This window comes from Moschus berezovskii, chromosome 7 (genome assembly GCF_049115385.1).
Source record: "Moschus berezovskii isolate FMDL1 chromosome 7, NW_MosBer_1.0, whole genome shotgun sequence".
Lineage (NCBI taxonomy): Eukaryota > Metazoa > Chordata > Mammalia > Artiodactyla > Moschidae > Moschus > Moschus berezovskii.
The window spans coordinates 89,500,788-89,644,966 of record NC_142466.1 but is presented as its reverse complement, the minus strand read 5'-3'; the positions used below and the strand labels follow the sequence as shown (position 1 = coordinate 89,644,966).

Below are 144,179 nucleotides of genomic sequence, written 5' to 3'. Positions count from 1 at the left end.
TCATTTTTAAAGGATATTCTTCACTACTAAAGCATTCTCATCCATATAGCAAAGCATTCTCATCCATACAGCAAATAGCTATAATTGTGAGATGAACTAAGCAGAATTTACATTAAATAGTAAGATTCATGAAGACCCAGTCAGAATAAATGAAAGTGAGTAAAGACTTAGTGCTGCGACGAAAAACCCATGGTATGGCCATCCCCATCATCAATATTATCATTTTGATTATGAGTTATGCCTATCAAATTACATCACCTGCTCAGATCAGAAAAGATTCGGTGAAAACGCACTAAGCTGTGATAAAAAGACTCTAAGAAATAGACAACTCTGTGTTTTTTTGTTGAAAAGGGGGTGGGGATGAGGGTTAAGCTGTGGTTTTGCGACCCCGTGGACTGTAGCCTACCAGGCTTCTCTGTCCATGGGATTCTCCAGGCAAGAATACTGGAGTGGGTTACCATTTCCTTCTCCAGGGGATCTTCCCAACCCAGGGATCAAACCCAGGTCTCCCGCATTGGAGGCAGATGCTTTAAGCTCTGAGCCACCAGGGAAGCCCAGAAGATAAAGTAGTAGTTTGATATGCTACCTCTATATAGGATTGATATGCTAGTCTACTATATATAGACTTAAATATATGTAAAATAATCCTGAGATAAACAAAATTGCAAAATTATGATTGTCTCTGGAGAAGATAGGATTTGAAGTCAAGAGCAGAACTAGGACACTTACTCTTCATTCCATACCTTTTGTGCTGCATGGCTTTTTATTATGGACATGTATTTCTTCTAAGTACTGAATATTTGAAAATGTATGGCCTGCTTAGAAAGCGGGAGCAGAGAAATAGAAAATCCAAATGTGTAGTCATGGGTAGTGAGGAGAGGGTGATCCTGCAGGGAAACTCTGGACACAGCACAAGCCTCAGAATTATCCAACCCAAGGCTGAGGGAGCTGCGGTATTGATGCACCAGCTCTGTGAGTCCACATTTTGCAAAAATCCTTTCCAAATGTGAGCTGCTGGGGGCAGGGTGGTTGTTGATTCCCAGGCCATAAACGGTAGTGTGGATTTGGCTATTGGGGGACAAGAATTCTCAGGCACAGTTCTATGGTGTGTTTCTACTCACAACACTTCTGACACCAAATGTGTGAATTTTCCACACCAAGTAGTTCTCCAATTCTCTGTGGACACCAGTTGGGTGTCCTATAATTTAATTCAATTCTGATACTAACTTCCCAGAGTTAGCACAGACCCCACAGGGTAAATGCTCAGACCACCCCTCCACCTCAGCAACCAATAGTGGGTGCCCACGTTACTCACACCTCTGTCCCCACAACCCCTTCCTCAGGTGTGATAATTTGTTATAATGGCTCACAGAAACTGCTTTACTTACTATTTCCAGTTCGATTATAAAGGAATCAAATGAACAGCCAGAGCAAGAGGTACACGGGGAGAGGACCAAAAGGGCCCCAGGGAGCTTCTCCTATCCCCATTGAGTTGGAGGGCACCACTGGCATATGAATGAGTTCACCAGCTCAGAAGCTCCCCAAACTCTGGCATTTAGGGATTTTGTACAGGTGTCATTATGTAGGCAAAGGTTTATTGACTCATCGACCATTGGTTATTGAGCTCAATCCCCAGCTCCCTTCCCCTTCCTGGAGATCAGGACAAGGGCTGGAAGAAGGGAGTGGTTTCTGGAAATTTCAACGATCTAATCACATGATTGGTTCCTCTGGCAACCAGTCCCCATCCTGCAGGTCTCCAGGGGCTCACCAAGAGTCACCTCATCAGCACAAACTTAGGTATGAATGAAAGAGGCTTATTATAACACATTCCTCTCACCTCTATCACTCAGGAAATTCCAAGGGTTTTAGACGCTCTTGTGGAAGGAACTGGGGACAAAGACCAAATACATATTTCTTATTATATCATCATGCCACACACAGAGATGCAGATTCTAGCAGCTGGAAACCTGAAGAGCACTCCCTGCTCTCAAGTGAGTCTGGGAGGTAGAGAGAGGCACTCACAACACCCACTGTAAGCCTCATCTTTTGAGGTCAGTCTAGTGGCCTGCCTCAGGCGAAGAGTTGACTCACTGGAAAAGACTCTGATGCTGGGAGGGATTGGGGGTGGGAGGAGACGGGGACGACAGAGAATGAGATGGCTAGATGGCATCACCGACTCGATGGACATGAGTTTGAGTGAACTCCGGGAGTTGGTGATGGACAGGGAGGCCTGGTGTGCTGTGATTCATGGGGTCGCAGAGAGTCGGACACGACTGAGCAACTGAACTGAACTGAACTGAGTGGCCTGCCAACCATCACTGAGTATCTCTACCAGTTGTAACAGTTGGAATAGTTCCCCACATTCCTGGGGTTTGAATCTGACCAGGTAGAGCTTTGCTTACGAGTCATTACAGGGGGCCCTGTGGAAAACAACAAAGGAAATGAAAGGATTGGAAAAGGGGGTAAATACCGAGGCCAGAATAGGAGTAGAAAGCACAGGTCCTCCATGCTATCTCCCCGACCGCAGCAGACACCACTAGTCAGTCATGTTCCTTCCCTTTGACCTGCGCTGGCTCAGAATTCTCTTCAACATCAGATGATTGGCAGCCACTTTCAGGCTATCAAGATTGGCTCTCAAAATTTCAACTATTTGTCATGCCTTTACTAGAGGGTACAAATGGTTCAGCCAGACTATTCAGCATATTCAGCCAGGAAATATAAATAACATTTTAAAAAATGTTTTCTTTCTAAGCTCCTGTGTGTGGTCTCAGGGAACAGAGGGGAAAATGGGGAAGAAAAAGATGAAGTCTCGTATGAGATTCCTGTTGCTGCTGTAACAAGCTACCACAAACTGAGAGGCTTAAAACAACACAGATGTGTTATCTTACTGTTGTGTAGGTTAGAAGTCTGATGTGGGTCTCACTGGGCTAAAATTAAGGTGTCATCATGGCTTCGTTCCTTTCTGCAGGCTCTGAGGAAAATCTGTCCTTTACGGCTGGCCACGCTCTTTGGCTTGTGACTCCTTCCTCTGTTAAAGCCAGCAATAATAGGGGGAGTCCTTCTTATATGGCATTCAACCTCTCCTCCTGCCCCGTCTTACTTTTAAGAACTCTAGTTTGGATCTACCCACCTAAATAATCTAGGGTAAATAACTTATCTTTCAAGATCCTTAACTCAATTACCTTGGCAAAGTCTCTTTTTCCAGGTAATGCAAAATATTCACAGGTTCTTGGAATTAAGAGATGGACATCTCTTGTTGTTTTTGTTGTTGTTTAGTCTCTCAGTCATGTCTGGTTCTTTGCGAGAAAATGGATTGCAGCCCACCAGGCTCCTCTGTCCATGGGCTTCTCCAGCAAGAATACTGGAGTGGGTCACCATTTCCTTCTCCAGTTCAGTTCAGTTCAGTCGCTCAGTCATGTCCGACTCTTTGCGACCCCATGAATCACAACAGGGGATCTTCCAAACCCAGGGATCAAACCTGTGTCTCCTGCATTGCAGGTGGATTCTTTGCCACTGAGCCACCCGGGAAGGCCATGGACATCTCTGGGGGACCATTATTCTGCCTACCAGAGGCTCCTAAAAATAGTGTTTTATCAATGCCTTAATTTTTTCTAAAATGGATCCTGATTCCATGCCATCTCACTTATTCTTTTTAATCTGTGTAATTTTTGGAACTAGGAGGAGAAGGGGACGACCGAGAATTAAATGGCTGGATGGCATCACCGACTCTGTGGACATGAGTTTGAGTGAACTCCAGGAGTTGGTGATGGACAGGGAGGCCTGGCGTGCTGTGATTCATGGGGTCGCGAAGAGTCGGACACGACTGAGCGACTGAACTGAACTGAACATCCACAACATAGCATTAAATTCCTGCCAAAGCTATTTCTGGGTAAGTAGGCAGAAGTATATTCTAAAAGTTTGATTAACTATGTATTGTGAAGGCTAACTCCAAGTATAAAGTCATCCAGGTGTTCAAAGTAAATATAATGTCCTTGAATACGCAGTTTCAGTCAGAATCTATCTTCTAAAATTGGATTTATTATGGAGGAGCTAACACCAGCAAACAGTGGCCTAACCCCTCCCCCCAAAAAATAGATGAACACATAAAGTATCTTTGAGTCTAAAAGAGATATTTGCATATTTACATTTATAGAGGTATTACAATCGCCAAAAGGTCAAAGCAACCCGTGTCTATCAATAGATGAACAGATAAACAAAATGTGGAATAGTCGTACAATAGAATAATATTTAGCCTTTAAAAGGAAGGAACTTATCACATATGTTGCAACATAGATGAATCTTGAAGACATTATGCCAAGTGAAATAAGCCAGTCACAAAAGAAAAAATAAAGTACTTATGGCCAGGGCCCCTCTGAGAATGAGCAGAGTGAAAGAATATAAGAGAAATTACAGTGGGAAAAGATATTGGATGAAGAAGCAGTGGTGACTTGTGAATTAGCATAGGGAGTGGTCTGGGCAAAATAAGAAAATAAAAAATAAACATTTACATAAAGTTGATCTGTGTGTGCATGTGTGTGTGAGTGTGTGTGGAGAGAGAGTAAGAAGGAGAGGGATAATATTTTGGTAAGACAATAATTTTTATTTCAACATTTTAAGGTTAGGACACCAGTAGACAACTCAGGTAGAACTATAAAATTGGGAATTTAAGGAGAAGAACCTCTGGCTTCACTGTGTCCACACCCCAACCTGGCAACAATGCATCTGCTGGAGCTAAGTACTTGCTGGTTACCCTGGACAAGACTCTTCAGTTTGCTCTATTGTCCATCACTTCCTAGTGTTTCCCCTATACGAAACTTGTATTTTTCTAGTTAAGTATTTTTTTGATATTTTTCACCATTCAAATATGTTTAGTTTGTTTTTGTTTAAAATATTTTTTCTCTTATAGGCTATGAACTTCCTATTGCTGTTAAAGATCAACCTGCCAACACCCATTGGATCATAGAAAAGGTGTTTCACTGACTACACTAAAGACTTTGGCTGTACAGATCACAACAAACTGTGGAAAATTCTTAATGATCTCATTAAGAATACCAGACCACCTTACCTGACTCCTGAGAAACCTCTATGCAGGTCAAGAAGACACAGTTAGAACCGAACATGGAACAATAGACTGGTTACAAATCGGGAAAGGAATACATCAAGGTTTATCGTCACCCTGCATATTTAACTTATATGCAGAGTACATTATCTGAAAAGCCAGGCTGGATGAAGCACAAACTGGAATTAAGATTACTGGGAGAAATATCAATAACCTCAGATATGCAGATGATACCACACTTACAGCAAAAAAGAGGAACTAAAGAGCTTCTTGATAAAGGTGAAAGAGGAGAGTAAAAAAGCTGGTTGAAAACTCAGCATTCACAAAACTAAGATCATGATATCTGGTCCCATCACTTCATGGCAAATAGGTGGGGAAACAATGCAAACAGTGAGAGACTTTATTTTCTTGGGATCCAAAGTCACTGCGGACAGTGACTGCAGCCATGAAATTAGAAGATGCTTGCTCCTTGAAAGAAAAGCTATGGGAAACCTAGACAGCATATTAAAAAACAGAGACATTACTTCACCTACAAAGGTCCATATAGTCAAAGCTATGGTTTTTCCAATAGTCATGTACAGATGTAAGAGCTGGACAATTAAAAAGGCTGAGCAATGAAGAACTGATGCCTTCAAACTGTGGTGCCGGAGAAGACTCTTGAGAGTCCCTTGGACTGCAAGGAGATCCAACCAGTCCATCCTAAAGGAAATCATCCCTGAATATTCATTGGAAGGACTGATACTGAAGCTGAAACTCCAATACTTTGGCCACCTGATGTGAAGAATGGACTCATTGGAAAAGACTCTGATGCTGGGAAAGATTGAAGACAGGAAGAGAGGGGAACAAAAGAGGATGAGATGGTTGGATGGCATCACTGACTCGATGGACATGAGTTTGAGCAAACTCTGGGAGATGGTGAAAGACAGGGAAGCCTTGCATGCTGCAGTCCGTGGAGTTGCAAAGAGTCAGACACAACTGAGCGACTGAACAACAACAACCTCTGTTAAAAAAGTTTTCTCCAATCCGAGGTCATGCTAAATTATATGATTTTTATTATTTTACTTTTTATATGTAAACATTCCATCTTTGCAAATACCTGAGATTAGAATACAATTACATTTTCTTCCATGAAATATTTATTTAGGTCAGCACCATCAAAGTTCCCATGAAATCTTTTTCAAGCTAAATCTTCTTCTTTGTTAGACATTAAATTTCTATATTCACTGGGATCCATTCCTATGTTCTCTATTCCTGTTTACTCTTTTACTTTCCTTATGACTAGGAGAAGAAAGACAAAGCTCTGAAAGTAAGTTGGAGGATATAAAGGAACCCAGGTTCTGTCTACAGAATCTGTCTTGAGGTCCTTTTCAGAAAGATAAGTTGAACAAAAAGATGATGGATACAGGTGAATAGTTTGGAGGTTGGAAAATGCAGGAAGTTTGGGTGACATTGAGTTTTGTATTCTTGGGAAGCAGCCATATGGTACTGGCTAGTTTGCCCTTGAATGAGAAACCAGGAAAGGCAAATGAGGCTGATAATTTGAAACAAAGAAAGCCCTAGCTGTGAAACAAAAAGGAGATGAAGAGTGTGGGCCATAAACACCAAGACTATGAGGCTGAGACAAATTTCCATTCCATTCAGGAAGCATTTTGTAGTATTTCTGCTGGGAAGAAACCAACCTGAATAAGTGTAAGTCTGTTAGAGGAGTGACTGACTGTACCTGGGAGAGAGAGGAGAAAAGTGCAGGTCCTGACCAAGGGAAGCCCCATCTGTCTGCCTGCTGCTGCTGCTGCTGCTAAGTCACTTCAGTCGTGTCCGACTCTGTGCGACCCCATAGATGGCAGCCCACCAGGCTCCCCCATCCCTGGGATTCTCCAGGCAAGAACACTGAAGTGGGCTGCCATTTCCTTCTCCAGTGCATGCAAGTGAAAGTGAAGTCGCTCAGTCGTGTCCGACTCCTAACGACCCCATGGACTGCAGCCTACCAGGCTCTTCTGTCTATGGGATTCTCTGTCTGCCTACAGAAGCCAAATTTACAAGGCAATTGCATCTTCACTTTCCTTTTTGGCCAATCTAGACTATTGGAGCTCACATTTTAGCTGGTACAAGAATCACCTTGAAGACTTGCTAGAGCACAGGTTTCTGGGCCCCCATCCCAGAGCTTCTGATTTAGTAGGTCTGGAGTGAAGCTAAGAATTCATGTTTCTAACAATCTCCCAGGTAATGCTTATGTTTCTGATTTAGGGACCCCACTTTGAGAACCATTTGTCTAGATTGACGGCAGAAGGAGAAAGGGACAACAGAGGATGAGATGGTTGGATGGCATCCTTGACTCAATGGACATGAGTTAGTGCATACTCCAGGAGACTGTGAAGGACAGGGAAGCCTGGTGTGCTGCAGTCCCTGGAGGTGCAGAGTTGGACATGACTGAATGACTGAACAGCAATACCAAAATGACTATTTATTATACTAATCAATAAAATTTGACATCAAAATGACTAATAATATTTGAGAAACTTAAATTTTATAAGAGAAAACCTTATTTGTGAAGGTTTCTCTGACCCTCTCCTCCAGAGTTGGTGCCATCTCTGTGTGTACTGATGAAGTGCCATTTGACTGCATCTTAAAGGGTGTATGTAAAGGTAGAAGATATAGGAAGTAGCGGCTTCCCATGTACTGTCATGGGAAAGAATCCCCCTGCCAATGCAGGAGATACAGGCAGTGCTGATTCAATCCTGGGTTAGGTAGATCTCCTGAAGTAGGAAATGGTAACCCACTCCAGTCTTCTTGCCTGGAAAATTCCATGGACAGAGGAGCCTGGCAGGCTATACAGTCCATGGGGTCACAAAGCGCTGGACACGACTGAGAGACTGAGCACAAAGGAAGTAGGCAGATGAGTTCCACTGGCCTCAGAAAGGCAGCATCAAAGGAGCAGCTTAATTTCTTTCTTTAATAAAAACATTTATTTATTTGTTTGGCTGCACTGGGTCTCAGTTGTGGCACACGGACCTTCATTGCATCATGTGGAATCTTTTGTTGCTGCGCGTGGACTCCTAGTTGTGGCATGTGGGCTCAGAAGTTGCAGTTTATGGGCTTAGCTGCTCTGCAGTGTGTGGGATCTTAATTCCCCAAGGGAGCAAACCTGCATTCCCCTACATTGCAAGGCAGATTCTTAACCACTGGACCACCAGGGAAGTCCCACAGCTGAATTTCTGACTGGCCAATGTATTAATAGAAGAGCCACTGATTGAAAAGAGCAGGTTCGGGGAGCAGGAGGGGACAAGCAATTCATCCTTGTCCTGGAGGTGTGCAGGAATATGTTGTTTTAGGCACCTGTGAAGCATCTATGGCCAGGAGGCAGTTGGATATAGAGTCTAAAGCTCAGGAAGGAGATTTGGGTGCCAGTGGGCTCATTCTCCAACCTACAAGGGCAAGAGGAACTGAGGCCAGTGATGGGCTCTGGGGAGCACCAACCTTTCAGGAGCAAGTGGAAGAATGCGTGCATGCCTGCTAAGTCGTTTCACTCATGTCTAACTCTTTGGGATCCCATGGACTGTAGCCCGCCAGGCTCCTCTGTCCATGGGATTCTCCAGGCAAGAATACTGAAGTGGGTGGCCACACCCTCCTCTAGGGAATCTTCTTGACCCAGGGATCGAACCCACGTCTCCTGAGTCTCCTGCCTTACAGGCAGATTCTTTACCACTAAGCCACGAGGGAAGCCCAAGTGGAAGAATGCTGCTGCTGCTGCTTTAGATGCTTCAGTCATGTCCGACTCTGTGCCACCCCATGGACTGCAGCCTGCCAGGCTCCTCTGTCCATGAGATTCTCTAGGCAAGAACACTGCAGTGGGTGGCCATGCTCTCCTCAAGTGGAAGAACAGGAACCAGCAAAGGAAGCTGGGGAGGAACAGGAAGAGATGTAGAAGCAGAACAGAGGCCAAGGCAGGAGAACAGAGCTTTACCATCAGGTGCTACAGTTCATTCCTGAGCACAGCACAAAGAAGAGTCAGGAGTGCCTCAAGGGTGAAAATCTGTCATCCAGCGGACAGCCCTGATGACCAGGGAGGCTGGAGCCACCGGGCAGACTCTCCAGCCTCAAAGCAGCCTTTGCTACTCCTGGAGTAGAGTGGAATGGGGTCCACATCTGAGGTCCCCGCCGGCCTGCAGAACTTGTTGCTCTGTGGTGACAGTGCAGTGGAGCGCCAGAGGTGCTGGCCGTCAGTGACTGGCGGCAGTGCAGATAGTAAGGCTCTGAGAGTCAGTTGGGGATGGTCATGTTTCAGAGGCCAGAAGTGGAGCTGGTTGGCATTAAGGGTGGGAGGCAGAAAACAGTCTCCAGAAATCCCAAATCTCTGTTTACACATATATTGAATCTGTCTCTCCTTTTTGCAACTGGTACACTATTTTAATGGCTTCAGAGTTGGGTCATGGTGACTGTTCTAATCATGTGTGCCTACTCTGCAAATTGGAGCTTCACTGTTGATTTGAAATGCTTGATTTGAAAAAGTTCCATGATGCTATGGGTTGAATCCTGCCCTTCCCCCCACCAAAAATATATTGAGGTTTTAACCCCTAGTACCTCAGAATGTGACCTGGTTTAGAGCAGGGTTGTTGCAGATGTCGGAGAAGGCAATGGCAAGCCACTCCAGTACTATTGCCTAGAAAATCCCATGGATGGAGGAGCCTGGTAGGCTGCAGTCCGTGGGGTCGCTAAGGGTCGGACACGACTGAGCGACTTCACTTTCACTTTTCACTTTCCACTTTCACACATTGGAGAAGGAAATGGCAACCCACTCCAGTGTTCTTGCCTGGAGAATCCCAGGGACGGGGGAGCCTGGTGGGCTTCCATCTATGGGGTCACACAGAGTCGGACACGACTGAAGTGACTTAGCAGCAGCAGTTGCAGATGTAATTAGTTAAGATGCAGTTGTGCTAGTCCAATACAACTAGTGTCCTTACAAGAAAAAGAGACACAGAAGAAGACACACAGGGAAAACATCGTGGGGAGACAGAGCAAAACTGGAGAGAGACACTTCTTCAAGCCAAGGAATGCCAAGAATTGCCAGCCATCACCAGAAGCTAAGAGAGAGGCCTGAAACTGACTCTCCCTCAGGGCTCTCAGAAGGAACCAACACTGCCAACACCTTGACTGCTGATTTCTAGCTTCCAGAATGCTGAGAGAATACATTTCTGTTATTTTAAGAATGTTTTGTATGATACTGTGTTATAACAGCCTTAGGAAACAAACACATGGAACACCAGAAACCGACTTATATTATCATAAGACATATCAATGTGAAATTTGTCAAAGCAAGAAACATTTGCCTAACAAAGAATTTGTTAGATTCTTTGACTATAATGTCAACAGGTATAAATCTGGGGGTTTTATCTTTATTAAGTGACAAATAAAATATTAAGATATTTAAAGTATAAAACATGATGTTTTGATATACATATACCTTGTGTATATACATATATATACACATACAATATACATTATGAAGATACTGAGTTAATTACCACATCCACCATCTCACATATTTACTTTTTTTTTTTTGGTGAGAATGTTTAAGTTCTAATCTCTTAGCAAATGTCAATTATACAACACAGTTTTATCAGCTATAGTCACCATGCTATACTCTAGATCCTCAGACCTTATTTATCATTGAAAGTTTATACCTTATTACCAGCCCCTTCTTGTTCCTCCTACCCCCACCCCCGGACAACTTTTCTATTCTCTGGTTCTTTCGGTTTGACTTCTTAAAACAATATATTTATCTATTTCTTCCTTGCTGCGAGGGCTTTCTCTAGTTGCAGTGAGTGGGGCTACCCTCTAGTTGCAGTGCTTGGGCTTCTCACTGCAGTGGCTTCCCTTGTCACAGAGCACAGGCTCTAGGATAAGCAGGCTTCAGTAGTTGTGCTACATGGCCTTTAGTTACCCTGCAGCATGTGGAATCTTCCCAGGCCAAGGATTGAACCTGTGTCCCCTGCTTTGGCAGATGGATTCTTAACCTCTGGACAACCAAAGAAGTCCCTGAGTTTGATCTTTAAAAACATTGCTCTATATAAGTAATGCCAAACAGTATTTGTCTTTTTCTGTCTGGCTTCTCTCATTTAGCACAATGCTCTCCAGTTTCACTCATGTTGTTCCAGATGGCAGTATTTCCTTCTTTCTTAAAGCTGAATAATATTCCATTGTAATACTTCATTTATTTATTTCTCATAATTTTATAAGATATAAAATTTCCACTAAATCCCCCCACAGAGAGCTGCCTTTAAATCTCCTCCAGTTTATTCCATTGTGTTGTACCAACATTATTGTTTCTATGTGTACCATGACATAAAACGTTGGAAAGAACTAGAAACACTTAAATAGAGGGTATCAAGAAGTAATTGGTGGAACCAAATGAAATTAATTGTATGTCTGAAGAAGTGGGGGCATGGAAAGGGGTGGGTCACTCAGTGAAGGGTGGCCTGGGAGCCTGTTTCAAATCAGAAAGTTTAAAGAGAAGTGTTCATCTGTAAAAGTAAATCACAAGCTGCAATTTGTAAGCGGCCTTTGCCTTCACTTCCTCCAGGCCAACGCTTGTTTGTAACTGAATATTTCTTAAGCAGTCTGTCTGTCAGTTTATCCATAGCTGAATGACACTTTAATAAAACATCCCATCAAAAGGCAAATTCTCCATTTTAGGAGTTTTTACTTTTGTTCCCATTTATAACTCTTCATAGTGTTTATAGTAAACAAATATTGCCACCTTATACCCAAAGAACCACTGAAATGTCACTATATGATGATCCCATGGAGGGATTACATAATACAGGTTTTTTTAAACCCAGGTTTGGGCCCATAAAGTAACAGTGCATTTGCACATTTTCTGACTTGACTTTAAGCTTATATATCTTCATTTCCTGGGAAAAGACTACATGGGGTTCTAGTCCTTACCTAGGGCACTATCATGATACAGAGAAAGCACGAAGGCTGTCCCTCATAGGGTGGACAGGATCAGGTCCAGAAGTAGGGCCTCAGTTCTCAGAACAGGATTTGCTCTCAACTGCTTCAGGGCTCTCTGCTGCCCCATCTTGCTGTCCCTTCCCAAGGAGTGCCCTTTCCCTCTCCTTTTGATCTGGTCAACAGTCTCTTCCTTTCTCAGCGTCCCCTCTCCCCTTCTGCGTGTGCTCAGGAGATGGGGCTCAGGCACACTCTCCCTGTACTCTGTGGCTTCTGTACCTGTCATATTATTTGTTCTTCTTCACACCCCACCAGGCCACCCATTTGTCTAGGGCTAGGAAACACCCAAAAAAGGTGTCCTTTTCATCATAGGGGACTGGAATGCAAAAGTAGGAACTCAAGAAACACCTGGAGTAACAGGCAAATTTGGCCTTGTAGCACGGAATGAAGCAGGGCAGAGGCTAATAGAGTTTTGTCAAGAGAACGCACTGGTCATAGCGAACACCCTCTTCCAACAACACAAGAGAAGACTCTACACATGGACATCACCAGATGGTCAGCACCGAAATCAGACTGATTATATTCTTTGTAGCCAAAGATGGAGAAGCTCTATACAGTTAGCAAAAACAAGAACAGGAGCTCACTGTGGCTCAGATCATGAACTCCTTATTGCCAAATTCAGACTTAAATTGAAGAAAGTAGGGAAAACCATTAGACCATTCAGATATGACCTAAATCAAATCTCTTATGATTATACAGTGGAAGTAAGAAATAGATTTAAGGGACTAGATCTGATAGATAGAGTGCCTGATGAACTCTGGACGGAGGTTCGTGACATTGTACAGGAGACGGGGACCAAGACCATCCCCGTGGAAAAGAAATGCAAAAAAGCAAAATGGCTGTCTGAGGAGGCCTTACAAATAGCTGTGAAAAGAAGAGAAGCGAAAAGCAAAGGAGAAAAGGAAAGATATAAGCATCTGAATGCAGAGTTCCAAAGAATAGCAAGGAGAGATAAGAAAGCCTTCCTCAGCGATCAATGCAAAGAAATAGAAGAAAACAACAGAATAGGAAAAACAAGAGATCTTTTCAAGAAAATTAAAGATATCAAGGGAACATTTCATGCAAAGATGGGCTCGATAAAGGACAGAAATTGTATGGACCTAACAGAAGAAGAAGATATTAAGAAGAGGTGGCAAGAATACACAGAAGAACTGTACAAAAAAGATCTTCACGATGAAGATAAGAACGATGGCGTGATCCCTCACCTGGAACCAGACATCTTGGAATGTGAAGTCAAGTGGGCCTTAGAGAGCATCACTACGAACAAACCTAGTGGAGATGATGGAATTCCAATTGAGCTATTTCAAATCCTGAAAGATGATGCTGTGAAAGTGCTGCACTCAATATGCCAGCAACTTTGGAAAACTCAGCAGTGGCCACAGGACTGGAAAAGGTCAGTCTTCATTCCAATCCCAAAGAAAGGCAAGGCCAAGCAATGCTCAAACTACTGCACACGCTAGTAAAGTAATGCTCAAAATTCTCCAAGCCAGGCTTCAGCAATATGTGAACCGTGAACCCCCAGATGTTCAAGCAGGTTTTAGAAAATGCAGAGGCACCAGAGATCAAATTGCCAACATCCGTTGGATCATGGAGAAAGCAAGAGAGTTCCAGAAAAATATCTATTTCTGCTTCATTGACTATGCCAAAGCCTTTGACTGTGTGGATCACAATAAACTGTGGAAAATTCTGAAAGAGATGGGAATACCAGACCACCTGACCTGCCTCTTGAGAAACCTGTATGCAGGTCAGGAAGCAACAGTTAGAACTGGACATGGAACAACAGACTGGTTCCAAATAGGAAAAGGAGTACGTCAAGGTTGAATATTGTCACCCTGTTTATTTAACTTATATGCAGAGTACATCATGAGGAACGCTGGGCTGGAAGAAGCACCAGCTGGAATCAAGATTGCCGGGAGAAATATCAATAACCTCAGATATGCAGATGACACCACCCTTATGGCAGAATGTGAAGAGGAACTCAAAGGCCTTTCGATGAAAGTGAAAGAGGAGAGTAAAAAGGTTGGCTTGAAGCTCAACATTCAGAAAACGAAGATCATGGCATCTGGTCCCATCACTTCATGGGAAATAGATGGGGAAACAGTGGAAACAGTGTCAGACTTTATTTTTTGGGGCTCCAAAATCACTGCGGATGCTGATTGCAGCCATGAAATTAAAAGACGCTTACTCCTTGGAAGGAAAGTTATGACCAGCCTAGATAGCATATTAAAAAGCAGAGACATTACTTTGCCAACAAAGGTCCATCTAGTCAAGGCTATGGTTCTTCCCGTGGCCATGTATGGATGTGAGAGTTGGACTGTGAAGAAAGCTGATCGCCGAAGAATTGATGCTTTTGAACTGTGGTGCTGGAGAAGACTCTTGAGAGTCCCTTGGACTGCAAGGAAATCCAACCAGTCCATTCTAAAAGAGATAAATCCTGGGTGTTCATTGGAAGGACTGATGCTAAAGCTGAAACTGCAATACTTTGGCCACCTCATGCGACGAGTTGACTCACTGGAAAAGAGTCTGATGCTAGGAGGGATTGGGGGTAGGAGGAGACGGGGACGGCAGAGAATGAGATGGCTGGATGGCATCACCGACTTGATGGACATGAGTTTGAGTGAACTCCGGGAGTTGGTGATGGACAGGGAGGCCTGGCGTGCTGTGGTTCATGGGGTCGCAAAGAGTCGGACACGACTGAGCGACTGAACTGAACTGAACTGAGGTAGTGTGTGCGTGCTCAGTCGTGTCTGGCTCTTCACAACCCCATGGACTTTAGCCCTCCAGTCTCCTCTGTCCATGGAATTTTCCAGGCAAGAATACTGGAGTGGGTAGCCATTTCCTTCACCAGGGGATCTTCCCTACCCAGGGATAGAACTTGCATCTCTTGAGTCTTTTGCACTGGCAGGTGAATTCTTTATCAGGTGGCTCAGCTAGTAAAGAATCCGCCTGCAACACGGAAGACCTGGGTTCGATCCCTGGGTTGGGAAGATCCCCTGAAGAAGGAAATAGTTACCCATTCCAGTATTCTTGCCTGGAGAATCCCCATGGACAGAGGAGCGTAGCAGGCTACAGTCCATGGGATTGCAAAGAGTTGGACACAACTGAGCGACTAAGCACAGCACAGTGCACAGTGCCACCTGGGAAGTTGGAGCTAGGTTGATGTCTTTTTAAAAAATGTTTCTACTATGAAATTGATCATACATTTAAAAATGTGCTTATCACTTGTATGTACATTTTAAAGAACAGTAATGAATTGTTTTTGAAACTCCCCAATTCCTTCACCTACACCCCTAGAAGTAACTGTTTTTGAATTGGTTAGTGATTCATAAGTACTGATTTTGAACTTTATAAAAGTGAAATTTATCTGTGCATTCTCAAGAAGCTTGCTTCTGACCTAGGTATTTCATCCAAGATAATGTTCATAAGATTCATCCCTATCACTATAAGGTAACTATAGCTCATTTATTTTTACCTCTTAGTCAAATTCCATTGTATGAATTCTCCAGTGTATCCTTCCTACTTTGACTGACATTTCAGTCAAGTCCAGAGTTACACCATCACAAACAATACTGATGTGAACATTCGTGAATGCACATCCTGGATCTTGTGTTTTTTCTTAGAGATATATCTAGGAATGGAATTCAACCTGTCTAGATAATGCCAAATTATTTTCCAGAAGCAATGAACCCAATCTACACTTCAACCCGCAATGCCCAAGAGTTTTCATTGTTTCAGTGTTGCTCACCCTGGCTATGGTCAGACTTTTAAACTTTGCCAGTTTGATGGGTATTTCATGGTGTTTTTAAGGAAGACTTCTTTCTCATTCCCCAATTCCTAGCACCTAACAGAGGATTATGCAAGTTAGTAGAAGCTCACAAATCTTTCATTTGGTGGGTCAACAGCAGTCATGTACCATGATGGAGAAGAATGTTAAGAATACATGTGTAATTTAACCATGTGTCCCTTTGGTCTTCCAACCTAGCTGCACAACAAAATCACCTGGGTATCCTTTTCTTTTATCATTCGCATTTCATTGTGAAAAAACTTCAAACATACAATAAATTTGGGAGAATTTTACAGGGAATACATGCACCTAGATCCTACCATTCTCATTTTACTATGGTTGCTCTAGGGGGATCCTTTTGAAAAATGTCATTCTCCAAGGCTGGGATTCGGAATCTGTAGCTCTGAAATGGAAGAAAAGAACCTATTTTTGTTTCTTTGTTTTTGTTTTTAAACTCCCCAGGTGATTTTGATGAGCAGCCAGTCTTGGAAACCACAGACTGAAGGAACTCGCTGCAATAAATAAAGACAGATTTATCATTAGCCAGCAGTGTTCATTCTTTGTGTGTGTGTTGGGGGTAGGGGGAGTTCTGCTGGGCGTCTAAAGTCATTTTCTCAGTCCACCAGCATTCCTAGGAAATGTGTCAACCAGCATCAGTTTTGCAAGGGTGTGGACAGGTTCTTGGGAGGTGGCAGACCAGGTCCTCTCAGTACTAGAAGCCAAGAAGGATCTGGCTCCAGCCCCTCTTGATTCCTCCCTCTGAACATCACAGGCAGAGAGAGGAACTCACCCTTCAGATGTAAGCCAGCTCCTGTCAACATTTGGGTGCTGTTATGGGCTAAACAAAATTTCCCCAAAAATTCATATGTTGAAGCCCCAGTGTCTCAAGAATATGACTGTACTTGGAGATAAGGTCTTTCAAGGGATAATTAAGTTAAAATGAGGTCATATGATGGACTTTGACCCAATAAGACTGGTGTCCTCACAAGAAGAGGAAATTCAGACACAGACACAAACATAGCACAGTCCACATGAAGACCTAGAAGGTGGCAATCCACAAGCCAAGGAGACAGGCCCCAATAGAAACCAACCCTGATAACCTGGACTTCTTGGGCTTCTAGCCTCCAGGACTGTCAGAAAGTTAACTTCTGCTGTTTAAGACAGCCTGTTTGGGGAACTTTGCTATGGAAACCCTGGAAAACTAATACAGGTACGGAGGGGAAGGCACCAAGCCTGGAGTCAGACAACAGGACAGGCAGACCCAGGCTCCTGCCTCCCCAACTCCCTGCTGAAGAGGCCTCCATCCACAACTGGTCAGAGTTGCCAGAGAAGGCACCACTGTACAGTGTCCTCCCCATGGAGGCTGCAAGGCAACAGAAGCACACATCTCTCCAGGCACTCATTCGTCAGAGGGTCCATTTCACAAGCACAAGGAGTGTTGCTGTCTATATACATGAGGGGTCCTCAGAGACACAGGCAGGCCCACCTGCGGCCAAGTGGCCTCAGAACAGGGGGCAATGACAGGGCTCAGGGAGGCCTTAGCCCCTCCTGTCACACCTCAAACCGTCCCCCCACCTCCACCAAGCCTCGCCTTCACACGGCCTCTTTCACTCATAGAGTAGAAATGAAATTTGGCTCACTGCTCCAAATCTTGAACCATGTAGCTCAAGTAAATGAAGTTTGGTTCTATACCTTTTCTCACCAGTTTTAAGACACATGATGAATTCTGAGAAGCAACAATGTTAACTGTATAAAACAGCATCTTTTGTCATACCGAGGGTATTTTTTTCAGACAGTAAATTTTAATGTCTTCATACTTAAATAAAAATATGAATTATATAAGTATATATGAAAACAAATATTTTCCTAGGACACAGCTTTGCTTTGTATCCCTGGAGCAATAGTGCCGTTACTATTAAGTGCAAAATCAGAACCGTAAGTGTTGCTGATTTTTAAAATTGAAGTATAGTTGATTTACAATATTAGCTTCAGGTGTACAGCATAGTGATTCAATTATTTTTTTCAGATTATGTTCCATTATAGGTTATTATAAAATATTGAATATACTACCTGTGCTATATAGTAAATCCTTGCTGCTCATCTATTTTGTGTAGTTTATATCTTTTAATCCCATACTCCTAATTTCTGCCACCCTCTCTCCTTTGGCAAGCATAAATTTGTCTGTCTTTCTGTTTTGTATATAGAATTCATTTGCATTACTTTTTAGATTCTTCCTATATGTGATATATGGTATTTGTCTTTCTCTGACTTACTTGACTAATTGCAATATTCTCAAGGTCCATCCATGTTGCTGCAAATGGCACATTTCACTCCCTTTTATGGCTGAGTTTTATACACACACACACACAATCTATCACATCTTAAGCCAACTGTCTGTTGATGAGCACTACAGTTGTTTCCATGTCTCGGCTATTGTAAATAATGCTGCTGTGAACATTGGGGTGGGTGCATGTATCTTTTTGAATTAGAGTTTTTGTCTTTTCTGGATAAATACTCAAGAGTGGAATTGTTGGATCACGAGAGTCCCTTGTACTGCAAGGAGATCCAACCAATCCATTCTAAAGGAGATCAATCCTGGGTGTTCATTGGAAGGACTGATGCTGAAGCTGAAACTGCAATACTTTGGCCACCTCATGCGACGAGTTGACTCACTGGAAAAGACTCTGATGCTGGGAAAGGTTGGGGGCGGGAGGAGAAGGGGACGACGGAGAATGAGATGGCTGGATGGCATCACCGACTCTGTGGACATGAATTTGAGTGAACTCCGGGAGTTGGTGATGGACAGGGAGGCCTGGCGTGCTGTGATTCATGGGGTCGCGGAGAGTCGGACACGACTATGCGACTGAACTGAACTGAACTGACTGATGATGGTTCAAATTTTAGTTTTTTTAAGGAAACTCCATACTGTTCTTCATAATGGCTACACGAATTTACATTCCTATCAACAGTGTAAGAGGGTTCCCTTTTCTTCATACCCTCTCTAGCATTTATTTGTAGACTTTTTGATGATGGTCATTCTGAGTGGTGTGAGGTGATACCTCATTGACTTTCTATGTTCATTTCTCTAATAATTGGTGTTAGTATCTTTTCATGTGCCTGTTGGCCATCTGCATGTTGTGTTTGGAAAATATCTATTTAGATCAACACTCATTTTTTTATTGCATTGTTTGTTCTTTTGTTACTGAGTTGTTTGAGCTGTTTGTGTAATTTGGATATCAACCCCTGTACGTTGCATCATTTGCAAATATTGTCTCCCATTTTGTACATTGTCTTTTCATTTTGTTGATGGTTTACTTTGCTGTGCAAAAAGCTTTTAAGTTTCATAATGTTCCATTTGTTTATTTTTGCTTTTATTTCATTTGCCTCAGAGAGTGATACTACTATGATTTATATCAAAAAATGTCTGCCTGTGTTCTCTTCTAGGAGTTTTAGGATGTCATGTCTTATATTTAGATCTTTAAACCATTTTGAGTTTATTTTTGTATATGATATGAGGTAGTCAATCTTTTTACACTTATTTGCATGTAGCTGTCCACCTTTCCAACACCACTTGCTGAACAGATTCTTGCCTCCATTGTGGATTCTAGCCTCCTTTGTCATAGATTAATTGACCTTAGGTGTGTGGGTTTATATCTGGGCTTTCTATTCTTTTACATTGATCTATATGTCTGTTTTGTGCCAATACTACATTGTTTTGATTACTGTAGCTTTATAGTATGGTCTGAAGGATTATATCTCCAGTTTTGTTCTTTTTCCAGACAAAGGGTATTTTTTATATTTACTACATTTAATATCTTTTTCAGTCCTCTTAGATACAGTTGGAACCTTTTGATAATTCTTCTGACCTGCTTGATTGCAAAAAGTTGTTTCCCCTGGCTCTGATCTGCCACCATCACTATCACCACCAGCCAACCTGGGCACATCTGCCTCCCATAGCTTAAAAATCTTCTTTACATTTCATATCTTACCACATTCTGCATTGGCAAGGCTGCCCCTGAAGGTCTCCATAGAGGGAGTCCTCTGATCAGAGAAAGTTCTATGTGTATATCATTGCAAGAGTAAACAACTTGGGTCAGTTTCGTTTTTTGAGGTAGGAGGTTCCACAGGCATCTCTTTCCCCTGCTTCTTTTCCTCCTGAGGTCATTGTCCTACCTTTGAATACTACAACTTCTCCATATGTCTCCGTATTTGGTAATGACGGCCCTTAAAAGTCTTTGGTTTATGACTCCAACAGATCACACTCAAACAAAGCTCGTTTATGACACTCCAGGTCTAATTCCACCCATTTTGTTTCCAAGCTGTTTGTGCAGATTTTTCTGCTCTGCAATCCTGTTTTACTTCTCATTGTTGTTTAAAAAATTCTTCTTTTTCTGTTTCAGCATTGCAATTACCACTATAATTCAATTGTTCATTCAGTCTCCTAATTCCAAGCAACCACCTTAAATACTTCTTACCCTTCAGTCCTCAAAGCCCCAATTCTGTAAGTTGGTTTGTCTTGCGGTAGGTATCCTCCTGACAGGAAGAGAGGGTAGTCATTTTAGAATGGAAGTCTCTACATTGGGCAAAATTGCTTTTTATGAAAGCTTGGTCTGTCTGATCCAGTATTAAAGAAGGACCACACCAAGGGTGGCTGACAGAGTATGAGAGTGGCATTCATCCTGAGATGGAGACGTTCTCAATGTGGACAAACGTTTCTCCTGAACCCTCAGTTATTCATTTGAAACCCTCTAGTTGCTGGAGGTTGCAGTCAGGGAGGGGATGAGAAAAAGTGCTGAAATACGCACATTTAGTGGAACCAGAAAGAGGGGAACATAGAAGAATGTATATGCACGCATGTGCCTATGTGTGTGTTTATGTGTGACAAGGGTAACAACTGTATCTCAGGTAGCAGCAGATATTCAAACAACCAGGAATGACCTTGCCCATCAACAAATTTGATCATGCCCACATGGTCTGTTTTCAGACCTGTTTCAAAAGGTCCCTCCATTATTCCGTCCTCAGATGCCCCACATGTCTCCAACTGGTCCTGCCTTAATGCCCTGAAATTTCCAACTTGGCAACTTATTCCTCTGGGCATGCTCTAAAAGTCCAAGTTAACTTGCAAATGTATTGTCGAGTGGCCTCATCAGCCACTAACATCTTGATGTCAATTGGCTTATCAGATCAGGCAGGCTACAACTGAGCTCTGCTGTCTGGAAGCCTTGACAGTCATTGACACCTCCATGCCAAGAGAGTTACCAGATGAGGTAGCACTGGAGCTGGCTTTGCAGGAAGGGATGAGACAAAACATCTTTAGAATGGTGGAGGCAGCTGCTTGACGAGAAAGAGCCCACCTACCCTGACAGCGAGTCTCAGAGAAATGCCAGAACGTACCAATGCATGGGGCTCTGGATCCCGGAGAATACATGTCTCAGAAGTGATGAATAATGTTTCTAACATCTAGGAGTGAAGTGAAGAGAAGAGAGGGCATAGTACTGAGATAATTTTCAGAAACTGACTTCAGAAGAAGGAAAGGAAGGGCAAGCTGCTATTGAGGGAGAGCATTTCCAGTGTGCTCTCCTCTCCTTCCTAACCTTTCAAGTTCTGACACCAAAGGTTCTATCTCCCTGATTCACTAAACCATCACTGGCCAACTTCAACAGTTCACATTCAAATCAAGCTCATCTTTGCTCCCAGCTATAAAGCATTTGACTGAACTATGACATTAAGATCTTCAGTCTTCACTAGTGGAGGCAAGACCACAAAATCTGGGCAGCTCTGTAACCTCCCTGTTGTGTACTATAAAGGGGTAACTTGACAGGAGGCTCAAGCAGCTGCGCAAGGAGCTCCACTCCTCCCACAGTTCCCTTTCCACAGCCCTGTACTTGATTTTGTTTGTAATTTGGACTTCCTGAAGAAGCTGTCTCCCCTTACCAAACTGCATATGCCTGAGACCCCACCAAACCTGGGTCCACCCCTCATTATCAGCCTTGGCCATCCTCATGGAGCAGGTAGCCAAATGTGCTTGTGCAAGGGTCTTCATTTCAAAATGGGAAAGGCAAACTCCACAATTCTGCTGGAATTCCCCTGCAAAACTAGCTTACCTAACAGCTTTATATTATGGGCCATTTAAAAGTTGTTCGCTAAGCTGTTTCCTCTTTTTCTTATCCCCTTTCCTCTTTCACATTCTCGATCACTCTACTTGTAAATGTACTTATACCTTCCTCTCCCTTGTCCTCACCCACTCTCCCCAACCCAGGTTTATAATAGGGTATGAACAGAATCCTTTGATATGACACCAAAAGGTAGTCTTTCAGAGGGAAATGTTGGTGGGTTTGTTTTCCCAATCATTATGACACAGAATCCATTTGAGACCATTTTATACTAAAGTCAACTGGTATGAAATGATAACCATTTTTTGGACCAGCTTAATTCACAGGGCTGCCCAGTATTCCAATGTTTAATTACGTAATGTGTTTCAAACACAAACATCCTGTAAACTCAAATGACCCTGTTAAAGAATGGTATATCATCTTTGCGGTAAGGAGATGACTTGTGACTCGTGTGTGGGGTGGCGGGGAGAGGACATGACATGCTCAGTCCTGTCTGACTCTGTGTGACCCCATAGACTGCAGCCCGCCAGGCTCCTCTGTCCGTGGAATTTTCCAGGCAAGAATACTGGAGTGGGTTGCCATTTCCTACTCCAGGGGATCTTCCCCACCCAGGAATTGAACCCCTGTCTCTTGCGTCTCATGCATCGACGGTTCTTTACCACTTGTGCCACTGAGAAGCCCCATTGTGACTTTCAGGTATTGTTTGATTTTAATAACAACATGCACACACACACACACACACACACCCCTAATCACACTGTCAGCCCAGAATGAGGTGAGAAAAGGCAGGCTTTTCTTGAAAACCAGCTAGGTAACTCCCGATAGTTTCAGTAACTTATGTTACCCCTTCCCCCTGTATCAGTAATTGATCTTTATTCAAAACGGGGTACATTTAAAATAGCACCTTTCAGCGGTCTGAATGTGAAACAGTTTACCCTGCAGGTTTGAGTAGATTAAACATTGCAGCAGAGTCTCTCCTGAATAGGACTTTCCATTTAGGGTAAGAGGCTGAGAGCCACAGCACTTCCGTCTAGCCCAATCACCCAAGCTGGCCTCGTTTGGGAAGGCAGCGTGGGTGGGAGCGTTTGGGTGGCATACCCCAAAAACCACAGTAATTGGAAGGGAAAAGAGCAAATATCAATTAGTGATTCCTCAGCCAGCTACCAATCTTGGTTTCCAAGAGATTCCACTTTAGTCTTACTTCAGAAGTAGCAGCTTCCCAGGGACCTCCGACAGAAGCTGCACGAATCCAATACATCTTAGTACACTGAACATTTCCCCAGGGAGACTCTTGTTATCTGCCCGGCTTCCCTGGCTCTCTGCCTCCCTGTCAGCCTGTGGGCCTGTCAACCAGAATGCTCCCAGCTTCTCGGGGCTTCCGTGGGAATGCGAGCGGGAAAGGGCTTTGAGAACTGACGACAGGAAAGTGGTGTTCCTCTGCAGCGCTCTGGGCACCCCTCATTTCCCGGAGCGCCAGGGATGCTAAAATGAGCTTCCCTGCTCGCACCCCCCCCCCCAGCACCGCCCACTCGGGGGTTTGGGCAAGTGGCTATTTGTTAGCAAATAACGTGTGTGGGGTTGGGGCGCACTAGGTGCGGAAGGCGAGATGTTGAGCGGAGACCCCCCGCCCGGCGGCCCCCCGCAGACAGAGCCGCAGGGGGCGGGGAGGGGCGGCAGGGGCTCGGAGGAGCTCGCTCGGCGGGGCGCCTCCCAGGAAGGCGGGGAGGGGAGCGCCTGTTTACCCAGGAGGGCTGTGCTGATAGCACGTTCCTCGAGTTTACTTTGCTTTCCTTGAGTTTATTGTAAAGGGGTAAAGTTTTCGGATCTGTCACGTGACCCTGACAGGTCCTGCCTATGGCGCGGCAGACCACCCACGCCGAGGGCCATGGAACTGCTTAATAGAAACAGGCTTGTAATTGTGAGTCCGCGCCGCACTCCGCCGAAAGCCTCCGGCGGCCCAGCGCGCCGGGGTTTTTACACTTTCCGTTCCTTTTGTAAAGACGGAGGAGGAGGAGGAGAAGACGAAGACGAAGAAAAAGACGACGACAGGGAAGACAAAGAGATCCGCGGCGACAAGACTAGGGGGAGACGAGGGAAGACGGGAAGAAGACGGAGGAGCAGAGGACCAGGAAAGGGGGGCACGGGGGGGAAAAGGAATTGATGTGAAATCCAAGCGCAGCGTCCGCGCCATCGGCACCCGCGCTCCGGGCAGGGTTTGACGGCCGGCTATGGTGAGTGCAGCCGGCTCGGCCGCCGCCGCCACCTCGCCCTCGCGCGGCGTGCGCCCCGGGAACGCGGGATTGCGGGTACGGGCGGGCGGGGCGGGCGGCGCGCCGGGGCCGCGGGGCTGGGTGGGCTGCGCCGGCGGGGCTCGGGGGCGCCGGCCCGCGCCTCCAGGCTCGCTCGCTCGCTCCGGGCCCCCGCCCCCCGAGGCCGGCCCCGCGGGGCGGGGAGGGGGCTGTCTGCGGCGGGCCCGGCCGGGGAACGGCTCCGAGGGGAATTCTCACGGAGGGGGTCGCCTGGGATCCCATTTTCACGCTTGAAAGGGTCGCCACCTTGGCTTCCGCTCATCAGCCTGGTGGTGGCTACTGCCTGCCAGCGGAGGCAGAGCGCTGGGGATGGAGGGCTGGTGCGGAGAGTGACAGCGCCGGGGGGAGGGTGCGGGCCGGGAGCGCGCGCACCCGGGCGAGTTCTCTAGTCTCCCGGGAGCTCGGGAAGGTCTGCCCGAGGGGCTGGCGTACGCTCTCACACCCCTACCCGGTGTTCTCGGCACCCGGGCCGGGACTCTTGAGTGGGACACCCGGGGCTAGGAGAGAAGTACCTTATCAAAACCTGGAGCGCAAACATCCTTCTCCCGGTCGCCATTGGTGGGAATAAGGGCCAAAGGGGCTTTCCTGGGTTCAGGAAGGGGCCACGGGCAGGAGAGGTATGTGTTGACTCTTGCACCCACGGAATTGGGCATTCTGGTGCCTGCCAACCATTAAAGAGGTGGGCGGCTAGCCCGGTGCTGAGATGGCCAAGTAGGGCCTGAGGGGGATCCCCGGGTTGGGCCAGACTGATCCAAACCCATGCAGACTTGGTGCCAACCATGGGACCACAAGACCTCCAGAGACTGTACCTCGGAGGTGACATATACTGTGTCATCAGGTATTTAAGTTCCTGCTAAACATGACTCCTACTTGGTGGATAAGCAATAAACTCCAAATTTTCAGATCTCTATTTCCATCGCCTAAGAAGAACCATATGGATTGTTGTCTATGAAGACACCTAGAGACCTCTGTTTTCATAGACATGGGAGAGAAGACCATCTTCCTTCCTTTCTAGCCTTCCTTCCTCTCTAGGGAGGAACCATATGAAAGAACATGAGATAATAATAAAAACCCACTATGGGTGGTTCTAAGTTTTTAATACTTTGATACTGAGGTCTTGAACTCCTACAATAGTCCTTTTTCAGCATTTTGTGTGTTAGTTTTTTTTTTTTTTTTGGCTCCAGTAGTTCAACATGCAATTAATTGCCTCTACAAAGAAAGACAATGCCTTTTGGTGTCACCCTTTGTTACTGTAACTTATTATTTCTGGGTGGTATAAATTGTTGCCTCAGGTGCATTGTGTACCCATGTTGTAAAACAAGGGCTTTCAGTTGTGAGTTTGTGTGTGTTCCAGTTGTCACCCAGCTTCCTTCCACAAGGCTGTGTTTCACGGCCTTTCGCCTTTGAGTCTAAGACCTTTTTCTTTTAAAATGTTGAATCAAGGTAGACACCCATGGGCCCATTCTCAATTTGGGGTATTAGCTTCATTTCAAACTCACTGAGAAGTGTTTCTAATTTCTGGTTATAACCTAGTCATATAAAGTACCAAGCTATTTGAATAGAAATTAGCACCATTTGGAATTATTTTGTGGAAAAAAATGACTTTTTAAAAAATTATCTTCAACTTTCTACAGATAGAAAAACTAATGAGGCAAATCAATATAGATTGAATAGATTAAAATATCTGTCTTCCCTATTTTGTCCTCTCTCTCTCTCTCACACACACACCTTTTATTTTCTCCCGCCTCTGCCACAGTGTATAAAGCCCTATTGAGACGTGTAGGCGTGATGTGTAAACCGGATTAGCAGTATGAAAGAAAGACACACAATAAGCTGGAATTGTTTTACTTCCCTTTCATTTCTCATGCCTATATCTCTAATAAATTTGTTGCTCCAGCAGTGGGTCAAAGGGATCATGTTGCTCAGCTTCTTTTTCATGCAAGACCCGATGGCAGAGATCACTGAAATGAATGGTGTGCCTTCTGCCAAATGCAGAGTTTGATATGGATATATTAGATGGGGAGATAGAGACGAAGAGAGAGATGGAGGGAAGAATGTTCGAAGTTTGGGTCTTTCCAGAATACATCTCCATCTCTTAAAGTAATGTGGCTAAGAAGATATATAGACAAGGGAAGAAATCAATATAAGGGTCAATGCTGTTTTCTTTCAAGTTCATTGTAGACTGAGCATTTTCTCTGCAGTTAGTGACATTCCCAGCAAGAGAATACCAATTGCTTTGGCACCGCAGAAAGTCTAAGTCCCTTTTCCAAATTAGCATGTGTACCTGGAGTAATAAATGTAAAGATCTCCAGGACCTTCTGGGGACATCTCCTTTTACCACCACCACCAACTACCCCCCCCCCCCCAAGCTCACTACAAGCACACACACACAAAAAGCCAGTGCTCCTGGGTTTGTGCTGTAGACCCCTCATTTACTCTTTTGTAGAATTGGGAGCAGCTTCCCATTAAAGGAGATCAGGGGTAATTAGCAGCATTATTTTGACAAGTTGGCTAGAGCTGTTCCCTTTCCTCCAGTTCTGGGGAGGGGGGAATACAGGAGGAAACAGAAGGTTGAAGGGAGAAGGGGAGGGGAGTCATACTTAAGGGGGTTACATTCTGGGGCTGCTGAATTGTTTTTTTCCCTCCCCCTTTTAGACTCATTTTCTACCATCACCTTTAAGCAAATACAAAAGCTGCCAATGAGGAAATAATAAGGCACTCTTAGGGAGCCAAAAAATGGCTTGAATTGAGTCAACTTTTATCCAAGGTACCTGCTTTGAACTGCTCAGGTTCTGGCCCATCACTCACATCCAGTACCCTGGGCTCTCCATCCACAAATAGAATATCACTTTAAATCCCCAGTTCTCTCCCCATTGCAGCCTCTCCACAGGAATACTTGTGGGACTTAATGTAATGTTTGCAATTCTTTGCATTTGTGGAAGAGTATTAAGCTCAGTAGATAAAATTATAACATGGCCCAAAGGTCAAATTACTAGAATACATCTACTCCTTCATTCATTTGTACTCCGCAGATATTAGCTAAATTACATTAGATTTTAAAGACCTAATTAGCTGGATCTGAGAAACCAGTGAAAAGTCAAGTTCCAGCGTGGTTTCTCACTACTCCACCAAGTGCAGCTCCCACAGTTTCTTATCACTGGAATGTCCAAACACAAAGGGCAGATGTTTTATTTCAGTGTCATCATTGGGATAATCAGATGTCATTTTTGAGATGTGTGTGGTGTGACCATGGTTATTTGAATATTGGAGTAGAGAAAAGATATGAAGGAATCATATTTTAAAAGTCTAAGGAATGTGTTTTGAAAAGTACAAATTCCAGTTAAGTCTTGGATCATGACAGGGAGACCAAAATGACAATTGATGCATTGAGATGAACTTCACTTGGAAAGGGAAAATGGGACACTCAAGAAAGAGGGCCAGCAACTCCTGCTGGTTGAAAAGGCACCAAGCGTCTCACTTGTTCAGTGCAGAAAGGCCACTAAAGAGATTTTTTCCCAGCAGACACCTTTGCAGCCCTGGCTCCTCCTGTCAGCCTCCTCTCAGGTCTGGAGAATCCTGGTTGAAGTTAACAAACCCGGTGTGGCGCAGCGGTGCCGTGCACAGGGCATGCATATTAAAGCCGACAATGCTTACAAATGTAAATAAGGGCAGATTGATTAGGAACAACATTATCGCTGGGAATGTCGAACTCACATGCATCAGCAATGAGGCAAATTGGGGGCAGCCTCAGCGCTGACCACCCAAGTCGAGCAGGCTTTTACACTGGCTCCTCTTCCTTTCTTAAAACGTTACAGAAACAAGGCCAATTAGATCCTCAAAGTAATTCATCTCCGTGTATGAAAAAAGCAGACCACAGGGGAAGCGGCCAGTGGGGGTGGGGAGATTAAGATAGCGCTTGTTAGAGCCCAGGCTGGGGATTGCCGTCCTGGAACCCATGGTAGAATTTACAGGCCGAGACTACTGTCTGAATAGGGAAAAGTTAACCTATCAAATAGCGGGTGAGGGGGCTAAGGGAGCTGAAAACCCCAGAGATCAGTGTTCAGAACTTTTAGGAATTAAGTCAAACCCAGGGAAATGAACCCGAGTGAAAGAGGTTTTGTCATCGAAATGGTGTATATGTAGCTGCGCGGAGAGTAATAGGAAATTGTTATGTGTGCATAGCTTATCATTTCATTTTAGAATTCCATAACCTATACTGAAATTGCAATACAGGAAAAACTAATGTTTTGGTCTAAAACATTGTCTAGAATTTCGTAAAGAAAAACATAGCACCCTGTCTATAGCTAGGTGACCTTTGCCACACAGCAAGCCTCAAATGTTAGACTGACGTGTCTTGTTAGGGGTACCATCCCAAAACCTTTAAAAATTAATTTCCAGCGCCACGCACAAAACGGTTAGACTTGAAACCGCAGTAGAACCATTCAGTGAAAAAAAAAGAATAATCTATCACGTGTCCCGATACGCTATTTACCAAACATAATAAAGACCAGGATATTGCTCAAAGATTAAGCTTGCTCTCAGTCGAGCCCAATATTCCTGCGATCTTATTAACGTACTGTCATTTGAAATGCACGTTGCTTGTCTTTTCTGAATTTTCGCAACCCTTCCTAGAGCCGCGCACAAAATCACGTGCTCCTTCGGAGTTTTAAGTTTCGAATTTACGCGCCGGTCGGGTACTCAGGTCCTCCTCCCGATCTCGTGAACACCGCCTCAGACACTTCTGCTGTCTTTGTCTCTTTCTTCTGCAGGACACCCCATCCAGCCCAGGGTACCGCACGCGTTTCGCCAGTTTGGGATTCAGAGGGCAGGGCCTCCCAGTGAAACCAGGAAGGAGAAAAGGCTAGAGGGAAGGTGGTGAGGCTGGTAGGAAGGGGAGAGAAGGGGGAGAAAAAAAAAAAGGGAGGGTGAAAAAGAGGAAGGAGAAAGGAAAGCGGAGATTGAAAGATGGAGGGAGGGGGGAGCCGCCGAAGAGGAAGTAAGGCGGCGGGGAGGGCTGGCCGACTGGCCCCCTGCGGGAGCCGCGTGGGCCGCCCGGGTGGCCGGCGCGCCCGGCTGCAGTTCTTTTCGGGACTGGGCCGCTGAATGGGAAGGGACCCGAGCGATAAGCTATTGGCCGACCACGAGGAGGCCGCGCAGGCATTGGACGACGTAAGGGGGCCGGACCGCCTTCAGGAATGTACTACGGCGCGTCCGGCACGTCCGTCCGCGCCGGTGGGGCGTGCGCCTCCGTTGGGCTGCCGGGAGCCAGCGCTGGAGACCTGGAGCCCGCCTGGCGCTAGCCGAGCGCATCCAGTTCCCTACCTGCTTGACCAGGGTTGCGTAGGAGTGGGGAATTCGGAGTTTAGCGCGCGCGCTAGCGGCGCGCTCGGACACGCGCGCGCGTAATAGGCCTCCGGGCCCTTGGAGCGCGCGCCGACTGGGCCTTAGGTCACGTGGTCTCGTGGGCTCCGCCTTCTCCCCCGCTCCTCCCCCTTTCCCTCCATCTGGGTTTCTTTCTTTCCTTTCCGTTTTTTTTTTTTTTTCAATGAACACACACCGTGTGCATCTTAAAGCCACACTGCCCCATTTCACGGCTTCAGTCGGCTACTTGCTGCAGGGAGTGCCTCTGCAGTTCAATACTGTTTTTAAAAAAGAAAAAAAAAAAGTGCCGGTGTGGGGAACCAAATACTAAAATGAGACAGAATACAGAGTTTGTGGGTCTGGTCTCTATCTCCGTGAGGAGCTTAACTTGCAAAAGAAAAATACTCTCCAAAAAAAAAATTTTTTTTAATAAAAATCGGAGCCGTGTAGGCAGTTTAATTTGTCTCTGACCCCAGAATCCACCTCAGACTCGCAGGTTTTCTGCCCCAACGGGAAGCGAATCCCCCTGATGTCTCGGTGACACTGACTGCAGTGTCCGGACAAGTCCTCGCAATCGGCGCACAATTTGTTTCAAATGAATCCAGCATCAAAGCCTTTATTCTCCTTTATGTCACGCTACTATTAAATATAACAGGATGCGTACCAGTTTGGGGGTTTAAAAGATTTTAAATAAACTGGGACTTGTAGTTAATGAAAAGGGGGAGGGTCCAAATGAATCCAAAATAGGAAAGCTTTTCTTTCTAAAGAAAACATTTATGTTTCTCCGGTTGTTAAAAGGATTCTGTTGTTTCTCTTCTACAAACGTCGCATTAAAGATTCAAATAAAAACGCCTTTGCCTCCACGAGACTGCTTCTGTGTCTGGATTCTACGTTTATAAAACACTGACTCCTTCAAACCTGGACTGTGCTGCCGTGGGGTTTAGAGAGGGAAAACGGAGAGGGGGGAGCGAATTTTCAGAAAGGGTGGCTTTTCCCAACGTTCTTACTCTCCTCTTTAACTTTCCATTTTGTTTATCTTAATGCGAGGCGTTGTTCCCTGCGAGAGCCGAAGTCTTCTCTTTGGTTATAAAAGAAAAGAGAGAAGGAAAAAAAAAAAATCTGGCACACACTGGCGCACTATCCACCACCCTGTCATTATTGGTGCAGGCCTGGGAATTCAAGTTGGACCTCCCAGTATTTGCTGCAGCTTGAGGCCAAGGTGCCGCTGAAAGGGTTTTCTTTGAAGAAATTTCTGAAATTGTTTAAGCGCTTTAAAAAATATTACATTTTCCCCCGTGTCTATCGCGAGGCAAATACTCGTGTATGTGTGTGTGTGTGTATGCGCGCGCGCGCGCGAGCAAAGCATCTTACAAAAAGAAGACACTGTTGAAAAGAAAAGGAATAAGAAAGAAAGGGAGGGGGAGCATTCCTTAATGGAAGTATTGCATGCGAGAAGGTTGGCGCTCTTGGAGGCTCCCCCCGAAGCCCGGGATGCACACACTGGGGTTGCCTACCTGGGTGGTCTCTCTACTTTGGTGAGCTGTTGCTAAGCAGCTAATAATAGTCATGTTTGCTGAGTAATTTCTGCCCTCCGCGAGCCAATCGCGTTGCAGAAACCCAAGCCATCTGACAGCCCCGGGGGCGGGAGCTCCAGCCTTTTTCTCTTTCGCTCGCTCTCTCCCCCTCCACCCCCTCCCCTCCTCCTCCTCTTTCTCCAAATGGAGAGAGTTCTTTTTTTTCTTCTTCCATCTCATCTATTGAATCAAGGAGCTGCTGCGGCCGCTGCCCGCTGCACACACACAGAGCGGAGTCCCCAGGTCCCGGGAGCGAGAGAGGCGCGCTGCACTGGGGCAGAATGGTCCAGCGGGTCAGCGAGGAGCACAAGAAAGCAGAGTCCGGGACCAAGCAGCCACCTAGAAACCAGCAGCCAGAGCGCGAGCAGCCCGAGCAGCAGCTTCAGGAGCCGCCACCGCCAGCAACAACCGCCGCAACTGCAGCGGCGGCGGCGGCTGCCCCGGCCCGACAGCGCTGAGACCCGCCGGGCGCCCACGGACCCCGCGGCGGCGGCTCTGCCTTTACCCTCCGCGGCCGCTCGGGCTACCCGTGAGACGCCGAGAGAGTCAGCGAGGCCGGCGGGAGCGGCGGGGATTTGCTGGCGCTTTCTGCAGTGAAGGGGTCGCGGCGCGGGGCGGGAGGCGGTAGGGGGAGTTGGGGACAGTCAGGAGCGCCGCGCGAGCGACCGAAGGACAGGCTGGCTCCACGCGCCGGCTCTCGCCCTCCGGAGAACTGGATGTGGGCAGCAGCAGCCGCAGAGACCTCGGGACCCCCGCGCAATGTGGCAATGGAAGGCGCAGGGTCTGACTCTCAGGCAGCGGCCGCGGCCGCAGCGGCAGCAGCGCCCGCTGTGTGAGAAGCAGCAGCGGCAGCAGCAGGTCTGTCAACCGGAGCCCCAGCCCGAACAGCCGGCGGCCAGCAGCGTCCTCGCTAGCCGAGCGCCAGGGCGCGCCGGGAGCCCGCAGCGGCGGCAGCAGCGCGCCGGGCCGCCCGGGAAGCCTGGGTTCCCGCGGCGGCGGCGGCAACATGGCCTCGGCTGGTAACGCCGCCGAGCTCCAGGACCGCGGCGGCGGCGGCGGCAGCTGCAGCGGGGCCCCGGGCCGGCCGGCCGGTGGCGGGAGGCGCAGGCGGACCGGGGGACTGCGCCGCAACGCCGTGCCGGACTGGGACTATCTGCACCGGCCCAGCTACTGCGACGCCGCCTTCGCTCTGGAGCAGATTTCCAAGGTGCATTTCAGTCTCTCTTCTCCTCCCACTCTCTCTTCCCTCCTCTTCCTCTTTGGAATCGTCCCCGCCACACACACACACACACCTCCAAGGGGGAAAAAAAGACAAGTGGGGATTGAAAAATTCAAACCCTCCCTCCTGTCCTGGGAGGAAAGGGCTGTCGGAGGTCTGCAGGGGGTGGAGATTGTGTGTATGTGTGTGTGTGTGTGTGTGTGTGTGTGCGTACGCGCCCTCCCCAGCGTGCCTTTTCCGGAGCACTGGAAAGCGGTCCACAGTGGACCACCTCAAGAGCCGCCGCAGCGCGGCACTGCCCGATGCCCCTAAGCCCCCTCCTCCTGCGCCCCTGCCCCTATTTGCAGCCTAAATCCCTGTAATGCTGCCACATTTCTTAACATCTTGGAGGGGGAGGCGGAGTGGAGAGAGGCGGAGAGAGGTGGGGGAGGAGGGAGCCGAAATAAAGGTGGTTTCCTTTTTTGGCAGCCGGTTTTGCTTTTGTTGAGCATGAAATCTCTGCTCCCTTAAAAATTATCCTCGGAAGAGGGCATCTCCCCTCTTCTTTTCCAATTTTTGAGGCACTTCTTCTCAGAGTCCGCGGGGAAAGGGAAGTTGTAAACAAATTGCCACCTTAAATTCGCGGTGCGGGTCTGCGGAACGGCCGGGTTCATTGTGTTTACGAGGTTCGCTGAAATGTGTGGAATCTGGGGAAGGCAAGCACCCAGACAGGGGCCCGCCGGGGCTGCGGCCAGCGCCGGGGAAACGCCGCCGCCGGGAACAGCCAGCACCCAGCCAGGACCCCCGACTGCGTCGGCCTGGGCTCGTCCCCTGTGCACTCGGCTGCTTTTCGCGTTTAACCAGAAGGGAAGGGAGAGGAGGGAAAGATCCATGTGGCTGCCCTCTTCCGATCACAAATATTGTCGTAAGTTGCAGATGGCTGCCCCATTTCCTAATTCAGCTCACACGGCGTCTCCCAACGCGATGGAAATGCATCGCGAGTGAGCTCCGGTGCCCACGCTCACCACGTGGATCCCAATTTACTACCAAGTCGGGCGGGGGAATCAGAATGGGGGAGCCCGCCATACATTGTTCCCAAAGCGGTCTTGTACCCAGTCCCTGACCTCGGCGGAGCACCCCGAGAAGGGTTAAGGCTGGGGCAGAACTTGCGGGCAAGGGCGCAGTGGTTTGCTTGTTCTTAAATGGGCTCCATCGCAGGGATTACGCAGCCCCTCCCTTCCCGGACCGGTGTGAATATTTCCTGTATTGAATGGTGTCTCTCCTCACTGCCTCGGCTTCCTCTTGTTCCCGCAGTCCCTCGTCCCCCCAGACCTTAAAGTCACTTGGGGATGCTACGCAGGCTGCGCGTGGGGGCGCCCCTGCTGTGGCCGAGGTGCAGCTCCCACGCTGCAGCCTGACTTTGATTTATGACCAGCCTCCCCTCCCCACCCACGCCGCTCGCGTTTCCTCTGGCCGACCTGGGTTCCAGCCCGCAGGGCACCCCCCCGCCCCACGCCGTCGCGGGATGCCGGACGTGTGCGCGCAAGCGGGCGTGGACGCGCGGCCCGCGACTCCCGGGCGCTCACTCCTCCCTTCTGCTTCATCCTCAGGGGAAAGCTACTGGCCGGAAAGCGCCGCTGTGGCTGAGAGCGAAGTTTCAAAGACTCTTATTTAAACTGGGTTGTTACATTCAAAAAAACTGCGGCAAGTTCTTGGTTGTAGGCCTCCTCATATTTGGGGCCTTCGCTGTGGGATTAAAGGCAGCTAATCTCGAGACCAACGTGGAGGAGCTGTGGGTGGAAGGTAAGAAACTTCGCGCCCGCCGCGCCGCCCTCTCGTCCCCCCAACCCAGGCCCCCTTCCCTTCCTTCCAATTGATAAAGATATTTGCCAGCATACACCTAGATCCTTTCTGTGAAGAGCGAAAACCCCCTGCCCGCACTGGGGGGAATTGTTTATTGTTTGGGCGCCTGGCCAGGAGCCAGGCCCGCCCGACAAAGGCCGCGCTGTAATCTACTCGGGGAGCTGCGCTTTGCGAGGTGTTGTGGGAGAGAGTGGCGAGGGCGGGCCGGCGGGGGCGCACGGGGCCCCTCCGCGGGACAGACCACTCCGCTCGGCCGGGGGGGCCCCCAGGTCCAGCCGCCACCGCCGCTCGCCTCCGCCGCGCGCCCAGACGCGGCCAGAGGAAGGCGTCTGCGTTCCCTGCTCGCGTCCTCAGCTTGCTTCCCGCCCCCACCCCCACCCACGGCGTCCAAAGAGAAAGGAGGGTGGGGGCAGAGAGAGGCCACCCCTCCGGCTGGAGGGAGTGTGCGCGCCCCCGGCGGCCGCGGCCGCCGCGCGGAGGGAGGGGGGCGGGAGCAACGCGGGCCTGCGGAGGCGGCGGCGTGTGTGGTCCTGTTTTTGGACAGCTTTCAACTCTTGGGGAAAAAAAACATTTGTCTCAAGGTACAAAAAAAGGGGGGGTTGGGGGAAAAGGAGTTGGAAAAAAAACAGTAAAGCACAGACTGGAACGCTTGTTTGCAAAGTAGATTAATGTTTCCTCGCGGGTGGGGGCTTTTAAAATGGAATTATTCTGGGAGAAGGCAGTGTTTTGCAGGCTGAGAGAATTAAAAAAAAAAAAATGTGTTTTAAGAACGCGGGTTTGGAGGGAGGGGCCATGGGAGCTCTCCAAGGGTTCTGCCAATCTTTTATCCACATTCCTCAATTTGGGGGTTCTTGAAGTCTTTTTTTTTTTTCAAGTGGTTGTAAATTTAAAATAGATCACACACAGACAGAGACTTATGCCGCCACCGCTGACGGAAACATTTTACATCCTTTTTGTAAATCTCTTTGATTCAGGGGGTTTGTTTGGGGCGGGGGGAGGGGGCAGGCGAGGGAAGGGGGTTGTTTTTGTTTTCTGTTGTTTTTTTTTTCTTTTTGGAAAGTAACGTTGGTGTTTGGAAACATTTAACCCCTGAACACTACCTAGGGAATCTCTTACAATCAGATGGGAGAGATGGGTTGAGGTAATTATGTAGATACTTCAAAACGGAATATCTGAGGCATTCCTAGTGATATCTAAGACAAAATTTGGAAGTCTAAGAGTCCTTGCATAATTGATCCCTCTTCAGAATGCTCTTGAAGACCTAGCCTTGGAGAATATTAAATCTTGCCTTGTTTGGGAAGATTCAGCTTTCAGTGTTTTGCAAGCATATGGTGGAGTCTTTAGTTGAGAAGTGACAATTAAAATAATAGTCCAAATAATTAAGATCAGAAAACATTCTTGCCTTAAGTAGCTTGGTAATTAATACAACAGTGTTCTTTGGATTGAATCCATGGGGTAATTTACCTCAACTCAGCGCCTCGTTGTCATTAGTAGATAAAAGAAGGGTTTTATTAAGCACATATAATGTCTTAACAGCAAGTTTACTGTGCATCTATAATGGTCCCAGCACGGTGCTGGGCACTGAAAGGGACTCTGAAGATGTGAGGCACTCCCTGTGCACAAATTCACACACTTAAAACCATTAGAGTTGAATGTCAGACTTGCATTAAATTTGAAAGTTGAATGGCAAAAGAAAAAACCTTCCATGGAGGTGGTGAGGCAAATTAGGGCAACCTAGAGCAGAGGAGGGAGGGAATTCTAAGCAGAAGCTCAGAAAAGGGGTCAAACAAAGGCCCAAGCTGAGTGGACAGCAGCAGTGGGAGGCCCCCTGTGTGGCAGGGATAGGGTGCAGTAGCTCATTGGGGCCCTGGACCATTCAGAAATTATGTGATTGGCTAGACTGAAGTTTATAGACAACTAATGTTAACTTATTTGTGTGTGTGTGCGTCCAGCTCAGTCGTGTCCAACTCTTTTTGACTTCATGGACTGTAGCCCGCCAGGCTTCTCTATCCATGGAATTCTCCAGGCAAGAATACTGGAGTGGTTAGCCACTCCCTTCTCCAGGGTATCTTCCCAACCCAGGATCAAACCCAGGTCTCCTGCATTGCAGGCAGATTGTTTACCATCTGAGCCACCAGGGAAGCCCCCACTTATTTGTATAACATTGTATTAATTTTTTTAGAGGTAACTGTGTATGTGCGTTACATAACTCATTTCAAGTCCTGGGAGGAGAAACATGCTGGGACTCTAGCTTAGTGATAGAGTGCTGGGGAATGACACGCCTGAGATGAGACTCATTGTGCCTACTTTGACCTCTGAGCTATTTTCCTTCCCATTCTGTTTTGGCAGCTTCACTGTGGCTCACTGATTCTTTGGCCAGATACGCCATACTGTCAGTTGTTAAACAACTACCCTTTGCATTTATGTTATCACATGCCTTACCACTCAGAAAGGAGCTGTCTATTATCTTTATTTTTATAACCTGATAGCCTTTGTAACATATTTTTTACTAGATGATTGAATTATTGTCCTATTCTATAAGTGAGAAATTATGGATCCTCTGTGTCTCCATGTCTGCCCTGCCTACTGGTGACTTAAGTCAGCCTGGTCTCCTGTTGCCTTGACCTTGATTTGCCATTCCTTCATTCCATACTCGATTCTTCCCCGGTAGAAGTAACAGTTTCAAAAGTGTAAATAAACCCAACCAAGCAGGCCACCATACCATGTTATAATTTTAATTTAAATTCATAGTAGAGGTAACAAGGCGGAAGTCTTGTTTGTGACATAGTGAGCTTAGTGTTTATATCAACAGCAAATAATGGGATTATTTGCTTTTCAGAGTAAGAATTCTCTGCTATCCTAAACTTTAGTAGAGTAAAATGAGAAGTAACTTGTCATGTAGGTTAATTTGCACTTTAGTGTCTTAGGTACATTCTTCATCACTATCGGCAAAGAAATCTGTTAGTCATTTCTTAATAGAGACTGCAGATATTCTGGACATAAACAAGGGTGCTTGCTACACTAAAGAAACCAAGTGAATGGAGGTTGCATATTTTCTTAGTTAAAAAGCAACAGAAGAAAGGAAAGCATAAGAGATTTCAAGGGGAGAGAGTGCTGAGGGACAGTTTGGAAAATGTTATTTCTTCTGTTGATAAAAATTGACATTCATATATGCAAAAGCAGCTACACATGTACACAGGTACATTCATATCTAGATAAGATTGATTTATAGGTAATGTATTAATATCTTCACTTGCCTTTATATCTGTGTATACACATACAAGTATTTTCATATCTGCCAAAATAATGTTATCTTTTTAATATAGCAAATTAAAGGGATCCACTTGATAGGCTGTATCTTTGATTTGGCTTTCATGCTTTGTTTAACATGCTGGGGAAACATGGCTTTATAAAGACAGTTTGAATACATTGGCCACAAAGTGCAGCCAATATGAGCTAGATAAGGAAGATGTTTTTTATGGCATTGTTGATAAGAATTCTTTGATTCTGTAGTTCCAGTGTTCATACAATGCTTGCTTTTTAAGAAACTGTCAATATACATTAGGTGCTAGCTTGGGTCTTAGGGTTATAGTATTTGCAAGTAAAAAAATTTCAAATCTAGATTGCTTGTGAACGGAGTCCTGAGGGTGGATGAAATAATATGTGGAATGTTTCCAGCCAGTGGCAGCAAGGTCAGGGAGAGAGTGTTACTTAAAAATACTCATTCAGCACGTGTTCTCAGTGACTGCTCTGTGTCAGGTACTGCCTGAAGCTCCAGAGTGATGTTAGTGAAAGACCATCATCCCTGTCCTCAGGGGACTTCCACCCAGCAGACAGACCAGTGGCAGGATAGCAGGGGCACCTTGTAGTACAGCCCTGTTGAAAGGGGCCTGAGTCAGGGTCAGTCAGGGGCAGGGCTGGTGGTGGGGCATTCCAGGTCAAAGGAACAGCATGGGCAAAGGCTCAGAGGACAGGGGTGTGGTCTCTGGAAGAACTCCCAGTGCTTACCTTTGGTTGGGACAGCAGGTTTGAGGTGGGACACCTTGAGTCTTGGAAGGTCCAGCTTTGTAGCAGGAAGGTCTCTGATGTGTGCAGGGTGTTTGGCAGGTGGTATCAGTGGGGATTTGCCAGATCTTCTTTTAGCCATTCTTTGCCTGCCTCAAGGTTTACACTAGTGTATTTGGCCTCCAGCTCCCTCCCTGGTACCAGAGAGCTTCCCCTGGATCTCACAGAAGGGAAATGCTTTCTTTTTAATCTTGCCCATTTCGCTGTTGGTTTTCATTTTTGCTTAGCGCTTTTATCCTTCTGTCTCACTTAGTATCTACACCTCCACTCCAACCCTCTCTGAGACATGAGTTTGTTATCATGATTCTCCAGTGACAGAACATTCATTTATCTTTTTGAGCTTTTTGGTTTTTTCTCTAAACATTGCCTCCTTTACTGCGAAAGATAACAGCCTTGAAATGAATCCACATTGTCTTGTATTTGGTTATTAACATCTCTGGAGCCCAGCATCAAAAGAGGAAGACCCAAGTTATAACCTTTTTTTTTTTGAAGGCAAATGGACTTTTTTTTTTTTTTTTTAATGCTTGCTTGATATTTCTAAGTGCTCTAGAGTTGGTAGTTGCTAGCATAAGCCTTCAGTGTTCTTGGCTGTTTTGGGCTCTGACTTAGGCAGTTAGAAGAGATAATTGAGCTTCACCTTTTCAGTTTAGAACAAGGTTCTCACTATTGACATTTGGGGCTGGGTGATTCTCTGTTGTGGGAGCTGTCCTGTGCCCTGTTGTATGTTTAGGAGTATCCTTGGATTTTACCCACTAGATGCTGGCAGCACTCTCCTGGATGTGATCATTGTGTTTCTATTCATTGTCAAATGTGGGGGTGGGGGTTGCAAAATTGCCCCAATTGAGAACCAGTGGTTTAGATAATAGGTAATAGATTTCAGTTAGAAGACCCGATGCTGTGGAATGCTTTTATTACACTGCTAAAGCATTGCCATAAATGCAAAAGCTTTAAGATAACTCTCTCTCCCCATCCCCGTATTTACTGACCCAGGTTTCTAACTTTTTTCATGCAAATAATTTAAATTTTTGATTATCCTTAGAATTTTATTAAGTAGCAAGTAAAAACATCATGAATACTTGAGAACAGGTCGGGGTAGGCCATAGAAGAAAGGAGAAGTGTTATAGTTGATACTTTTTTTTTTTCCTTTTCCTTTTCCTTTGGGTAACTTAATTTTGCAGATAGACCACTGGATTTCCAGCACAGTAGACTGAAGGTTTTTAGCATGAATGTGACTTTACAAAAAGCAACAAAAGATACCACTGGACTTTGCTCATACAGCAATAACAACTCCTTTCTGAAGCCCACATAGTACTTGGGCTCTTGGTGACCCAGTTCTCCTCCAGATGTTCCTGTCACACACCACTTTTCGCCAGGTGCTCTTGTGCAACAGAACCAAAGAAATAACAAGGGACTGAAGCCCGTCTGCCAGGCAAGCGGTGCACAGGCTCTGCTCTTACTGCCCTCTCCAAAGTTATCCGCCAGTTTCTGGTTTGTGGGGTTGTCAGTTTGGTGGGTTTGGCATTTCACAAAGGAGAGAAAGAAAAAGGCAACAGCTCCTTTCTGCTCCTTGGTCCCCTAGGCACTTTTAAAATGAAGACTATGTGTTTTAGATAGTTATTGATTAGATTCTGACAGTGAGCACATACATACAGGTGGAAGCAATTGTGGCATATCTCTCATATCTGGAGAAAAACAATAAAAAAATAAATGCCCAACAATACATGCTTTAAAAATAACAGATAGCCTCAGATGTCGTCTTCCTATGGCAACTGACCCTCTGAATCCTTACATCTCTTTGGTGCCTGCCACTCTTGACCCTCTGACAAGTTTAGAGGTCAGGTTGGGCGATGGAGTGTTTCAGATATGAGGAACGCTGCTTGGAGGTTCCAGAAGATGACAGCTTCCAGATGTATGAACCGCCAGATCAGTTTGTTTGGATTATGCGCCACAGCTGATGGCGAGATTAACGCTGGCTGGACAAGCTATGGGAGATTTGTCTGGTTTCCACAATGCCATGTTTATATTTCATTGGGATTTCTCCTTCAAAGCTGACCTCCCCATGACCCCTGCAGCTCTGTCCACTCGGGCTGAGCTGTAACTTGTCTGCCCTCTTTCTCTTATGGGGGGGGGTCACAGTTAAGCAGTGGAAGGGGCTGTTTATATGGCTGCCCCCCTACTTTGTTCATGCCAGTAGGACTGAATCTGCCCAGATTTAATTCCTGAAGAGTAATCTATTCAACTAGTTGAAGAGGGGAATGTTTTATTTTAAACTTTTTTTTTTTTTTGGCTTTTAAAACAAGTATAGAAATAGTTTAAATTATTTGAAAGGAGACCAGATTTAATAGAAGCCATTTTGCAAAAATACACTATTTTAACACTATATTGAAAAAAAAAAAGGTTGAGAGAATTGTAGCTATGTGCTGCTGCTGCTAAGTCACTTCAGTCGTGTCCGACTCTGTGTGACCCCATAGACGGAAGCCCACCAGGCTCCCCCGTCCCTGGGAGTCTCAAGGCAAGAACACGGGAGTGGGTTGCCATTTCCTTCTCCAGTGTGTGAAAGTGAAAAGTGAAGTCGCTCAGTCATGTCCTACCCTTAGCGACCCCATGGACTGCAGCCTCCCAGGCTCCTCCATCCATGGGATTTTCTAGGCAATAGTACTGGAGTGGCTTGCCATTGCCTTCTCCGGTAGCTATGTGAGACTTCCCTAAATAATTGCCATACTTGAATGATTCTATTATTAAAATACTTTTATTTGCTTTGCTGCACATCGGTTCCCAGAACCTTTTCTCCATCCTACTTCCTCCCTCCTCCGTCACCTGTATCCCTTTGCTCTTCTCTCCCCTCTCTTCTCTCCTCTCCCTCCCACGTGTCCGTCTTCCCACCTATTCATAAACTGCCCAAATCCAGTCCTAGTGGCTCTCTGGAATGACTAGTGTGAAATCTGAAATGGTAGTAAATCTGGTTAATCACAAACTGACAGGAAGGAATTAGAAAATGTATTGTTTCAAATCAGCTGTGGGAGTTACTCGATGCAGCGCTACCATCTGCATCTTTAGGGTTCTTAGATTGTATGAGGGTTGGTTTCAAGGCTGTTTGTCTGATGGGGAGATGTGCTTCTCCTATTGAAGAGTCATGGCATTTTAATGAGCGTTTGGAGTAACTTTAGAGTCCACTGATGTGTGGACTCTGAAACAATCCTAGTCCCCTGTGCTTACTGTGCCATATGAATGTGAAGAATTGGGCCCCATGTGTTTCTGAGGTGGTGAGTGAAGCCGTCACCATGACATTCCTGCCCAGGTCCTCCACCTTCGGGTGTTCCCTGGGTGGAACTCTCATCAGAACCAAAGGTAGCATGGAGCCTGGATAGAGGTGGAAGAGGACAGGTTTCCATATCCAAATTTTGGCTGATGCCACAGCATTAGATGGTCTGTCCTCATGAGAAATCTCAGTTGACATCCCGGAAAGCAGACAACTCTGCTCATGAAGGCGTTTCTGGCAGCCCGGAAAGAGGAAGCTCCTTGGGATTTCCTTGGTGGAAACCTACCTCGAATACACAGTCATCATCAGGGTCACCGAAATATAAGCATTTTTATTACTCTTTGCTTCTAAACTCTGCATTTAGGAGCTTTATGGTAATACTTTTTGATTTTTTTTTTCCTCTTAATTGGATATAGGGTTGTTACTTCCTTCACTACAATATCTCAGTTTTTCTTCTTGTATCTTTAAGTTTGACAGAAATAACTAGCCTTTCAAAACAGTAGAATGCTGCCACAAGGAACTGCTTGACTGTTGTGGAGAGTTTTAGGAGTTGTATTTACAGAAAGATGCCTCCTGTCCTCAGTCCCTTCAAGACTGTGACCATTTTGTGGTATTGGGGGCTTAGAGCATAGTTGGAAAAACAGCTGTCATGTGTTAAGGAAACTCGTTGGTGGGCAGTCAGGTACCTGCTAATGAGTGACAAGTTTGTTGTTGGAGAGATTTATAATGTGGAGGCAGGGCCTTATTTCTAATACAGAAACCCAGGTGTGAGTAGGCCCAAGTGGTCCACACTGCATGTGGGTCCCAGAACACCACTGGCTATGAAGGCAAGGCTAGTGAGAAGCAAGCTTCCATACCACAGCACAAGCTTTATCTATTATAGTTAAAATAAATGAAAAACAGTAGACTTCCGCAATTTAGCAATCAAGATAGTCTTCAGTTATTGATGAAGCATATATGAAAGTAAACACAAGGAGCTGGAAGTGGGCTTTGTTAAGTCAGTGTGCATGATTTTTTTTCCCTTTTAAATCATTGCTTAAGGGCTTCTGGCCCCTAGCTCAGGAATCCTGCCCAAAAATGCCAGATGTATTACACAGTCAAGTACTGCAATGTAAACACTTCGCTGTGCCATGAGACAGGGTGGTCCACCTCCTATTTAAGAAGAGCGGGAGATTGAGAGGGAATGAGAGGGGTAAGCCTTCTGCAATGAGCACAGTAGTGATCCCATCGTTTGTATTTTTAGCTGCATAGTCAAGATTTGAAACTACAAAAAACCCAGATGAGTTAATACTTTGGACTAGTAAGGAAAAGCAACTTGAATTGGGATGCCAAAGAGAGAAGGATGTGGCTTGGATAATGTTGCTTCATTGGGTCAGATAAATTTATAAAAGTTGAACAGAATGGTGGGGTAAGCAGATAGGAAGAAACCTATTGTCTTCATAGCAGCATCCTCAAGCTACTTACTATGAACCTCACCCTTATTATCTGCTGCAAGGAGAAGCCAACTTCTTTCACAATCCCTTTATGCTGGTTGGTACACCTTCTGCATGTAAACCTGAGATTTATCACAAGACTGCTCTGGTCTTTTGTAGCTGGGGTTGGGGTAGGGTAACCCAGGTTACACTGCAAAATGAATGACCTTCCAGTTTGCTCCCAATTTCTAAATTTAAATAAAGAATTTACTAATTATGATCATTTGGAGGTGAGAAAGCAAGCACTTCGGGCCATCCCTTCAGTAGAATGTATCTTATGTGCTGTGGGCAGTTCAAGGAAATTGGAATGGCTAGACAGATCTGCACACCCAAACAGTCAAATACTAAGCAGTGCTTACAATGACTAGACTCAGGGTTTTTAAAAACAAATAGGAAAGTGTTGTAAGTTAGGAGGAAATGGGGTTTCAGCTTGGACTTCAGGAATTGTTAAAACAACCTATGATAATATTATCTTGATGTAATAAATCCGTTCTGTAGAATGATCTGAGAAAATTGCTCTAAGAAACATTGATGATAAAAACAGGAACTTTGAGATTAAGGAAAATGTAGGCTTTTTGACTCTTTCCTGCCCTCCTCCCTCCCTCCCTTCCCAACCACTTTTTTTCTTTTTTCTTCCTCGGATTCTCCCATCTTCCCCACCCCCATTCCCTCCCTGATTTCCTTTGCTCCTTCAGTGGAGAAACCAGAAAATCTCACAAAAGAGACGTTAAGTATTACACAGTATCTTTTAAATTTAAATTTTTGGAAAGATAATATAAGAATTTTCCCAAACTCCTTAAGATATTCTTCCTCTTACCTGATTTTCACCTTTGAGAATCATACAGTGTTGTAATAAGTTAAAAAAAAATTATACCATCATTTTAATCCACACATGATCCAGAAAAGAGCTGCACATGTTTAATACCTTGCTTAATTGCAAACAAAGCTTGCAATTTGAGAGAATTGGGATTAGGGCTAAATATCTATTAACTGCTCTTTCTAGAGATTTGAGGGATAGGATGACCCTTTTTTTTTTCTTTTTTTTTTTAAATAGGCTACAGTTTCACATGGCTTCCAAAAGAAATCTCTCTCCCTTTTTGTTTCCCACACCAATTGATTTATCATTTTGCTTGCAAGCAGATCCAGAATGTTAGGGCAAGAACACACTCACTTTTTTCTCGTAACTTTTTTGTTGCGGACCGAAACCAGTTGACTTGAATAAATTTTTCTGAGGTCTGAATGTAGCCAGCAACGTGGAAAAATCTTGCCATTCAGGGCCGTCTGAATGTACATTTCAGCCACACAGTAAGCTGCATTGGTAGGCACTGGACTGCTAAATACAACCATTTTTCGCAGCAGCGAGTTAGACAGGTGATTAGCATAATTAGCACCGAGCAGCTATACATATGGTAATGCTGAGTGTGTAAATGCCAGCTGCGGTGTAAAATTTATGTCAGGGGTCGGCAGGGCTGTGCGAAAGTATTGTGTTCCAGCTGCAGGTCAGGGCCGCCAAAGCTTACCTCCTTTTCTCTTGTTGGTGAATACACCAAACAGAAGAGAAAGACAGAAATATAACAGATACGGCTTTGATGGAACAGCCTGGTTCTGTGCAAGAGGGACTGTTCTATAAAACACACGCACACACTCACACACACTTGCAGAAATCCCATTACTTTCTCTACAAATTGTGTTTACTTCATGCAGGGTCCACATGAGTGGTGGCGGCCAGAATGGGAGATTTGGATAGGTGAATGGGCCAAATGATTTCAAGGGAGGAAAGCTTTTCTGTTGGTGAAAATTTTTAAAAGGAGTTTAAGAGTTGTGCTCTTGGTTTTGTCCCCATCCTCTTGTTTCCCCTGGCTTGCGCCACTCCTGATTCCATCCACTGCTTGTGTTCATGTTGTTTTCCTTCAGATTAAATGGGGAAGCCTCCCCTCCTCCCTGGGAGAGCTAGTGCAAGCGTCTCTAGAAGAATGAGAATTGACCACCATGGAGGGGTTTGTTCACCTTGAACATAGTAAGGTTCCAACACTCTCTCTTCCCAAACTGCTTGACTGGTTTTAGCAAAGGGCTGGAAGAGATGTTCCCTTGTGTCTTATGGTAGCTATGCTCACCGTTCCACCTACGGCCACTGGGAGACCCATGAAATTCTTTATGGATAGTAAAAGAATCGGATAGGTTTCTTATTTTAAAAAGGAGACAGTCTTCAGTAGTTCATGTCCTTCGAAATGTACCACAAGGGAATTTATTGCTAAGAGGAGTTGAGGCAGTTTTGCCCCAGAAGCATTTTTCCTGCTACCTCCCCCCAGCCCCACTTTTCAGTTGGTGGCTGTAGGGAGTGGTGGTGGTGGTGGTGGTGACAGAATATAGTTCACACCATGGTGACCTAGTGATGAAACTTCCTCACAGCACCAGGGGGTCCTTATGCGTCGGGCTCCTAATCCAGCTAATCCTGATGCCAACACAATCATGAAAGTGGCCCCCAGTGACGTGCGTCTCCCCACACAGATGCAGGAGGGAAGAGTCAGTGCAGGAGACGGAATTTCACAGGGGCCAGGGAGCCTGTGTGCAAAGGTGGGGACTCACATCGTCTCCCCCACCCCAAGCTGCTCAAGTAGGAGGCCAGTGAAAAGAAGCTCAGGCTGGATAATGGCAAGGAGACTGTTCAGAGAGGTGATGTCAGCCTCACAGAAGCCCGGGAGAAGGGAACTGGGGTTAATGTTATGCAACAGCCTGAATGCTAGATAGAGAGCCTGCAGCTTTGCAAAGGCATTCAGTTTTGTTGTTGTTCAGTTGCTTTGTATTTGTATTTTTTTAAATGAAGACATTAGGAGGACTTGAACTGAAAACTTAGAACTTGATAACAACAGGCTGTCTTTGGTCCCTGGTTCTTCTTCCTGGTCCAGCATTGCCTCTGAGCAAACATGCCACTCTGTGTCAGACCCTCCTGGGCTTGCTCAGCTCCTGGAGAGGGATAGGACTGGGGTTTACATCTGCCTGCAGTAGCATTTGAGCAGTCGGGGAAATCACTGTAGGGCCTGGGACAGTTCACAGCTGGGCAAGTATGCACTTAGAGATAGAGCCAAGCTCCACTCTGCCACATTCTACTGGAAGCCAGAGACATCTTGAGCTCTGCAGGCTTGACTTCACTCAGCCCGTCTTAGGTGGGGTTGACCACAGCCCTTATTTGCCGCAGCAGCAAGTGACCAGTGAAGAATGGGCCTCCTGACAGACGCAGTGTCATCTTGGGAATTGGTGGCCCTGTAAGAAATACCGGGTGGGGGGTGGGCAGGTCCAATGTGGGCAGAGCGCTGGGCTGACCTGATCGTGTCCGACAGGGCGAGCGGGCGGCTTCAGGAAAGCCATTCAGAGGAAGCAGCCCGGGTGGGAACAGATGGCACCACAAACAGCTGGTGTGGGGGCTAGTAGTAGGCGCATGCTCAGAGCCGCTGCTACCACAGCACTTGGCCCTCCTCGTCCCCCGACGCAGTCCCTGGGGAGGCGTTGCAATGTGTCTGTCCGGCTCTTGTCTTGTTTTTGCTGTTTTCATGGCACTGGGCTCTGTTCATGAAGACAGATTCTCTTTGGGCTATATGACTGTAGCATTTTCCCATGGCAATACCCGAGGGCACAATCCCACCAGGAGGAAAAAAAAAAAAAACAGCCTAGAAGCTTAAGCAGCATTTGGCTAGTCATGAATAAAAGAGATGGGTGGAAGAGTGACTGAAACTCACAGCCCAGAAGTTTTCAGCCCATTGCCCAAATTGCTGAATCTTCATTTTTTTCCAGTTTAGAAAATGAGCTGGTGCTAATAATTTTACAGTTACACTCTTTTAGAGATTTGTACTTTTTCATGCTCACAATTACCAATTGCAAGATTGAAAAGAGGACCTGAAGGGGGGGAAAAAATCTGTCTAGAGGCTGTTAGATAATTCATGGGATTAATCAAATGCAAATGCCCCACTTGCATATACACAGACCCCATTTTCCTAATTGGACTCTGAGTGGGTACTTTTCAGGCTGAAAGGGTCATTTGTTTTGACTGATTGACTTTTGAGGCTTTGGGGAGAATTAATATCTTATACAGATGACTGCCTGTTCCCAAGGCTCTGTATTGAGGCTGTTCATTCATTTATTCATCCGACACACTGAGTGTGAGCCGAGGTGAGTGGGCAGCGGACAGTTCCTCCCTGAAAGGACTCGGAATGTATTGGGAAAAACACTTTGGTTGGTCCTTCAGAACATCTTTATGTGAATTACAATACACTTTTGGCAAAAGCTTTTTGCATGAATGCCACAGATGTTTATTAAGCTCTGCGAAAGGCCGTGCTGAGGAAGGATTCAGCAGAACATCACAGGGAACGTCTGATGTCTGCCATGGACTGGAAGGGCACTGACCTGGAGGTATGGACCCCTGAGCAGAAGGGTTTCCCACCTATCTAATAGCCCTTCTTCACCTGGGAAGATTATACTTAGTTGAATTTGGGGAGGGAAGGATCAGCCTAATTTGATCAAGAACTTTTTTGCAGAAGTGATCCTTTATACCCCACTTCTTTGAAAGAACTGGTTTAAGCCTCTGATTTCTGGAAAATGAAATGGTAGGCTTTGTAGGTCAGGAGGCTTAGAGTTGCTTGTTTTCTGTGTGCCCTCATCACTCTGCTTCTCTAAGACAGCCCCTCTGGGGACCACAGGAAAAAGGAGCCCGTTCACTGCCTCCCTTGGAGTCCTATGGAAAAAAAACTGTCTCCTTGATGGTGGTAAAAAATCTGAGAGGTGACATTGCTGTCCTTTAAATAAAGATAGCAATTATTCATCCTGTGTAATTCTAAAGGCTCTATTGGTGGTCTGGTATGTGGAATTGGGCACTCCTGAACTCATGTCCTTGGCTGGTGCACAGAAGCCCCGAGGTTTGCAGGGCAGTTGGTTAAAGGTTGACTCCACCTTTGCTGTCAGCTGGGAACCTTGGGCAAGTCACCCAAACTCTGCAGCTGTGTTTCCTGCTCTGTAAAGGATGGGTGACAATATATGCCCTTCAATAGACAAATTAATGAAGGGAGGCCTGCTCAGTTCCTGGTTAAGGGTTTGGGAAACGTCACCTAATTGTCAGTCTTCACACCATCCTATGAGGTTAGCAGTGTCATTTTTACCCCACATTACAGAGAAGGTTACTGAGATTCAACTAGATCCCAAACTTCAGCTCCTCGAGTGGCAAGGCTGGGACTCAGAACCCATGTCTTCTGATCTCTGTACCTATCGCATATCCATCTACCTTGCTCCAGCTTGATGGCGGCGGGGGGCGGGCGGTGGCACTAAGCAGAGAAGAAATGGCAGCCTGCTCCAGCATTCTTGCCTGGGAAATCTCATGGACAGAGGAACCTGGCGGGCTACAGTCCATGGGGTCGCAAACAGTTAGACACAACTTACCAACTATGCATAGCACAGCACTAAGCAAAATGTTTAGAGATAAGTAAATAATGAGTGTTGAAGGGCTTTGCAAATGGAAAGCACCACACGCATATAAATTTTATTTTGTGTCCCAGGATCCTCAGTATCAGTTTTCCTGAGTCTTGTTCAAAAAGCTCTGTTGTTATTTTGTTGCTTTGTCTGTTGAGTTTAGGAGAAGGAAAAATTATGAGGACTTCAGACTATGATCAGTTCAGTCGCTCAGTCGTGTCCGACTCTTTGTGACCCCATGAATCACAGCACGCCAGGCCTCCTGTCCATCACCAGCTCCTGGAGTTCACTCAAACTCATGTCCATCGAGTCGCTGATGCCATCCAGCCATCCCATTCTCTGTCGTCCCCTTCTCCTCCTGCCCCCAATCCCTCCCAGCATCAGTCTTTTCCAGTGAGTCAACACGTCGCATGAGGTGGCCAAAGTATTGGAGTTTCAGCTTTAGCATCAGTCCTTCCAATGAACACCCAGGATTGATGTCCTTTAAAATGGACCGGTTGGATCTCCTTGCAGTCCGATGGACTCTCAAGAGTCTTCTCCAGCACCTATGATAGAGGTGCATAATATTCTTGCATTGAGTTTATTTTTAATTCAGGTGCCTATCAAGTAGCTTTCGTATTTTTCTCTTTTTGTCACATGGGAGTCTTAATTTTATGTGTTCTTTGCAGAAGGATTAAGAAATAGAGATAACCCCCCCCAAAGGGAAGTAGGTAAACATTATTCATAAACCACCACATGGTAATAACCACGTTCACATGGTTGTATCCCCACATCTATATCACAAATGATGGATCTTATGGGTCATTCTGCTCAGTAGTCAAAAATGACTATGCAGTATTGCACAAATATGAGATTATTTTTTAAGTAATAATGAAGGACTTTGACCTTGACAATGGGAAAGAGACAGGAGCAAAACATTTCCCCCATACCACACCTGTAATTTCAGTCACCTGAAATGGCTTCCTGAGACCACAGCTTCACACTTGTGCATGCTGACAAAGATAGTAAGACAAGGAACATCTCGGGGACTGTCACTGAGCTGTGATTTTAGGATAGGCATTTGCTAGAGGAGCAGAAGTCAGTAAGTCCATAAAACTGCCCTGTCCAAAGGGGTTTCTGTTTCTGGTAGCTTGTTCCAGAGTGCCTTGGCTGAATACTGATGTAAGACCATATGAATGCTGTGCAGTTTATGATGCAGGTTCACCCGAGAAGGAGCTCAGTCTACCAATGCAACCAAGTGAGTGATTAGGTCATGGTCTCACCAAGCTCCAGCTATTCTTGCCTTCTTTCTCTCCCTGCAGCAAGGCAAACCTGAGGACTTTGTGGTTCCTGGTTCTTCTGGCCAGAATGCTGTTCCCCCAGCTCTTCCACGTTAACATCAGCATTTCTTCCTTCTAGGTCTTCCCTGGCAACTCCATCTGAATTGACCCTTCCCCTGCTCTCCACCACCCAGTAACTCACATGGCATCACCATCTTGATTTCCTCCTTGGTACTTGTCATGCCATGAGGCTACCCCATCGGTTTGCTTGTGTATTGCCTATTTGCTTCACTGGCCAGGGAGCCTCTTGGAATTGTCTTAGCCAGCACACATCCCAGTGTGTAGCACATGGCACTTGACCCCTCAAATGTTTACTGGCTGAATGATTTATGGTACAACTATTTATCAGAGCAAATGTTTATCAACTAAACTTTTGAAAAAGTTACTGAATAGTTTTTCAAAAACACTCATATTTGTTTGTGTAAGATGAAGTGTTAAGTAAATATGGTTGCATAATATGGAAAAATAACAGTACTCAAAAGTAGGAAATAGCATAGCTGGTTGAGGAAACTTTAGAATTCAGAGTCCTTCACCTCTAGTTGCTAAATCTGCCAGTGATAATAGTCTTGGTTGAAACTGGTTGTCACATTAGCAAAATACTCACTGGAGTATTATTATTATTATTTATCATTGGAACAAAGAGGTGGATGAACAAAAAGGTTTTTAAGTCCACAGATATGACAAATATACCCCTTTATTAAAATGTAGGTGTTAAATATACAACTTAAAAATTCTGAAAAGATGATGTTATGTAATTCCTATCTTGTAGGAAATGGCATCATTTCTGAAACCCACTGTGATAAATTAATTGCTCCATTATGAGGTTGGTCTAGAAGAATTTTAAGTTCTTAGCAGCATGAAGCGTGCGTTTGATTTTTATTTTTGTGTGCAATCCTCAGGTCATCACCTTATTGGTTATGGTTACAGGCAGCTTCTTGGCCGGGGTGGTGGGGGTTTAGGGGAGTGGAATGTCTGTGGTCCTGCTTTGATGTTGTTTGTCTGTACTTCATGGTTTTAACTCACCTGACATTTTAAGCTTCAGTAAAGGTAAGGCAAGTACTACAACTTTGTAAACAGAATGAGAAATCATGTACTATGCCAGTGTTTAAGGAGGCAGGTAGAAATATAAATGATTGATATGTGTGGGGCATTGATGTCTTATATCCAGAGAAAAGGAAGGGACTGAGCTTGCTTTTTTTCTGAAAAGGCTATTTGGAGCTCCTTGGTGTGCAACTCTGTGGCTTTTCAGAAGTGACCTCTGGACTAGTAATTTGCTTTTTTTTTTTTTGCCTCAAACAGCTTTTCTAACTCTGGAGAATGTGGATTGAGTGTAATTCAGTTCACTAGCTAATTGGTTGAAATAATGCATAGTGATTCCTGCCAGAAGGAGCCAGACCCTGCCTGCAGGCAGCTTTAGTGGAGCATCCTGAGAAGGCCTGTGGTTGTTGTGTAAATTCTTCCTCTATTGCAAGTTGTTTCCTAGGTTTTCCTATGGTCTTTAACTTTGCATTGATTGTTAGGGCCTCAATAATTCCCTGGGCATTTATCAAAATTTTCTGCAGCATCTAAATAGTTTTTATAGCCAACTGATCGTTTCTCTGTCTCTTCCCCTCCCTCTCTCTGCCGCTCTCTTCTCCCAGCCACCCCTTCCCACTTAACCTCCCCTCTGCCTTCTCTCTCGAACACACACAGTATGTTCATCCTCACCTCACAGAGTTCCGCGGTGGCCTTGGCCATCTGCGTGAACCTGCACAGATGACCCTGCCAGTCTGCAAATCTGGACTCGTTTCCCTAATGAGGGCATTATTTGCTTTTTATCCTGCTCTCTTGTTTATAAAATATGCCAAGAGAACTAAACAACCCGCTGTTCCCAGTACTTATTTACTTGCTCAAACCAAATGTTTATGTCCTTGAATACTAAACTTGAAGAAAAGGGATTTCTCCTCATGGGAAAACTGAGGTGATCCCTGAGGGTTCTTTCTGAAAGATAGCTGAAGGCCTGCTTTTCAGTAAACATTCAGCTTACAGTGCCTGTAGGAACTGGAGTGTGTGGGGGCTCCAGGATTCTCTTATGTTTGCTGCCCCTGCGGGCCTTCCCTCAAAGCCCTTACTTACCCATGTTGAATCAAAGCAGCCTCTTCAGAGCTGCTTCTCACAGCGCCCATCCATGCCCGTGGCCCATCTGCGCACACAGCCCTGTCGGGAAGTGAAACTCCCTTCCTGCCATATGTTGCAGCATCCTGAGCTTGGCATGTTCTAAAGCCCTAATTGAAGTATAACCTAGGACCTGAGGAAGAAGATGAGCAGTTTTTAGTAACAGCGTTACTTGTGCTTTGTTGTGCTGGCTCTTCTCATGTCCAGCCGTGGCTGCCTGCTGGAGATTCTGGGGCAGGGGCTTGGACTTATTAGGGAAGCTTCCAGAACACAGGCAGCCCACCCCCAGGTGACTCAGAACCTGACACCTGTGCTTTCTGGATGCTAAACACGTGAGTCTGAGAGAGCAGGTTCCAGGGCCTCCCAAGACAGCCCCAGCGGATCCATGTGGTTCCTCTCAAGTGGGATTTCCCCTTGTGCATCTGACATGAATCACATTATTTATTTTCTCCTGGCAAGTTTTGTGCTAAATACACAATTGCCACCTTTCCTTATTTCTTTTTCCAACAAGGAGAAACATTTCCTTGTTACCTTTGCCAGATTATTTAGGAGAAGAGTGTAAATTGAAGCCATTTATCTTGAAATGCACTGCAGGGCCACATTGTTTATACAAGTGAAAGAAATTGTAACAGGGGTATTTGGTCTGGTCTGCAAGGAAAAGGTGTCTCAAGTTTTCCTTCCCCCTCCCCCTATACATATGGTGTATTAGTTAGAAGGTGCACAAAGCATGCATGCATTAGGTTTGCATATGTGACAGGCAGGACCATTGTTAATAGGTTTAGTGAGTATTTTTTATATGTTTGTTATTGGTAGAGTTAACATTGCCAATCATAATAAAGTGAATGTTACTCCTCTAACATCAGCCATACATCTTCATGACCAGAGCTCATTTATCATGTATCCTGCTCCTTTTAGTGAGATAACAGAGTGTGAATTTGGGGATTTTGCTGTTCTAATTGAAACCCCTACGTGTTTACCAGTTGGTGGACGAGTAAGTCGTGAATTAAATTATACTCGCCAGAAGATTGGAGAAGAGGCTATGTTTAATCCTCAACTCATGATTCAGACCCCCAAGGAAGAAGGTGCTAACGTCCTGACCACAGAAGCGCTCCGACAGCACCTGGACTCGGCGCTCCAGGCCAGCCGGGTCCATGTATATATGTATAACAGGTAAGGTGGTGGGGAGAGCATGCTGGCTTTAGACTGCTTTGTTTTAGTCAATAAAATTGCTCTGGAAATACACCTGGACTGTTAGTTAGTTCAGGTCGTTTTCCAGTGAAATGATTTTTAAAGTCTTGATTTGTCTCTAGAGTTTAGTAACATATGAATTACATTACTTTACAATTATTTTCAGTAAGTATCTTGGCACTCTCCCCAAATGAGTATGGTCCTTCAAACAGCCATTTGGGTGGCTGCCTACCCATTCCAAAGATGTTTCACTATTTTAGATATTTCTGGACCAGTTACCTTTTTGTCAGTTCACAAAGGAAGAAGTTACTTCTCATTACTTTGTATTCCGTACAGATGTTAACAGTTGGTGTGTGTTAACAAAAACAAAAAAATAGTTTGAACTACTGTGATGAATTCCTGGGGACAGATAGGCAGAGTAAGGTGGATTAACACACCTTTGCAAAATACTAACTACCCTCCAACTTCGTAGCTGATTTAGCAATGCTGTGGATGTAGTAAAAGCATAGGAAGAGTTCTGGAATGAAACCACTAGTCTTTTTTCTTACCTGTGTAAAGAGAGTGTAGTGACTACATCCTATCCATTCTTATACCTCAGCACTTAGATCAGAGCAGGCACTTGGAGTTGCTTGACTGACTGACTGCTTAGATTGCTGAATTTAAACTGAATCTTCTCCTAGAACTGAAAATACCACTGGGGTGGCATTTACCTAACTTCATCCTCTTCCCCCACCCCACCCCCATCATCAAACACCTCTAAACTGAGGGCTTGGCAAGTACAGTTTTTCATAGGAGAGAAGAGGAAGCGGCAGGGTAGATGTATTCATTGTCCAGAGAGAATGAAGGGTGGAGAGTAAAACCAAAATCTGTACTTGTCCCTCCTACTGTAACCTCCAAGCTCCATGGTCTTAATTGGATTGACTCTAAAACCCACGCAGCTGGAGATCAAGTCCTCAGGCCCCAGTGTCGGACAAGTCATCTGTCCTTGGCATACCTTTGTTTCCTCATCTGTGAACTAAGTTTGTGATCATGTGTGCACGCTTCTCAGGAGGTTACCAAAACAAGATCAGGTGCGTGGACGTCTGGCAGGGCTCTGGAAAAGGGGAGGAGGGGGTTTTAGTGCCATTGTCAGGCAGACTTGGCCTGAGAGCCCATCTTCACTCTTCCCAGCACAGCCCTCTCAGTCTGTAAGGAGTGCTGTTGGGGAGGCAATCACCCAGTGCAGTTTTGCAGAATTTGCAAGTGGAGGCCCATAAAGAACCTGGAAATTGGTGTCCCAGGGCTGCTGTAAGCGTGCCCAATGCATTCCTAACAAAACAGGACCCTGCCTTAAAAGGGCTTGTCCCTTACACAATTAAGGAGAAGGTGGGAGCATCTGTACAATGAAATTACCATCTTACACAACAATAGAACCAGAGAACTTTTATGCATTGACCTGAACTTTAAAGAATACCTCGTTCAACCCATTTCATTTTTTTTTTAGGTGAAAAAACCAGAATTTGATTAATTAAAGCATTTGTCCGAGTTCAAATAGTTATCAAATAGTAGTGCCAGGTTTCAAACCCTTTCTTCTGATTCTAAGCCCAGTGGATTTTCTGAAGCATAGCCATGCCCTTCTCAAGCAAGTGTAAGTAAGAGTTAGTTGCTAAGTGATGTTCAGAACCTGCTAGTGCTAGATAGTATGTGTTGTGCTGTATGGAATTAAAATGTAAGTATATGTGTAGATGGATGAGTGGTGGGTGGATGGATGGTTAGGTCAGTTGGGCCCTGCTCTCAGGAGCTGATGGCCTATAGTTAGGCCGAGGAAAGACAATACAGAGAAGCAGGTACAAAGCAAACACAGGCAGTCCCTTCTACAGGTGCTCGTGTCAACAAGGAGAGCACTGTTCTGGGGTTCAAGAGAAAGGGGTCACTTTCAATGGGACTGATCAAAGAAAGCTTAGCAAAACAGTGGCATTTCAGTGAGGCACTGACATATGTGGCACTGGATATATGGGAAGTTTCCGTAAGGAAGAGGGCAAAGTCCAGAATGTCCTTTTGGGTAACTGATGGAAGAGAGAATAAGGAGCCCAATGAAACAGAGCAGTCTAGACGGAGTTTTATATGTTTTTCTGTACTTGGAGTTCTCATCCTTACCCTTTCCTGGTTTTCTCTTTTTTCAAATTGGACTTATTTCCCTAATACACTTGGGAAGAAGGTCTGGGTTTGTTTAGCACTCTTTTAGGGATAACAAAACTCTATAATAATAGATGATAGTTAATAGAGGTAATTGTTGATCAGTATATTTAATATAATTTCTATAGGACAAGAATAGAAGAATGTAAAGTGGGAAACCAATCTACCTGGAAATATTGTTTACATTTGTGGTTAAGAGGAGAAACATTCATTTTGAACACTGTTAATAAGGACATTACCTACCATTAAAAAAGTAATATTTTCTCCACCTCAGTATATGTTAATACATTATCAGTTCAGTTCAGTCGCTCAGTTGTATCCGACTTTCTGCGACCCCATGGACTGCAGCATGACAAGCTTCCCTGTCCATCATCTACTCCCGGAGCTTGCTCATCCAGTCAGTGAACTTCGCTAATTTAGTCCCCACTTATTTTGAATTTCTGATAATTAAGCTCTGAATTATCTGCCCTAAAGTTATTTAATGTATGTGGAAAAGCATGTTAATGGTGTAAACAAGATTATTGGGAGAACACTTAAGAAAACAAGACTTTTCAAGTACTTTGGTAGCATTCATTTACATAAACACCCCACATGTTAATTACAGTTGTGTGTTATCTATTCATTAAAGTAAGCTTGTTGAATCTGTTTGGCAAAGCTCTGCTCATTTTGACAAATGCTGAAAAGTGATCAAAATTGGAGTTCTTTCTGTACGTTCTGTAGTTCTGATTTAGCACAGACTTCCTTTATTACAAGAAATATTTGTCTCTGCTTTTTATTTTATAGGCAGTGGAAATTGGAACATTTGTGTTATAAATCTGGAGAACTTATCACAGAAACAGGTTACATGGATCAGGTATATGTTTTCTTTTGTTTGCAAAAAATTCTCAGATAGCCCAGTAGTATACATTAGCATAATGCATGGCCTGTTCTTTTCAACTTTGACAGATAATAGAGTATCTTTACCCTTGTTTAATTATTACACCTTTGGACTGCTTCTGGGAAGGGGCGAAGTTACAGTCTGGGACAGCATACCTACTGTAAGTGTGTGATCTTATTTTCTGATCTCTGTGATTTCTAAACTCCAGAATCTTTCTGACGCTACTTTATTGTTGTTTATTCTATTTTAGTTTTGAATAAAAAATAAAAACGTTGAAATTCCATGTGCATGTTTTGAGTGAATAGCTGGGGGAGAGGGCAGAATGTTTTTCCTCTTTTCAAAAAAAGTTCTGTAGGCATCATTAAATTTCATTCACTTTTACCAGCCTATTTATATGCAAATAAAATGCAAATTATTTCAGAGTATGTGTGATTTTTAACTCTTTAAAATGTTTGCAGTTTTGCAGACCTAGCATTTACATAGGTTTAGCTTACTTTTTAAGGAGAGAATTTATTAGTGGGTACATGTTAAAGTTTAAGATCTTACTGTTAAGTGAAATGCTAACCTTTCTTTGGATCACATTAATGACATTTAAGAGAGAAACCTACTATCTTTGAAGGCCATGATAAGGGAGGCTTCACAGTTTAGCAGTTGAATATTATGTATACCACATCATTTAAGGAATAATTGTTAATTAATGTAGATATTTTCAGTTAATTATGCAAGAGTTAGTGCTTGGGTTATTGTTTCTCTTCTCGCTTGCACATATCTGCAAAAGCAATTTGCAGTGGCCATACCCTGACCTTCAGTGTACAGTTTTAGATGGGAAATAAGGGGTTTTATGTTTTCTGGTTGGGAGAGTCTGAATAATGACTTCAGCCTGGTTGAGCAGCTACAGTGTGGTTTGAACCACATAACAGGCAGCCAAAAGCCTTTCTGGTCTGTCAACAGCACAAATTCAAAAGTGAGTGTGGAGGGAAGTGTCCTTCATGGCGGTGATGGCAGAGGCAGCAGGGGTCTTGTGGGGTTGACTGCTGGGCTGTCAGAGAGCACTCATAAGTATGGGATTATTAAAGGTAATGGAGATCAAATATTTTTATTGATGACGTTTACAAAGTATTTATTAGGCTGGCAAGTGCTAATTTGACTTTGTGATTTCCTCCCTGCCTTCCCTCCCCCCTTAATTTTGGGCCTCAGTCTTCTGCTTGGGAGCACCCATTTGACTAATTTTGTTTTTAGGTATTCAATATCCTGTATAAGCAAGTAAAGATTCTTTAATGTCTTTGTTAATTTGTAAGCTTTCTGCTTGCCATGTCCATTCATGAATTATTTTCCTGATGTAGGTTTGCATATAGGCATACTGGAAAGGAGGATTCCCTGGTAACTTAGCTGGTAAAGCATCCACCTGCAATGCAAGAGACCCAGGTTCAATTCCTGAGTCAGGAAGTTCCCCTGGAGAAGGGATAGGCTCCCCACTCTAGTATTCCTGGGCTTCCCTGGTGGCTCCGACCATAAAGAATCTGCGAGTTATCTGGGTTCCATCACTGGGTTGGGAAGATCCCCTGGAGGAGGGCATGGCAACCCACTCCAGTATTTTTGCCTGGAGAATCTCCATAGACAAAGGAACCTGGAGGGCTGCAGTCCATGGGGTCACAAAGAGTTGGACATGACTGAGTGACTAAACACAGCACTGCAGCATACTGAAAAGGAGCATTTCACTTTTGTTCTAGGGTCCTAGAATTATAGTTTATCCCCCCAAAGCATCGTACAATCCAGATGTAATCTGGATTCAGTCTGGTTATTTTACTCAGGGCTTAGAAGCCTCTTTTTCATTGTATCACCTCCTAATTTCTTTCACAGAGGTAAGCCTCCTTTGCAGTGGACAAACTTTGACCCTTTGGAATTCCTAGAAGAGTTAAAGAAAATAAACTATCAGGTGGACAGCTGGGAGGAAATGCTGAATAAGGCTGAAGTTGGTCATGGTTACATGGACCGGCCCTGCCTCAATCCAGCTGATCCAGACTGTCCCGCCACAGCCCCCAACAAAAATGCAACCAAAGTAAGTACAGCCATTGCGTTCGCCTCAGGAGAGGGAGAAAAACTTGATATTTGCCCCCGTTTTTAGTTCTCTTGTTTTTAAGATTTTGCTCTCAACTTTTTTGGTCTGTGGAACTAAGTTTGTTTAAAGAGCTAAACTTTGCTGTAAGATTTGCCATACGCCTCTCATTAGCCTTGTTATTAATGTTCTCACTGAAACAAACAAGCCCTTAATGCACTGGGTTTTAACAAGTCATGTGACCTGCCTACTAATTCCTGTAATTATGTGGCTGTCTTTTTATTTTAGCCTCTTGATATGGCCCTTGTTTTGAATGGTGGGTGTCATGGATTATCCAGAAAGTATATGCACTGGCAGGAGGAACTGATTGTGGGTGGCACAGTCAAGAACAGCACTGGGAAGCTTGTCAGGTAATCCAACACACGGAAAATCCAAGCCATCTATTCTCTGTCCTCTCCTCAGAAACCACTTCTATTCTGACATCTGCAGGTGTATTTGTATTAATACTTAACTGTTATCCTAGCTAGCTGTCTGGTGTAATAGAAGCTTAGAAAATATTAGTGACCAGACCAGCTCAAAAATCACCTTCTGGGAAACTTTTCAAAAACAGGTTTATCATTTTCATCAAGACCAGAGTGAGTGATTGTAGAGTTTTAGAAGATCTACTTACTACCTAGAAAATTGGGGCAGATATAAAGTAGGCAAGAGGGATTGGTCATACCATGTGGAGTTAAGTGATATGAGCTGAACTCTGTCACAGACTGTTAAAAGGAAAGACCAGCAACTGACGGCTAAATGAGAATTATCCTCTGTGCACTTGTGGACTCCGCTCCGTCAAGTGTCAGGCACGCCGTCTGAGATTTCTCCCTCGAGAGAGCCGCCGTCTGGGATTTCTGCACAAGCAAGCATGCAACGCTGAGCCCAGCATATCTGGTCAAGCTATCTACTCCCCTACCCTTCCTGTTTCATTGGATAGAAACTGAGAAAGGAAATTGCCTATTAATTTAATTTGGGGGCATATCTGTAAAAGGTTTGTAAGGTTACACCTTTAATATGGTACATCAATCTATTAAATAAAATAACCATCCAGGTCCCATTTTAATGGAAACATGTGCTCACGTAGGACAGGATGGCTGCGGTGAGTCAAGGGTGCTGGGTGGGGATTTTGCACAGTGAGAGCTGCTCCCCGGGGATGCTCATGTTGTGGCTTTTCCACCCCATCACAGTGCCCATGCTCTGCAGACCATGTTTCAGTTAATGACTCCCAAGCAAATGTATGAACACTTCAAGGGTTATGAGTATGTCTCGCACATCAACTGGAACGAGGACAAGGCAGCAGCCATCCTGGAGGCTTGGCAGAGGACGTACGTGGAGGTAAACAGCTGGTGTTCTGATGCCCTTTGAATCTTAGTACAGACCCCTTAGTTACTAAGTACTTCATTTTCATGTTTTTAAAGCATTGTTTGCCTTCGCATTTATTTTCATAGTAGATTGTAATTCTGGGAATCTGGTGGGATGAGAACTTTCTCCTTTTCTTTCCACTGAAAATCTTCCTATCTGGGTGATGCTAATTCTAACTGCAATGCCCTGAAACATTGTGAGGAACCAGTTGTGAACCCCAGAGCCGAAGCATAACAGAGTTTAAAAAAACACTTGGTTAGCAAGAAAAGGTGTCTGGAAAACATTAGCAAGGCATAGAATCTGTTCACAGCTGCAGTCCCCTTGGTTAGGTCATGTGACAGGAGCTGGCCTTTGTTTCCCAAGCAGTGACCTCCACTGAGCTGCATGTGACCTTTTAAAAGTGGCCAGCAAATGAAAGTGGAGGGGGGTGGGGGAGAGGAGTACCCATAAGAATGAGTTGTTTTGGATTAGGGGAGAACTGATGCACTGGCAGATCAGTTGTAGAGTTATGGAGAGGAGAATGGCAGTCTGAGATGCAGAGTAAATAGAGCTCTCAGAGTGAACTTCAGTTACACAGGCTCACCAGCTTACTGCAGCCCCACATTCTCACTTGATTAGCAATAGCCTTCACTGTCCTGGGCCCAGGTCATTTCTTGTTAATCCAAGTCCAAATACCACTCATGTAGAACTCTTTTTAAGGCATCCAGAAGTAGTGGGGGTTAGGCAAAGGGGACATGTCACTTAAAGTCTGTGCTCTTGAAGCTCATTGCAGCTTAAATCCCATCTGGGAATTTATCTTTGCATTGTGACCACAGGTGGTTCATCAGAGTGTTGCTCAGAACTCCACTCAGAAGGTGCTTTCCTTTACCACGACGACCCTGGATGATATCCTCAAGTCCTTCTCTGATGTCAGCGTCATCCGAGTGGCCAGTGGCTATTTACTGATGGTAATAGTCAGTTCACTTCTTCCGGGGGAGGAGGGGCTGGTTTTGTTTTTCAGTTTTTACCTTTTCATGACTGCCCCTGCTTTTTAACTGCTCTTAACACACACGTGCATCCAAGACAGTGAGAGCTCGGCTTCATAACGGTTTAAAAAGTGGTCATGTAAAGCATTTATTACCATTTGCAGTTTGCCCATCTTTGACTTGTATCATTTCGTGTGATGTCTGTAATGTAAATTTTTGTTGTTGTTGGGATTTAATAAGTTCTACCTTTTGATTTGGGGTGATGGGTGGGGGAAAACATTAGAATCTTTACACATTCTAATGTTTGGCTTTTGTTTTGTGTCTCCCCCTCCCTCTCCCTCCTCCTCCAATTCCCCTTCATTCCTTCACCTCCCCCCACCAACCCCTGCCCCAACTGTTCTGCTTGCAGCTTGCCTATGCCTGTTTAACCATGCTGCGCTGGGACTGCTCCAAGTCCCAGGGTGCCGTGGGGCTGGCTGGCGTCCTGTTGGTTGCACTGTCAGTGGCTGCAGGATTGGGCCTGTGCTCATTGATCGGGATTTCCTTTAATGCTGCAACAACTCAGGTACTAAAGGAGCCATCCGTCCGCTATTCATTGACAAACACCCCTCTCCAGGCTTGGCCTAGTTGGCCTCCTATGTGTCCGTGTCACCTAAAGGGTCTTCCAGTCTTTTTTCACTTGGATACCCCATTCCTCAGAGAGTGCTGTCTCTAAATGGACCACTTGACAGTGGGCAGGTCTGAATGGGCTTGTTGATTAGTCAGAAATGCCTCATTTATCAGTGGAATTTATATCATGTATTCGAGCAGTGGGTCTTAATCTTGAATGTGCATTAGCATCACCTGGAGGGTGCTTGTGCAACCTGATTGCTGGGCCCCATTGCCAGAGTTTCTAATGCAGTCCATCTAGGGTGGGGGTGGGGCGGCTAGCCAGCTCCTATCAGAGCTGGTCTAGGGCTCATGCTCTGAGGACCACTGCTTTAAATGAGTTAGATTCCATTTCATTTATTAACTTAAAACATTATTATACATGGAACTTAGTAATGTACAAGGTCTACTGTGAGCTACAACTTCTGCATATGGGGATTTCATTATCAGATAAAAGTAAATTTTTCGCGTGAGTTCATGTGAGCTGTCCTTTGGGCAGCTCACAGGGGTGCTGGCAGCAATGTCTTCAGCGGCTTCAGGATTCTCAGCATTGGGCCCCGTGTGCCTCATGTCCCTGTGCTGTGTCTCCACTGCAGGTGTTGCCATTTCTTGCTCTGGGCGTTGGCGTGGATGACGTCTTTCTTCTGGCGCACGCCTTCAGTGAGACGGGACAGAATAAAAGAATTCCTTTTGAGGTAATAGAAAAGCAAAAGAAGAAAGCTTTGAGGAAGGCAGAAGTCCCTCCGTCTTCCTTGAGTGTTTGTCCTTTCCCTTTTCTCAATCTGCCCCAGGAACTATTTCAGTCCCAAGTCAGAAGACACATTACTGACTGTAAATAAGTAAGGAGAATCTTAGGACACTTGTTCCAGAATGTTCTTTGAGTTTTCTGGTCACCTTATTCTCATTTCTCCTTGCCCCTTTTTAATCATATTAAAATTTTACTTAAATCATTATCTTGCAGCATTGTGCTTTGGATAGAAATGACCATGAACAACACATGCCTGTAGATAGGTTTTCAGTGTTGGTGTTAGAGAGAAAGGCAGAGATGTCCCCTCACGTAAGCATTGTAAAATACTAGTTCTCTTGTTTTGCCGCTGATTTGAATTGTTAGTTGTTCAGACAACATGTGGCCTGAGGCCCCACCTTGCAGCTCCCAGCACTGTGGTTTCTCTTTCTCAGGACAGGACCGGGGAGTGCCTCAAGCGCACGGGAGCCAGCGTGGCCCTCACCTCCATCAGCAATGTCACAGCCTTCTTCATGGCCGCGTTGATCCCAATTCCTGCTCTGCGGGCGTTCTCCCTGCAGGTGCGTCTCTCCAGGGACTGGGTCTGTGAGCACTGTGCTCATAGTGAGCCTCCCAGGTCTCCTTTTCTCCACTGATGTTCTTACAGTCCTACCACCATGAAGTAAAGAAGCAGGCCAGCATTTGGGGCTCTCTCTTCTGGCGTGGATGCTTCTTTAAGCAATGACGCTGTCACTCCCTTTGAGACAAAGTTCTAGGGTTCTTTCTTTCCTTTCAAGCCCTGTAGCTCCAAAGCCCTGAGGCCTGGGCATCCTCATAACCTATTGCCTTAGGGAGTTGCCCTTTTCTTGAGAGTTAAACTAAAATGGTACCAGGCTACTTTGTGTGGGATGCCTAGAAGCCCCTGCTCCAGATGAGCAGGAGTCCTTGGATTGGTCCCTGGTGCAGCCAGTTCTTTATCACCCCTGCTTCTAAATTCTGTGCTCGACTGCCCTCCCCTGCTGGCCACCCTCTCTTGATTTCCCTGAATGGAAATGGAGAAAATATTAGTCACTAAGTCGTGTTTTACTCTTTATGACCCTATGGACTGTAGCCCGCCAGCTCCTCTGTCCATGAAATTCTTCAGGCAAGAATACTAGAGTGAGTGGCCGTGCTGTCTTCCAGGAGATCTTCCTGACCCAGGGTTTGAACCCAGGTCGCCTGCATTGCGGGCGTATTCTTTACCTTCTGAGCCACCAGGAAGGCCCTAATTTCCCTAAAGTAACCCCCAACACAAAGCCATGCACAAAGCAGACTCACTGACATGGGATGAGGTTGCAATGTAGCCCAGACTAGGCGAGAACATAAAACTGAGCATGACATACTTCACAAGGTGGGGAGATATTGTCCAGTCTCTGCCTGGGGGCGTTCCTTGGTCTGTTTGCTGCCTTTCCTTCCTTGGTTCACCCCACAGTCTCTCCTGGTCCCTCTTCTCTTTCCTTTTGGTTCCCTACCCTATTCTCAAGTTGCCCCCCAAAACTCAGAATTCCTCTCCCTTTCTTATGCAAGTTTGTCCCTCTTTGTTCTGCTCCTTCCAAACCAGGCCCTTTCACACCTAGAGGCCTCTGAAATATTGTGCCAAGGAGCCAGCTGAGTTGTAAGAATGAAGAGTTCCCTCGACTGGGGATGCAGCTATGGTATGGGCATTGCTCTTCAGCTGCTTGAAACTCATGGGACATCCTGCAATTGGTCAACACAGCAGATAAAGAAGGCTACTTGACCAATTTGTGACGTGGTCTTCCTCAAGGATATTATTGAGGTTTTGTGAATTAAATTCAAATTTTAAAGCTTCAACTGTTGTCCAAGAAAGATTAAAGAAGCAGTGACTTTCCTTTCTCTCTGTGTCTTACAGTGCAGTAGTAACTCATGAGATGGCCAAGTTTTTAAAGGAAACATTTTGTTGCCACTTTTTAAACTTTTGTTACATCCATCCAGCTTTATTCATGCTGCCTTGCTCCTTTTAATCACCAAAAGGTTCTAAGGATTGTGACCAGGAGAAGAAATTGACAAATCATCAATTAGGGTTATATTTATATTTTTATTAACACACTCCAGCTCTTTCTTTAGCTTTCCGATATGAATCTTGTTTCACTAATCACCTGTATAGGCCTAAGCAACTAGTGATCTTACTAGATGTGGACACTGCATTTGTTTAATATTTGGTGTAAAATTTTGTACCCATCACTATGACCACCAGAACCCCCAAAAGAGAAATACTAAAAAAAGGTTCTTTTCATTTTTATTATAAATATATAAAAAATAGAAGTAGTGAGTGAATAAATGAACAAAGTTAAATCTGAAAGTGGGACCAAAGTTCAAGGAAAATGAAAATATAACTGCTCAGTAATACGAAAGGTAAATAACAGATGCCCACTAATTAGTAATTTTTTTGGTACAGCTAAAGTTGTAGGATGCCTTTTGCACAGGCATGCATGTGTGCGACACCTGTTGATAGCCTGCTCTTGTCTTGTATACAGCAGGTTCTGGCACTGAGAAATGGCGCTAGCGTCTTTTAACAGTGGGCCCCTCCCTCTTGCCTCTGTCCTTCTCTGCCTGCCTTTTCCCTCGCTGTTCTGGCTGCCTCACAGTCCTTCTTTTCTTCTTGTCCCTCTCTCTCATTTTCTCCTGTTCTCTCAGTACAAACTGATGATTCATCAAGGCATACTCTCCTTTAATGATATCCTATGGTGTGGTGGTCTGAAAAGCTACATGAGTTTTCCTTACATCTTTTAGAAAATCCAGTTCGCTAAGTTCTAAGGTAAGCACCTTACTGAGATGAATTGAATGCTGTTGGTTTTGCACTTCTTTTCCAGGGTACTGGAGTATCTAGAAAATTGCATCTACAGGTTTTCTAGGAATCTTCATTTATTAAAAAATGGCCTCCTGTGATACTGGTTCATTCTCTGTTAAAAAAAAAAAAAAGGATGGAAAATGTAAGGAAAAAAAGCATGCTGTGATTTTTGCAGTAGCCATCAGAAATTTTATGCTTGGTTCCCTTTAAAATGTATTGACATTTGAAATTGACCATTATATAATTTCTCTTTCCTTTAGAAACCATGTTAAGTTGATACTTTGGTTATTCATTTGTATTTGTATTTTCAGGATGCTATAGGTTAAGCATCTAAAGGGACATATCCAAAACAGTTCTGTCCAGTAATAAACCGATATTTAGAATTTTTCCCTGTCGAGCTTTTTCAGTTGTGTAACCTTGTCAAAATAAATAGATTTTTTTTCCCCAAAGAAACCTCTTTGTCAGTCTTCACCATCTGTCCAAACGCCACCTCTATACCATAAGGCAGTGGCACTGTCTAGAATTCTTTGAGAACCAATGCCGTGCACCAGGGTTTTGCTGGTAACTGAATGGTATTTGTTCTTCAATGAAAACTCCCTAAACAGGATGCCTTATTGTTCCAGATGGTAAGAGGGTTTAGATGAGGGCTGCTCTAGGCAGGCCAGTTCCTCTCTGCTCTGCAGGTGTCTCAGTGCAGGGGAATGGGACATTTCCTTTAAGCGCAGCAGTTAGAATTGATTGATGGTATAAAATCATCCCCTGAAAAGCGGGTATAAAATCAGCTTTTCAGGTTTACCTAAAATTTCTTAAACTGCTGTTTGCTGTAGTGGTGGTGACCCTCCTGTCTGACTGAGAAATTCTTGCTGTTTGTTTTTACCATTTCCGTGCTCTTTAGAGGATATTGGAGTTCTACTACTTTCTTATCAGAAAATACCCTACTTGTGTATTTAATAAGCTATTGGACAATAAGTTGAGATGGGAGACTACCTTGGGTTTCTTCTTTAATTGCTCCATTTCCCCTACAAAGAGACAAAGCAAGAGGCCCATCAAATTTCTTGGATGGATGAGGCTGGTATCAGATGCATCCCCCATCCACTGCAGAAAGCGTCAGTGTTGTTCTGGCCATAACATCTGGGTCACCTGTATACATGTTCGTGTATATGAATTTTTTTCACAGTATCCCCAGGAACTTCTATTCAAAATGAGGTGCCCAGAGTTTCTTATTATACTCCTGATCTAAGCTTGACTGTAATAAAAAGAGAAGCTGAAAGGATCCAACCCCCAAGGTTGACGTTTCCTGGAAAACCCTTGAGAATCAGACCCATTCTCCCCTCTGTTCTGATTGGTCAGGAATCCTACCCGCACCGTCCCCGACACCCCCCAACCAGTCACCATGTCTGTCCCCTGAGACAGACACATCAAGCCTGAGTCTGAGTCCAATTTACTGGGAACCTCAGGTTGGTGACCTTCCTCTGAATCACTGGTCTTTATTAGGTAACAGGGATGACAGCAGTACTGATGTCCGCCTCCTGGTTGCAGCAGGAATCAAATAGATCCTGTATAACTTAGCTACCTGTCCTTCCATCACTCCTGTCCCTTTCTCTTACTCTTAACAGAATTTTAAACTTAGCAATGCTTCATAGCTCCTGAACTCAGACACGACCTATTGAATTTCCTCCACACATCCTTCCTCCCTGGTTTCCCCAAATCCTTTTTTGTCTTCTCCATCTCCCAAGAAACCTTTCTTGACCACCCTCCCCACCCCCATGTGTACCCCCAGCTGCATGTTCCCCCTCCTCTGAGCCACTCTGGAACTATGGCCTACTTTTATTACTACATTTATCAGCTTAAACTGTAATTTGTTTCTAGCTGTGTCTTTCCTTGAGAACAGGATTTTTGTCTTATTTATCTTTGTGTCATCCGTATCTAATATGGAGCCCTGACTTTTTAAATTATTCACCTTTTAGATTAACCCTCTAGTCAAAATAGTGAGTTGCTTGTAACATATTAGACAGGTCTTTAAAATACCTTATCACAGTGGCTGATTAACATGTTTCATATATTTTGAGTTGATGAGGAGTTTTCAAGGCATGTTTAAAAGAGAGAGATTGGGTCATTTTTAGGAGACTCTTGGTTATTTTTGGGTTTTGTAGACTGGACAGAGTATTAATCATTGAAAAGCATCTCTCCAAAACTTGGGCTTGCATTTCGCCTCAAGCATTAATTAAAAAATTACTATCCAAAGATGTTTGCGAAGTTCTCTGATACTGTTTCATACCACTTATAATCAAGTTTTCTTTTCTCACCCTGAGACATTTACCCAGTTTGAGATGGTTTTACAACTAAGCAGTTCTTTGAAAAACCCCGTAAGAGGTTTTATTTTTCAAGCAAATTTCTGATGATTTCTTGGTTGCTTAGCATTCCACTCGCATTTTTTCATCGTGCTCCTTCTTTCCATGCCTTTCTGAATGGGAGAGCCTTTCAACTGTCCTCTGTTGACTTTCCCCTATTAACAGCCCAATTGTATAATTTTTACTAGGTCAGCAGGAGACTTGCCAAAGCACTACAGAATCTAGCCCCATGTTTATTCTGTTACGGAGTGACTTTTGAATCTGCACTTATTTACTCTGCACACTAGAATCACACACAGGAATTTCTGCTTAACTCTCCTTGACCTTTTATATTACTGCCCTTACACACCCCCAGGCTACTCCAGAGGCTATTTGGAATGTGCCTATTAAAAACCTCAGGGGATGTGTTTGAAATTTCATTTCATGTTTTAAAGGTGACATTTTGATATACTCGATCCACTTTATATATAAAATTTCTAAGTGTAAAACCAGGGCTGCGTGAACTCTTAGGAACATTCTAAGAGGAAAATGTTTCTTTTTGTCTTCAAGTAAAATATCAAGTATATTCTTTGTTCTGCCTTTGTCAGTTTGGTTTGGTTAGGTTGCTAGAAGATGTTAGTTTAGTTTAGTTCCTGTGTTTGTACCCCATGGACTCATGGAATTATTAGAGATGGAAAGAATCAGAATGATGAGTCCCTCCTATTATAGTCAGATGGTCTCTTAGTGATGGACGAGAAGCAAAGTGATAAATTCTAGCATCTTATTTCGGGTTTAAATACCTCAGTAAGAAAGTGAAAAGAGGATATGTTTAAAGCATCTTTATTTTTTCAAAGCAGTCCTCTGACTGGGAGGAGATGTGTTAGTGACCTCTACATTTTTTTTTCCCTCCCAGGCGGCTGTAGTAGTGGTATTCAATTTTGCTATGGTTCTGCTGATTTTTCCTGCAATTCTCAGCATGGATTTGTATCGACGTGAGGACAGGAGATTGGATATTTTCTGCTGTTTTACAAGGTACATTTGCTGTCTGCTGTGGCCTTTATGTGTTGGGAACATAGTGGTAATGTTTAGAGGACTTTTTAGTCTGTGCACTTGGAATGAAGTGTAGTTAACAGTGTGCTGGACACAGGGGAGATGATGGACAGAGGATGCCTGCTCAGGGAGATGTCGGAGTCACAGGGGCTCTCCCCTCTCTCGAGCATCCTCACAGCCCCGAGGTCATGATACAGGTGGTCATTGTCTATCACACACCAATGTTGCTGATCGCTGGGAGTGTGTTGTATCCCTCTGAATTAGGGCAGAACAATGGTTTAAAACCACCATCTGGAAAAAATACCACACTTTGGGTGGTTTGGTTTTTGAGTCTTTTTTTAAAGGAATTCTGCATTAAAGAGGTTCATCAGCATGTAACTTGATTTTTGTCAGCCAGATTCAGGATCAACCATCCGTTTGGCCTCCTTTGGCTTACTTATGTCTCTGTCCAGATAGATAAACCAGATGATGTTTGTGGAGTTCAATGATAACATTTTGTTCCTAAATCAGAACCATGTAAAGCGGGTAGTATCAGTCATTGGCAAAAATGAAGGCATTGTTTCCTTGTTTCAATATCCCACTGCAATATAATTCCCCCTCTTTCAGCCCCTGTGTCAGCAGAGTGATTCAGGTTGAACCCCAGGCCTACACAGAGACTCACGATAACACCCGCTACAGCCCCCCGCCCCCCTACAGCAGCCACAGCTTCGCCCATGAAACCCAGATCACCATGCAGTCCACGGTGCAGCTTCGCACAGAGTATGACCCCCACACGCACGTGTACTACACCACTGCCGAGCCACGCTCCGAGATCTCCGTGCAGCCCGTCACCACGGCTCAGGACACACTCAGCTGCCAGAGCCCTGAGAGCACCAGCTCCACAAGGGACCTGCTCTCCCAGTTCTCTGACTCCAGCCTCCACTGCCTTGAGCCCCCCTGCACCAGGTGGACACTCTCATCTTTTGCTGAGAAGCACTATGCTCCTTTCCTCTTAAAACCAAAAGCCAAGGTAATTACCAAAACAGAAGACTCTGTTCTTCAAAAAATAACAAAGCAGGCACCTTTGAAATTCATTAGATTGCTTCTTCAGATGTGATATATTTCAGGCCTCCTAACAAGTCAGCCCATTTAGAGCTGGAGGCCATTTTAATGAGCTCATCTTCTACAGGCATGAATCTCTATGTGGCAAATATTTCTTTCAAATTTACATCCTTGCATTTTTAACATTTTATTCTTTGTGAGCTTGTTTTAAAATGCATTTACCATGATTTTCTGTTTTTATTGCTCTGGAAAAACAACCCCTACATGCTGTTTCCAGGCAGTGTTATGGTAAGAGTGAGGTATAAACCAAACAGCTCATCTTTGTCGAGAGAGTCGGTTGTATTCCTCTGCGTCTGATCTCAGGCCCCTTATTCTGTTGCAGGTCGTGGTGATCTTCCTTTTCCTGGGCCTGCTGGGGGTCAGCCTTTATGGGACCACCCGAGTGCGTGATGGGCTGGATCTTACAGACATTGTGCCTCGGGAAACTAGAGAATATGACTTTATTGCTGCACAATTCAAATACTTTTCTTTCTACAACATGTATATAGTCACTCAGAAAGCAGATTACCCGAATATCCAGCACTTACTTTATGACCTTCATAAGAGTTTCAGTAATGTGAAGTATGTCATGCTGGAAGAAAATAAACAGCTTCCCAAAATGTGGCTGCACTACTTCAGAGACTGGCTCCAAGGTAAGATGCTGCTGGAGGGCACCCATCCTTTGTGAACATTCGCCGTTTGGTCTTTGGTGTGTTCGATTTCCACAGGTTCTCTTTGTTCACTTTACTCAAGTGTTAGATTATAATGTAACACTGACATGTTTCATTGAATTCTAAGGATTGCTTAGAATTCTTATACAGACGCTGGGGCAGCTCCCAAATCTGGTTTTTACCCGTTAAACAATGCAAACAATTCAAATAGCCAATTCAGAAACTCCTGTAAGAATTTATGACTACACAGTAGGAAATGGAAAAGTAGGTTATAAAATATGGAGCTGGATACTTCTAGTACGTTTTTTTTGAATGGTGATTAGTTTGGTGACCAAGTGAAATTCAAATATTGATGGAATTTCTAGGCTGACTCACTGCCAGAACATAGCTTACTACACCAGTAGTTTGCATCATTGGAGAATATAATTTAAAATTCATATTTTGACCATCTCTTGACTTGGCATATGAAATAAATGCTCAATCGCATCTGATAGTGTATCATAAAATCAATTCTGCTTTAAAATGTCTTTCTTCGCTTCTTACCTTGTCCTTAGAAACATTTCTAGGAAATAGTAGTAAACTGGAGAGAAAGAGGGCCTAAATTTGCTCCTAACTGTTGACTGAATATGAATGTATTCAGTAATTCTAAGAACATCTGTTCATTTATTATGTGTTGACAATGCAAAGTGAAGTGGAGAATCAAGATAATTATACACACAGTTCAAGCAAAAATATTCTTACTTAAATACCCAAATAATTATGGCCCGAACATTTTTTGGCTTAAGTTATCCAAATGATTGTCTTAATTTCCCACTTAATTAAGCTTGTTTAAATACAGATTTAAATGCCTTTTTTGGTCTTAAGTCAATACACTTGTATGTAAAGATTAAGCAGCCAGTTTCCCTGTGAGTTTGCATGAAATGGTAAACAATATGAATTCGATTGAAAATTGTTCAATACAGATTCTAGCTTCAACTCATGTTCCCAGAATTTTGTTCTTGCTTGTATATCAGATTTGACCTCTTTCTGATGAAGGCAAAGAGGACTATTTTTTAACATGCTCATGAGATTAACTTAAATTTGTTCCAGGTCTAATTTTTTACAGTAGTATGGGTAGCAGTGGTTTTTTTCAGATAATGGATCAAAAGAGGACCCAGAAAGTTGAGAGATTCCCTGCTTTTCATTTTTCCCTCTTTGGCCAAAGATATGCAAATAACTTGCCACAAATAACAAAGAGATCTTCAGAGCACTGCCAGTATCTGAGCGAAGAAGGGTTATTGTGGAATTGATTCCAGTGTCTTTGGTCATTCCTTTGGATGCTTAGTATGGCATGTTAGGCAGAGCTTGGGAAGGGGGCAGCAGGGCATTGTCTCCAGGCAGTGCAGAAAGCTAACCTTTTTATGGCGTATTGTAAATTATCCTCATGCTTTCATCCCTTTAAAGACCTAAAACATTTGGACTTGAGCATCTTTTTAAAAGGTGCGCTTGAATCCTATTTTCATTGCTAAGTGAACAATACCCATCTAGACCAAGTAAGATCCATTCATGGCCCCTGATCTGGGTCCCAGCCAGACCAGATCTCTCTGCCTCTGACTCTGCCAAGGTCCAGCAGAGCACTGTACACAGAAGGTCAGATACTGGGACCACCAACTGCCTAAATCCTTTTCCGGCCTTTTGTGTGGTTGATTTGGTCTTTGAACATTTATTTCCTCCAAGGAAGTAGTTGTCCTTGAATCAGCTTTCCTTCACAACATTTTGGGTAGTGATGGGACCCTCATTAGAAAACCATGTTATCCCATCGGTCTTTAGCAACATTCCAGTAGTCTTTTTAAGGGAGAAGGGGTTTACTCATAAAAATATATAATCGAAATACAGAAAGTATCTCAAGTGTCACCTTTAAACATATATGCAAATGAGATGGCCTTGGTGATAAAACTATATTGTACAAATGGTGTTTGTTTATATTTCACACTGAATCACACAAAATTTAGATTAACATTTTCTTTTTAAGCTCTTGTATCAAAGAAAAATTGTCAATAGGGATAATTAACTCAAAACTTCACACTGGGAAATAATTTATGGTATAAAATATTTTAAATGAAAAAGTTCTAGCCAAAATTTCATGTTTTGCTGTAAAATAAGTGAAACATCACGGTTCTTTCCTGCAGGGCATGTGTTGGAATATGAAGTGTTAGCCAAGGGAAGAAGCAAATTCCTGTTCTTTGTTTTCTGTCAAGATTGTATAATGTGTGTACGCTTCAGCCAAAACTTATTACTTGAGTTTTTTGATAATTAGAAAATAATATACTAATTATGAAAGAACTTAGCTTTTCTGTGAAGTCAGTGATTATTTCTCATTCATCCTGAAGCCCCAGTAGAGTGAATGGCGAGTAGGGGCCAGCAACATCAATGATGTGTTGACCTAAAGAGCCGTTGGGGGTGACCTCCCCAAATTAATCCTTTTTTCTTTGTCTCACTTGAGGGTGTCTTCAGAGTATAGTATCTGACAACCGCACTCAGATTTTTGGGACCCCCCTGTTTGCCACTTTATATCTTTGGTGCCCATGTTAGCTCTGCTATCTTATTCTTGAGGCTCCGACAAATGCTTCCTGGGCACTGCAGTGCATTCAGGGCAGCTCAGAGCGTCTGTGGTTCAAGCCAACTCTGGAAGAGGCTGCCACTTCAAAGGTTAACTCCAGCACTTAGCTGCTGTGTGACTTTCCTTACGTCACTTCACCATCCTAAACCTCAGTTTTCTCATCTGTAAAATAATACTAGCAGGCTTAAAAACTCATGAGGTTTTAAGAATTAAATGAGAGGTAATAAGTGTAAAATGCTTAGACAGCCCCACACTCACTATAAGCCTGAGCTGCTTCTCAGGATTAGCAGGTCAAGAGGAAAGGGTTAAAGTGCCATGGAAGCCACAAAGTGATGAAAATTCTATTATGGTGAGGAAACCAGAACAGGCCTCTTTTCTGGGGGGTTGTGGGGTAGAGGTGGTTTTTTTCTCTCCTGTTTGTTTTTTTCAAAAACCAAAAAAAAAAGGCTTTAGGTAATAAAATAACATCTGTTCGATACTGAGGGTTGTGTGCATGCCTCGCTATGAAAAACAGTCTGTGTGCAAGGGGAGCACAGCCGTTCCCGGTGGTCTCCCCACCCAGCCTTGCAGCCGCCCCATACTCCCCAAACAGGGCCTTCTTTCACCACGGAGCCCGCGGGCCTCATCCCCACATTGTTCCTGTGAAAACAATGCCCGCAGCAAAGGTTTAGAGAAGATCAGACAGAGAGGGACAGAGAGCGCGCCAGAGAGGGCCTGTGCTTTCCTCTTCCCTCAACTTCAGCCCCCATTTTGAACACTTAAAACAGAACCGGTTCTGTGTATTGGGAGGAGTGGGGGGCGGGTGACTTTGAAGTGACTGAAGACGCTCCCTCCGTTCTCACTGACCATGTCTAACCTGTGCATGTGCAGCTTGTTCAAAAGATATGGCTTCTTAGGGGCTGGGACTCTGGAGTTCTACGTGGGAGGTGATTTGGGGGTGCAGGGCAATGAAAGGGGTGAGGGTGTCAGAGGAGACTGTGTGCGAGCCAGCAGTTGCTCAGTGCCTAAGGCTGGGTCACCAGGGCCCTGTTTTCTCTTCCAACACGCTTATCTCTTTACAGCTGTAGCCAAACCGTCAGGTCTGTAATGATGGTTTTGATTACAGAGGCCAAGCGCAGCTGTGTGTGGTGGGCTGGTGGGCTCGCCCATCCCCCAAGCCCACAAAGCTCTTTCCTTCCCCCTCCCCGGCCTTGCGGTTTGTCATCTGTTCTCACAGAGCCCCCTTGTATTGGCCTGTGGCTTCCTGTTCTCAATCTGATCCAAATTTACCCTGTGAGGTATTTCCCTGCACACAAGCGCACGCAGGATCCGTCCTCCACACCCCCTCTTGCAGTAAGGGTGGCAAAGAGGAAGAGAACAGTCGAGAGAGAATAGGTGTTGGCTGTGATCTTTACACAACCTGGCAGCCGATCCCACAGCTTATGTTAGCTCCACAAGTCGAACAGATGGAACAAATTGACAGAATCATGTTCACTCACCCTGGGCTGGAGAAGCAACTCAGTTGCTGTTTGAAGTTGGGGGTTTGAATGTGTTTTTCCTGCTCTGAATGGAATTTCTGGTTGTATTGAAGAACCCATGGCTTAGTACCTAATGTGTAACAAAACAGTGTTTGAGCCTAGTGTGTCTTCCTCGCCCAGCTTTCTCTTGCTTTCTTGTGACCTAGGGGAGACAAGGGGGAGTTTGGGGTTAAAACATGTGTATTCGTTTCCTATCCCTCCCTTCTGCCTTTTGAAGCGGTGATTATCAGCAACCTGAAGTTCATTCATGAAACACAAGTATCACGTGAAATCAAGAATAAGCAGAATACATAGTGCTTGGAGTTGATGGCAAACACTCCCCTGTCCTCAGTCCACCCCATTAGGACCAGGATCAATCTGGTTAAGAGTTATAATGTATTACACACATTTGCCTTTTCTAGGACTTCAGGATGCATTTGACAGTGACTGGGAAACCGGGAAAATCATGCCAAACAATTACAAAAATGGATCGGATGATGGGGTCCTTGCCTACAAACTCCTGGTACAAACTGGCAGCCGTGATAAGCCCATTGACATCAGTCAGGTACTCTCACTGTGTTACACCTTGGGAGCTTCCGAGAGAGTTGTTGAGCAGGGCTTTGGGACTTTTTATCCCACTGGATAATTGTGTGGCTGAGGGCAAACCAGAGCGCCTCACCTTGCTTATCTGTCAAATGGGGACAAGTGTGTTACTTGTCTTCAGAGCAGTTGTCAGAACAAAGTATAGTTGAGGCAGTGCAGATTCCTTCAGATGTTAGACATACAGTGTTGCATTGTTCTCGTTTGAATTCTAGTCCTTGTCGCCATGTCAGTCTGGGTTATATTCAAACTTGGAAAGGTGAGTCAGTTGGGTAGCAGAATTTGAAAGAATAGAAGTTGGGGTGACGGATGGGTTAGGAGAGGTTACTAGCAGGATGGGAAGATTTTGTAGGTTTGATTCCTTTGGGTCACTGTGGCCTGAGGGGTGGAGGGGGACAGACATGCCCTGTCATGAGTGAGGCAGACGGAAATGCAGATCTGTGGGCTCTCCGTGGACTCACTGTTGTGCCCACCCCCGACGAAAGAAGAGCTGTTCCTGTTTGGTAGTCGTATTCTCCAGCTGCATTTGCCTCTTGGCTGTGACACTTGGATTCCAGCATATCCCTCTGATTCCTTGGGCATGCTGGGGAGGGCATTTGGACCCTTCACATTTCAGAGGAGTCCAGTCCCACTCCTGGCTTCCCCAGGTCCTCCTCCCACTGTTCTTTGTAGCTTACTTGCTTCACCTTCAGGCAGAAAACCGTCATGCTAGTGATCTTCCCAGCAGCTCTGTTTATTGTCTCCCCACTTTTGCTGGCATTAAAGGTGACAGATTTACAAAGTACATTGTTCAGAGTTATTATGGAGTGCGAACTTAGTGCTTTATGGCCGCATGCAGCATGCTGTCAGGTTTGACAAGGATGCAGGCAGAGGAGTCTGTCGGAGAGATGGCAGGGGGATGCTAGGGGCTGGGTTGGTTTTAGGGACCAGGGACACCGTGGAACAAATGTGATTGGGCCAGGCCGCCAGACATCATTTCCTCTGCCTGGGAGGGAGAAAAGCGTGCTGTGTGCACAGAGGCCGTGTGAGCTGTGCTATGTAATCCCAAAGACGACTTGAAGACATACAGTTGTTACATATCCTGTGGATTAATTGAATCCAGATCCCTGAAATTTAGTTCTCTCACTCTTCCTCCACTTTCTTCCTTTACTCTTTCCCTATTAACTTCTGTCACTGGTGTTTTTCATTTTGTTAAAGATGAAAAACATTGGAACCAGGTCTCCATCTGAAGTAAACAGGAAAAAATATATGGCTATGTACATGTGTGTCTGTGTGTATTTGTCTCTGGGTGTTTTTCACCTATACAAGTCCCACAGACCAGCTCTAGAGAGAGCATAGTATTTATTTGGCTTCCTCTTAGGATGTGGCACATATGCTAAATGTGACCATCTCGCTCAAACTGAGATTCCCAGAAAGACCAGGATTGTGCACCCGTCCCTTCTGCTTTCTGGCGATGGACATCTTTTGAATACACAGGTCATAGGAGGCTAGTGTTAGCAAAATTTATACAGATGTTGTTTTATTTTTATAGCTCTCCTCCATTTACTGGGTGGCATTTCCTTCAGTGTTAACAGCAGAGGTTAACTGCACACAGACGTGTATGGGGATTCTTGCCAGGTTTTTTTTCACCCCTTCCCCTCCTATAAATATGTTTCTCCAGATTGTTCATTCTCTGCCTTGGCTGCAGACAGTCTTTTAGCATTCAGATTTAATTGGTTCAGTCAATTCCTGGGCCATCTGCCGAACTGTGTGTGTGTGTGTGTGTGTGTGTTATAAACATGCCGATTATTGCATTCTCTGATAAGTGCATTTTAAAAGGAACCAAAGGTGTTCTGATGGGATTTTCTGCACTTGCAAACAGAGACATTCTCTTCTTTGTTGCAAATGCTGATGCAGGCTCTGCTTCTCTGTAGGCAGGCGTGTGTTGACCCCAAGCCCCCACTCTAAAAGTCTCCTGTTCTACCCACTTTGCAGCTGACTAAACGGCGCCTGGTGGACGCAGACGGCATCATTAACCCCAGTGCTTTCTACATCTACCTGACTGCTTGGGTCAGCAACGACCCTGTGGCTTATGCCGCCTCCCAAGCCAACATCCGGCCTCACCGTCCTGAGTGGGTTCATGACAAAGCTGACTACATGCCAGAAACCAGGCTGAGAAGTAAGTAGCCCTCCACTGGACCTGCGAGCTGGTGAGGGCTCCTTGCACCCTGTACTTCCAAGCTCAGTTATAGCCCTCATCCGTTGACACCAATTAGGGTTCAAAAGTGTAAACAGAACAATGTATTTCTTTTAGTTTAAAACTGTGGGAGACAGATGAGGATGTGTAATCGAATACACCTCATGCTCTATCACACTGAGAAATAAGAGTCTCTAATCTCTCTTTGTGCCTTTGACTCTAAAACATCCACCAGGCATCTCTCTTTAATGCCAGCTGTTCCATGTGAAAGTTGGGGACGCCTCCAGGTTGAGTGTTGTTTTACTATTGCAGAGTTTTATCACTGAGGATTATATGTTTATCTTAACTTTGTCAACTCTGGTGTTGAAGGGATTTTTGGCAAGTTGAGTCATTCCTATAAGCCACCAAGCACCTGTACTCTGTCAAAGCTGTTTAAACTGGAGCAGAAAAGTCTGTATACAACAGCGTCCTCTTCCTTTCACCTCTCAGCCCCAGCTTTGAAAGGTGGTTCTGGATGGATTTAATTTGCATTTATGTTAGAGATATTAGTTGCTTATACCTTGGGTATGAGGCTGAGGATGGACGTGAGAAAGAAGACAGGTTCCTTTGCGAACATGGCTGGAGAGCAGGCGGGTTGTGCTTCCCTGTATCTAAACCTCAGAGCCTTGTGGCAAGCAGCCAAGGCTTGTCTTAATGAAAATTTATAGTTGAGATTATAATAGGGCAAATCATGTTTAGCAAGTCAGCTGAATGACCCCAAAGGGTCTGGAACACACAACGGCAGTAACTAAATGCTTGTTGTTTGAGGATTTCTTCCCCTGCTGCTGAAGACTTAGCATTGCATTAAAAAAGAAGCATGGAAGGTTTAAGTGTGTAAGATCACTAAAAGGATAAGAAAGTTAAGCATTTTTCTCAGTAAAGCATGACTTTCGAGTTATTTTGTTCTCATAAGTGATTAAGTAAAATGGTTTGAACTTGGTGTTTTCATTTGTGTCAGTTGAACGAAAAAAAATGTTGCCACAATTGAATTCTTAAGTTGTTTAGAGCCATTACAAACAATGACTGCTTCCAGATTAAAATCTAAGGGTAAATCAATACACCAGATCACAGTCTCCTCTTCCACCTGCAACCCCCGCCAAAATCAAAAGTTGATTATCATTTAAAATTTTTTAAACCAAATACTGAAACCATAAAGACCTTAAGACTATCAAGACTATCATTGGTATTGTTTGTCCTTCACATTGAAAGAAGAGAAGTAAGCAGACTTTCTTGCTGAGTTCTTTCTCTCCTCATTGTACTTACGGAGAATCTGGGGACTCACATCTGGGAGGCTAACAGTGGGACACTTGCTGCATTATTTCCCCCTTTGGATGAAGTCTGTTTGCCTCTCTCAGTGTTGCTGGGGACCCCTGACTCCTGGGCCCTCTCCCTGTCGTCTTTTCTGTGCAGTCCCCGCAGCAGAGCCCATCGAATATGCTCAGTTCCCTTTCTACCTCAACGGCCTGCGTGACACCTCGGACTTCGTTGAAGCCATTGAAAAAGTCAGAACCATCTGCAATAACTACACGAGCCTGGGGCTCTCCAGCTACCCCAATGGCTACCCCTTCCTCTTCTGGGAGCAGTACATCGGCCTCCGCCACTGGCTCCTCCTGTCCATCAGCGTGGTGCTGGCCTGCACGTTCCTCGTGTGCGCTGTCTTCCTCCTGAACCCCTGGACGGCCGGGATCATTGTGAGTTTATTCTAAGGGTCTTTGTGGAAGTCAAATTCCTTTCAGCATAGCTCTTTCTGCAGCCGGGAAGTTTTGTTTATGTCTGGGCCTCTGGAGGAGGGTATAGATTGCATCATCCATACTGTATTTATTCTACTGGAGGTGGCGAGGTTCAAGATTAGGTAGAGTCTTTAATGGCCTTGATCTTATGTCCCCTCTCCTATAACATTAAACTTCCTAGGTAAAGATAGGGGAGTTTTTTAGCACACTTTCCATAATAGAGCTGAGTGTATATTGATACAAACACTCAAAGCATAACTGTTTTTTTTAATTCACGTGTCATTTTGTTATGACACCCATACCAAATATAGAGAAGATTCTTCTAAATGGAGGGATAATTAGAGAAGTTTAGATGGTGGTATATGGATAAATCATTTTTTAGAGATGGTTTTGTGTGGTGTATTTAACTCTTGGGAAGAAATGATAAAGTATTGCCAATCTATTTTTTTTTTTACATTCTTTCTCCGAGTATAATGCTTGCAGGTTTGAAGCTAGTTTCATGTATAGTCTAATAAAATCATGGCAGTGTTTAAATTCCATGAACTGTGGTATAGCCTTCAAAATGCCAAAATTTTGAAAACAGAGACCAGGTCTTGTTTCTGCACCATAAGTCTGTACAGCAGGTATGTTTAAAGGTAAATGTTTAGTCTGTAGGAGTTTTCATGGTACTTAAGCAATTGATGTTATCCATCTTTCATTAGCTTATTAAAAGAAAGCAAAGGGAACTTTTATTGTACTTGTCTGCTCACCCTTCACTACCTGCTGTCCCCCACCCCCAGAAGGAAAGATCATTCTCTCCTTCTCTTGTAAAATTTATTGTTTTATTTGTATTTTCTCCTCTTTGGCCCAAAAAACTCCAAAGTCTCCCTCACAGATTCTTTCCATCTCCCTAGAAATTTTTACAAGGCAGATGAAAGAACGGCAAATAAAAGCTTTTCCCTGGATTTAACTGTTTGCTTTGTCCACCCCAGTGACTCCACATTTCTTCAGAGTGAAGGGGCTGTAACCTGACCCGCATCAGCTGACCATACGTCTTCTTTCTCCTAAGTCACCCTCACTCAGCCCACAGGCTCTCCAAACAAAAGCAAAGCAACTTCTACGTAAAAGAATATTTATTCAGCCTGTTCTATCAACTTTCTTTAGGATGGAGGACAAGGCAACCAAAAAAGTTTAGCTCAGTTACAAGTTGAAGGATAGTCTCTGATGGTTAAGATCAAAACAGAAGGAAACACCTTGTTTTAAACTGTATTAAATTTATAGCCAGCAATGAGTACATATCTGTATAACTCTTTATAGATCGCACTCATGGAATAGTTTGGAAAGAATTTTTGCAACACCCAAAGTGTGTTTGTGCCCAGCCACTCATCCTGTGTGTTTTTTTAAAGGTGACGGTCTTGGCTTTGATGACAGTTGAGCTCTTTGGCATGATGGGCCTCATTGGAATCAAGCTGAGTGCCGTGCCTGTGGTCATCTTGATTGCCTCCGTCGGCATCGGAGTGGAATTCACTGTTCATGTCGCTCTGGTATGGGAGATAGTGTCAGCGAAAGCTGTGAAAAGGCAACCTATTTCCTCAAGCTCTTTTAGTTTACAAGTTGGGAACCTTTTAATTTTCTCCACCATCAAGGAGTGCATCTGACACATATCACAGCAAAATGCTTGGGAGCACAGACATTCCCCAGGAGTGGCTGCAATTCAGCTGGACTCCTTTCCCTCTGAGGGAATCTAAGAAGCAGGTCATCAAAGGTAGACATTAGCCGGGCCATGTCAGCAGTAAAGACGGTGTCCTTGGTGTGTCCGAGTGGGCCCAGAAGGATTCTGCTTATTTGGTGTTGTCAGTTATGTCACGGGTCCTAAAGGTGTCAGCTGTTCCTAGACAGATGTTATATAAGTATGTGTGTGCACAGATACATACAATTTTTAAAACCACAGTAATAAAAGCGGGAATAACATGAGACCACACTCACAGGCATGGTGGGCAGGCATAGTTGAGGGTGAGGTGAATTGGCAGCTAAGGAAATACCCTGGGGCTAATGAACTCCCCATCTGAGCACCACCCTCCACCCCGGTTCCTTCGAGCTCCCAGCCTCCAAATTCATGACAACAGAACATAAAAGAACTAGTGTTGCTCTCCATAGGAATCTTGCCCTTCTTTCTGTGGGCCCAGTCTTGTGAAAAAGGAGGGTAAACTTTAAGAGGAGTCTAATCCATGAGACAAGTCCATCGTATACATTTATCAGAGAATTATTTAAAAGCCCTGCAGTGATGTGTAAATTATGTTCCATCCACACTTGTGTTTATAGCCAAAGACCTTGGGTTTACATAGGCATTCAGTAAATACATTGACTGAATAAATACTGATGTTTAGAATGCTTGGCCGGGAAACCTAGCACTGGACTTGGATCAGATTACTTTTAGTCTTGCTTTTGCAATCTCTGGCATTGGGCTCAACACATGGCTATGTGTGTCTACTACGTACTGTTGTCCTCTTTCAGGGCCATATTTATGCTACTTAGGAATTATAAACTTTTGTATTTCAGAAAGAATGTTTTGTTGCAGTTAACCTGTTCTTTCCCCAAGGTATAATAAAAAGGTGATAATATAGAAACAGTTCTCTAAATTTTGAACCTACCCAAATTACTTTCCTCAGTTGAGCTGGGAAGAAGGAGAGGGGATTTTTTAAAAAAAGAGCTTAGAACTCAGAAAACACATAATTATAATATCATTTCTTTTAAAAATGAGAAAAAAATATACGTGAGTTAAAAATCCACAAATCATTTTATTCTGATGTGAATGAAAATCACTCTTTTTGGTGGCTCTCATTACAGACAAGGGTGGTCCTCGATCAGATTTTTGTGGTGGAAGTGCTAATATCTTTTCTTAAACTGTGCACCCTGGGTCTCTGAGGTAGTAGGAACATAAATATCCATACCAGTGTTGAATAAACAATGAAGGAATGCCTCTACTCCTCATGCAAGATTTAATCCTGAGAATTTAAGGAGTCTCAAGAGCCAACTTAGCTTTGTGCTGCTAGCCCAAGTCTTCATCAGGAGACTATCCACACACAGGACATGGCATTCTTACCACATCATGTATGTGAAAGTCATCAAGGGATCAGTGGGTATCTGGCAGTTTATTGTTCCAGTGGCATAAGTTGTATGCAAGAAGATCAACTCAGTTCTGGCCCCTATGGGCTCATGGCCCAAATACAGCACAGACAGCATGGTTTCAGACCATTTTAGTGCTTTCCTCTCAGGAGAAAAAGATAACTACTTTGACCCTAAAGTCTCCTCAACTTACGTAGACCCCACTTTAGAGAAAAGTAATACACCTTGGTACACTTTTGTGTAGTTTTATTTCTTCATCCATTAAGCAGTCCTTAATGGACGTGTCTTTCCCCAGGACATATATGCCACCTACAAGGGCTCCAGACCCTCTTCTCAGCACATCCCAGAGCAGCCTGCACTTTCAGAGAGCAAGCTTGTGCCAGGCTCAGCCCTCCCTGTTAGGTCCCACTGGGGGAAACAGGCAGGGTGTAACAGTAACTAACCCATATTAAAATGGTCTTGTGTCATACTCTCAAGCCAACAGTGTGATATACCAAGACCTGCATAAGGTTTCCATTTGGTATCAACAATGCCCTTGACCTAGAAGACCTAGAGAACACAAAAGAGTTGGGACATGTCCACCCATATTTAGAAAAGGCTTGATTGAATTTCTTGCTAATAGTACTTACATGTCCTACAAACACATTAGTCTGAACACAGTGAAAGAAATTCTAAGCTTAGTATAATCATGAGGAAATATGTACTTGGCACCTCGGTGCCAAGTCCATTTTAAAGTAAGGTCTTGACTTTTCAAAAAATCGGGAGAAATGCTGTTGCTTTCACAACTGGAGATCTCCGATGTGAATAACGTAAGATCTCTCACCTGGGGAGTGAACTCAAGGGTGAGTAACAGTGAAAAGAAGGGAACATTTTGCTCATTTTTATATAGTTTTGGCATCATTTTTAAATTTAAAGTAAATACGCTTTCCATCTTTTTTGTTGTTGTTCAAGATTTACATCAACACCAAATACAATCCATTATCATTAACAGGTCAATTTAGTGTAAGCCTAGATTTAGCCAAGTTGAGCAACCCCAATTAAACACTCCAATAGCTTGACAGTAAGATCTGAGGGGTACAGTGGAGTCAGAGGAAACCGGCTTATAGCATTTAAGACGAAGCTGGCCATTGACTAAATGAAATCCAGGACCCTGATCACCCAAACTCTCATTTCACAGGCCTTTCTAACAGCCATTGGTGACAAGAACCGCAGGGCCGTGCTTGCCCTGGAGCACATGTTTGCGCCTGTTCTGGATGGTGCTGTTTCCACTCTACTGGGAGTACTGATGCTTGCAGGGTCTGAATTTGATTTCATTGTCAGGTAAGCCTTGTTTTCTAACGTGTTCTGTGTAACGTACTTCCTTTTGTCTCTGGGCGATTCAGCTTGTCTTCATTGTGACTCTACTTCCTGCTGAGCCTGCCCCCGCCACAGCGTTACTGAGGTGTAATTGACAAAAATTGTATATATTTAAGGGGTGCAACATGGTGTTTTGGTATACATATATACTGTAAAGTGATTGTCACAATCTATGACTCTCTACTTTCTTTTGAGTTTATTAACTCCAAGGTTGCACGGTGGTAAAGGATCCACCTGCCAGTGCAGAAGCCACAAGAGACTTGGGTTTGATCCCTGGGTCAGGAAGATCCCTGGGAGTAGGAAATGGCAACCCACTCCAGTATTCCTTGCTTGGAAAGTTCCATGGACAGAGGAGCCTGGCAGGCTGCAGTCTGTGGGGTTGCAAAGAGTCAGACAACGACTGAGCACACATGCACACGCTGAGAGGCATAAGAACAGGCTCTCTTCTACAGCTGTTTTGGGGAGTATCCTGGGGACAAAAGATGGAGGATTTGGGGCTAGAAACAAAGGCAGCTGTACAGCTTGACACCACATCCCAGCTCTTGGTATTAAGGTTAGAAATATCAACAGAAGGAAATGACCTGGTTCCCTTTGACTGACTAAATTTGACCTTCCATTGTCCTTCAAAACTGGAGAAAGAAAACATGCAGATACCTAAAATTTTCAGGAATTTTATTCCTTTAAGAAGTGAAGACAGCATACCTTGATTTCATGTTCAAGTTCCCACCAAGATTTAAGAAGCATTTACTGTGTGACTTTGTTGTCAAATTTTTAAAATCCAAACCTCATTTGGATACATCTTTCTATTTGGATTTCATGGCAAGCAGTTTCTGGTGAATTTATTTAAGGACTTGACTTTGTGAAGTATAAAAGGAGAGCAAGTTTTCCTTTTGAAAAGAATTTGAGAACTACAGGGAGAGACCATTTTCTTCTTTGAAGAGCCTCCACAGCTTTTTTAAACAGCTCCTCTTGGATGTAACCCTGCTGCTCTGTGGAGGGTCGAGGCCAGAATCATCAATAAGTAAAAGATAGTCCAGAATTAGGACCATAGTAAAGCAGAATGAAATGTGAGAAATGACTGGATTGTTAGGAACAGTTTGGTAATCTGGAGAGAGAATCTAAACCGGCTTTCCTGGTGTGTATGTTGTAATAGGACTTTCAATTCCAGGTGAAAAAAAGAGGATTTTAAGGATTTTAAGTTGTAGCCAAAGTTTTTTTATTATGAAAGACGATAGGTCCTTGGCATCATTATGGAGATTTAGCCTTCCTAGAATGAGTGCCAGGGCTGGCTCACTGTCTTTTGGGTGGAGAGTGAGTGGAAAGGTGTAGACCAGTACTTCTCAAACTATAATGTGCTCATGAATCATCAGGGCTCTCTGTAAATGCAGATCAGACTTCATCGGGGGTGGGGAGCGGAGTATGAGTTATTAGCCAGGTCCCAGATGATGGCCCTATTGCTGATCCTCTCAGCACAGAGGACTGATCCATTAGCAAGCCAATTAGTACACCTCGTTGGTCAGTATCAGGCAGATATACATGCCTAAACTAGAAGGTTTTGGTCTGGGTTTTGTTTTGAGCTCTTAATTTGATGTTGACTTTTCCTTTATTTGAGCATTAGTAGTTGTTTCTCTATGGTGTACAAACGCTACGTCAAAGAGAGATTCTTTTGTGTAATTTCTCATTCAGCACTGTATGGGGAACACCTCATAAGTGCCATTTCACACAACAGCACAGCAGTAACGTTGTCCTTCTCCCCTTCTACATAGCTATGGTATATAAGGGAGAGAGACAAGGTCACAAGCAATTCAAAACCATGGGAAACAAAGTGTGATGGGATCTCAGAGGATCTAACTCAGCCTTGTGGGGGATGCCAAGGGAGCAACAGAGAAGAAACTTAGCCTGATTAGAGCAACCATCTGGGACCTGGGTGGAGGGCAGGATCCCAACTCTCTCATCCATGGCTTCTTGTTCTCTCCCAGAGATAGCAGGGTTCTTGTTTCAAGCACTTAAAAGGGCTTCCCATTTTCTAGAACTGGATGGATTAAGCTGATAAAGCCCTCACTGAGGTCGACTAAATGAGCAGACATTGTATACACTAAGCCGTCAGAAATCTAATTGGTCTGTTTATTCTACCGTTAGATGGATGGGATGCAAATGTCTTAATGCCTGCTGCTGATATATGCCTCAACCTAAAGTTCCAGCAGTTTACATTAGTGCAAGACATCGGCTGCTTGGTTTTACTAATGCAGCTCAGAAGTTTCTAGTGTTTACAATAGCTGCGAGGTATTTGTATTTTTATAGAGATTCTCTCTCCTTTCATCTAAGGGCGAAACATATATAGGCACAGTGAAGTTTGGAGCCTGTTCCATTTTATGATCAAGAGGACCATTAACATATAGATATCTTGCCCTCCCTCTTCCCAGAACATCCTGAGCTCTCCCCCACCCCAGCCCCCTTCCAGCAAAATTACCCTAGAAACCAATAGTTACAGAAACGCATGCTTGCGTGTAGCCTTCTGCCTCCAGCTGTGTGGAACATCCGCCAGCCACCCTCCCTGGCTGACAGGTTCACCTTGGTATTCGTGAAGGATCCCAGACCTTAGCCCTTAATGGTGGGAAAGCAGGGCCACTTGTGCACTCTCCTCTTCTTCATGGTGCTGCGGCCTTTATGTCTGAATTGGCTGACGCAAAACAAGAGTATTCAGAGATGCTAAATTGTTCAACAAAAGATTGGCCAGCAGAGCAACCCGTCATTGTGGACTGCCCTCCCCCGAAAATGCCCCAGCAACCACAGAATGGGCAGTGTTTTCTTTGCGGAAAGCTGGTTCCAGTGTTCTAAAAAGGTCGCAGTTGGAGCTATTTGGTAAAACTGGAACTCACAGAATTCTAGGCAGAAAGTTGTGGTTAATGAAAGAAAGCCCAGGGAAAGCCTTACCTGATACACTGGAGACTTAATTAGAGATTCTGCTCTAAGATGCAGAAGCATTTCACAGTGGATTAGCTGCCTGCAGAAGTGGGCTGCTTTTCCTCCTGGGCTAAATTGTTTAAATTCTACACCCTTCACTTCATTTGTTTGCTTCTGCTGGGTTTTCATGGACTGGGCCCCTCTGCATTGTATTTGTGCTTTCAGTCTGCTCAGCCATTCAGTTCACATTCCATATTTTTGTGTTTGTGTAACACATTCATAAATAACATTACATGCCATGAGATTTCAGCAAATTAACAACCTAATTTTTTTTTTCTTCCCTTCATGAACTAACACTTTGGGTTGCGGAATGCAGTCCTCAAAGTCAGAAGGTTAAAAGAAAAACGAAAGTAATCCTATGCTGGTTTTGAACTGAAGTTTTGTAACAGCCTTTTCACTGGTGTGGGTTTTGTTCATTTTTGGCTCTGACATTTGGGCACATGAAGGGTACCTTAATTCACTTGCCATGCTAAATGTTCCTGTTTCCCTTTTATCTTTAAGGTACTTCTTTGCTGTCCTGGCAATCCTAACAATCCTGGGTGTTCTCAATGGACTGGTTTTGCTGCCAGTCCTTTTGTCCTTCTTCGGACCGTATCCTGAGGTCAGTAATTGTTGCTGGCGTCCTGTGCAGCCCACAGGCCATCTGTATACTGTTTTTCCTGGTGTCAGTCTTAATTTAGATATTTAGGTTTATCCCCATTTTCTGGTTGTTTACTTTTTCAGTAAACAACTCAATAACTATAACCTTCTTTCTCTTCAGTTTATTAGTGTTGGAGGATGTGTTGGTTTGGTTTGGTTTAGGTTGCTTTCATTTTGGTTTTTTGAAACCTGGTGATTGGCAACCTGAGTGTTATAGGGCTTTATCAATAAAGCATTTTCCACTTAAGATGAATATCTGGTTTGAACAGGAGTGAAAAGGGCATAACCTGCCTTTCCAGGGTGTGAAAGCAGAGGGCAGTCCTTTTGCTCCATCCATCTGTCAGGCCCAAGGGTCCTTAAAGCAGCAAGGGTTGAGCTAAGTGAATACAGAATAGTGTGGGAGGCCAGGAGGGGGAGTGAGGGAGGGCAGCGACCCCTGAACAGTACTGTGCTTTGAACCTTGAGTGTAGCCACCAGGTAAATGGACGATAACACCTGACATACGGAATCCCCTTAAATAGGTGTCTCCAGCCAATGGGCTGAACCGGCTGCCCACACCTTCTCCTGAGCCACCCCCGAGTGTGGTCCGGTTTGCTGTGCCCGCCGGTCACACAAACAACGGGTCTGATTCCTCTGACTCGGAGTACAGTTCTCAGACGACAGTGTCGGGCATCAGTGAGGAGCTGCGGCACTACGAGGCCCAGCAGGGTGTTGGGGGCCCTGCCCACCAAGTGATCGTGGAAGCCACAGAAAACCCTGTCTTCGCCCGCTCCACTGTAAGTCCTAAGTCACCCCAGGAGGCAGCCCCGACTGCTCTGAACAGCAAAGCACAGGATGCAAAAATAAAAAAGTATAGGTTTGGTGGAGTCATACTATAAAAATGTCAATTTCATATGGTTGTATCTCATACGGATTGAAACGGGCAGGGGCCAGTCAGTATTGGAGACTACACAAAGCATCCATCAGCATGTGTCTTGTTTCAGAACCAGAGGTAAAGCATACCTTGCTTCCCTCTCCACCCTCCCACCCTTATTTTAAAGCTACATACATTGTAGGATGATACTTATTTTAAAATATAATGGTATTTTTATTGCCAGCAGAAGTTATTTTTTTCCCTTCCACCTCTGTTACCTTTAATTGCCCTTAGTATAAAATTACTTCAATCACTATTGTCTGAGACTTCACCAGAAGCTTTTATGGCTCCAAGGTCGCATTCTAGGTGGCTGGAAAGAGCAGAGAAGCTGAGAACCAGCCTTCAGTAATTCAGGAAAACCATGAGCAGCCCAGGAGCCTCTTCTCAGAGGCTCTGAGAGCCCCAGCTACATTCTCCCCTCTCTGTGCTCCCTAGGATGTTCTCAGCCCCCCAGGCCTGGAGCACAGCACACAAAACCCAAGAAAGGTTCTAAGGCTAATGTTGCTCCAACTGGGGGCCTCCTGCTGTCCGTCCAGGAAATGGGTATTCCAGTCCCAGGCTGGAGCTGCCCTTCCATGAAAGAGAGAGAGGCCAACCAAATAACCTAAATTTTCCTCCTCTTACCCCCCGTGACGATGCCTGCTGAGCTGCAGTGTGAATCTGGTTTTGTTCAGCGGGAGCCTAAAAATAGGTACAAGCTGAACGACTTTGAAGTTGGTCACGGTCCTTTTGATTGATGTGGCCACTGTGTTGCTCCATGCTTTGTATAGAGACCCAGAAACCAGATTCCTAACAACAGGACAGAGCAGTGCTGCCCCATAGAACTTTCTATGACAATGCAAATGCTCTCTCTGCCTGCACGCTTCCGTGCAGCAGCCACTGCCCGCATGTGGTTGTTGAGCACTTGAAATGTGGCTAGTGTGACTAAGGGGCTAAAATTTTAATTTTAGTTAACTTAAATGTAAATAGCCATATTCAACAGTGTAGGTATAGACAGTCCTGGCAATGTCCTGCGTACGGATGAGCCAGGGCCAGGCACTTGGCAATTTTAGAAGAAGAGGAACTCCAGATCTGACTCTGCCCAGCAGGGTGGGGTGGCAGACTGTGGGAGGGAGGCAGCTAGATGCTTAGACCACAGCCCTGCATTTATGGGCTTGCAGCCCTATGCATCCAGCCAGCTGTGCTGGAGAAAGCTTACACACAGGGTCCAAGTAGGGCGTTCTTCTGCCACGTTGTTGAGGTTCTAAGAGAATGGGTTTTTCGTCTGTGGGTAGAAGGCCCTTGTTAGCTCCCCAGGGCAGTCCCAGCCACTTGTGGGGTTGACTGAGCTCTAGTTCAGAAAGGGCTGTGTGTGGGTGGCCAGGCAGGAGCCAGAGCCAAGAAAGAAGAGGGGGCTGGAACAGCAGGGGGTGGCGCCGAGCCTGGAGTTAGCACTGGGCCTGTTTCAACCTGCCCTTGCCCTCTGCAGGTGGTCCATTCTGAACGGAGGCATCACCCACCCTCAAATCCTCGACAGCAGTCCCACCTGGATTCAAGGACCCTGCCACCTGGACAGCCAGGACAGCAGCCCAGAAGAGAAACCCCCAGAGAGTGCCTGAGGCCGCCTCCCTATAAACCGCGCAGAGACGCTTTCGAAATTTCTACTGAAGGGCATTCTGGCCCTAGCAATAGGGACCGCACGGGCCCCCGTGGAGCCCGTTCTCACAACCCTCGGCATCACAACCCAGCGTTCACTGCTATGGGCAGCTCCATGCCCAGCTACTGCCAGCCCATTACCACCGTGACTGCCTCGGCGTCCGTGACTGTTGCCGTGCATCCTCCGCCCGCCCCCGGGCCTGGGCCCAGTCGGAACCCCCGAAGCGGGCTTTGCCCAGGCTACGAGGACTACCCCGAGAGTGACCACGGGCTGTTTGAGGACCCCCATGTGCCTTTTAATGTCCGGTGTGAGAGGAGGGAACCCAAGGTGGAGGTCATTGAGCTGCAGGATGTGGAATGTGAGGAGAGACGCCAGGGCAGCAGCTCCAACTGAGGTGGGCGAGGTCAGCGGGCAGGTGGGAGGGGCTCTTCAGTGGTCCCTCAGCTTCCATGGAGACATGGGTTTGATCTCTGGGTGGGGAAGATACCGTGGAATAGGAAATGGCAACCCACTGCAGTTTCCTTGCTTGGAAAATTCCACGAACAGAGGAGCCTGGCGGGCTTACAGACCATGGGGTCCCAAAGTCAGACACAACTGAGCATACTTGTTCTCAGGGACTTAGAGGGCTGCCGACAGAGCATCTTCCTGGGGCCCCTGGGCACTGTTGTGTCACAAACAGTGATCTCTTAACCCACAGACAGGGTTTCCTGTTCAGCTTAGTCATCCTTGGAGAATCAGTGGAATTCTAAATTGGGTCTGTCCCTTACTGGGCTTCCCTGGTGGCTCAGAGGATAAAGTGTCCGTCTGCAATGCGGGAGACCTGGGTTCGAACCTCAGGTTGGGAAGATCCCCTGGAGAAGGAAATGGCAACCCACTCCAGTACTCTTGCCTGGAAAATTCCACGGATGGAGAAGCCTGGTAGGCTACAGTCCATGGGATCGCAAAGAGTCACACATGACTGAACAACTTCACTTCTCACTTCACTTACTGTAAGCTTGTGGAGGGGGGAGGGTGTCAGTGCATCTCAACAAAGATATTGATAGCTGCCCCTTCACCTGTTTTTCAGTCTTCTAATGCCATATAGCAGCTATGTCTGATGAATGCACATCACAAAGTGACCACATCCCTGTCCCCAGCCCCCAGATCAAGGAAGGGATCATAATCTGCCCCTGGAAGCCCCTCATGTCCTCACCCCAGCTCCCACCATCCTGATTTCTATACCTCAGACTCATTTTGCCTGTGTTTGTGCTTTTTAAATATGAACTCATAGACCTGTTACTTTATTTGACTTCCTTTTTTCTTTTAAAGGGTGAGTAAAATCTGAAGCAAAGAGGCCAAAGATTGGAAGCCCCTCCCTACCCCTACCCCACCCCACCAGAACTGCTTGAAGAGAAACGCGGAATTAGAAAGGTGTGCTGTGCCGGAGAGCAGTTCATCGTTACTGTAACCGATTGTATTATTTTGTGAAATATTTCTATAAATATTTAAGAGGTGTACACATATGTAATATACGAAGGAATGGATGTAAAGTCGTGTGATGTATGGGGGTTTCTCCACTCCTGCCTCCAGAGTGGGCAGTGGGGGGATCACAAAGGGGCCCCTCCCTGTTGTACATTGGTTTCTGTGCCACAGCCAAGCTTAACTTAGTCTTAAATTTCAGCATGTGTTGCTGCTGCTTAAATATTGTATAATTTACCTGTATAATTCTATGCAAATATTGCTTATGTAATAGGATTATTTTGTAAAGGTTTCTGTTTAAAATATTTTAAATTTGCATATCACAACCCTGTGGTAGTATGAAATGTTACTGTTAACTTCCAAACACGCTATGCGTGATAATTTTGTTGTTGTTTAATGAGCAGATATGAAGAAAGCACGTTAACCCCAGTGGCTTCTCTAGGTGTAGTTGGGTGTGATTCTCCTGTTTGGCTGTGTGTGTGAACACGTGTGTGATTTCCTAATGTACTGTACTGTGATTTTTTTTTTTTCTTTTTTTTTTTTTTTGTTTCTTTTTACTGTCTGTAACCTTTGGTGGGCTCTACCTTAGGCCGAAGAGTCAGGATATTTCTAGTGCTAGTGGTGGTGGAGGGCTAGCCCTAAACATCGCCTTATCCTTTTGCCAGATTCACTTCAAGTTCAGGGCATCTCTTAAGATCATTGGCTGCCATCCAGACACCCCAACTCATGCTTCAGAGGAGATGAGTTCCTTTGCATGGACCATTGTGGTGTATGTTGGAACCTCAGGGTACAGGGCTCACACCTCTTCATCTTCATTGGTATTAAAACCTAGAAAGCCTGCCTAGTCGGGGAGCCTCAGCTGGGCTGTGAGCATATCCTCTAAGTATGCAGCCTTCATTATACCTCTCTCGTAACCAACACATAGCACACACATACACAGCACACACACACGCCAGCACCACTGCCCAAGTTTAAGAGTGGATTAGAAGTCTTTTGGAGACAATGACCTCTTAATTCTGGGTCTACAATTAGCCCAGAGGTGATGTTTTGAGTCCCTACAATTTAAACTCCCTCTCTTGCTAAATTGCACAGTTGGTTGGGGCTTTCTGGATTTGTTTGCATCCTCTTCATATAGTGAGCATCCAATATGGTGATATGGAGTCAGAAATTCTATAGGACATGAGCTTCAGAGGATGATTCTCCACATGTTAATACTAACATTATAGGTGCCCGCTTCCTAAAGTAACTCATCTCCCTCCTCTCACCATCATTAGTACATTTATTGAAGACTAGGAAGATGCTAATTGCATACCACCCTCCCTCCCAATGAAGAATGTATATAGAGACATGTCTCTCAACCAGGCATTATTTTAAAAGATTTGCTTCCGTATCAGTTCTGTTGCCTTGCTCTGAGGTTTGGTCTTCCTAGGCTCTTAGCCAGACACCAGCAAGTGTTGGGAAGCACTTGGTACCCAGACTAAGCTACTGTAGGAGTGCACCAATGGCAACTCCCATTATGCCTCCTGTTTTACATGGAAAATGTTCATCGAAAGGCAACAGCCCCCAATAGTACCATCAGTGTAGTGACCTCAGACTCTAAAATTCGCCACAGAACTGTGGCTGCCAGATGTATGTTACTATGCCAGGGGCCCCAGGGGCCCCACTGCTACTGTTCAGTGCCGCCGTCAGCTACACTGTCTGTCTACCTAACACTCGGCTCTGCTCAGAAAACATATATCCTGCGTTCAGGAGAGAGATGATGCAGAATTCAGAGGTCTGCTTCCCTCTGGCTCAAGGCATGCCTCGCTCCTTTCCTGAGCCCAGCTTGTGTGGTGCGTGACTGCTTGCCTGGCCCCTGCTTTCGGCACAGCATAGAACTTTCTCCGATAGTCATATTGGCAAAGGGAGAACTCGGGGGCTGGCAGGCAACCAGAATTTCTCTCTCTTTTATAAAATAGTTTTATTTTGTCTGTCTTGTTTGTTCATTTGGATGTTTTAATTTTTTTTTTAAATCTTTGCTGATATTTATAATTTTGTATCATAAGAATGTTTTCCTACAGTATTTGTCATGCCAGTTTATAACAGAAAAATGCAGGGATTTTATTTCTATTGGAAACACTATTACAGCTATGTTTTACTTTTGAACAGAATTTTTATTTGTATAGAGTGCTTACTAATGTTAAATAGTTCAGAGTATATAACATTTTCATTAAGGACTCATGGTAGGTTTTAGTGTAAGGAGTTTAAAGGAAATATTCAAACTGGGTCTCATTGTCTGCCAATTTTGGCAGGAATGGGTTTGTGTCATTTCAATTACAAAGATAAAAGTATGCCATATAATTTATTTATATGAAAATTTATTTTTGTAGTGTACATAGTAGTCATCAAGTCTTTTGACAGAAGTATATTTTTAAAGAATTTATATGTGATGAATCCATAATGTCTGGAACTTTGCTGAGACATGAGCGGGGCACACTTTTCACTGTAAAGTACAGCAAGGAAAAGAAAATGTCTCAGCAGTGCTAAGAGAGCGAGATTGAGTGGATATCCATGCAGTTGTGGAATGTGTTGTATTAGTTACAATTTGTGACCTAGTGTGGTTCTCATTTTAAACCTCGGAAGGCAAAAATGTACAAACTCTCTAAATATTAATGTTCAAACACTGATAGAAATTCTAACATGAATAAAAAATAATATAACTTGTTGGTTATGTCTTTGTTTATGGAATGTTTTTTAATTAGAATATCTTACAAAGACAGCATGTCAGGTCATCATAAACTTTGTTGTTTTGTCTGACTAACCTCGTTAAATACTCATTTTTTGTTCTTCATGGAGGAATTATTGACATAGGAAGAGTTCTACGTTTTTATTTTCTGTCACCAGGAAAGCTCCTAAATTACCCTTCAAAATGATCCCTACTGTCATCTCTTAGCCTTTTTAAAATTCTGTGTGTGTGTGATGCCTAATAATTAGAGGGAATATTTATAAATCCAATTTAGTGATTATTAAAGGAAGGTATCGTATTTAAAAACAGTATAGCCATCAATATGGGACGATTGAACATGATACAAAATATTTTTTCTGAGTATTTATCAGATGATTGTACCCTGTCTTCATCACGTTCTTGTTCAATTGCTAAGTCGTGCCCAACTCTTTGCAACCCATTTTTCTTCATCTTAGGGCTGGAGAAAAGTAAGACTAGAAATAGCATCCTCATTTTACAGCTGAAAGCAGGGAGTGGTGGGAAAAACTCAAATTACTATCTGCGTATGGTGAGGAGTCATCAGACTACAGCCTATGGGCCGCCTGTTTATATAAAGATTAATCAGAAGAGGACATACCCACGCATGTAGAGATTGTCCACTGCCACTTACCAGCTACATCAGCAGAGTTGAATAGTTGCAGCACAGACCATATGGCCTGCTAAGCCTAAAATATTTACTAACTGGCCCTTAAGAAAACATTTGCTGACCTGTCTTAAGGTTACCATAGTCCAGTGTTGCTCACATGGGGTGCCTGGATCGGCGGCACTCACATGCTTTGGAAGTTTACTAGAAAAGCAGATCTTCAGGGCCACCCCAGACCTACTGAGTCAGAATCTTGGGACTGAAGCCCAGGAATCTGTGCTTTCATAAACTGTCCTGGTGGTTCTGATGCACCAGCAAAGGCGATCTCTAAATTCCTTCCAGCTGAATGTGGCCTTGGTTCATATAATTTGACTCGGGCTACATGGCCAATGCAGGCCAGATCTGGAAGCAACGTAGAGATCCTGACTCTGTGTGGTCTTTCCACAAAAACACATGTTCATCTGTGGGAGAGTGGAGGCCTGTGAACTCTGCATTTGTGCCTGGAAGTCAAGAGAGGAATTCCCTTTTCAGTGCTCTGCCACAGTCATGGGGCAGTGGAGGGTGTGGGCTGATAACCTAACAGGCCAGGGAAAGGGAGAGGGCCACGCCAGGCCAGACCCTCTTCCACCCTTCCCACCAAGAGGGCTCCAGCTGACCAACTGTGACGGGCAAGTCATCTGAAACTTCAGGGCCTCTGTGGCCTTATCTGTATATAAGTGCATGTCCCTCATAGACTTCTGAAGGTTGGAAACAATGGTTGTGAAGAGGGCTGGACCAGAGGGGACAGGAAGAGTCAACTGATAGAAACAACCTCTGGACCTCACACTGAGTTTGGTTCAATCACCACCTTTTGGCCTCCAAGGCAACATGGGCCCTCTCATGTATGAAACGTGAGAGCAGCTAGGGAAAGGTTTTCAGGTATACAGTAAACTGACCAAGGAATAAGATGTTTAGGTAATACAATGTCCTCTAATGGATACTTTACCTAGGGTGGGGGGGAAATCATAAAGTATTAAGCAGCGTTTTCTATCTTATATAATCTCATCTTCCTACCTCAGGGGTAAAGTTCATACAAAATGCTCGCTTGGTTCATTCAGAGGTCATGGGGAATCTGTACTCCTTGAAACTGAGCATGTAAAAGACTAATTACATTAATTGGGATTCAGATTGAGAGACACTTTCTTTTCAATGTGTTTTCTTATACCACTAAAATGACCGTTCACTGCCATCTAATTTTATATTCTTTATAAATTACACATACCTAAGTCAGCTAACTTAGTTTTTCATATTGGCCTAATATTTAATCAGATTTGTGTCCCCAAATCCACCATATTTATTCAGGACTTAGGTAAACATAAGGCCCCATTTTTTTTGGCACAACAGACATATTTAACAGCTTCGGGAATGCTGCATGCTGCTAAATTTCAGGCAGCAGCCACGTTGATGTAAAGGCAGGTGTTTCATTTTTGGTAACTGGCAACTGACCTCCCAAAAGGAGAAGTGGAGATGGCCTATTAATCATCCAAAAAGAATATTTGCCAAGTTTTAATTACTTTTAATGAAGCCTGCACCTAATGAGAACATGCCTTGAACACAAATCTGTTAAATTGTTCATGTTGTCACTATGGAAGGCATGTTTGACATCTTTTCTGCATAGGTTCCCTGCTAGGAAATTACAATAACTGCCATAATAAGGATCTTGAAAGGACATTCTGGTCTGTTGGGAACATGATGGACCTCAGGAAAACAGAGGGACCCAGGGACCTGTTACAAAAAGAAGTGACCAATAGAGATACCCCAAACTCAGCTTGATATGGCCAAAGCAATAAATTCTACATGGCAGAGTGTTATTATCATTGATTTATGCCTTCTCCTTAGGGATATCCTTTCTTTAGACAAAAGTAATGAGAACTTTCAGCCAAGATGCTGTGAAGGGAACCACATTGTAGAGGCAGCATTTGCCCTGAGAATGAGACACCCCAGTGAGCAGAGTCAAGAAGAAGCAACCACAGCCACATCTTTCCCAAAATCAGTTAAATCCCTTTACATTCTTTTTTTCCCCTGGAAAGTGTTCTCTTCATTCATATCCTTCCTATCCACAGGATTGCCAGTATAGACGTGTGATGTAAGCTACCAACAGGGCAAAAAACAAAGCCAGATAAGAGTTCACACTGAAGGAAACCCATGAAATACCTCTGTCAACAGCACCATCTCTGTACACAATGTACAACAGCTTGAATTTTGTGGGAAGAGGAGTGGTAGGGAAAAAAAGCTTTTTTTTTTTATAAAGAAAAAAAAAACATGGAAAAGAAATTGATGAGCAAGTTCTGACTGGTGAATTGTTATATAATAATGAGGATTGCAGCATTTAGCCTGAGAGGCCAAAAGAGTAATCTTTCTAATTACAAAGTTCAATCAGCAGCATGGGTAGGTGGACTCCTGTTGAAAGTCTCCTTTGAGCAAGAGAAGGAGCAAGATGAGGCAGGAACAGAGAAAAGCAGGAGGCCCCCTGCTATGGGTTGAGAGAGAGAAGAGCTACCTCCGTAGTTAGAAGAGAGAAGAGGGACACACTCAGGTGTCCAGAAAGTGAGGCCAATCCTATAGGAAAAACCATGAAAATAAGGGAGGGGTATGAAAAAGATTGGGTGGAAAAATTTGTCAAGAGATGGTCAGAACACCCATAGGCTACAAGAGCAGTTGCCAGACCATAACACTCATATTCTGACTGCTGCAGTGTTGATAAGCTCACTTGGCCCTTCTACCAGTGGATGCTTTATCTTTTTCTGTACAGATCCCACCTTCCATGGAATCATGACAGGTTATCATGAATCTTGGAGTTGGCCATGAATCATGGAAGACTAGGGCTTCCTCTGTGGCTCAGCGGTAAAGAATCCACCTGCAATGTAGGAGACTCAGGTTCAATCCCTGGGTCAGGATCTCCCCTGGAAGAGGGCACACCAACCACTCCAGAATTCTTGCCTGGAAAATCCCATGGACAGAGGAGCCTGGCAGGCTACAGTCCACAGGGTTGCTAAGAGTTGGACACAACTGAAGCAACTGAGCACACACGCAAGCACACACGAAAGACTAAAGTTATATGAGTCCATTTGTCATCTTGTATCCAAGAAATCCCTAACACAAACCAACACCTTCAGCCGTTAAGTCAGATTTAGAACATCTGACATTCTTATTCTCTCTTATTGCCCTCATTCCACCTGCATTTCTTTCACGTGATAATTTCAAAGGGATGGGTGACTGCTGCCCACACAACTCTAACAGAAGAGTTCTGGGCCTCTCAGTCACTATGGGCACACGCATCACCATGCACACAGAGAATACGTCTACACTAAATGCAAGCAGCTGCAATTGGGGAAGCAATTAGCAAATCTTTGAATTATCCTTCTGATTACACTTAAATTCCAAAAGCTAGTTGGCTAAAATGTTCCTCCATAATTAGAAGCAATTAATATGTGAAACTAGGTTTGCATTTCACAAGAGAGTTTGCATTTCATGATTGAAATCTCATAGTTCATTTACTAATGGTCTCTAATGGCCTGTAATCATAAGGCACACTCAATTATGGTAGACTTTTTAAAGCGTAAGTAAGGGAGGATGCCTGTATTCTTCCACTGCTGAGAGCATAGCCTGTATCCACCCTGGACTGCAAAACACAGATCATGTTTCCATGTACTTGCCCAAATGTATGCACATGCATAGGAAGTCCTGATCCATCAATATTGCTCGTGCTTATGCTCAGTCGCTAAGTCCAGCTCTTTGTAACCCTATGGACTGTAGCTGATTAGGCTCCTCTGTCCATGGTATTTTTTCCAGGCAAGAATAATGGAGTGGGTTGCCATTTCTTCCTCCAGGGGATCTTCCCAACTGAGGGATCAAACCTGCATCTCCTGTGGCTCCTGCACTACAGGAGGATTCTTTACCACTGAGCCATTGGGTAAGCCCTGACCTGTCAACTTTTGACCCCCTCCAAATTTACTCCTCTCTACTCTCATTCTCCTTCCCATAAGAAGGCTTGTTCCCTCAAACACTTGGTGGAGTCAGAGTCTCAGCATCAAGGGCAACAGAATTCTCTCCAAAGTACAGATGCTAACAGTGGAGTTCCACCCTGGGTAGCAGTGACATTAGCAATAAAATCATGGTTTCTTGCTCAATATGTTTCAGGTCCTAATTTATTTCACCGAATAAACCCATTAAATATGACACTAAGAGGGACTGAAAATGAACAGGAAGGAGTGCTAAAATGCAAATAAAAACAGAAAACATGAGGAAGAGAGAAGGCTAGGGCAGTGAGGAAGGGAGTGAAGCAGCAGGGAATTAGAAATTATGAAGGTGACTTAAGAGAGCAGGAAAAGGCAAAGCCTGAATTAGAAGATATAAACAGAGCTGAGGCCATGAAAGGAATTCCACACCGTACACCAAAGGAATTTTTTGATAGAGGTGGTGGTGCTCTAAAACCAAAGTGAGAAGACAAATTATTAAGAAACAGTACCTTTGTTTTATGTGTCTCTTTTTTCATCTTCCTTTCATTTTCCAAAATCTTAGAGTAGCAAACCATAGCCCACAGACCCAATCCAGACACCACTTGTTTTGTAAATAAAGTTTTATTGAACTCAGACATGTTCATTCACTTGTGTATTGTCTATGCCTGCTTTCATGCTGCAGTGGCAGAGTTGAGTAATTGTGATGGAAACCACGTGGCCCACAAATCCAAAACTATTTGCTATATGACCATTTACAGAAAAAGTATGCTGCCTCTGATTTAGGGTATGATGCCTCCACACCAAAGCCACTGTGCAGACAAGTAATGCTGCTACTTGCTAGTTCTCAAACACCCCAGGCACTGTTTTGCCTCAGGACATTTGCACTTACTCTCCCTTCTGCCTGGACTGGACATTCATCTCCCAGATAGACACATTACTATCTCCCTATCAAATCCGGGTCTTTGTTGAAATGTCATCTATTCAGGGATCCTGCCCAAGAATCCAGGATAAAATTGCAAATACAATCCCCACCCCTACCCCAGCACATCCCATTTCCCTTTTCTGCGTAATTTCTTCACAGCATTTAGCATTTTCTAACATCCTCTATAGGGCTTCCCTGGTGGCTCAGAGGTTAAAGCGTCTGCCTCCAATGCGGGAGACCCAGGTTCGATCCCTGGGTCGGGAAGATCCCCTGGAGAAGGAAACGGTAACCCACTCCAGTATTCCTGCCTGGAGAATCCCATGGACGGAGAACCCTGGTAGGCTACAGTCCACGGGGTCGCAAAGAGTCGGACACGACTGAGCGACGGAATGGGCTTCCCTGGTAGCTCAGCTGGTAAAGAAGCTGCCTGCAATGCAGGAGACCCTGGGTTGGGAAGATCCCCTAGAGAAGGGATAGGCTAACCACTCCAGTATTCTTGGACATCCCTGGAGGATCCCCATGAATAGAGGAGCCTGGCAGGCTACAGTCCATGGGGTCACAAAGAGTCAGACCCCACTGAATGACTAAGCACAACACAGCAACATCCTGTATATTTTGCCAACTGTTACCTCTTTGAAAAAATAAATTTTGGGCTATGATATTCACTACAGTATTCCTGGGTTTCCCTGATGACTCAGAGCTAAAGAATCCACCTGCCAATGTAGGAGATGCGAGTTCGATCCCTGGGTCAGGAAGATCCCCTGGAGAAGGAAATGGCAACCCACTCCAGCATTCTTGCCTGGAGAATTTCATGGACAGAGGAGCCTGGTGGGCTACAGTCTGTGGGGTTGCAAAGAGTTGGACACGACTTAGTGCCCAAACAACAACTGTACCCCTAAGAGCTACAAGGGTGCCTAGAACACAGTTCTCCCTTAAGCAAAGTATTTGTTAAACAAATGAACTCTACAAAGTAACTACCCTAATTACTTCTGTTTTACAGATGAGAACCCTAAGACCCCTATGAGGTTAAAAGACTTGCCAAAGGACTGCAGTGCAAATAAAGAGGAGAATTAGTAATGGACTCCTGAGCCTCAAGGCTTAAGCTCCACTTACGGAAACTGTTTCCATTGCTGCTGTTTGCCTCTACTGTTCTTTTCACAGCTATTATTAGGTATAGCACCCTATCTAGATCCAGGCACTGTTCTATATTCTGTGCAGTACTGAAAAAAAATATGACCACAATCCCTGAACTGAAGAACCTTAAAGCCTTAAAATTTCTCTCTCTATATATGTGTGTATGTGCGTATGTGTGTAAATGTTAGGAGACATCTATGTGCTTATTTGTTTTTGCTTTACTTTTTTATTATGGAAAAATTTCCAGCACACACATAGCATAAAGTGAACTCTGTTCCAACAATTCATTCACTTATTTCCTCAATTAGGTTTTGTCTGTCCTTCTCCAATTTTTGTTTTTTTCCTGGAGTATTTAAACACAAATCTCAGCCAATATGCCATTTCATATGCAGATATTTTCATAAGCATCTTTAACCAAGAACTTTTAAAATCTAACAACCCTGGTTATTATTACATCAAACAGAATTAACAATAATTCACTCATATCATGTAATGCTGCTGCTGCTGCTAAGTCGCGTCAGTCGTGTCCGACTCTGTGCGACCCCATAGACAGCAGCCCAACAGGCTCCTCTGTCCCTGGGATTCTCCAGGCAAGAATACTGGAGTGGGTTGTCATTTCCTTCTCTAATGCGTGAAAGTGAAAAGTGAAAGTGAAGTCGCTCAGTCATGTCCAACTCTTAGCGACCCCATGGACTGCAGCCTACCAGGCTCCTCCGTCCATGGGTAATACCTACTTCATATTCAAATTCCCCTGATTGTCCTCAAAATGACTTTGTGTTTTTATTTTCTCCTATTTTTTTGAGCAAACATTTCTATAATTATCCAGAATAAAATGAAAAAGGAACAAACTTTTTTTATATTTTAAAGACAAATGTTAGATAAATTAAGAGATATAAACAACTGAATATTATAATTTATAGTACAATGACTCATTTTTCTAAAAGGAATAAATTAAGCAAAATGGGGCAAAAGGGATGGATAGATCAGGAAAGAGTTCCTAGAGAAGAAGGCATTTGAATATGACCTGGAAGGATAGAATCTCAGCAGACAGAGGTTATGGGAAGGGCATTATCAACAGAAGGAAGAGACTAAGTCCCAGAGGATAAGAAAGCTGGAGTGTATCTGAAGATGAGGGGCTCATTTCATTGGCACAAATGCTACCCATGAGCTGTGGTTCTCAAAATGTGGTCCCAGGACTAGCAGCTTCAGCATAACCTTAGAAATTGCTAGTCGTGTAAACTCACAGGCCTCAGCTCAACATAACTGAGTCAGAATCTCTGGAATAGAGGCCCAGAGACCTATGTTTTAATAAGCTCTCCAGGTGATTGTTAAGTAACTGAAGGTTAAAGAAGCACTGCATGCAAGGCACGCTGGGAGAAGGTGACCCTGAAAGCTAGCTTAAAGAAAATGGTCTTACCTGTTTACCAAAACAGGGACACCCCTCTTGAAAACTGTTGAACAGAGAGCTGATCGTGTCTGTGTTTTCGAGCTCTGAAGGAAGGATGAACCATGCTAAAAGAGAATCTTGAAGCAGGAAAGTCACAGGAAACTTGCAGTGGCTGTGAAGCAGAACTGTAGAAACAACCTATGGTTTATGTTCTCCAACATCCAATCATTCTGTGGCTAACCAGTTTTCTTCCAGAGGAAGCATCCCATTCCCCACTCTCTATTTGCTTCAAGTTAGAGTTGCCTTCATCCCAGGATTCAGGATCAGTGACTCAGACTGCCTGACAAGATCATCATCTCCTGGCCACGGTGACTGGTCCAAGGATGGGAGCATGAACCAGTTAGAACCTGTTAGGTGCTGTGAAGCTTTCTCTGAAACTTCTAAGAGCAAATGTAAGATGTGTCTATCCATGGAAATGTGGGAGGGGTAGAGAGTTTTTCTGGGAAAGGAGTCAATACGGCAGAAGGGAGAGCCAAGGAAGGAAGAAGATGAAGTCAAGGCGGGCTACATCATTTCAAACCTGGATCAAGTTGTGCCTAAAACTATGCCTAAAATTTTCAGTTCTGAAAAGGCTTTTTGTGCTCAGGACAAATGGAATCGGGTTTTTTGTCCCAAATGAGGTAGGCTCAGCCATGACATTGGACTTGATCTGGGAGCCACAGATTCACAGGCCACTGACAGGCTTTGGATTGTCATTGAAAAGAGAAGAGACTAGGGATGTCAAAAGTGACAGACCATGTTGAAGGTCGAATTCCAGGAGAAGCAGACTCAGAGAAGGAGATTTTTGTACAGGGTTTTCCTGGGGAGTGCTCTCAGGGTCACAACCTGGGAAAGCAAAAGCAGCACCAGCAGAGGCAGAAGTCAAGCTGCCATGCAGCTGGTCCCATGGGAGCTGATGCGGCCTTTCAGAGTTGGCTCAAATTATGGCAAAGAGGCCAGACCTTGACATCTCACGTTGACCAGTCACTGGGTGCAGGCTGCCACCAAGAAAAGGGCACGGTCGAGAGCCAGTTGTCTTTCTTCCATCAAGTGCAACTCCCAGTGAGGGAATGAGCCCAGACATCAGCCACCCATGGTCCCGCAGCTGGGGAAGGAGTGCAGAATCTGGTGCGGCCGGAGCAGTCCTGCATGAGTGGCAGCTAGGTATGCTACCTAGGTGAGCCGCCCTGAGGACATGGATGCCTGCAAGTGAAATGAGGGAGTGAGGGGGAGCAGACAGAGTCGGGCAGGACGTGGGTTTACTTTTGAACCAGTGGTATTTAAACACTTGGAAAGATGTTGTTCCCAGAGGTCCAGAAAGATGTCAATCCAGGAACCACTGGAATAGAAACCGTAGCTGACAAGCACCTGCCAAGAAAGAGGCTAGATAGAAAGAAATGAGGGAGGGTGGAGCCCAGGGAGTGCCACACATGGGGAGCAGAGGAAGCAAGGAACCCATGAAGGGAGAAAGGAGGAACACTTAAAGAGTAGCGTAACTGGGAAGAGTTGCGAATTACACGGTAACAGTTGTATTAACTCATTTCTGGATACGGAACTTTAAAATGGTGATGGCCAATGAATTGGGCAGGAGTTCATCAGTTGATGAGCATTTAATTAGGGAAAGGCTCTGGAATCTGGGCATAAGACAGGTATACTTGAAGCATTTACATTTGCTGGCTAAAACATAAAAGTCATAGCATGTGTCTGTTGAATAAATTTTATCTTTACTTTTTGGGTTCCTTTACTGTTAATAGCTTTCAGTTCAGTTCAGTCCAGTTCAGTTGCTCAGTCGTGTCTGACTCTCCTCGACCCCATGAATCACAGCACGCCAGGCCTCCCTGTCCATCACAACTCCCGGAGTTCACTCAAACTCATGTCCATCGAGTTGCCGATGCCATCCAGCCATCTCATTCTCTGTCGTCCCCGTCTCCTCCCGCCCCCAACCTTTCCCAGCATCAGAGTCTTTTCCAGTGAGTCAACTCGACGCATGAGGTGGCCAAAGTATTGCAGTTTCAGCTTTAGCATCAGTCCTTCCAATGAACACCCAGGATTCATCTCCTCTAGAATGGACTGGTTGGATCTCCTTGCAGTCGAAGGGACTCTCAAGAGTCTTCTCCAACACCACAGTTCAAAAGCATCAATTCTTCGGCGATCAGCTTTCTTCACAGTCCAACTCTCACATCCATACATGACCACGGGAAAAACCATAGCCTTGACTAGACGGACCTTGGTTGGCAAAGTAATGTCTCTGCTTTTTAATATACTATCAAGGTTGGCCATAACTTTCCTTCCAAGGAGTAAGCGTCTTTTAATTTCATGGCTGCAATCAGCATCTGCAGTGATTTTGGAACCCAAAAAAATAAAGTCTGACACTGTTTCCACTGTTTCCCCATCTATTTCCCATGAAGTGATGGGACCAGATGCCATGATCTTTGTTTTCTGAATGTTGAGCTTCAGGCCAACCTTTTCACTCTCCTCTTTCACTTTCATCAAGAGGCTTTTGAGTTCCTCTTCACTTTCTGCCATAAGGGTAGTGTCATCTGCATATCTGAGGTTATTGATATTTTTCCCGGCAATCTTGTTTCCAGCTTTATTGAGGTATAATTCACATATCATACAGTTCACCCACTGAAAGTGTACATCAGTTCAGTTCAGTCGCTCAGTCATGTCTGACTCTTTGCAACCCCATGGACTGCAGCGCCCCAGGCTTCCCTGTCCTTCACCAACACCTGGAGCTTGCTCAAACTCATGTCCATCAAGTTGGTGATACCATCCAACCATCTCATCCTCTGTCATCCCCTTCTCCTCCCGCCTTCAACCTTTCCCAGCATCAGGGTCTTTTCCAGTGAGTCACTTCTTCGCATCAGGTGGCCAGAGTATTGGAGTTTCAGCATCAGTCCTTCCAATGAATATTCAGGACTGATTTCCTTAGGATGGACTGGTTGGATCTCCTTGCAGTCCAAGGGACTCTCAAGAGTCTTCTCCAACACCACAGATCAAAAGCATCAATTCTTCAGTGCTCAGCTGTCTTTATGGTCCAACTTTCACATCCATACATGACTACTGGAAAAACCATAGCTTTGACTATGCGGACCTTTGTCAGTAAAGTAATGTCTCTGCTTTTTAATATGCTGTCTAGGTTGGTCATAGCTTTTCTTCCAAGGAGCAAGCATCTATTAATTTCATGGCTGCAGTCGCCATCTGCAGTGATTTTGGAGCCCAAGAAAATAAAAGCTCACTGTTTCAATTATTGCCCTATCTATTTGCCATGAAGTGATGGGACCAGATGCTGTGATCTTTGTTTTTTGAATGTTGAGTTTTAAGCCAGCTTTTAGTGAACATAGCAATCATTTTTAGCATAGTTACTACTATGCAACCATCACCAGTCAGTTTTAGGACATTTTCGTCTCTCTTTAACTTTCACTCCTCTATCTACCCCATCGCCCCCACCCCCAGCCCTAAGCAACCACTAATCTACCTTCCACTCTGTTAAAGATGTTTCAGATGAGTGGAATCATGTAGTATGTGGTCTTTTGCAACTGGGTCTTTTACTCAGCATAATGTTTCAAGGTTCATCCATGGTGTAGCCAGTATCAGTACTTCATTCCTTTTTATGGTGAAAGAAGATTTCACTGTATGGCTATACAATGTTTTGTTTATCATTGTTCAGTTGAGGAACATTTTGGTTGATTCTGGCTTTTGGTGATTAGGAATGATGTTGCTGTAAACATTCTTACACCAGCTTTGGTGTGGACTTATTTTTTCATTTCTCTTGGGTATGTTCCTAGTAGAATTGCTAGGTCACATGGTAACCTGATGTCTCATCATTTGAGGAGAGAGATATACAGGATGAATGTGAGTGTGTCCCATCTGAAAATATGTGGGGCTTTACAGGTGGCGCTAGTGGTAAAGAAGACTTCCCTGGTGGCTCAGACGGCAAAGTGTCTGTCTACAATGTGGGAGACCTGGGTTCGAGCCCTGGGTTGGGAAGATCCCCTGGAGAAGGAAATGGCAATCTACTCCAGTATTCTTGCCTGGAAAATTCCATGAACAGAAGAGCCTCGCAGGCCACAGTCCATGAGGCTGCAAAGTTGGACACAACTGAGCAATTGAGTACAAGTGGTAATAATAAAACCAAACAAATGACCATCCTAAGGAGTAACTTAACCTCTGAGATTTTAATTCTTTAGTACCAAAGAGATGCCCCATTGGATGCTCAGAGTAGCCATAAATTTAGCCATCTTTTCCCATCACCACTTGTTGCTGGTGGAGTGAGAAAGGAGGAATAGGTTGGGTCCGTTGATCCCAATAACACACATATTTTGCTTGCAAAGAGTATTACGCAGCTTATGAAAAAGTCTAAGATGGATTCAATTTAACCAGTATCGACCCCAATCTTTTTGGGTACTTGGGAACAAATGATGCATAATGTAGTATATCAGATGATGGTGGTGGTGATGGTTTAGTTGCTAAGTCGTATCTGACTCATGTGACTCCATGGACTGTAGCCTTCCTGGCTCCTCTGTCCATGGGATTTTCTAGGCACAAATACTGGAGTGGGTTGCCATTTTCTTCTCCAGGAGATCTTCCCAACCCAGGGATCAAACTAACGTCTTCTGCAATGCAGGCAGTCTCTTGCATTGCAGGTGAATTCTTTACCACTGAACCACCAGGGAAGCCCATATCAGATGATAAAAGGACACTAGAAGGAACAAAGGGGTTAAGCTTCAGGAAGAGGTAAACAAAACCTAGAAATTCAGAGACAGGAAGCATCATTTTGAACTGGCAGTCATTTTGGTATTTCTGTGGAGAAAGGACTGGTTTTATTGAGATTATATGTCTGGTGAAGCTACAGTCACCCTATGAATCAATGTCCAGAACTGGACGGGAGCAAAACAGTTGACATCTTTGCCAGGTACTGTGCTTTGCATTCACTGTCTCAGGTGATCCTTAGAGAGCAAGCCTAGTGTGAGACAGTAAGTCCCAAGATGCAATCAAACTGAGGTTCAGAGTGTGTATGAGTTAGGGTTCAACCAGAGAAGCAGAGGCAGTAAAAGAGAGATAAACGACAGATAGATGATGTATTTACGGATGGACAGATAGATAGATTTATTACAGGAAACTGACTTATGAAATTATGAAGTTGGCTAAGCAAATCCAAGGTCCTTCTTTGTGCAGACAGGAAACAAAGATCATGAGCAGGCTAGATAGAACCCCACAGGCATGAGCAGAAACTTGTTCACAGGAGAAAACCTTTAAAGTTGAGGAAGGCCTAAACCTTCTAACTGATTGGGCCAGGCCCACCCATAATAACCTTCTTTTAAATGAACTTAAAGGTGACTGAGTAGGGATTTTAACCACATCTGCAAAGTTCCTTCACAGGAGCACCTATGTTAGAGTTTGATTGAACACCTGGAAGAAGGTGGGTGGTGTTGTTATTCAGTTGCCAAGTCATGTCCAACTCTTTGCTGCCTCAGGGACTGCAGCACACCAGGCCTCCCTATCCCTCACCATCTCCCAAAGTTTGCCCAAGTTCATGTCCTTTGAATCGGTGATGTCATCCACCCATCTCATTCTGTTGCCCTCTCCTTCTGCCTTCAATCTTTCCCAGCATCAGGGTCTTTTCCAATGAGTCAGCTGTATGTACAAGCCACAAAATGGCCACTGCTTCCCTTCCATGCTCCAAGTCTGGAAAGAGAACAAACCTAACCAGGAACACACTGGAAATAGAACACTGGGGACTGCAGTTAAGCCTAGTCAAGGAAACACACCAGAAGCCACCACAGAGAGGTTAAGCAGCTCTGTCGGCTCCATTACAAAGAGAAGAATCCCTTCTTTGCAGGTTTAAGCAAAAAGAGATGTATTACAAGGTAATGAATGATTGAGAATAATAACAGAATTATTGAGACTACCAGAGAGGAAAGCTGTGGGCTGAATTTTGAAAAGCAGTGTCAGTGCCACAGAAACATACTACCAAGAGGGTTTCTGCCTCTTAAAATCAAGACGCCACCAGTCACACTGGAAAGTTCTCGGCACCATGCCACCACAACCATGCCTTCCAGGGGAAACACCAGAAACCACAAAAATATGGCCCTGAAATTCACTTCTGCTTCCTCTGACTGAATGGGTGGGGTGAAACCACATCCTAACCACTAGCTGCAAAGGAGTCTGGAAAGTGTTTTTATTTCTTCACCTTGGAATGGATGCAGGGCACCGGTCCACCACAGTTATATGCACCACCATCTTAGCCATTGAGGAGCAAAGGCAGGATTCAAACTCAGGCCATGCTCTTAATCCCCACAGTGTACTTCTTCCCAAGATCCAGAAGGGTCTTCCTTACTTTTTCAGATTTGCGTTCATTGTTGTCTGGGACTTGCCTAGAAACATTTCTGGTCTCTAAATTTGCGTTTACCTATTACATCTGCACTTTTTGTCATTAGCTGCAGACTTTTCTAACACAGCCTATACCAGGGAAAATAAAAGCAATCAACCTTGTTTCTAGCCTGTCCATATCACCTCAGGCTTGGGAAGGCTGTAGTATGTATAGCCCTCTTTTCTTCCTGAGCAGTCAATTCAAAACACTTCTGTTTATGAAAGCCAGCAAAGCAGCTACTGGGCAATCAAGCCCAGTGGTCTTCGCGATGCTTGGAATTATAAGAAGCATTAAAAAACAAAAAAACTTCTGACAATGATAATAAGAAATGTCTGCAATGAGAAGCAAACATTCCTCAGTCTTGTGTCTTAACTACATCAGTCCCACTGTCAAACTTTGTAAATAAATCCAAGTGAACACACCTGGGCAGGCACATCGATGGAGCAGCACGAAGTTGTCCAAGGACCGTCACCATCTACTTCAGCAGCTACTGAATGAAGAAAGATTTACACATGGTCAGCGTGACTCAGCGGAGAAGGCGAGGGCGCCCCCCCAGTGCTCTCGCCTGGAGAATCCCATGGACGGAGGAGCCTGGTGGGCTGCAGTCCGTGGGGTCTCGAAGAGTCGGACACGACTGAGCGACTTCACTTTCACTTTTCCCTTTCATGCACTGGAGAAGAAAATGGCAACCCACTCCAGTGTTCTTGCCTGGAGAATCCCAAGGACGGGGGAGCCTGGTGGGCTGCCGTCTATGGGGTCACACAGAGTCGGACACGGCTGAAACGACTTAGCAGCAGCAGTAGCAGTATGACTCATATCCATTAGGAAGTTGTAAACGGACATTTTAAAGTCTCTAGAGGAAATCAAATCAGCATTTCTAACAAACATTCCCAGTATCAAATTTCTAGGTAAATGATACATAACTTCAAAATATGTAAACCTGAAAATATGTGTAGTTCTTTCTAGGGAAGAATCCATATAGTAAGCCCTTCTTTAAGAGATATAACCTTTTTCCCCATGACTTGTTCAGTAAATACCACACATATAGTATATTTGGCTGTATATGCATAAGAGGGCTGGTAAATGATGTAGCAAAACCTATATACATATTTATTTGGGACAATTTGATTATCTGAGAATTCAGAAAAATGCTTGAGGGCCTGCAGAGATCAATAGCTACCAACACTGAAAAAGTTCATCGTCTATCAATCAATTAAAAAATAGGTTACAAAAAGTTGGTATATTATAATCTTGTTTCAGAAACAAAGTATCTCTGTATGAGAACAGAGGCAAAGTTGGAGGAAGGTGAACATTTTCATTATATTATTCAATATGCAAATAGTAGTCAATATTGCCTGTAAATATTAATGTAATATTATTGGATAGTTATATATTATTAATTAATATGTTGCATTATTAATTATTATAGTTATTTCATCATATTATTATTGTTTTGAGTGACATATTTTGTGTGTATCTCTAATTTTTAATTTGTCTACAAAAACATCATCTTTCTGTTACAAAGCACTTTTCTGAAAAAGATTTTATCTTCCTTCCTCATTTGCTTTTCCTCCTCTTTCCCTCTCTCTCCACACTTCTTTCCTCTTTTCTTTTTAAAACTGACATTTTTCAAGGATTTCTCACAGCAGCTGTGATTCATCATGGAAGCAAGGAACCTCCTAGAATATCGTGTAAATTTGTGAAGGATGCAGACGTGCTCTGGGAGAAATGAAGGCAGCTTGGGCCCTGGGAGATGCTGCAAAGCAGGCAAGACTGGGCTGGAGTCTGCCATCAGACAAAGGGACCACTGCACATGGGAGGCGAGCAGATGCCAACAGACAGCTTTTGTGAGTCCCTTCATGTTAATTAACTTTTGTGAGAACCTTCATGTTAATTAACTTTGCTTGAGCTTTCCCTGGACTTGAAAGCTTTGGAGTGGTTTGTTTTTGTAAAATGCTTTGACTCCAGAGAGAGCCGCTTCAAGAGGGAAAAAAGGAGAAACAAAAAGAAAGAACGGGAAAATTTTTAAGTGGGGCTTTGCTTACCAGGAAATTTCTTCCCTTGTCTCCATCCCTCCCCTCCCCCTACAAGGACTGACTCAACCATCAGAGAGAATTTTAATGGCCTTTTTCTTACCCTAAAAAATAAACCAGAACCAGACTTCCACAGCAGTGGGAACTGGCTCTGCCTCACCCAGGGAAGACAGGTGTGTGTGTGTGTGTGTGTGTGTGTGTGTGTGTGTGAGTGAGATGCATGTGCACCCACAAAGGAAATAAATTCAAAGTATGTTTTAAAGGAAGTAAATTCAAAGTATGAGGAACTTTGGTCTAATTTATTCTAGGTTAGAGAAAAAGGAAATTGGAGTTTGATTTGTGAGGTCTGGTTCTATTAATGAACAAATTTGCCCATCCATGGAGCATTAGGACTCAAGTAAGACACAAGTAGTGGTTCCCTGTGTTTCCAAGACTTTATGTGACTGGACCAGATGTTAGATTTTAAAGAGACCAAGTAAAAAGAAAGTGCTGAAAAGTGGAAAATCTAATCAGTCCTCTAGTTATTTATAAAATCTCCATGGCATCAAACTACTGATTTACCTTTCTTTTCTATCATTTTATTATGAAAAATTTCAAACATATAGAAAAAGTTGAAATAATCATACATTTAATACCCATACCCACAACCTGCATTCTGTAATTAACATTTTGCTGTATTGCTTTTTTCACATTAGTTATCATCTATCTTTTACTTTTGCTTTCCTTGTGGCTCAACTGGTCTCTCACCTACCAGTGGGAGACCTGGGTTCGATCCCTGGGTTGAAAGGAAAGGCTACCCACTCCAGTATTCTGGCCTGGAGAATTCCATGGACTGTATAGTCCATGGGGTTGCAAAGAGTTCAACACGACTGAGCAGCTTTCACTTTCCATCAAGTCATCTTAGTTTCTAAGAGTTTTAAGATTGCTGACATCACCCTTAAACACTTCAACATACATCTATTGAGTTCAACACTCATTTATGACTTGCAGAATTTTTAAAATAAAATTTATATGTGGTAAAATGTGCAAATTTGAGGTGGACCTCTTGACGAGTTTTAAGAAATGCATACAATTCGCTTTCTTAAAAAAAATAATTCCAAATTTAGCAAAAAGTAATACAAAGATCTCTCATTTACCTCTACCCAGATTTACTACATTTAGCCATTTACTAGTAAGTTGTATACATCATGTACCTTTCAGTTCAGTTCAGTTCAGTCGCTCAGTCGTGTCCGACTCTCCGCGACCCCATGAACGCCAGGCCTCCCTGTCCATCACCAACTCCCGGAGTTGATTCAAACTCATGTCCACAGAGTCGGTGATGCCATCCAGCCATCTCATTCTCAGTCGTCCCCTTCTCCTCCCACCCCCAACCCTTCCCAGCATCAGAGTCTTTTCCAGTGAGTCAACTCGTCACATGAGGTGGCCAAAGTATTGCAGTTTCAGCTTTAGCACATCTTAATAATTCTGAGTGTATTTCCTAAGAACTGACTTTGATATGACACTTTGATCTAAAATACAGTCCCACAGTCCAACATATTGCAGTTTTGACAATTGCTCCAATAATTTTCTTTATAGTATTTTCCTTTCCAATATAGGTTCCAGTCCTTTGTGAATTATGGTTTTAACTTCAGTAATTGTCTTTATCTTGTTTAATGCTTTTTGATTAAATTCTACTTTGTCTTGTATCACAATAACAATCCTTGAATTCTTATTGTTTCCACTAGCCTGGTAAATCTTTGTCCATTTCTTTATTTTTACTCTGAATCACTATGATTTAGGTGTGTCTTTTGATCACAGCAGAGAGTTGGTTATGTTATAAGCCAACTTGAAAATCTTTTCACATATATAGACAAATTAGAGCACCTTCATAATATGACATGTGTTTGGTCTCAATTTTGTCACACTATTTTATAATTAGAGTGAATATTATATTTTATTTACTATGCCTCTTTTACTATTTAGAAAATCATCTATATTCATTTTAAAGTTTCTTTCTGTATTTAAGTATTTTTTTTGTTCTGGTTATTCCTTTTGTGATATATATATATATATATATATATGTATATGTATGTATGTATATATAAAGTTCCCTAACTCCTTTTTTCCTACTGAATCTTTTATTATCCAATGCATCAATGGTATCATTTGACTCCCAGTTAAAGCAATGGTCTTATTCTGCTTTCCCTACATTTGTCCTGTGTCCTCCATTTTTCAGTTGTATTCTCTCTACTTTATCAGAAAATATAATTTTTATATGCTTTCCTCTCATGTTCCTTCCCCATTTTTACTCCTAACTCTACAATTAACTACATAAAGGGTTCAGTTCAGTTCAGTTCAGTTCAGTCGCTCAGTCGTGTCCGACTCTTTTCGATCCCATGAACACCAGCACGCCAGGCCTCCCTGTCCATCACCAAACTCTGACTCACCATTGGTTATTTTGCTGAATGAAGCTAATTGTCTAGTCTATTCTTCAGAAAGAAAATATGTACAGTATTCCATGCATGGTTTAAATAGCACAGATGGATATAAAATTCTTGACTAGCACTTTCCTTGAGTTTCATGAACATGCTGCTTCACTGCTGTCTTAATTTGTGTGAGTCTCAGGGGAAGCTGATGACATGCCTGACTCTTTTCCTGTGAGTAACTGAATCTTTTTGCCTGGAGGCTCGAAGAATTTCTTTCCTTTATCCTAAAGTCTAATAGTTTAACAAGGATATGTCTTGGAAATCATTGTCTTACATTGACTTTGAGAGTTACACAGTAGGCTACTCTATATAATGATTGAATTTTTCTTTTATTTACAGAAAGTTATCTTGGAACATACATTTAAATATTAATCCCATTCCAATATTTTGCCTGCTTCTTCAGGAACTAGAATTATTCATATTTGGACCTTTTTTTCTGCCTTCCATTTCAGCCACTTTCTCATAGACACTTTTAACTTACTTGTTTCACTTTCTCTTGATTTTTTGTTTTGCTTTCTTCAGTGCCCCTTGTTGAAATTTGTAATTTATTCTTAAATTCTGAGGTAAGTGAGTCTTTTTCTCAATATCTATCTTGAATTTAATCAGTTTACATTGCATTTATTTCTGTCTTACATCCATTTATGTTCTTAATTTATGATTTCTAGGATTAATAAAATTCTATCTCCATATATTTGCTTTGGGATCCTTATTTCAGTTTACAGGGTTGTGTTGTTTCCTTCTGCTTTATGAATGGTTTTGGCAGTGGGTGGGGGAGGATTTTTATCAACTCAAATCTTATGATGTACATTTTCTGTTTTCTTTTTGTAATTGTTTCATAGGAAACCAGTTTGATTTTTTTTCTAATTTATAAGCACTTTGTGGGCAGGGTTCCTGCAGTGCCTTCTTATGTCAGTTTATTGAAATGCATTTTCTTTAATGGATGATATTGTTGGCAGTTGTGATGGTGGTGGTAGAGAAAGAGGATAACTTGGTGCAACAGTGTGTTGATAAATGTTTAACAATCAGATCTCCAGGAGGATCAGCAGCTTGATTTGTAGCATTTGTTAGTTATTGAGGTGTGCATACTCCCTCCGTGCTCCACAGTGCATTTCAAGCTACTACTGGGATGTCATTGAATACAGGGTCATGAGCCATTGTGTCTCCTAAACATCCTGTTTCTCTTTTGTATTTTTCATGATCTTTCATTTTCTCTATTTCCTTCTGGTTCTTCATGGCAACATCTTCCAGGCCACAATCACTTCTCTATCTGATTTTTTCACTGAAGCAGCAGTGCTTCTTCAAGGCTTCCACTTTCAGACCTGCTCAGTTGAAACCCCTCTGCAGCAGCTGGCACTTTGAACTACCAAGTCCAGACATGGGTTCAGTATTTCTGACACTTACGATTAGGCTTTGCTGGGGTGATTTTGCCTGTACTTCATGTACCTTTTACTTTTATCTCTTATTTTTTGTGGGTCACTTAAGTCTCCATCTCTCTACTCTCAGCATTTACAGGCTTGAGGTGATGGTGGGACTCACCTGAAATTTGGTGTTTATTTCTCTATTTTCAGGTAATATGAAGGTCATGGTATTCTCTGTATACTAGTAATGTTGAAGGTATGGGCTATGTGTGGGATTTTTGGTGTGTGCTACTTGTTGATTTTATGTTTGAGAAGTAGATGTATAGTATATGTAGAGAGAAATCTAGATTCAGGCACCCATCATTAACCCAGATATGAAGATCTTTCTGGCTTGACTTTTTACTATCATTTGTTGTTGTTCAGTCACTAAGTCACGTCCAACTCATTGCAACCACATGAACTGCAGCACGCCAGGCTCCTCTCTGTCCACTACTATCTCCCTGAGTTGGCTCAAACTCATATCCATTGAGTCAGTGATGCAATCCAACCATCTCATCCTCTGTCACCCGCTTCTGCTCTTGCCCTCAGTCTTTTCCAGCATCAGGGTCTTTCCCAGTGAGTCTACTCTTTGCATCAGGTGGCCAAAGTATTGGAGCTTCAGCTTCAGTAACAGTCCTTCCAATGAATATTCAGGGTTAATTTCCTTTAGGATTGACTGGTTTTGTCTTCTTGCTGTCCAAGGGACTCTCAAGAGTCTTCTCCAGCCCCACAGTTTGAAAGCATCAATTCTTTAGTGTTCAGCCTTCTTCATGGCTCAACTCTCACATCCATACATGACTGCTGGAAAAACCATAGCTTTGACTACACAGACCTCTGTCAGCAAAGTGATATCTCTGCTTTTTAATACATTTCAATGTCACATTGATATAGGATGTGAAACTTTCACTTTGCCGCACTTCAGGTGAGAAGCACAATATTAATATTAGTCAGAATGGTTCATACAGTGAATAGTAAATGTCACCTCCACAATTCTGGGTCAGTGAGGCTGATGAATTGATCCAACCAAAACTTCAAGCTAAATCTCATCTACTTGTTCATATCAGCCTGACCTCAATGTATGGCAATTAGGCAGAAATACTTGGTTTATTAAATGCATTTGTGAATACTGAGAGCCACAGGAGCAGTGAGCAACTTTTAACTGAAAACCTGCCCCGTGCGACCACACACCAAGATTAAAACTAGCTTCAAATTGCTATTATTTTGATATATTCCCCCCACTTTCCTTCTAATACTGCTACCGAAAGCCAAATATTTCTGCCTAACTGCTATAGGCAGTTAGCACAGACTACAATTCCATACGCTCATGTACACGTTCATTCAGTCAGCTGATCACTCAGTCACAAACATATTTTGAGTACAAGCTCCAGGGACTGGTCTGAAAATTATGGAAAGAAGAAGTGAATCTGACATAGATTCTGCCTGGAAGTAGTTGGACTCTTATTTCCTTGCTGCCTTCTACCTCCAGTTTCAGTTCTGAGCATCTACTGTGTCTGTTTAATACTCAAAAAATTTAATGGAAAGCCCAGTGTACTATCTGTCTGTATCTTTTGTCTATATCTTGAGATTTTTGATTCAAACATTGAAATAACTCACCATTTTTATGTATCTGTTATTGAGACGGTAAATGTCAAATCTGACTTCATTTTCACTTTTCATTTCTCTGTTTTGATGTGTCATAGGCTCAACCACAGTTTTATGGACCTGGAAAAAAACTCAATTTTCTGACTGACTTAGAATGGAGTATCTGTCAACTAGTACATAAACGCTTGAAGAATTTTGAATTTCATCTGAAAGAATTTGTTGTAAACCCTAGTATGTTGTTTTGATGGAAAGAGATAAATATGTCTACAGAAAGAGTATAATGTTTTTGAAGATCTTATTCCAAGATTGCCTTCTGGTAATGGGAAAAAATTAATTAGGCTTCAAACTCACTGGCCCTGCAGTATTTGGTTTAGTGAGGTAAAATTCCAGATGGAAATCCTGAAATTGAAAAAGGGTAACAGAAATCAGATGTCCATCCAAGGGATTTAAATAACACACACACACACACACACACACACACATGTAAATACACCCTTTGGATCCTCAACAATATGATTTTCTTTGCAGTGATTCTCTTGTACATCACGATACAGGCCCCACTTGGCAAGCAGCCTGCTTTGAAGCAATCCATCATGCTTGACTCCTTAGATCTTGTAACCTTTCTTTGCTTGTAATACATTTACCAACATACCCCCCTAATTATACATGCTACTGTAGACCCTTATTATGCGGCTCCAGCTTACTTCGATGACTGAGTGAGGGAGACCCTGTTTGATTTCCTAGCTTCACTGATGTGGAGAAATGTTTCACTACCTCTCATCTTAAATGTATAGCTAAAATGCTCTTTCTTGGGTTGTTCTGAAAAGGTTTATAAAGAAACAAGATGATTAAAGCTGGAACAGTTTCACTGGCTGTTTAGATAATGTTTGATTTTTTTTTTTACTCTTTCTCTTTATTTTCCAAAATTTTTTCAATGCCTGTGTATTACTTTTCTTGAAACCACATAATCAAAATTTATTTTCAACACACATACACACACACATTAAAAACTGAATGGAAGCACACCAAAAGTATACACCCTGATGCTGGGAAAGATTGAAGGTGGGAAGAGAAGTGGACAACAGAGGATGAGATGGTTGGATGGCATCACTGACTCAATGGTCATGAGTCTGAGTAATCTCCAGGAATTGGTGATGGACAGGGATGCCTGGTGTGCTGCAGTACATGGGGTCGCAAAGAGTCCGACACAACTGAGTGACTGGACTGAACTGATACAATTATAGGAGTTGGAGTGTTCTTCATCCTTTTCATTTCAGTTCAGTCGCTCAGTCGTGTCCGACTCTTTGCGACCCCATGAACCACAGCACGCCAGGCCTCCCTTTCCATCACCAACTCCCGGAGTTCACTCAAACTCATGTCCATCGAGTCGGTGATGCCATCCAGCCATCTCATTCTCTGTCATCCCCTTCTCCTCCCGCCCCCAATCCCTCCCAGCATCAGAGTCTTTTCCAGTGAGTCAACTCATCGCATGAGGTGGCCAAAGTATTGCAGTTTCAGCTTTAGCATCAGTCCTTCCAATGAACACCCAGGATTGATCTCCTTTAGAATGGACTGGTTGGATCTCCTTGCAGTCCAAGGGACTCTCAAGAGTCTTCTCCAACACCACAGTTCAAAAGCATCAATTCTTCGGCGATCAGCTTTCTTCACAGTCCAACTCTCACATCCATACATGACCACGGGAAAAACCATAGCCTTGACTAGACGGACCTTTGTTGGCAAAGTAATGTCTCTGCTTTTTAATATACTATCTAGGTTGGTCATAACTTTCCTTCCAAGGAGCAAGCGTCTTTTAATTTCATGGCTGCAATCAGCATCTGCAGTGATTTTGGAGCCCAAAAAAATAAAGTCTGACACTGTTTCCACTGTTTCCCCATCTATTTCCCATGAAGTGATGGGATGAGATGCCATGATCTTTGTTTTCTGAATGTTGAGCTTCATCCTTTTAGTGTTTACTAAATATTATTTTTAAATGAGAACAATAACGCAAAAATATCCATGAACTACCAACAGAAAAATTATCCTTTTAATGGAAGTCAATAAGTATTATAAAGCAGTCTTAAAAATTCTAGATGTGGATTCTCATTGTGTTCATACTAGATTCCCGTTGTGTTCATACTATACTTCAGATAACCCTTCTTGATAAATGTTAACGTTTAAAGCCTTTCAACTTTCTTGACTGTTTTAATGTTTCACTGCATGTGACTATTTACTGCATCTGTGAGGCATCTGAAAAGCAAGTTTACACTTCTTGGTTAATAACAAGACAGCCATTGGTGTATTTGTATAGCTCTGAACAAAATCTACACAGTCCTGATTACTACATTGTTAAAAAATAAAATAAAATATTGGTATCTTGTAGAGCAGTTTCTCTAACCTTGGCCTAAATCTGCAGTGTCTTATATAGTAGCCACTAGCTATATATATTTATTGAGCCCTTGAAATGTAGCTAGTTTAAACTGAGATATACTATAAGTATAAAACATACCAAAGTCTTAATAACAAAAAATAATGAAAGGACTTCCCTGGTGGTCCAGTAGTTAAGAACTTGCCTTGCAACACAGAGGACACAGGTTCAATCTGTGGTCAGGGAACTAAGATCCCACATGCCCCAGAGCATCTAAGCCTGCATGCCACAGCTAGAGAGTTTCCATGTGCCACAATGAAGGATCCCACAAGATGTAATGAAGATTCCATGTGCTGCAACTAAGACACAACATAGCCAAATAAATAAGTAATTTTTGAAAAAGAATGAAAAATATTTGTTAATAATTGCTGTATAGATCACATGTTAAAATGATAAATATTTTTATTATATTGGATTAAATAAAATTCATTATGACTAAAATTTATCACACCTGCTTTTATCCTACTTTTCGAAATGTTGTTTAGGTGATAAGTCATGTCCAACTCTTTTGATACCCCATGTACTGTAGTGTGACAACTAGAAAAATTTTAATTACACACATGGCTCATGTTTTTGGCTCACGTTATATTTCTTTTGGACAAGCACTGTTTTAGAACTGTCTGGTTTTTCTACTTTCTCTTAATTCAAAATTGGTACTTTTTTTTTTCCTAGAATTTTTTTCCATTTTATCTAATTTTCAAATTAGCATAAAATTATTCGTAATATTCTCTTTTAATATTTCTAATATCTACAACATCTGTAATGATGTCTGTATTTTCATAAAATTTCTGATTTGAGTTTTTTATGCCTTCTCTTTTTTCTTGATCAGTCATCTCATCCTCTGTCATCCCATCCTCTGTCATCCCCTTCTCGTCCTGCCCCTAGTCCGTCCAAGCATCAGGGTCTTTTCCAATGAGTCAACTTTTCACATGAGGTGGCCAAAGTATTGGAGTTTCAGCCTCAGCATCAGCCCTTCCAATGAACACCCAGGACTGATCTCCTTTAGGATGGACTGGTTGGATCTCCTTGCAGTCCAAGAGTCTTCTTCAGCACCATAGTGCAAAAGCATCAACTCTTCAGCTCTCACCTTTCTTCACAGTCCAAATCTCACATCCATACATGACCACTGGAAAAACCATAGCCTTGACTAGACAGACCTTTGTTGGCAAAGGAATTTCTCTGCTTTTTAATATATTATCTAGGTGAGTCATAACTTTCCTTCCAAGGAGCAAGCGTCTTTTAATTTCATGGCTGCAGTCACCATCTGCAGTGATTTTGGAGCCCAAAAAAATAAAGTCTGACACTGTTTCCACTGTTTCCCCATCTATTTCCCATGAAGTGATGGGACCAGATGCCATGATCTTCGTTTTCTGAATGTTTAACTTTAAGCCAACTTTTTCACTCTCCTCTTTCACTTTCATCAAGAGACTCTTTAGTTCTTCTTCACCCTCTGCCATAAGGGTGGTATCATCTGCATATCTGAGGTTATTGATATTTCTCCTGGCAATCTTGATTCCAGCTTGTGCTTCTTCCAGCCCAGCGTTTCTCATGATGTACTCTGCATATAAGTTAAATAAGCAGGGTGACAATATACAGCCTTGACATACTCCTTTTCCTATTTGGAACCAGTCTGTTGTTCCATGTCCAGTTTTAACTGTTGCTTCCTGACCTGCATACAGGTTTCTCAAGAGGCAGGTCAGGTGGTCTGGTATTCCATCTCTTTCAGAATTCTCCACAGTTTATTGTGATCCACACAGTCAAAGGCTTTGGCATAGTCAATGAAGCAGAAATAGATGTTTTTCTGGAACTCTCTTGCTTTTTCGATGATCCAGCGGATGTTGGCAATTTGATCGCTGGTTCCTGAACAGTGTTAGGTACATAATAAAAGCTCAAATACTTTTGTTGAATGAATAAATTAATGATTAAATTTATAATATATAGTCTCCAGAATTAAAATCAGTAAGTATCTGCTGGTTACAAACTGTCTTAATTCTTTTCTCTGAGAATGCTTTTTTATCTCTTCTTCTCTTTTGGAAGATGGTTTTCCTGGGTATGAAATTCTAGATGATAGTTACCTTCTCGCAACACATTGCAATATTATTTCTCTGACTTTGGATTTCCATTATTGCTAATGAGCCTTCAGTCTAACTGCTAATCCATTGAAGAGAAATTATATTTATTCTGTGGTTACTCTTTTTTTTATAAATTTGTTTTTCTGCACTTTCATTTCAATGTGACTATATGTGAGCTTTTTTTTTTTTTTACATTTAATGTGTGTGGTAGGTTGAAAACTGGCCCCTAAAAAATATGTCCATGTCAATCTCTGGAACATCTGAATTTACTGGAAAAAAGAATATTTGTATATGCTGTTAAATTAAGGATTTTGAGATGAGAAGGTTATATACTTGGGCCCTAAATGCCACCACAAATTTCCTCATAAGAAGAGGCAAAGACAGATGTGACACAGAGTAGGACTCATTGTGACTACAGAGGCAAAGGTTGAAGTGATGTGTCCACAAGCCAAAGCCACCAGAGGCTAGAGGAGGGAAGAAATAGAATCCTTTCAGAGTTTTCAGAAGCAGTACAGCCCTGCAATAGCTTGAGCTCAGACATGTGCAGAAATGACAAACCTAAACAGTGTATTAAAAGCAGAGACATTGCTTTACTGATAAAGGTCCATACAGTCAAAGCTATAGTTTCTCCAATAGTCATGTACAGATGTGAAAGTTGGACCATAAAGAAGAATTGTGGTTTTGGAGAAGACTCTTGGAAGTCCCTTGGATTGCAAGGAGATCAAACCAGTCAATCCTAAAGGAAATCAATCCTGAATATTCATTGGAAAGACTCTTACTGAAGCTGAAACTCCAATACTTTGGGCACCTGATGAGAAGAGATGACTCACTGGAAGAAAAGACCCTGATGCTGGGAAAAACTGAAGGCAGGAGGAAAAGGGGATAACAGAGGATGAGATGGTTGGATGGCATCACTGACTCAATGGACATGGGTTTGAGCAAACTTCAGAAGATGGGGAAGGACAGGGAAGCCTGGTGTGCTGCAGTCCATGGGGTTGCAAAGAATTGGACACAACTGAGTAACTGAACTGAACTGTGAAAGAATATATTTCTGTTATTGTTTTAAGCCACATTTGTGGTAATTTGTTACAGCAGCCACAGACAACTAAAACAGCATGCTTGGGGCTCACTATACATCTCAAATGTATGTACAGATGTCTTTAGTCAGTTCTAGAAAATTCCTAGCCATTACCTTTTCAAATATTGCCTTTGCTATTTCTTTCTCTCTTCTCCTTTTGGAAATCAAGTATTTGTTATATTTGTCAAACTGCATTATAGCTCTTACCTTCTCTTCTCTATTGTCCATATTTATTGTCTCTTTGTGCTACACTCTGGGTTATTTCTTCTGATTTGTATTGCAATTCATGGATTCTATCTTTTACTGCTAAACAGTCTTTTTTTAAAAAAAATGTTTTATTAAACTATTTGTTCCTTCTGCAAATTTTGTTTGACTCATCTTCATATGTATACATGTTTGTCATGTTTTATAATTTCCATGTACGTAAATAAGTTGGCAAATAGGAGACATTTAAGCTGGATAACAGCTCCTAGGAGCTAAGGGATGTGTGGTCCCACAACAGCCCAATGTGCCTCAATTAGCAGTAATTAAGTCTGGATAGAATGGTGTAAGAATCGTGGTATGGTTTTTGCAATTGTTGGACTGGACTCAAATACTTAAAAGCCTATAAAGTTTTTTTTTTTTTAATATTTATACTGGCTACAGCACTGCCAGCCCAGACTAAAAGGGGAGATATAAATGCTAGAATGCTTATGTCTATAAGTGGTTATAAGATTTTAACTGATATTTATGATTACACCACCCCCCATGTGCATTCCATGTTCTGTTTCAATTTAGGTTTACTTTTCAGGGTCATTTATCCAATGGAGTAACCCCAAATGGATCTGAGCCCTTGGTCTCACTGCACAGGGTTGCTGTGGTCTCTCATTAATTTTTAATCAATGAACATGGTGAAACCAGTAAGTGGATCCTCTGGATTCTACTCATACTCCTCCCAGATTTTTCTTGGTGGCACAAACCCGATTTCCCTGGAAAATTAGTAGAAATCAACCTAATTAACAATTCAACTTTTGCCTGATCACTTAATAATATGAAGAGCCTCAAACAATCAATGTGGAAGTCACAGCTTCCAATTCAGTGGCTGTGTGCCCAGGAGAAGCACTCCTCTTTTGGGGTTTAAGATCTCTAAATCAATAGAGCCCAGAATCATTAAGGCAATAAACAATTTTGCAAGGGCAATAAGGGGAAATTTTCTAAGTAGGTGATTGAATGTAATAATAAGAGGTGCCATACCTTCTTCAACCCATTAATTGTCAGTGGGGATAAACCACACCATTGGTCACTGATTCCAAGTATTTGCATATCCCATGAAACAACATGCCATTGTCACAAGGTGTTGTTGGCAATGTATCTGTCTTCTATAGGCTATTTTGTTATGAAGTGAGATGCTTCTGGATATGTAAGCAGTGAAACTAATTTTTTTATTTTTCAAATGCCTTACTTCTTTATACTCACTTTATAGTGAGCTTTTTTGTCCAAAACAGAGATATATAGATATTCAGAAAGTCCATAAATGGCATTGCTGGGAGAAGCATGGTGGGTCGGGAAAGTGAACCCAAACCCAAAGTAAGTATCTATGTAGGTTCATCAGTTGCACTACGTGTACCACTCTGGGGAGGGATATTGATTATAGAGAAATTAGGCATATATGGGCTCAAGGGGTATATGGGAAATCTCTGTACTTCTGGTGAATTTTGCTGTGGACCTAAAACTGTTCTAAAAAATAAAGCTTATTCTTAAAAAAAAAAACAATTACGTGCACTCTCCACCTGCCACAGGCAACTAGCTTGTCTTAACAGGCATAATACCGTGGCAGGGTTTCAGGCATGGTCACTAATGCTGGCAAGTTAGGCACTCAGGAATGAGGTGATCAGTCTTGGTGAAGGGAAGTGACATGGTTTTGTTCATTGACAGCCTCCTTTCTTACTTCTATAGCCACTTTTTAAAGAAGCCCATAGAGTAAGCAACTGATAGACTACAGAAAGAGGATAATTAATATCCTCAGGGTAGGTCATTTGTCCACCTGCATATTTGTAGCCACCTCTGTGGTACAGGCTGTAGGGTGGCCAATCATATGGAATACAAATATTCTCATACATTACTGCAAAGAAGTCCATTTACAATCTTCTGCAAGCCTCCTTGTTACTAGTCATCCAATCTTGGGCCTTCCAAGTCTCTGACCATTTTTCCAAATGATAGTCACTGCCTATGAAACAATAAAGATCCTTACTTCAGGGAATCTCACCTTTCAGGAAATGTGAACAATGGGGCTTCCCAGGTGGTAAAGAACCACCTAGTGGTAAAGAACCCGCCTGCCAATGCGGGAGACATGGGTTCTATCCCTGGGTCAGGAAGATCGCCTGGAGAAGGGCATTCCAACCCACTCCAGTGTTCTTGACTGGAGAATCCCATGGACAGAGGAGCCTGGTGGGCTATGGTCCATACGGTTGCAAAGAGTCAGACACGACTGAAGCAAATTCAGTTCAGTTCAGTCGTTCAGTCATGTCTGACTCTTTGCAACCCCATGAATCACAGCATGCCAGGCCTCCCTGTCCATCACCAACTCCCGGAGTTCACTCAAACTCATGTCCATTGAGTTGGTGATGCCATCCAGCCATCTCATTCTCTGTCGTCCCCTTCTCCTTCCACCCCCAATCGCTCCCAGCATCAGAGTCTTTTCTAGTGAGTCAACTCGTCACATGAGGTGGCCAAAGTATTGCAGCTTCAGCTTTAGCATCAGTCCTTCCAGTGAACACCCAGGATTGATCTCCTTTAGAATGGACTGGTTGGATCTTCCTGCAGTCCAAGGGACTCTCAAGAGTCTTCTCCAACACCACAGTTCAAAAGCATCAATTCTTCGGCGATCAGCTTTCTTCACAGTCCAACTCTCACATCCATACATGACCACAGGAAAAACCATAGCCTTGACTAGACAGACCTTCGTTGGCAAAGTAATGTCTCTGCTTTTTAATAGACTATCTAGGTTGGTCATAACTTTCCTTCCAAAGAGTAAGTGTCTTTTAATTTCATGGCTGCAATCAGCATCCGCAGTGATTTTGGAGCCCCAAAAAATAAAGTGCTGCTTAACTTAGCACTGCACAATTAAATATCAGAAAACTGGGATGATTTTCCTCACCAATGTCCTGCTGACCCATTGAGCTCACGTTTCAGTAAATCACCCGAGAAGGCCATCAAGACCACTTCCAATTGTGCAGGTTATCCTAATGAGTCTAGATTCTTTGGTAGGAGATCTTGAAAAGTTCAGGTTTTCCATTATTAAAATAATTGTTATTCTAGAGTGTATGAATAGAGAAAACAGAGAGAAAGAAATTAACAATGACATAATGTAAGAAATGTTCCTATAACCAAGGATACAAGTTTCTAGATGGAAATGGCTTAGCCCTATAGATGAAAATTAATCCATACCATGTCACTGTGAAATTCAGAACCTCCAATATTTCAGAGACTATTTTTTAAGGTCACAATCTGATAAGACATAAAAACGCTCTTAGACTTCTCAGCAATAACACTGGAAACTTAAAGAGTAATGGAGCAATACCTCAAAAAAAATTGAAAGAAAAATTATTTCCTATCTAGTTTCTGCATACAGCAAACTATCATTTAGATATGAGAGTAAATAAAGATAAGTTCAGGCATTCTAGTTTTCAAAAAATGTATCTCCTACACATCATTTCTCAAGAGGCTACTGGAGGATACTTTCACAAAAATGAGGAAGTAAACCAAGAAAGAGGAAGATATGGGCTATAGAAAACAGGACATTCTACATAGCGTAGAATCAAAGGGAGTCTAGGAGGCTTGTGAAGAGAAACTCCAACATACAAGTACAGCCAGTCCTGACAGAGACAGCATGGCACAGGGAGCATGCTCATCACCGTATCCTCCGCCACTGTACACCTATCTGTCGTCCTCAAACTAACACATGCTTATAGCTTTAAAAGCCAAATAATACTTAAACACATTCATAAAATACAGTTGATCTGGCAATCAAAGCTACACGGATAAATCTCAAAAATATTTTTATGTAAAGTTCTAGAATTGGCAAAACAAATCTAATTTATTGTGGTGGATATCAGACCAACGGTTATTTGGAGAGTGTGGGGTGGCACTAACTGGGAAATGGCACAAAATAACTTTTGGGGTGTAGAAATGGTCTATATCTTAATTAGGGATATTTATTTATCAATCCCCCTGAACTATACACTTAATATCCATTCCTTTTACTGAGTGTGATGATATTGTGTAATGATATCACAATCAACTTAGTATACGCTATACGTGTGGGTATGGAGATATATGTGTGTATGTATGTATCTGTGCTTTGTCCCACTTCTTTCTATCCCTCCCCTGAGAAGATGTAAGATCTAGGAACTAGGGAATATAATCCCTAGTCAAGGCAGTTACAAGGATGACAGAAAAGAAGTTTCAGGTGACATCTATACCATTGGCCCAGACAGAAGGAGAAGGGAGGTCTGTAGGATCTCCAAGAAAATAAATGGAATGGATGGATTCTTTCATGAGGATGCCTGAGGACTTTCCCTGTAGAAAGTTGTACCAGGAAGTTATTACATGGTATTGGAAAGAAGAAGAAAGGCAATCATTATCTTCAGGAGGGAAAAGGTTAAGGAAGAATAAAACGCTCAGCTAAGAATCTGTACAGCCATAGTAATGGAAATGCTAAGTATTGACTAATTCTAAACTTTTTAAATTATATTGGGGGAACAGTGGAAAGAAGACTGAGGGGATGGCTCCCCTTCATTGTAATATGAAGTCAGTAGATAAAACAGATGAGTCCAAATAATTCACTCAGTACATACATTACTTAGACATGGACATGTAAATGGCAGGAAAAACTAGCTTAAAAAACAGTTGTCCCTAGGACAGGAATGGAGGGATGAGGAGAGCAGAAACCACAGTTTGGGACAAGCCGTTAAATACTGTTTCACTTTATAAATATTGTGCATGTGCTGCATTGATAAAATAAAAATGACCTAAAAATAGTTGTGGACTTAACATTCTATTTACAAGGCAACATCATTCTTTTCCCACAATGGTGTTTAACTTTCTAGGGAGATTTTCAGAGCAATTTGAAGGTTTATTAAATCTGAAGGCTTATTAATTCAAGAGGACCTACAGACACATAGGACAGATTGCTCATTTGTTTGTTTTCTTATTTTTAAAGATTCAGACTAAAAACAAGTAGACAAACAAAATTTGAAAGTAGCTCAGAAGCAAAGAAGAGATCGGAGCTCGTACCTCCTGGCTGTGAACAGGAGCCAGAGTCCCTCTTCTTAAGCAATTTGCAGACCTGAGATCCCTTTGCCCCTGCTGCTGCTGCTGCTGCTAAGTCACTTCAGTCGTGTCCGACTCTGTGTGACCCCATAGACGGAAGCCCAACAGGCTCCCCCGTCCCTGGGATTCTCCAGGCAAGAACACTAGAGTGGGTTGCCATTTCCTTCTCCAATGTGTGAAAGTGAAAAGTGAAGTTGCTCAGTCGTGTCCGACCCTTAGCGACCCCATGGACTGCAGCCTACCAGGCTTCTCCATCCATGGGATTTTCTAGGCAAGAGTACTGGAGTGGCTTGCCATTGCCTTTGCCCCTAGGGTCCTATTTATCCCCCAGGCAATTCATTATAGCATTTCCTCAGTTCTAAGATTGTCTACTCTAGTATCCACCATCAATTTAATAACAGCTTTGGGGTAGGCAGAGTAGGGAAGGATTGGCAAGCCTACTTTAGCCTGAACTGCAAAATGAACCCCAGTTTTGGATATTATATTATGTGAAGCCTGTGTATCTCTCAACAGAGGGATACTTTAAAATGCCCTGTTTTCCAGTCTGGTTCATCTTGACCTGAAGGCTGTGGTATTTTTATACACCGTACTGTGAATCCATCTCCCAGAGTCCCCTCCAGAACTGAGGCCCTGGTTTCCTAAGCTGCATTGAGGGTTGGCTGCCAACAGCTTTTAACTGAGTGCCTCCCTACGGTTCTGAACAACAACCTTTCATGCCCCTTCCCCAGGACAGCTCCCATCTAATGAGTAGTGGGGCAGAAGGGTGAAATACCAGCCCTTGGAGGTCACTTCCAGCTCCAGAGCTGCTGGGGTTGGCTGAGGCCTGGGCTGAGACTGTCTGGCAGCTCAGTCCTGCTAGACTCTTTCTCCTCCAAGGATGCAGATCCTAAGAATGCCCCTCAACACAACGGCAAAATGCAAATCTCCTGGGATCCGAATCTGGGAGGAAGTCTAATTTCAGACTTTGGCCTCTCCCTTCAGGGAGAAGGTAAAAATCCTGGCATTGAAGATTTTTAGGCCTGACAGGATCACCGTTGTCTGTGTGGAAATGACCCCATCACACTGGAAGCTTTGACTTATTTCCTAAGGCCAAGGGTTGGTGGTTTTCTGGGCCAAAACTGATAGCTCCTGACCATCGGACTTAGACACAGGCTGCAATGCTGTTTTTCTATTGATGGGGCATCGTGGGTGCCTGCTAAGTCGCTTCAGTCATGTCCAACTGTGTGATGCTATGGACTGTAGCCCACCAGGCTCCTCTGTCCATGGGATTCTCCAGGCAAGAATGCTGGAGTCGGTTGCTGTGCCCTCCTCCAGGGGAGCGTCCCACCCCAGGGACTGAACTCATATCTCTTATGTCTCCTGCATTGGCAGGCGGGTTTTTTTTTTTATCACTAGCGCCACGTGGGAAGGCCAAGGCTCCCTTCCGCAAACTGCTTACTGTCCCCGAGCCTTCATGTCCTCCATGTAAAATGAGGACTAGTGGGAGAACTGCAGAAAAAGCACTCAGCACAAGTCTGGCACATGGCAGGGGCCCAGACAATATCCTTCCCATTCCAGTCTCCTGTGCCCGCTCCAGGTGGCACCATATCGCAGCCAGGTGCCCCTCACCGCCCCCTCTCTGAACATCCTACCTAAGATCAGGAAAATGGGCTCAGCTCAGGTTCAGAGCAGACGCCACTTGCACCTGTAGCAGAGGGCAGGACGTGAGCAGACAAGCTTTCCCAGGTGTGGTAGGCCAGCCTGGGCTCTCGCCCCAGCCCCAGGGAAGAGGCGACTGCAGTGAGTGAACCCGGAGGCACCGAGGAGAGCTCAACCTGCCTCCTGTTCCCTTGGGAACTGGAGGGGGTGTCAGGATGCACCCCCTTTCTGCGCTCAGCTGGGAATGAGCTGGTGGATAATTTCTCCCTCCCGGCAGAGACTGCTCTTCCCCTCCCCCGCCGCCACGCCCCCGCCCCCTCCCCAGCACACCAGTTCTCTGGGCAACCCCGGTCTGCAGTTTGGGCCTTTCTTTCTGCACACAATTGACACGGAAAGCCCGAATCTGGTCCATTCAAACACCGCATGGAACACTCTGTTTTTGTCACTCAGCTTCTAGAAACATGATCTTAGCCAACAGAGGCAAACTCCAACTAGCCGGTCCTCTTCCAGTGATAATGTTTGTGCTGCCTCCTGTAGCATGGTGTTTTCTGAAATTTATAGATTTAACATTTTAAATTACTTTTAATGGGGGCTCCTACATAGACACTAAGTTCTGGTTACTTTTTCCCCTAGTGCTGAAAAGGTTCGATTCTTCCATCTATCCATCAACAAATCACATTGAATGACGGTGCTCAGTGACCCAGGATGCCACTGGAGACAAAACACACCATACATATTTTCTGGTCTCCCTGGAAAATTAGTGCAAACACTTTCATCACTGCAGAGAGGGAAAATATGCACAGAAGAGGTGAAGATTTGCTTTGGGTTTTTTGTTTTTGTTTTTCTAAGAAGATTTCTCTCCCTCTTCCAAACAGTGAAAGTTATATTGTTCTTATTTGTCTGCAAATTAACCAGTTAACTTGAATTCCTGCGCATCTCACTCACTTGCTCCCAGTCAAGGCCCTCTTTTCTCCCCACCTTGCGTTCTGTATTTGCCAGAATCACAGACTTTTCTTCTCCATAGTGGCTTGAAATTTGTTTCATTTTCCTCCTGCCTTGTTAAAAGTAGTGCTGAAAATATTTTAATTTGAATTCCTATCCCCTATGTCCCTCTTTTTAAACCCCATTTTAAAGAATCCTCTTTTGTTCAGAAAGGACTTGTTTTTAGTTCGGTTGGGTTGCTCAGCTCTTTTTCTCTCTTCTGCTAAGTTTGCCCCTTTATGAAGAGATACAATCTCACCCTCTGGAAATTAAGCAGGAGGAGACCCCGGAGCTCTGGGCCTCTTGGAAGCTCTCACGTTGTGCTGTCTGTGAAGTCGCCCATCTGTGAGGTTGCGGGGGGACAATTACTCTTACTATACAGAAATGGTGCCTGAATGCTTTAAGATGAAAATGTTTGTGTACAGGGTGGTCTATTTAAAACAGTTCCCCCATGATGCAATGCAACTTGAAAAGGAAACTCTTTCAGATGAGTCACTCATTTAACAATAATAATTAGCATTTGGGAATCTTGCTTGGAACACCCGGCAGAATATTTTATTGATTCCTTAAGAGTTTCCACACTCTGGCTGGGGCCTCAACAAAGCAACATATTAAAGACTAACATTCAATTTCATTCGTAGGAGTTTGGAATGGGGGAGACCAAGTTTACAACAGTTCACAAGAAAAGAACTTAGGGAACTAAGAAGACTTCAGATTTAGATAAGCCATCAGGAGGACCAAGCTGTTCAAAAAGCCAATAAAACGTTGGGATGCAATAATAAAAGTCTAACATCTAGAACAAAGAAAGTGATGGACCCATTGTACTCTCTTATAGTCAGGCCATATTGGGATATTTTTTCAGTTATAGGCAGTGGATTTTAAAATAGACTTTAATAAGAAAGCACCAAGGAGGAGAATCTGAATAATGAAGGATCTGAAAACCATGCAAAATAATCATGCCTAGATTAGATAGAAGAACAGAGTTCTGAGTTAGATACAGTCCCAGCTCTATAACTTATTAGCTGTGATCTTGGGAAAGCTACTTAACCTTACCTCTGTATCCTCATCTATAAAAATAGAATAATGATAATAATAAACCTCTGTGTGCATGCGTGCTAAGACACTTCGGTTGTGCCCGACTGTGCAACCCCATGGACTGTAGCTCGCCACACTCCTCTGTTTGTGAGATTCTCCAGGCAAGAAGACTGGAGTGTGTTGCCATGCCCTCCTCCAGGGCTTATTCCTGACCCAGGGATCAAACCCACGTTTCTGAAGTCTCCTGCATTGGCAGTTTCTTTACCACTAGTGCCACCTAGGAAGCCTGTGATAATATATGTGAAGGCAGCTTATAAACTGAAAATTGCTACACAACTATAAGGTAATACAATGACTATGTTTTGTTGAGGGCCGAGAGGAGCTACTCCACGTTCAAGGTCAGGAGGGGTGGCCTTGAGGAGATACCCCTCGTCCAAGGTAAGGTGCAGTGGCTGCGCTTTCTTGGAGCAGCTGTGAAGAGATATCCCATGCCCAAGGTAAGAGAAACCCAAATAAGACGGTAGGTATTGCGAGGGGGCATCAGAGGGCAGACACACTGAAATCATAATCACAGGAAACTAGTCGATCTGATCACATGGACCACAGCCGAATGTGGTCCACTGGAGAAGGGAATGGCAAACCACTTCAGTATACTTGCCTTGAGAACCCCATGAACAGTAACAAAGGGCAAAATGATAGGATACTGAATGAGGAATTCCCCAGGTCGGTAGGTGCCCAGTATGCTACTGGAGCTCAGTGGAGAAATAACTCTGGAAGGAATGAAGGGATGGAGCAAAGGCAAATCCAATACCCAGTTGTGGATTTGACTGGTGATAGAAGCAAGGTCTGGTGCTGTAAAGAGCAATATTGCATTGGAACCTGGATTGTTAGGTCCATGAATCAAGGCAAATTGGAAGTGGTCAAACAGGAGATGGCAAGAGTGAACATAGACATTCTAGGAATCAGTGAATTAAAATGGACTGGAATGGGTGAATTTAACTCAGATGACCATTATATCTACTACTGTGGGCAAGAATCCCTTAGAAGAAATGGAGTAGCCATCATGGTCAACAAAAGAGTCTGAAATGCAGTACTTGGATGCAATCTTAAAAACAACAGAATGATTTCTGTTCGTTTCCAAGGCAAACCATTCAATATTACAGTAATCCAGGCCTATTCCCCAACCAGTAACGCTGAAGAAGCCGAAGTTGAATGGTTCTATGAAGACCTACAAGACCTTTTAGAACTAACACCCAAAAAAGATGTCCTTTTCATTATAGGGGACTGGAATGCAAAAGTAGGAAGTCAAGAAACACCTGGAGTAACAGGCAAATTTGGCCTTAGAGCATGGAATGAAGCAGAGCAAAGGCTAATAGAGTTTTGTCAAGAGAACACACTGGTCATAGCAAACACCCTCTTCCAACAACACAAGAGAAGACTCTACACATGGACATCACCAGATGGTCAACACCAAAATCAGATTGATTATATTCTTTGCAGCCAAAGATGGAGAAGCTGTATATAGTTAGCAAAAACAAGACCAGGAGCTGACTGTGGCTCAGATCATGAACTCCTTATTGCCAAATTCAGACTGAAATTGAAGAAAGTAGGGAAAACCACTAGACCATTCAGATGTGACCTAAATCAAATCCCTTATGATTATACAGTGGAAGTGAGAAATAGTCTTAAGGGACTAGATCTGACAGAGTGCCTGATGAACTCTGGATGGAGGTTCGTGACATTGTACAGGAGACAGGGACCAAGACCATCCCCATGGAAAAGAAATGCAAAAAAGCAAACTGGCTGCCTGAGGAGGCCTTACAAATAGCTGTGAAAAGAAGAGAAGCAGAAAGCAAAGGAGAAAAGGAAAGATATAAGCATCTGAATGCAGAGTTCCAAAAATAGCAAGGAGAGATAAGAAAGCCTTCCTCAGTGATCAATGCAAAGAAATAGAGGAAAACAACAGAATAGGAAAAACAAGAGATCTCTTCAAGAAAATTAGAGATTCCAAGGGAACATTTCATGCAAAGATGGGCTCGATAAAGGACAGAAATGGTATGGACCTAACAGAAGCAGAAGATATTAAGAAGAGGTGGCAAGAATACACAGAAGAACTGTACAAAAAAGATCTTCACGACCAGGATAGTCACAATAATGTGATCACTGCCCTAGAGCCAGACATCTTGGAATGTGAAGTCAAGTGGGCCTTAGAAAGCATCACTATGAACAAAGCTAGTGGAGGTGATGGAATTCCAGTTGAGTTATTTCAAATCTTGAAAAGATGATGCTGTGAAAGTGCTGCACTCAATATGCCAGCAACTTTGGAAAACTCAGCAGTGGCCACAGGACTGGAAAAGGTCAGTCTTCATTCCAATCCCAAAGAAAGGCAATGCCAAAGAATGCTCAAACTACCGCACAATTGCACTCATCTCACATGCTAGTAAAGTCATGCTCAAAATTCTCCAAGCCAGGCTTCAGCAATATGTGAACCGTGAACTTCCAGATGTTCAAGCAGGTTTTAGAAAAGGCAGAGGCACCAGAGATCAAATTGCCAACATCTGCTGGATCATGGAGAAAGCAAGAGAGTTTCAGAAAAATATCTGTTTCTGCTTCATTGACTATGCCAAAGCCTTTGACTGTGTGGATCACAATAAACTGTGGAACATTCTGAAAGAGATGGGAATACCAGACCACCTGACCTGCCTCTTGGGGGCGGGAGGAGAAGGGGACGACCGAGAATGAGATGGCTGGATGGCATCACCGACTCTGTGGACATGAGTTTGAGTGAACTCTGGGAGTTGGTGATGGACAGGGAGGCCTGGTGTGCTGTGATTCATGGGGTCGCGGAGAGTCGGACACGACTGAGCGACTGAACTGAACTGAACTGAATTGAACTGAACTGAACTGACCTGCCTCTTGAGAAACCTGTATGCAGGTCAGGAAGCAACAGTCAGAACTGTACATGGAACAACAGACTGGTTCCAAATAGGAAAAGGAGTACGTCAAGGCTGTATATTGTCACCTTGCTTATTTAACTTATATGCAGAATACATCATGAGGAACGCTGGGCTGGAAGAAGCACAAGCTGGAATTAAGATTGCTGGGAGAAATATCAATAACCTCAGATATTCAGTGACACTACCCTTATGGCAGAAAGTGAAGAGGAACTCAAAAGCCTCTTGATGAAAGTAAAAGAGGAGAGTGAAAAGGTTGGCTTGAAGCTCAACATTCAGAAAACAAAGATCATGGCATCTGGTCCCATCACTTCATGGGAAATAGATGGAAAAACAGTGGAAACAGTGTCAGACTTTATTTTTTTGGGCTCCAAAATCACTGCAGATGCTGACTGCAGCCGTGAAATTAAAAGACGCTTATTCCTTGGAAGGAAAGTTATGACCAACCTTGATAGTATATTAAAAAGCAGAGACATTACTTTGCCAACCAAGGTCCGTCTAGTCAAGGCTATGGTTTTTCCCATGGTCAAGTATGGATGTGAGAGTTGGACTGTGAAGAAAGCTGATCGCCGAAGAATTGATGCTTTTGGTGTTGGAGAAGACTCTTGAGAGTCCCTTGGACTGCAAGGAGATCCAACCAGTCCATTCTAAAGGAGATCAATCCTGGGTGTTCATTGGAAGGACTGATGCTAAAGCTGAAACTGCAATACTTTGGCCACCTCATGCGACGAGTTGACTCACTGGAAAAGACTCTGATGCTGGGAAAGGTTGGGGGTGGGAAGAGAAAGGGACGACTGAGAATGAGATGGCTGGATGGCATCACCGACTCTGTGGACGTGAGTTTGAGTGAGCTCCGGGAGTTGTGATGGACAGGGAGGCCTGGCGTGCTGTGATTCATGGGGTATCAAAGAGTCAGACACGACTGAGCGACTGAACTGAACTGAACTGAATAATATCTAATATTTGCTGAACATATGTTGTATGCCAGGCACTGTGCCACAAGGTATACATGAATGATCCGTAGGATCATTTTAGTTTATACACTGACTTCACAGATAACGTCACATTTTCTCATGCTCACATTTAATGTGAGTTAGTTGTTATTAGTCTCATTTTTGGAAGAAGAGAACTTCATGTGTCCAGAGGGCTTTTCCTTCCTTCTCAGCTACTGAGCACTGATCTCGTATGCTACTACCATATTGTCCTCACAACCCAGAGTGGCACCTTGGTACCCAGCTGCTGACTGGGTGGAACTGTTCTACTCCTGAGGAGGGCGCTGTGGACAGCCCAGACGGAGAGTCCCTGACAGTCCATTCAGCTGGTGTTTGTGATCACAAAGCCTTTAGCCAACCTGACCTTCTGTGAATGGCTATAAGTGATAAATAGATTATTGTGCATTGCTGTCAAGCTCATTGCCTTGAGAAAGAAGAGCACCCAAACTGGCAGCAGTAGTGCCTTGAGCAAGTGATTTAACATCTGTGCATGTTTGTTTCCAGAGACCCTTCCTTAATTAGGCAGTTTATGAATCAAATGTGTTAGCCTGTGACAGTTTTATGAAAATACCAGAAAGTGCCCACAATAGCCTTATCAATTTCAAAGCAGGTGAAACCTTTAAACACCAAAAACACTGTAGGTCAAAGCTATGTTAAACAGAACAGACTTATGTAAGAGTCATTGGGCAGATATTGATAAAGAGACCTTCATGTATCTGGAGTGGGGACCCTCACCTATGTCGTGAGCCTTCCAACATAGCAACCTGGCTCACCCAGTCCTGCCTTGGCTGCCTACATAAAAGCCCAGGCAGGTACACCCTGACTGCTGGCCTCCCCACTTTCTTTGGGGAATTCTCTGGACTTTTCTAGTGTCCTAGTCTTTTACCCTATCTGCCCTTCTACACTTCTGCTTTAGGTACCCTTATCATTTCTGGTTATTCTTCTGGCACAATCTCTGGCCCCCAGAAACCCTCTTCTCAAGCCAACTTCAGTCCCTGGGGAAAGGAGCAAAGAATTCACTCTTCACCTTAGAAGGCACCTCAAGGACCACCTTAGAGGACACCTAAAGGACATGACATCTCTGGAGCTGAGGTCTAAGCCTTAATGTGATGTCTAGGGAAAAGTTCATGACTTTGGTCTTGGCAGTGATATCATGGACAAGACACCAAAACATAGACATGAAAAGCAAAAATAAACAAGTGTGACTCTACCAAGCTAAAAAGCTTCTGCACAACAAAGGTAACCATCAATAGAATAAAAAGGGAACCTACAGAATTGGAGAAAATATTTGCAAAATATATATCTGATTAGAGGCTTATTTCTAAAATAGATGAGGCACTCCTACAACTCAATAATAAAAAAACTTAATAAACTAATTTAAAAATGGTCAAAGGACTTCAACAGACATTTCTCTAAGGGTGATATACAAATAGACAATGTGCTTAGTCACTCAGTTGTATCCACTTCTTTGTGACCACATGGACTGTAGCCCACCACACTTCTCTATCCATGGGGATTCTCTAGGCAAGAATACTGGAATGGGCTGTCATGCCATCCCCCAGAGGATCTTCCCAACCCCGGGATCAAACCCAGATCTCTCACATTGCAGGTGGATTCTTTACCATCTGAGCCACCAGGGAAGCACAAGAACACTGAAGTGGGTAGCCTATCCCTTCTCCAGAAGATCTTCTGGACCTAGGAATTGAACCAGGGTCTATTGCATTGCAGGCAGATTCTTTACCAGCTGAGCTACCAGGGAAGCCCCAAATAGACAATAGGTACAAGATTAAGTGCTCAATGTTTACTGTTCATCAGGGAAGTACAAATCAAATCCACAATGAAATACCATCTCACACCTGTTAGAATGGTTTTTATTTTTTTTAAAAAAAGAAAAAGACAACAAGTGTTGGCTGTGGAGAAATTGGAACTTTGTACCCTGCTAGTGGGAATGCAAAATGGTGCACAACTACAAAAAAACAGTATGGAGCTTCCTCAAAAATTAAAAAACAGAACTTACCATGTGATCTTACATTCCTACTTCTGGATATTTATCCAAAAAAATTGAAATCAGGATCTCAAAGACATATCAGCACTACCATGTTCATTGTAGCACTATTGTCAATAGCAAAGATGCAGAAACAATCCAAGTGTCCATCTACAGAAAAAAGGACAAAACAAATGTGTGTGTGTGTGTGTGCATATGTGTACACAGGAGAGAGAGGGAGAGAGAATCTATCAGTTCAGATACACAAACATCCTGTAGTGCTGGGCAAGGTTAAACCTACATTCTGCTTTAGAATCAAGCTTATAGTATGGCAAAGCCTGGAATAAAAATAAAGATATTCAAAGTTAATCAGTTTATTTTAAAAAGTATTTTATATGTATGCATATGTATCTGTGTGTGTCTGTTTGTGTGTCAGTGGTTGAAAGGAATAACACTAGTTCTCTCTAACAGTTTGAAAATATTTTTTCTCTGTCTTTTCTCAATTCTATTTTCTAACTTAAAGAAATTTATGAAGAATTTTTATTACTGAATAATAAGAAACTAATAAGAGCCTCCAATGCGGGAGACCCGGGTTCTGTCCCTGGGTCGGGAAGATCCCCTGGAGAAGGAAATGGTAACCCACTCCGGTATTCTTGCCTGGAGAATCCCATGGACGGAGAAGCCTGGTAGGCTACAGTCCATGGGGTCGCAAAGAGTCGGACATGACTGAGCGATGGAACAGAACGGAATAAGAGCTTTACAACAATCTGGGGCTATTGTAACTGGTTCATAGAAAGTAACATTAGAAATGTCCCAATTTCCAAAAGATGGTGAATTGGCAGAACCTGATAGGGTCCATCCAATATCCATTCTCTCCTTGTTCTTTACCATCAATCTATAACTTTATTTGGGGCAGCACTGGGCCCAGAAATCATTCACCTTCTCTTGCAGTCAAGACTGTTCACACAACCCAGTTCTAAATGACAAGATGTGAGCATAAGTCACAGTGGTGGGGGCGGGGGGAGCTTTAACTTTATTCTTGTTGTGATTTTCTTCTGTCACATGCCTGTGTTAACAGAAGTTTGTATGAAGTATGAATTCAAACATTTTTCTAACCCAAGAAAATTTTAATACAGAATTGAAGATCATGAAATCCAGGTGGGCAAACACCTGGAAATAGCATAGGGGCAGAATCCTTAATAGGGTACAACACCCATTTGCCCTTCTCACAAGAATGTTGGACTGTGATTAGACTCCAAATTTGGAGGTCTTTTCAAATGAACTCGACAAAGCAGTGGCAGTAGACCAAGGGAAGGCAGGCAGGTGAGGTGTGAGTCTTTTCCTCTCCTAAATTCAGTAATTCTGAATGTCACAAAGGTTCTTTGTTTAAGAATGCTGCATGTTCCAAGCAATTCCCGGAATTTTTTAAATGGCTTCCACTTTCCTGGAGAAGAAGCTTGTAATGATCTGCTTGGCTCTCTGCCTTTATAGCCTCTACTGGAGTCACTTAACCCCCAATTTGTAGGTTCAGCCCTGCTCTCAACCCCATCCCCAGGCAGGGGGAGGTATGTCCACCCATTCTCTCCTGCCTGTCCTCCCCAGTCACCTGACTCATCTATGAAAAGCAAGGATTCCTATTAGTCTCTGGTAGAGATGGACATTTTGCTCCCAGGTAGAAGTAAAAAATAAATGATGTGTTAATTTTTAAAGCCCATTTATAAATATAAAATGAAGGTGAAATCTTAAAAAAAAAAAAAAAAGTGTTCCAAAACACCCACCACGTATCTGCACTATGAGGTGGTCTAGACATTTTAAATGCATGGGGACCTTCTGCTTCCAAATGGTCACAGGAGACCTAGGCGATCCTTTAGGATTTATTCTGATTTTCCAGGAAACATCCCATTTAAAGGAAGGAAACATTACTTTAAAAGAATTCTGTGAAGCCTCCACTATACAACATTTAACATACAACCTCTTCCCTTAAAAACTTACACATTTCCATATTATCCCACTTTTATTCAGGCAGGTAAAAACTGTGCTTTTTTTTTTTTAACTTAAGGAAAGTAATTTGATGAAATTTAACAACCCTAATGAATTAAGCTGAGGAAAATGCAGAAGGCTTTAATAAGAGCAAACCTATTGAAATGAAAGAGCCTATACATTGTTCTACTGACAGACTTACTAGCAGAGCAAACCAGATGTAGGTTGCCAAGGGAAGTTCAGCTTGTAAATTGTAAGAAAAGAGTATACTGCCAGGCTCTGCTGGGCTGTTATTTCTTCATTAAAATGCACTGTCAATCAGGTTGAAAAGAAATGTCTAATTAACACCATAGGGCACCAAAAATTTAGTGTCAGAAACTCAACTGCTATCCCGTTTTACAACTGTATCTCTCTAAGCAACTCCATGCATCTCTTTCAACCTTCCTCCCCGAATAGAGGCCCCCTTCAACTCAATATTCTAGCTTATGATCAAAAGCATCTCAGAAATTGCAAAATGCATTGCATTAGTCTCCTCTTTATAGCAATGAAATAACTAGAACTAAAGTTTCTAGCAACATCCTTTCTTTTGCATTAGGCCCTGCATCAATGTGAGGACCAAAAATATAATAGAACATAACAACAACCAACAGGTTCCCCCTCCTAGATATGGAATAATTAAAAGAGCTCTAGCCTGGGAGAGTCTAGTACTGGCTTAACCACTAAACATCTTGTGTGGCCTGGGGGAGTCTTCCTTCATACTCCTGAGTCTCAACTTCACCACTCATCAAGTAGGGATAAGTAACAGTCTTGTCAGCCTACTTCAAGGATTGCTTCCAGGATCAAATGAGATGGGGCCTAGAAGAGGGCTTTGTAATATTTGATGCACGATTATTAATACCCCGTGTCAGCAGAGTTGTGTGAAGTCCACACGTATTTGGTTAGTAGGAAGCTTACTGCATCCTGATGCTTCCTGAGGGGTTACGTAGCTCCCCTCTGCTCACACATTGCTCATACTCAGGTCATGGGGGCCAAGTGCAAGCTCAGGATGAATCCAGGAATTTGGGTTGGGGAAAAGTTCTAGGAGAAGGGAATACAAGATGTTAACCAGAGCCTCTAAGGCTTAGACTAGAATCCTCCTTCCTTGCTTGACATCCAGCCACCAAATATTGTTGGTTTCTCCATCAGGATTGCTTTTCTTCTTCCACAGATTCTTTCCATTCTCATTTCTCTTAGGAGCAAACACCAGCACTCCTGTCATGGAATTTCCAGTTGATCTTTATGGCACCCTCTCACCTCTAGTCCCTTCTGCATACGGCTACCAGATTAGTCCCAGTTAAACTCCACTTAACATATGTCAGTCTCACAATGGTTCCATTATGTCTGTATACAAAGTCCCACGTTCTTCACCTGGCAAGGCTCCCCACAGTTATGCCACTATCTGCTTTGCAGGTTCATCTCTCATCACTTCCCTTTCTACATCTGCCTGGTCATTTTGAAGTCTCCTGCTCCTTATTTAGACTTTTAATAGCCTCTTTCCTGTCTTCAAATATATTCAACATAGTGATCATTTTAATATTTGGTATCCTTGTATGGTTTGTTGTTTTACTATCATTTATAGTACATTGTTTACTCACACATTCTCTGATTTAAAACAAAAATTTCTTTTTGACTCATGTTCCCTATAATTTTCTCTAAAGAAGTTCTTAGAGGCCTGATTAAAGAAGCATCCCTCCAGAGAGAATTTTAGTTTGCATCTGCCATATATCTCAGGCACTGTCAACCCTGGTTTACTCTGAACCAAATTCTTAGCTGAAAGTTATCAAATCATGTGGGCAGTGTGAATTTAGGCCATACTCCACCATAAGGAGCTGGCCTGCGGTTGTGAATTCTTGGCGGTGTTTTATTTCCTTTTTATCCCTAAGCTACAACCAGAAGAGGACACGTTTTCTTCCAGTCTCCCTGTGAGGGGGCAGATTTCTGTACAGATAACCCACTGAAGTAGCTGCAGGTTTATGTGGGAATCTCCAATCTGACATCCCTTGTCTTTGTCATTCCTGGACAGCCTGGCTCCGGGCAGTCAGGGATGGACAAAGGCTCCCATGGCAGCAGCTGCTTTCAGTGCTCATTAATCCCTTACATCCATCCTTTTCATACATTTTAGAATTCAAGGGTTTCCCTTATTTTTTGAAAATTTATCCATACATTTAAAAAGACAAATAATCCAAAATTTTAGGGACTTTGTAGGGGAGGAATTTTTCAGGATGTATTACTATGACTTCTATATAAGACCTCTTGGATCATCCAAATAATCTTTTCTCAATCTTGTGTGCACCTTGCAGACTCCTCACCATAGCACATCAGGTCTGGTCTGTTTAGAATACTGTAGCCATCCTCACCACTCCCACCTTGAGGCTTGTCTAAGCATTGCTCCTTTATTAAGGGCCAGCGAGGCCCACTTCCTCCAATAAAGCCTTTCCTCACTACTTTCTGTGCTAATCTCTCTTGTACTTCGTATCACCCAGTTGTCATTTACCTGTGCTATAATGCTCCCTTACACTGTTATTTATCTTTAATTGCAGTTCTGAGGACTTTTCATATGTCAAGCACAAAGCAAAGTACTTTTTATATATTATATCAGTTAAACTCATAAACACCTTAAGTGACTCTAGCACCTATTTTTTAAGACTTTTTTTGAATAGCAGTCTTAGATTCTGAAAAAAATTGAGAGGAAGTTACAGAAATAGCCCATATGCCCTCTGGTCCCCCTACTCCACATTCACAGCCTCCTGCATTATCAATATCCCCCACCAGAAGAGTATATATTTGTTACAATTCATGAACCTACTGACATATCATTATCACCCAAAGTTCATAGTTTACATTATGTTGAACATTCTATGGTTTTGGATAAACGTATAATGACATGTATCCACCACTATAGTAGCCTACAGAGTAATTTCACTGCCCTAAAAAATCTTTTGTTCTCCATCTGTCCATCTCTCCCTCTCTGCAACCGCTGGCAACCACATATCTTTTTACTTTCTCCAATGTTTTGGCTTTTCCAGAATGTCATATAGTTGGAATTACTGAGTATGTAGCCTTTGCAGATTGTTTTCTTTCACTTAGTAATATATACTCCAGGATTTTCCATGTCTTTTTATGGCTTGGTGGCTCAATTCTTTTTAATGATGAATCATATCCCATTGCCTGGATGTATCACAGCTATCTATTAATCCACTAAAGGACGTCTCAGTTGCTTCCAAGTTTTGACAATTATAAATAAAGCTTTTATAAACATATGTGTGTAAGTTTTTATATGCACATAAGCTTTCAACTCCTTTAAGTAAATACCAAGGAGCATAACTGCTGAGTCTTATGATAAAAGTATGCTTAGTCTTTCTGAGAAACTACCAAACTATCTTCCACAGTAGTTGTAGTGAATTCCCACAAACAATGAATGAGAATTCCCGGTGTTTCACATTCCCACTAGCATTTGGTGTTGCCAGTGTTCTGAATCTTGGCCTTTCTAATATGTGTGTAGTAGGTTCTCATTGTTGTTTCAGTTTGCACTTCTTATGTCATACAATGCGAAATATTTTTCATATGCTTATTTGTCATCTGTATATCTTCGTGAGGTATGCTAACATTATTGGCCTATTTTTAAAACTGCATTGTTCATTTTTTTAATTGTTAAGTTTGAAGAATACTTGTTTATTTTGGATAATGGTCCTTTATTAGACATGTCTTTTGCAAATATTTTCTCCAAGTCTGTGGCTTATCTTTTTATCCTCTTGAGAGTATCATTTGTAGAAAGAAAATTTTAATGAAGTTGAGCTAATTGTTTCTCTCACCGATTGTGTTTTTGTTGTTGTATCTGAAAAGTCATTGCCACATTTGCCGCAACATAGATGGACCCTGAGAGTGTCATCCTGAGTGAAGTAAGTCTGACAGAGAAGAAGGATTGTATGAAAACCCTTATATGTGGAACCAAAAAAGAAACGATACAAATGAACTTACTGACAAAACAGAAAGAGACTCACAGACTTCAAGAAGGAGTTTATGGTTGCTGGGGAAAAGCATGAGGGGAAGCAATAGTTAGGGAGTGTGGGATGGGCATGCACACACTGCTATATTTAAAATGGATAACCAGCAAGGACCTACTGTGTAGCACAGGGAACTCTGCTCAATGTTATGTGGCGGCCTGGATGGGAGGGGGGTTTGGGGGAGAATGGATACGTGTATATGTATGGCTGAGTCCCTTCACTGTTCACTGAAACTATCACAGCATTGTTTGTTAATCAACTATACCCCAATACAAAATAAAAAGCTTTTTAAAAAATAATAAAAATAGTCATCACCAAATTCATGGTCCCCTACATATTTTCCTGTTATCTTTTAAGAGTTTTTTAAATTTTTTTTATTTTTATCTTTTTTAACACAAAAAACATTTTGTATTGGGGTATAGCTGATTAACAATGTTGTGGTATTTCAGGTGAACAGTGAAGGGACTGAGCCATACATATACATGTGTCCATTCTGCCCCAAACCACTTTCCCCTCCAGGCTAGCACATAACATTGAACAGAGTTCCATGTGCTGTACAATAGGTCTTTGTTGGTTACCCATTTTAAATATAGCAGTGCTACATGACATTTCCAAAGTCCCTAACTATCCCTTTTCCCTGGCAGCCATAAGTTCATTTTCTCAGGCTGTGAGTCTCTTTCTCTTTTGCAAGTTCACCCATTTCTTTTCAGATTCCACACATAAGGGACATCATATGATATTTCTCCTTCTCTGTCTGACTTACTTCACGCAGGATGACACTCTCTAGGTCCATCCATGTTGCTGCAAATGGCACTATTTCATTCTTTTTAATGGCTGAGTAATAGTCCATTGTATATATGTACCACATCTTCTTTATCCATTCCTCTGACAATGGACTTTTAGGTTGCTTCCATGTTTTGGCTACTGTGCGGTAGCAACGGACATTGGGGTCCATGTATCTTTGCAGGCCATGTTCTTCTCTGGATATATGCTTGGGAGTGGGATCGCAGGGTCATATGGTGGCTCTATTTTTAGTTTTGTAAGGAACCTCCATACTGTTCTCCATAGTGGCTGTATCAATTTACATTCCACCAACAGTTCAGGAGGGTACCCTTCTTTCCACACACTGTCCAGCATTTCTTGTTTGTGGATTTTTTTGAGGATAGCCATTCTGACCAGTGTGAGGGGATATCTCACTGTAGTTTTGATTTGCAATTCTCTAATAACTAGCATGATCTTTGTTTTCTGAATGTTGAGCTTCAAGCCAACCTTTTCACTCTCCTCTTTCACTTTCATCAAGAAGCTTTTTATTTCCTCTTCACTTTCTGCCATAAGGGTGGTGTCATCTGCATATCTGAGGTTATTGATATTTCTCCCAGCAATCTTGATTCCAGCTTGTGCTTCTTCCAGCCCAGCATTCCTCATGATGTACTCTGCATAGAAGTTAAATAAGCAGGGTGACAATATACAACCTTGACGTACTCCTTTTCCTATTTGGAACCAGTCTGTTGTTTCATGTCCAGTTCTAACTGTTGCTTCCTGACCTGCATATAGGTTTCTCAAGAGGCAGGTCAGGTGGTCTGGTACTCCCATCTCTTTCAGAATTTTCCACAGTTTATTATGATCCACACAGTCAAAGGTTTTGCATAGTCAATGAAGCAGAAATAGATGTTTTTCTGGAACTCTCTTGCTTTCTCCATGATCCAGCGGATGTTGGCAATTTGATCTCTGGTGCCTCTGCCTTTTCTAAAACCTGCTTTTTTTGGGCTCCAGAATCACTGCAGATGCTAATTGCATCCATGAAATTAAAAGACACTCCTTGGAAGGAAAGTTATGACCAACCTAGATAGTATATTAAAAAGCAGAGACATTACTTTGCCAACAAAGGTCCGTCTAGTCAAGACTATGGTTTTTCCAGTGGTCATGTATGGATGTGAGAGTTGGACTGTGAAGAAAGCTGATCGCCGAAGAATTGATGCTTTTGAACTGTGGTGCTGGAGAAGACTCTTGAGAGTCCCTTGGACTGCAAGGAGATCCAACCAGTCCATTCTAAAGGAGATCAATCCTGGGTGTTCACTGGAAGGACTGATGCTAAAGCTGAAACTGCAATACTTTGACCACCTCATGCGACAAGTTGACTCAGTGGAAAAGAGTCTGATGCTGGGAGGGATTGGGGACGGGAGGAGACGGGGACGACAGAGAATGAGATGGCTGGAGGCATTTCGATGGACATGAGTTTGAGTGAACTCTGGGAGTTGGTGATGGACAGGGAGG

At 43.5% G+C, this 144,179-nt stretch overlaps 1 protein-coding gene and 1 pseudogene across 4 annotated transcripts; one reads left to right on the top strand and one right to left on the bottom strand.

Annotated features, from left to right (window-relative positions):
• Positions 1–25,483: 25,483 nt before the first annotated feature.
• Positions 25,484–31,202, bottom strand: LOC148777397 (uncharacterized; annotated as a pseudogene).
• A 1,005-nt stretch (positions 31,203–32,207) lies between these two features.
• On the top strand, positions 32,208–93,439 carry PTCH1 (patched 1). Of its 4 annotated transcripts, none has more exons than XM_055427433.2 (24): positions 32,208–32,415; positions 34,017–34,209; positions 52,973–53,162; positions 56,139–56,208; positions 56,301–56,392; positions 58,093–58,291; positions 58,577–58,698; positions 59,515–59,662; positions 60,505–60,636; positions 61,064–61,219; positions 61,899–61,997; positions 62,482–62,607; positions 68,118–68,236; positions 68,861–69,263; positions 69,678–69,987; positions 74,523–74,665; positions 76,675–76,858; positions 78,326–78,606; positions 80,031–80,168; positions 82,928–83,070; positions 86,572–86,671; positions 87,231–87,485; positions 89,091–89,652; positions 90,567–93,439. In XM_055427433.2, exons 1-23 carry the CDS (start codon positions 32,215–32,217, stop codon positions 89,649–89,651), a joined length of 4,365 nt encoding a protein of 1,454 aa, XP_055283408.2. In that variant the 5' UTR covers positions 32,208–32,214; the 3' UTR covers position 89,652; positions 90,567–93,439. The 4 variants fall into 4 exon arrangements, with proteins under 4 accessions (XP_055283408.2, XP_055283409.2, XP_055283412.2 ...); XM_055427437.2 differs by lacking the exon at positions 32,208–32,415 and adding an exon at positions 33,046–33,331 and having other exon boundaries at positions 90,567–93,438; XM_055427434.2 differs by lacking the exon at positions 61,064–61,219 and having other exon boundaries at positions 90,567–93,438.
• The last annotated feature ends 50,740 nt before the right edge of the window (positions 93,440–144,179 follow it).

Bases quoted from the DNA above. Each gene is read 5' to 3' on its own strand.
- PTCH1 (XM_055427433.2), top strand. From the start codon at position 32,215: ATGGCCTCGGCTGGTAACGCCGCCGAGCTCCAGGACCGCGGCGGCGGC. The intron at 68,237-68,860 runs GTACATTTGCTG...CCCCTCTTTCAG, and splicing joins ATTTTCTGCTGTTTTACAAG to CCCCTGTGTCAGCAGAGTGA. The intron at 83,071-86,571 runs GTAAGCCTTGTT...TTTATCTTTAAG, and splicing joins GAATTTGATTTCATTGTCAG to GTACTTCTTTGCTGTCCTGG.